A 144,179-nucleotide genomic window follows, 5' to 3' on the forward strand; every position below is an offset into this window, starting at 1 on the left:
GCGGTCATTCAATTTTTTCACATTCACTCAAAGAAGTGTGTGGAATTTTAGAAGCACATGTTGACAAATAAAACTAAATTTCATTAACACAACACTTGTTTGCACAATTCAAAATAAAATTAGCAGTGATATAACTGTCGATTTTATTTATTTAACTTTATGCCATTAAGTAAATAGTTCGAAGGCTGATACGTTTTAACAAGACTATTTTCAATTAAGTTTATTTATTTGCACAATAAAAAGCTATGTATAGATTTGAAAGCTGTAAATTTTATATTGTAAAAGTTTATCTACAGTTGTTTTTGCGTTCAACAATGGCTTACTTGTTCGAAAATTTTTTATATGTACATGTCAAAAATAAATCAGAATTGTCGGTGCTTCATAATGATCATTAAATTATGAACGAAACCTAACGTAAACAACATAATTTAATTTGTTTATTCTAGCAAATTATCCGAACTCGATCACTTAAGTACGAGCGGTTTTAGCCTTTAATTTATTCAACATGTCAAACAAAGTTTTTTGAGCAATCTTGATGTGTTTAATGATACTTGAAGATGTTTACAGTACTTTAATTAGCTGTCCGCACGCTAAAGTAAACGTGCAAGTTTATAAGTTTAAAAAACACTGATTTAAAACACATTGTCAAAGGGAAACCAACGATTTTCAGAGAAATCAGAAACCACTAAAACAGCTGAATTTTCATACTTTTTTTTAATTTCTATAGGAAAGTGATTTTCAGCACTGCCAGCGCTATTTCGGGTATTATCTGGAATAATTGCTTGATTTAATCTAAAGATAAGGAAAGCGCCTCGTGATTTGAACGTACGAAATATTTGTCACACATTCGTGCCTTTAAATGGCTTAAAATTATAGGGTTTAAGACAATGATCTTAATAAAGAAGTTTGGCCTTCTTATTGCCAGGCAGATAACTTGCTCTTAAAATAATTTACATAGAAATCAAACGCGTTGTTTATTTAACTTTTACGGTGTTGTTGTCGAAAAAAGTTTTAAAATGTTGAAAATGTTGTATAACTTTTATAGTAAGTTTGCTTTGAACAATACTAGTTTAATGTGAGCTTTTAAAGCTGCTAAAAATAGAACTTAATGAGTTTTTATAAAAAGTAATGGAAATAACTTTTGCTATGTTGAAAAGTATATAGAAGTAGGAAAACAACAGCTTTAATCTTGTTTAAACTATACTAGCTAGTATTATAATTTGTGTACATGTTTATTTTGTTACTAAAAAATTTTTTTTTACTACTACAAATGCTGTTTAAATTTTAAATATATAACCATAAGTAGTGAAAAAAGTAAAGTATTTCTACAGAAATCAAAAACTGAAATTGGTTTTCAGTTTATTCTATGCATTTTGTTTTTAGTAGCAGTAATTGATTAAATAAAAACAAAACATACACTATCTTAAGATCGTTTTTATGATATATCCAAACTGCTACTAAGTTGTAAAGCATAGAAATACTGAAGATTTTGTTCTAGAAAATAATAAAAACTTTAATAATTTAAAACTTCAAGCTAATAAACTATTCTCATAGTAAAAAGATTAAAACAATTAAAAACTTTCTTAAAACTTGTCTTTAAAAACAATACAAATATTGTGATTAAAATTGCCAGTATTACAATATGATTTGAAATTTATATAAAGAATACAAATATTTTATAGTTCACATGAGCTTTTATTTTTTAAACAAACTTGAGTTTTTAAGGTAATTACGTGACAAACAAATGTACTGTCGTTGTTGATTAGCTATAAATAAGATTTTAAATACATTTGTTTATTTATAGATTAAAGTGTTGTTTACAACCTATCAATTCAGAATGAAAGTAATTGTTATTGCTTATTAGTTTGATAACAACAACATTTAAAGAAAAATTTGTTTAAAAAGTAATATAAATCGCTTCAATCTAATTTGTGCTAAATAAAGCTTTGTATTAGACTGTTTGTCTTTAGATTATAGAATGTAATAAAATAAGTTTATCTGCTTAAATGTAACTAAAGTAATTTTACTGTAAAACTTTGTATAAAGATTTTTGATTTGAGTGAGACTAAATTTTTAATATTTTTATTGTTTTATGCTTGCCGTTATCCTAATTAACAGGTTTTGAACAAATCTATTCTTATTTAAAAGAAGAACTTACAATTTTCTTTTTCAACTTATATTTATTTAACAGTTTGAATTTTTACAAGCTCAATTTAAGAAACATACTTATTGGTTAATCAAGCAAGTTTTAAGTTGTGCTGTACCAACAAAAGAACTGTGTAAGAAATTTTTAAAATTTTGCAAAAAAAAAACAATTTTTATCGACTAACAAACAAACAAAACTTTCGTTTTTGAAAGACCTTAACAATAAAAAAAGTTTTATTTATTTTTATCAAGAATCTTTACAATAAGTTTTGAAAATGGAAAACTTTTGTTAAAATTAAATTATTATTAAATGTTATGTAGTATGTTATGTTATATACATTTGTAGCCAAACAACAGTTTACCAAGTGTTTTATTTAAAAATCTTAGTTTAAATAAAATTAAGTTTATGTTTTAAAACTGCAATGTTTTAAAACAAAAAGTAGAAGTTTTTTTTAACTACTACTGTATTTAAAGTTTACAATAACTTTGTAGAAAATACTACAATGAATGGTTTTAATACAACACTGTTTTTGTATATTATGTAAAGCTGTTGTGAAATTTGAAACTGTTTTTTCAAAAAATCTTAAATGATATAGAAAGTTATTTGTTTGAAAAAATCTAAGCAACAAGAAAAGTGTTTTTAACATTATAAAAAATCTTATAAGTAATAGGTACTGTAAAACAAAAATTTAAACACAAGAAACAATGAACAAAACAAATAGTGTCAGATAACGGAAGTTAAAACGTTACTCTTTAAGGCTTTGAAATCAGAATGCAAATAAGTTTCAGGAATTTTATTGTATCGTTTCTTTATTTGATAATTTTTAAATCGTTATAATAAACAATTTTACAGTAATTAATACTATCGGTTAGTACTTTTATTATTATTAAGTTTATTGTCCAACGAAGGACCTAGGCATTAAAACCTAAGCCACTTAAACTGAAAGACATTAACATAAAAAGAAAAAAAAAAAAAATTACAGTGATTAAATAAACATAAACATAAAACTTATACAAGACACAAACTGAATAAATTAAAACTTTCACAACCAAAATATTCAACGATTCCAAAGTCATTAATCTCCAATTATACATTACAAAGCAACAAATCCCTGTAACAAGCATCTCCTGTCAAAATTCTTCAGAACCTGTCTTCATCTTGCAGAACATTGATCTCAGCTACTATTTGCCATTCGTCATGTTTTCAAAGTTTCACCACGGCAAATTCAGTCAAAAATAACTTCAAAAATGTGGCAGCAACAATTCACAAATCTAGCTTAGGAATCAACTGAGTATCCAATAATTTCAAAATCTAAAGCCCCAAGCACATTAACAATAGACCTTCCAAAAATCAAAATTGAAAAGTACCTAAAACCTACAAGGGGAAGGTGTAGCTTACAGATAAACTACCAATAAACTACATACCACACACCAAATCAATGGCTAAAGAGATGAATAAAACTAATTACTTATAAATTTTACTGGTAAATATTTTATTTAAATCAAATCTTTTTAAGTTTAATCGAAAATGTTTAAGATTTTTGCACGATACTAGTTCATTTGGAAGTTTGTTCCACATTTTTACCGAATTATAGAAAAAAGATTTGTACCAACCAACATAGTTGAAATTATATTTGCATGTATATTTTCTATTATTACCTCTGAGTGAGTAATTATTTTTATAAGGTTTAAAGAAAGTTTGAGAATCAATATTAGTTTCATTGTTAATCAGTTTAAAAAAGTAATGAGATCAAATTAAAGTCTTCTGTACTGTAAAGTTTTTATATTAAGCTTTATTAGTCTGTCTATGTAAGACGTATATGAAATGTTGCACCGATTAAAGATTAATCTCGTAAATTTTCTTTGAATAGATTCTAGTTGGTTGGTGTCTTTTATAGAATATGGAGACCATAAAGGTGTGTTGTATTCCATCTTAGGACGGTTGTAAACTAGATACAGTTTTTTAAGAATTACCAAATCCGTAGATATAACGCTTTTTAGAATTTGAAAAGATAAAATTGATGCAGTACGGTAAATATAGTTAATGTGATGGTTCCATTTTAAATTATATGATATAAAAATTCCAAGGTCTTTAAATACTTCAGTTTTAGGTAAGATTGCATTGTTTATTTTAAAATCAAACGTTGGAATAGGTGTACTTTTGCGAATATTCAAAACATGACATTTGCTGGGATTTAGGTTTAATCTCCTTTCTTTTAACAATTTTTTTGTTAAATTAAAAAAGGCTATTCTTCAAACTAACTTACAAAGTATTTTTTCTTACTGTCATAAGCAGCCCAAGCACATAAGTAAACTGTACCCTGAATTATGAAACTTTACAGTACATTATTCAAAACAATTATTTAATCGATAACTAATAGTGTTTAGACTCCTTAAACACTAATACACTAAAATTAGTATTAAAAATAAACATTAGTCACCTAAAAGCTTATTGTAAGCTTATTGCGAGGTAAATTTTGAAAACTTTAACATAAAACAAGTTTGTTTACACGAATATTTTGCTTTTCAATTTAAAAAGAACAATTCTAAAAATATTAGTTTTAGGTTTAGAGGTAAATTTTTGTAAAACTTTTGATATGAAACAAATGTACTTACTTAGGGTTTCACTAAAAGGTGACATGGTCCATTTTAGATAGTTTTAACACGTAAATAGAAAAATATGGAGAAATTTTTATTTTATAGGGAATAGCGAGCAATACTTACGTTTGTTTTATCAAAACACTATACACTTTAGTTTGATAAGAAATTAAAAAACTTATTTAGAATTATTAAATGTTCAAACTGTCGTAGTGAACACTTGATAAATTTATTTAAAAAGCGAATGTTGTGGAGTGTTTTGCGCAGATAATTGTTTACGTGCTTCTAGTATTAAAAAAACAAACATATTTTTATAAAAAAACAAACATATTTTTATATAAGGAGTAAACTTCGTTTGAATTAGGATAAAATCAGCGCGTTTTCTTAAAAAAGGCAGTTCTAAAAACCATCCGTCACTAAACATTGTTAAACTGTGGGAAGTAACGTCGTAGAGAATCTATCACTCAAGATATTAAATCAATAGTTGCTATCGACGCACAAGGGACTAAGAGTTCGGAAATTCACTACGATTGTTGGGCGATAGTTAGTATAAATTCGAAGAAACTGTTAGTCTTTTGACTATTGTATTATTTTTTAATCACGTGTTGTAGTTTTTGCATGCACTTATTTCTCTTATAATTTTGTAAATAAATTTCACAACTAAAAAAGAAAAATATTTTAGCTTAAACCTACTTTATTAAAATCATATATGTCGAAACATCATAATAAGAATAAGGATAATTATAAACCGTTGTCTTTACAACAAATCACTACGCGCTCGAATAATAAGAAAATGGATACCAGGGCAGATACAGCAGCTCACAAAACTAATAATATAACTTATTAAAAACCTTTACTGAAGTTCCTTTTTAAGTAAAAGTTACTGCAACTGTTAACGATTCACTCTATAGTATAAGAATGGGAACGGGTCTAAATTGCACGAAGACAAAAATGCACGAGGTTACTAAATTGAACGAGAAAAAAATTGAACGAGTGCACAAAGATGCACGAAGCCAAATTTTCACGAGGGCACACAATTGCACGAAGGAACAAAATTTCACGAAGACGATTTTGCACCAAGGGTCAATTTTTCACTTGTGAAGTTTTTCACGAGAGTAAAAAATACAGATAATAGAAAATAATAAAAATCAGTAAAAAAAAAAAAATTACTGACCGACGGTAAGGGCTAGGGGTAAAAAAAAAGTAACTAGGGATAGTAAAAAAAAGCTACTAATAAAATAGTTATGAAAAAAAAATTTTTTAAATAACTTACCGACCGAGGGTAAGGTTTAGGGATAACAGTGATAGTAAAAAAAAACTAAATTTAAAAAACATTAAAACTAATACAGAAACTAAAAATGTAAAAAAAATAACCCGTGCAAAAATTTCTCCGTCCGAAATTGTCTGCTCGTGCAAAAGTGACCCTTCGTGCAAAAGTATCTTCGTACAATTTTATCTTCGTGTAATTTTGTGCCCTCGTGCAAATTAGTCTTCGTGCAATTTTGTACACTCGTGCAAATTTGACAGCTACCTTATAAAAATAAATACAAATAACAACAATCGTAAACGGTTGTTAAATTACTACACTGCTGTAAACTTATATTAAAATTTAACTACTAATTTTTTACTATAGAAAATTGTTCTATAAGTATGTATGCCTTATGTTTCAAAATTTTCAAAAAATGGTCTTTAATTTGAAAAAATAATAAGTTTTTTGTATAGATTATTTTTATGTCTCACCACTTATGCTAACCAGGTAGTGTAATATTAAACTTTTAAACCTTTTTACACTTCTTAAACTTTGTTAATTTGAACTTTTTTTAAGCTTTAAGATAAAATTTTAAATAAAACTTATTGATAGGATAAACTCAAGTAAAGAAAAAGCAAATATTTATAATAAAATACCGTTCATAGCATTAAGAGAATATGCTAAAAATAAACTATTGACACTACTGCTTTAGACATGAAATTGTACAATATTTTTCAGAGACTTACTTTTGAAAATGTTTTCTACAACAATATGGAACATAGATTAGTTTTTCATTTACAGTTAATATTTTCTTCGAAAATTATAACCATTAATTTAACCCCATGTAAAAATTTTCCCCTAAAGTTTTATTCTGAAACTACTGTTTCCATAACCAAACTTTTATCTTTAACTTAATATGTGTTATAATAGAAACTTTAATCAATACTTACCTTAAAAATATTATTAAATTTGTTTAGAGCGCAAAAGTTGTATACTAAAAATACAGGACGACGAATACCTACTGTTGTTTAGATGTATCAATATTGAAAATTTCAATAATTGATTTAGTATACTTTATAGTCACTTTAAGGTTTAAACCTCAAAAATGTTTAGCGCTTTCAAATTTTAGACACAAGGGAACCCTCTTTTTTATTTGTTTCATCATTTTCTAAACAATACTTAATCAAAATACTTTAGTTTTACAATTCGTTAGTAGGTTTCAAATGTTAAGAATACTTTTTATAGAAATGTTTCTACTAAGTAAAAACAACTTTTGAAAAACAAAACTAACAAACAGGTATATAACCAGTTTTAACTTAGTTTAAACTATGATTCTTATAGTATTTTACAAGAACAAACTAATTTCATATTTTCTTGTATAAACCCATTTAAAAAAAATAAATTTTATAATGTTATGATTAAAAATTTCCTTCATACGTTTTATAATAGCTATATAATTTCAGATAAACTTTACTCTGTATTCAAATTTAAGGAAATATAATGGTTTAGTACAGATATAGCGCAGCACTGATAACATTACAAATTTTCACAAATTACCTAATCGCTGAAAATTAAATGAATTATTAATCATAAACTTAAGCTTATTTTAAGATTCAAACATTATCATCTAAATTAATAAAAAAAAGGTAGGAATAACAGTTTATGTAAATGTATATAAGTTGTAAATTATATGAATTTGTATCAATGTTATAAATAAAGTACAAAATTCATAGTTTTATAAAAACTGAATTATTTTTAAAACAAAAATTTTAACAAAATGTTGTTGTCTTTGATAATAAATAAATATTTACTAAACAAACATTTCAAAATAGTTTAGTTTTTCCATTAGTAACTTCGTATATAACAAATAAGCAGCATTATCGTTCAAAAGAGTGTTAATGAAATGAAAAAAACTATAAAATAAGTTTCAAAAACTTTTTTTTTTCTCAATATATGTAGACCAGTTTAAGTTATTTAACTATTTGTGGATTTCAATAGCTGATGATAGAAATTACCCTAAACTAGCTCTTAACTAGCTAGTTAGCTAATTCGAACCTGTAATCAAAAACAACTTGTTTGTCTCTACACTTTAAATGTAAATATTGTTTGGACTTACTAAAGATTTCATATACCTTTATAGACTTAAAATTAAGTAGTTGTTTTCACTGATATAAAACTTTTCATACTGGTTTTGTATATTATTTTAATTTTTTTAACTCAATATTATAACTAAACTTCAAAGATGATATTTAAATACACTTTTAATAAATTGTTATCCGTTTAATTAATCAGGGGGAAAAATCGTTTGAGAACCAGACAAAACAGCGATTAGTAGATAAGTTTGAAAAAAGCTGTACTAAATGTACAATGCAGTAAAATATTTTACTAGAAATACTTTAAAAGTACAAAGCAAATCAGCATACACTTTATCAATGGTTAACAACATCCTTATTTTAAACAATTAACAATGAAATCCTTCACACTTATGGTGTTTTATTATGAAACAAAAACATACGTTTATGTGTTTACACAAGTGTTTATGTACGAATCAAATGTGGGGATATTGTTTTTATTTGTACCAACGCGTAGCTTTTTCAACTACATTTTATCAAATTGTAACGTTTTACTTTACAAAAAGTTTAGTTTTGCTGTTTTCAAAACAGATGAAACTTTTAAGTAAATAAGAAGTGACAGTTTTCATAAATCTTTATGGAAGTACTTTAATCTCAATCATTATTTTACCAAAAAAAAAACTATTTAGTTTTTACAACTTATACGTTTATGCATTTCACTAATTAAAAATATATTTTGATTTATTAGCACCAAAATTTCTATTTTTATTTTGCCAATATTTAAGATGACATATTCGAATAACTCAAACCTACATAATACAAATATTCTGAAGATATATAGATTTACATACAAATATGTTTACTTTTTTCTTAACCGATATTAAGTATTTAATTTATATATACAAATTATTAAATTTAAATAAACTTGATTTATATTTATAATTTAAAATTCTTTAAAAGTATTTCTAATTAATTTTTGTGATAAAAGTTAAAAAAAAAACCAAACCATAGAATCACTAATCATGGTAAAACAGAAACTTTAATTTTTAAGTAATATTATCAAACAAATGTATAATCTTAAATTGTACCAAAACTAAAGCTAATGCAATCAACTTATTAAAAAAATCGAAAGTTACACTGTATATTTCAGTTCCGTTATGAAAAGTAAAAATTAGAGCGACGGCCCACGAATACTTTTATTTTATAAATTTGGAACGTGACCACCAAATGCCTAGCTATCCCTGACTTACTGTTTATTGAGTTAATTTTAAGAAGAAATATTCACTGAGCTTATTACTAATAGCAGAAGCATTCAATAAACAAAAGTATTTCATGATTCTTAGAACTTTTGTCGACATTTTATATTTTCACTCTATTTTTACATCATCAGTCCCATCCACTGATGACGTAAACGAGGTTTTTGACTTTGTATCAAACAAAACGAATTCAAGCAGCTCTTACTTGAGTCATCTTAAAAAACTGTAAATATTCTACGTAATATCATCTACACATAAATTTAACAGCTATATTTTCGATCAGTGCGTTTTACTTCCTTTTATCAAGTTCACAATTAAACCAAAACTGCAACAATTTTTATTATAGTGATCATATAAAATTAAAAAAAATAGCTTTTAAATCAGGGCAAATTGGTTTAAAAACCTTTTTTATTTTACGAAATCAAATATGTCTAAAATTTTTTTTTTATTCTAAATTATATGTAGAAATTAATTTTAAACGTACAAGAGTGTTTATTAATTAGAAGCAAGTCAAAGAATTGAATTTAAAAATTTTAACTACTGATATCTGCATAAACACAAATGAAAAAAAATTAAGTATGTTTGAGGTTACGTCTAATATGTATTAAGACTAAAACTAAACTACTTTTGCTCAATATTGTTGTGATGTATACTTTGAATAAGAACTCCGAGTTCTTTGAAGTATGACTTCATAACCAAAATGTTTTTTCGTACACCGGGTCTTTAGACAAAACTTTTTGAGGGTTTTTTTTTGTCGTAAACCAATAAAAATAGTTGAAGGTGCTTGTACTAATATTTTGATAAGTTAAACGGTTAAAATTTAATCTAATTCAATATAATAATTCTTGAAAATAGTATTTTTTCGGCACTGCACAACAAAAGTGCAGAACAAATACTTTTTGTATATTTTTGAGAAAATTACAACAATACTAATTGAGCAGTTATTCAGAGTTCTTTATTTATGCAATTCTGAGAATCCTGCTACTCAAATTATTTTTTATCAAAAAGCTACCTTCACGTTAATACAGGATACAACGTTTATAGATTGACAACTAGAGGCTTTTGCGGTCACGACTGACTGAAGAGACTAGAAACGAAACTCGAGTATCAGTCTACCGAGAGCTTGTAGTCTGATGACATAAGTGGTATGACCAATCCTTTATGTTAGTTTTATAATAATAAAAAGTCAGAAATAAGCTAAATAAGTTTATTATAAAGTAAGGTTAAATTTTGATGTTACTTTGTTCAAATCAAATAATCTAGCTTATAATTTATACTTATGCTTAATATTTTGTTATTTTATTCTGTTTTATAAACTTATTGATTTTTTCAAAATTTTATATAAAATTTTACTAGTGTAGGTTTAGCATTTGATAAATCAACTTATAAAAACTTTGCTAAATTTTGTATTAGTACATGTAATATAACAACAAAATACTTAAATACACAAAAACAGCTAATTTATAGTGCAAAAATAATAATAATCTATAAAGGAAGTATTTTGTTAATTAAAAATAAGATGATTTGTCAAAGTTGGAATGCTGAAGTATGAGTAGAAACTGTATACAAGGCAGTTTATGTTGCGCTTGACTCCTGTGCCACTTGTGTAAATCGATTAAAACTTTGAACCTAAATAAGTATAAGAAAATCATAATTTAACTTAAAAACAAGTTTGATAAGTCTAAAATTTAAAATTTATATAAAATTTTTCGCAACTAAGAAGTAATTTGAAAAATTTATTAAATTTATTTGATAAACATTTTAAACTTTTAGGACTTTATCAAAAAGCAGAAAAAAATTACAAAAATAAAGTTCAACACATTTAATGATACTGTTTAATTTATAACAGTTTAAAAATCTTGACATTTTCAACAAATCTTACTTGGTTTTTTTAGCCTCAATTTTACTAAAAATTTAAGTTTTTAAGAGTAACATTGTTAACTTTACAACTTTCGCAGATTTTGTGGAATTTTTAAAAATCGAACATTTAACGTAGTCAGCAAAAACATCATTATATTATGCAAACTTTTGTAACATATAATTGTATGATTTTGAAGAAAGGGCTAAAGATATTATTAGAATAAATTTTGCAATTCATAGCTTTTTAATAAATAAAATCTACATGAGATAAATGTATACAAGCGCTCAAAATGTTTGATCCTAAGACCTGGTGCACAAAAAAATCTTTCGTTTAACGAGTCGCACACTACTTGGATACCTTTTAACGTTTTGTACAGGGCAAGTTAGATGTGTTTAATACATCTAATTTTTACGACACTAAAAGTGCTAAAGAGTAAATTTAAATAAATACTAAAAGCCAAAAAAGCAGTGCCTTTTTAAGCTTATAAATTAAAACAAAAGCTCTTTGTTCCTAAAGAACTCTTCATATAATACTAAAAATATAACTTTAAGTTTTAAACATCTAGAAGTTGTTCAAAACATTTTCTACCAAACAAACAAAAAAGTACACGATGATTAAAAGTATAGTAGAACATTAATAAATTGCACGTTAAAAAGATTGAAGTTTAGATTTTGTTTAGCTTTGATTGTCAAATAAAGTTTCTTTAAAATAAGTATATAAATTATTTAATTGATATAAACAAACACTTTAAAACTTTATAATACTATTTGCAATACAAACAACAATTAAAGTTAAAAACATAGACAACATAATAAAAATAGTACCATAATGATAGCAACAAGATTTTCTCACTTTAATTTGTTTTAACTCATTCTAATCTCTTTGTTATCAACTTTAATTTTTTTATTGTATACTTGATAAAAACAAAAAGACTCTTTGTTAGTTGAAGATTGGATTACTCAATTTTTGATTTACTTGCAATAATTTGAAATGCTATCAATTAACTTGTATTTCATTTTACGATTGAAAATTATGGTAATTATTAAGTTATTTTTTACTATCATTTAAAGCAACTCAAGCATATTTTATATAAATAAAATTGTTTTAAACAGAGTTAACTTTAAAATCAAGTTTTAAAGTGTTAGCAGCTTTTTTAAAATTTAGTTTAACATTTTTATACATTTGTAAGATTTAACAACTTTTTTTTTAAACTGATTTAAAAACTTAAGTAAAAAATCGGATATTTTAGCATGTAAACAGATCAAAGGTAATATAAAAAATACCATAAGCATTACAAATGTTAAAGTTATTAATAATTACTGGCTAATCTAATTTTTTAGAGGATGAACTATTTACAAAGCTCCTTTTGAAAAACCTAAGAAACACATGTAAAAGTAGTACTTACGCATGTCCTTTAAACCAACGTCGTTATCAATTTTCAAATTGTTAAACTCTTCCGAAAGGTGGCGGTTGTCTGCATGTTTTCCCGCCAAAGTTGCAGTGAGCCGCCTGATTTTCTTCTTGTTGCTTTTAAGTTCAAACTGTAGCTCTTCTAATTCTGAGTTCAATTTGCTGTCTGCACTACACGCATCTTGTTTCCATCTGTGATAGTGAAATTTAATAAAATAATTAAAAGTGTGTTGTAGTAAATAATAAACTGATAACTTACAGATATCGTTTTAGTATATTGACATAATAATCAAGTTCAGTTTTTTTTACTAAAGATAGATTTACTGATTAAAACAATGTTTTTTTTTTGTTTTGAAACAAAAAATGCTCATTGTTTTTCACATAAGTAAATTTTAAGAGTGTTTAAGACAATAGTTTAAGTTATTTTGTAACCATAATGTAAATTTTGTTGTTTTCAAATGACTGCCAGGGGGCGTTAGACGGTTGGTTCTCAAATCAACACAATAAAACTATAACAATGTTTGTTATTGCGCTCAGTTAGGCCATAAGACCATTGATTATAAGAACTTTTTTATTATTTTCTTTTTATAAGATCTTAATGTTTATTTGCATTATTGTATTATATTGTGCTTACTTCGGCCATAAGATCGTGCAAGAAGCACATAACAATTTAAGACTCTGAGTAACTAGAAAGACCTATTTTGGTATTTAAGATTGTGACATTCAAACACTTTAAGAACATTTATATTTGTAGAACTTTAAGTTTATTTGTTGTGTTTATTTTCGCGGTTTTATTCTGCTGATATATTGGCTGCTTTTTCACTTCTAATTTCATTTACATTAAAATCACATGTTCAATAAGCTCAGTTCATTAAAGAAATTATTTATATTAAGTTTGTTACATACTTAAAAATTACAAAGTTAAACCTGATGAGTAAGGTAAATCTAGTAAAAGCCTTAAGAGCTAAACGCGGTTTAGCACAAAAAAGGGGACTTCCCGCAATTAAAGGTGGTTCCTACCACAGGCCCTCGAGGACTAAATTTTTTTTGTATACAACATAGAAATGCATTATGACAAACATAAAAGTAGTTATAGTTGTTTTTTATCTTATTTAAAAATTTAACTTTTAGTTTACTTTTCTGAACAAATTCAAATTTTTCTATGAAATATTTTGTTTTATGCGATATTTGTTTTTAGGGAATAAAATTAATTTTTAGTAGTTTAGAGTTTTTCTGTCTTTTCTAATTATAGTTTTAAGACTATCTAGTTAACAAAAGTAAGTTCATTAGCGAAATACAAATTTTCTTTTAAATCAACACCTTTTCAAAAAATATGGTTTAAGCAAGTAAAAAAATGTAAAATATTTGCTTTGATATTCCTTTAAATGTTACGTCATATTATTCGACTTCCTATTTTTACTACTTAATTTACAGTTGTAAAGAGAAAAAAAACATTCATTCAATTTTTTTTCAATTGAATTTAGGGGATCTACTTTAATAAAGTTTTTTTAATTTTTATTACTTATAAAGTCTAAACAATCAAACCTAAAAGTTTTTAATTTTGTTTTCGTTTTTATAGGTTAGAGTTAACACGAAAAAAAGTATAACTTTGTTCATTTTTACATGTTAATTTCAGAACAATAGTTTAAAGATTTTAAGAATATTTTTATCTAAGATAGCTCTATTTAAGATTTTATTAAAAGTGTAGATGTATAATTTATTGTAATACTCAAAGAAGTTTAATACAAATTTGTATACATGTTAACATTAAATGTAATTTTAGAAATTAAAAACCAAGTTGTTGCTACGTTCAGTTTGAGTTTGTTTAAAGTTTATACAGAATAGAACATAACTGTGGTTTAGTAAGGTTTTATTTTCATTAAACTTAAAACTAGTTTTCTTCATATTATTTTAGGTTTTTTATTTTTCAGCTTTAAAGTATTATCTAATATAAAAAAATTATTAAATTCGCAACTACTCTGGTTATTTTTGTCTTATACTAATTTGGTTTTATTTTTAAATAATTTTTGTAATTGTTTTATCAAGTACACCTTATAAGTTTTTAGGTAAAAAAATAGGTTTATTTTAGATTCAAATAAATATTTATTTAAGCTTTTAACCAAATAGGTTATTTTAATATTAGTTATGTTTATGTCTTAACTACGTGGTCTCCAGTAACTTACTAACTGACAGCTTTAGTTACAAGTAGCTACAATTATAAGTTACAAAACTATTTCTTAAGTTATGAATAAAACACACTTTGAAAAAATGCAATTTACTTTATTTTCAATAATAATTCTTAGTTCTGAAGAAACAAACTATTAAATCACGACACAAATAAAATCTATAAAAAGTATCAACAATCGTAAAGTTATATCAATACTAACATCAACTCCGCGATGTAGACGTTTTCTTGATTCTCGAAATTTGTGAATAAAACGTTGAACTTAATCGAAACTTGATCGTAACGCGGAATAACTAAGCAACTAACTAAGCAACTAACGCGTATTTGAAAGACAAACGCAAATATATACGCATTGAAATGAAATTAACTCCTTAAAATAAAAAAATTGTTTGTTTTTAATAATGGAAGAACGTCACGAAAACTGCGTAAAACAGTTTACAACATCCGCTTTAAAATAAGAAAATGTATTATTAATATCATTACATTATTTCTTTTTTAATTTTCAATTTAGTGTTTAAAGCCTAGTTTTAAATAATTTAAATCCTTAAAATCTTGCTTAACTTTAAACTTTTTTTAAGTGTAAAAAGCGCGGATGAAAAAAAAAGTAAGAAAAAGAAACTTAATAACTTATTATCTCAAATATTACATAATTTACAAAAACTAAGATAAAACACAACATAAGGACAAAGTAACAATGATAGTCATTTAGTTGTCTTCTGGCTTATTGTCCTTAGGCTTGTTGTAATCGGGCTTCTTGTTCTGGGGCTTTTTGTCCTCAGGCTTGTTGTGCTCGGGCTTGTTGTCCTCGGGCTTGTTGTCTTCAGGTTGTTATCCTCGGGCTTCTTCCTCTCTGGTGGTTAGTAGAGGCTTATGAAACATCAATTGGATCATTGACAACGTCTTGTTCTTTTAGGAAACATTTGACTTTCTGTCTTCTAGCTGGTTTGTAGAATCAGCAAAACACCACATCGATTGGCTTTGGAAATAATGAGAGCAGGAACTTTTGATTGTGACGTCATATAATAAACACAAAATCTTCATTCTTTCTTTTGTCTATTGTCGTACTTATAAACAAAAAAACGTTTAAAGTTTCATGCAGTAGCAATGTGTTAGGTGTCCTTAAAAGCTGTGGTTATCAAACGACAATCAATTATTTGCTTCAAACAACTTTAAAAAGATACAAACGCAACAATTTATTTAACAACCGACAACTGCTAAATTTAAGGGGAGTTCAGTTTTGATTTCTTTCAAACGGAAAATTTTAACACAACTTTATACTTGAACTTGAAACGAGTAATAAATTGTAAAAAATGACTTATCTTTTTACGACTAAGAAAGATGAAAACTCATTCAAACATACTTTTAAACTTCAGCAACATTCTGATTTAAAACAAATACAATCTATACTTTAGAACAATCAATCAGCAGATCAATCAATAAACTAGTAGTAGTAAACAAATAGGAAAATTTGTTTTATCAGCTAAAACTCAGACGTTATTGAGAATAACTATTCTGCTGTTGTAATTCTAAATTTTAATGCGGTTCTTACTTTACATTTCTATGCTTAGAAAAATATAATAACTGCGCTCTCTTGGCAACTTATAAAATGCAATTTTGTACTAAAATACTGCGTCCCCTGACGACTTATGTGAATTGCAACATCTTCAAAAGAACATTGTGCGCTTGAGTAAAAAGACTGTGCTTTTTATAATCGAAATACTGCGCCCCCATGCGACCTATGTTTGTTGCAACATATATTATGCACTTAACTAAAAATATTTATCTTTTTATGATCGAAATACTGCGCCCCATGCGACTTATGTTAATTGCAACATATATTGTGCACTTAGAAGAAGAAATATTATGCTCGTTAGCAAATAAAATGTGCACCTAAGCACTAAAAAAGCATATATAAAAGTATAAGTAGAAATAACCGCAAAAATCATATAGTATTTTTAACAAAACATCCCGGACATCAAGCTTCTCTTTTAACAAAACTCAATAAACCACTACAACACACTTGTATTATAATTGTAGACTTGCTGTTTCAAAGTAAAAAGTATTTCACACAATTTTTCTTACTATAATCATAGTAAAATGACGTAAAGTAAAGTATTATCGCAAAATATACTGTCAAAATTTTAAACTCGTTAAAAAGTTGTTTAGTTATAAACTAAAGTTTTTTTTTTCCGCTGCGTTTATTAATTGATAAGGCACCTGGTTCCTTATAGAAGATTCCTAAAATTTAGGCCACACATAATCTCCAATTATCCCGTTACAGGGATGTTATTAAGAGGGGTAATAGGGATTAGTAAAATAGATTAGTATAACATTCAAAACAACACTTATATTTTACTTACATAAACTAAACAATACAAAGATACAATTACATCACTCTATACGAGAACTAAAGTTAAACACACATGAAAACATTAGTTCTTAAATCTAACGTGTTTAAAATGCATTTTAACTTAAAGCACACTAATAACTGCCGAATGCTCTGCCAAAACTGCTACTGCAAGTAAATGCAAGTAAAATTCCGTTTTATAAGCACTGATACAAATGTAACTCCTAACAATAAAAAATGTTTGTTTTTTCAATACTGGAAAACGTCACGAAATCTGCGTAAAACAGTTTACAACATCCGCTTTAAAATAAGAAAACGAAATGTTAATATCATTACAAGCTAAATGTACGCTGGCAAGTATTATGTATCAAACAAAATATATTTGTCTACAAATACATAGTAATAATGACCTTTAGATTTTAGTTATGTATGACGTATTAATGTGATGTTTAGTTCACAAAACAAAATTGTTTGTTTTCCTAAAAAAATTAGATTTTAACAAGAAATTATTTTAAATAACTTTAAGTTAACACTATTATAAAAACTTTCTAAGTTATTTTGAACTTATTAAAATCTAAAGTAGTTAGTACATTGCATATTTTGTAATCTAAAAAGCTATTAAACTGCTTTGAAATACAAAAAATTAAAAGTTTTAGTTTAGGCTTTGAAAATATTTTTTGTTGTAAAAAAAATAAAATTCTTATTAATAAGCAAAAAGCTTTAATGATAACTATTAAGCAAACATAGTTATACAACTTGTAACGTAAGTAATTAAATTTAAAAAATTAAAATTAGATTACTTACTATGTATTTTACTATAAAGGATATAATGATTTAACTCAAAATTATGTTATATGATAATTCAAATAACTATTAAAGTTTTTTTAACAAAATAGTTAATTTGTAAACTTTTAATTTATTTACAGTATAATAGTTTGTCATTCTTTAAGGTGATCATTAATAACTATTTTAGTAGTTATTTAGCAGTAAAAACAAAAAAAAAATTTTATATTTTTTAATTTAGTATATATTTATAAACAAAAACAAAAAAATCGTAAATAACTTGTACAAAGATTGTTTTTATTAATATAAGTATTTATTAGTATAAGTAAACATAATACCTTTAAAAAGATTGACATGTTTATATATATTTTTTTTTTCTAATCAATGTATTTAAAGTATGTTTAAAAGTAAACTTTATTTATTACCAAGTTATTGGATTACGTATTGCAGAAAACGTTTATAGTAAAATGCAAAAATTTGGTAGCATTTTCTTACTTATAATATTGGCTCATCTAACGACACAAACCAAACATGAATTCTATATCAAGCATCATAATGTGACATTAAGTATTTAAAATCGTTATTTTTTTTTAATCGACGGTTGTTTATTAGTTTCGCTAGTTAACATTTATTGTCGAAAATAATTTAACTTAACTTGTTAGTCTTCTTGTTAGTATTCATTTTTTATTTAATTCATCTATTACACCAACGATTCTTAGCCTGGGGTAAATTTACCCTAGGTGAAAAATTGACTTGTTTTATAGGGTAAATTTTATTTACTATAAGTTATTTAAATTAATGTTTGTTATTTGTATTTTTAAGTTATGAAATTTTATTAATTGTAAATTTTTAAGTTTAGATCTTACGATTTTTTATGTTAAGTAAGCTAAAGTTCAAAAAATATAGCATTTTTCCTCAAATTATAACACTATTCTTTTTATTGGGGGTAAATTTGATAGTTGCCATCCAAAAGAGGTAAATTTGCTTTAAAACTTCCACGATCAGATAATATATGAAAAAGATTAAGAACCGCTGTTTTAAACAATTTACATATTTTTTTTTTCTTTGTGCTCAAAAAATATAAAATATCTTAATTAACAAAGACATGATATATTTATAATTACTTAACTTTTAATACCTAAATTGATAATTAATTTAAGTTTAAAAACTCTTAACACATTACAAGAATTTTAATTTTTATTGACTCTTATTCAAACTAGTCAAATTTAATTATAACTGTTTTTTTTTTTAATCATTCTAGATAAGCGGTTTTTAACTTTTTTTTAATGTTATACCCCTTTTTGGAAGGTAATAAACAAACTTACCCCCAATTTACAAAAAAGCGTTTAATTATGAAAAAAAAATATAGGCTTTTTTAACTTTAAATTTTGTTTCAAAACGGTTTGTTGTAACTGTAATACATTACTTAATCTGTTTTAAAAAAATATTAAATTAGCAGTTTTTTCTAAATACTTAAAAAAATTCCAGCACCTCTATTAAAAACACCATGTGTCACCGTTGGTAAACATATGTTTAGAAAAAACACATTCACACGAGTAGTACTGAAAAACTTAAGCTTATAATAATTTTGATTGTTTTCGGGGATTAAAGGTTAAAAAACGTACGAATAACTTGATTATTTTCAGAACCAGAAAACTACATTCCAATAAAAAGTTGTGCTGAAAATGAAGTGGAGTGCAGCAATTCATACAATTACAACATATGTGTTAGAGAAGAGGTAAAAGACGTGGCTTGCGCGCAGTACAAAAAAGATCTCTGTTATGATGATGCTATTTTTGTTCTTACAGTTAAGACGACAGATGATTACATATTTGACTCCTTTACTAATCAGTATGTATTTGTTGTTATTATTTATAAATTCAAAACTATCCTCTGTTGCAAAGTTTTGGTCATAAGTAGGTTTTTAAAAATATGATGTTATACAATAGTTTAAAGACAAAAGTCGAAATTAAATAGCCTTAAAAACAAATTTTAAGCATTGAATTAATATTTCAATGCTTTAATATTTTTATAAACTAGCGTAAAATATATTAGCTAAGAAAGACATTGAAAGCATAATCTGCTTGTCCCGAGAGACTTAAAAAAAGGTAGAATTTTTACTCTAGCCTAATACTATATTATACTAGCGCGGCTTGAAACGGGAGTTTTGCAGTTTTATGAATGTTCTTGCGTAGAATACTTGAATTTTTGTCGTAGTTAAACGGCTTAGTTTTTTGTTTATAGCTAGTGCGTTTTGCATTTGCAAATTTATTCACTTTTATTTCCGGTTAACTATCATTGTTTGCAATAATAGTGACAATTAGCTACAATTAAAGCAAACGCTCTTTTGTTTTAGCAGACGCTTTTTAGATTCTTTGTGAACAAGATTTCACTGATTTTTAAAATAGTGTATTTGTGACTTGGTAAGAAACAAGAACTAGAGAACTGTTTACCAGAACGTGTTTCGGTCTAGTTGTAAACGTCACTTAGATTGTAATTTAGCTAACATATGCGTTCAGCTTTCGGTGTTGTTGGCGACTGTTACTAAGCATTGCACTTATAATAAAGTCCACTGACTTCAGTAAAACCACTAAGCAACGAAAACAAGTGTATCTCAATACACTTTTTAGCTTTCGTTGATCGCTTACAACTGTTTTTTCGAACACTACACTTCTTCAGTGGGTCAATTGACCTCTGTAAGAACCGCCGAAAAACTAAAAAAAAAGTATATTGGTTTGTATGTATTTCCAGTTTTCGTTAGTTTTTTGACAACATTTTCTAAAGTAGAAACTTCTATTGTAGTTCAACCAAAGCAGACTTTTAGACTATTTATACGCTACAGGTCTTAGCTTGGCTCTGACTTAAGTAAGAATTGCGTAGAACTGTAAACAAACGCTAATACATTTAATAAAAGTTGCCCTGCAAGCAAACCGTTGAGCTCTGACTTGCACGTTTGTGAGTGTTATTTTTATTGCTTTATGGTCAATTTATATAATAGATTTTAAGTGCTGAATCTATATTTTTAGTATTATCGGTAGAACGTAGTTAAGTAATTTTTTTATATTGATAGTATCAGTATGTAATGCATTGGCAATGCATTCCTGATAAAAAGTAGTTTCTTGAATATTAACATGAAACTGAACGGCCAATAACTAATCAAAAAGTTTGAAAGTTGCAAGTCACTTGTAATTAATTTTAAAATGCGTTCTTCCTGATGTAAAATAATTAATGAAATTCTTTTTTTATACTTGCTGTAAATTCACTTCTTATTGGAACACAGGTTGTAGACTTGGTTTTGAGTACTTAAAGCAGTTTACTTACAACTAATTTGAGTTTAATTTTGCTGCTTGTTTGAACACAGGTTGTGCATTTGGTTCTGAGTGGTCGAAGCAGTTCATTTATAACTGATTTGAATTTGCTGCTTGATGGAACACAAGTTTTGTACTTTACTTTGAGTAGTTGAGTTAGAACCCAGCAGTTTGTTTCAGTTTAACGTAAAACAACATTTCTAACTTCTTTTATACAAATTTCAAATATTACATTGCTAAGTTATATATTTGACTAATTTGCCAATTTTCTAGAGTTGTATTTATTTATATTGATTTTAAACCTGAATAAAATCAGTATTTAAAATTGCTGCTTGTCTTGATTTTTTTTATTATTTGAAGTTATCTTAGACTCAAAGCCATATCTAACATAGACCCTAATTATAAAGCCCCTCCAGTCTAGATGTAGCTAAATTCCTTTTAGCAAAACCTTCATCGCAGTTCAGCATAGCAATTTATGTGACTACCACTCTGGGGCATTCCCCTCGTAGTTTTCAAGTAAATGGTATTTTGTTCTGTATTAAGTTTATAAAGTAAGGTGTACATTAAAGTCAATAAGGTTAAATTAAAAATTTACTTTCTAGGCTGTACTAAGATAATATATTCGGTTATATATTACAATCATGATAAACGAAGTTAAATAAGTAGTATATAGCTAATATTAAAAGTTATATTAGACATTACATTAAATCATATCTTGACCACTAGATAAACTTAAATATCTACTGCCAATCGGCTGAAAAGACGTCAGATAACAGTAGGTATGCTCGTAAAAGTACTTACCAACACAATGTGTTATCAGACGATAATGTAATAGCAGAAGATTTTAACATTTTATAAAATTCTTAAAAACTAGTAAAGTTGCTTTTGGGTTTTCAAAGCTCATTTTCATAATTGCCTCCTTGACATAAAAAAAAAAAAAAGGTTTATTAGATATCGCCTATTTACTGAGTTGCTTGCTTCATATTTATTTCCACCGAATGACAAAAAGCCCCAAAAATGGATAATAACTATTACTTTGGTTGACCCAGTAACAAATGACTGCATACAACTTTCTTTTTGTTTATTTGGACATAAAGTGCAACCATTGCTTTTTTACAGTTGCTTTACTTGTCTTAAAAGAAATACCAGTGAAGAACGTCCTTTGTTTGGATTTAACTTCAGTAAAAATGAAAACAGAAAAACATTAAATAACAGAATTGTAGATAGCTTTAAAACCGTAAGTTTAAAAAACATATATGTATAATAGACTAAAAAATTCATTAGCTAGATAATAGTAGAGTGCTCAAATAAACGTGAGCGATTATAAAATGATAATACATTGAGAACAAACGTTTATCTGTACTACTGAGGTTTAACTGCTAAACAGCTCCTTAGGTACATTTTTTTAATTAACAGTCAAACCTCGATAGTACAAATAAACGTTTGTTCTAACCGTATTATCACTTTTAAAAAGTGATATGAATTCTTAACGGTTGAGTGACTCTTTTATTGTGTTTTAAAGTTTTTAAAACTAAATTTGTTGTTCTTTTTTGAATTTTTTCCAATTTAAGTTAATTAATAGATATCAAAAACTAGTTGTGACCCCAAAACTGAATTTGAATGCACATCCGGCAGTATAAAGTGCATTCTAAGAAGTTCTGTAAACGACCACGTGAGAGATTGCAGTGATGGATCGGACGAAAATGTTACAAACTTTGACTGTTTTGAGTTTGAGATTAAGTGTAGATGTAAGATTAAGTGTAGAATAAATAGATGTATTTCTTATGATAAGGTAAAAGATGGTAAACAAGATTGTTTAAGTAACAAAGACGAAAATGTGTTTATACATAACTGCTCTCATAGTCAGTTATTTTTGTGTTTAGACCATAGCAGATGCTTACCAAAAAGATTACAGTGTAATGGAGTTATAAACTGCATTGATGGATCTGATGAAATAGAAGGGTGTAAAAACTATACAACTTTTGGACGATATTTTTTATTAAACGAAACTATTGTATACGATTTGTCTAATTTTGTAGTTATTTTTACAAATGAAAGCTTCACTGATATAATAAATGTCGACCAAAGTAAAATGTTAAAGAGAACTAAATTATTTTTCAAAAGTAATAACTTTGGTTTAAAATGCAAAACAATGATGTTTAACGATTTATTTCCAAAACGTGAAGCTGACTTTATAACACCCTACCTTAATATAGTACCTCAACCAACTCGAAAACTATCTAATAAGTCGTTCTGTGCTTATGAGGAAGACAAGTGTTTTGACCAAATTGGAAATTTCTACTGTTTTCGATGTTTTGATGGCACAATTATTCTTAAACGTCAAGTATGTGATGGAGTAATAGATTGCCCTGACTTATCTGATGAATGCCCTTGTGAAGCATCTGAAGTTAAGCAGCAGCTATGTGACGTGTTTTACAGCAACAACAGGTTGTACAGCAGACAATTTGATTTTGATATCATTTGTAATTTAGAGATTGACTTGCCAGGTGGTATTGATGAAAAATTTTGCAATACTGCAATTAAAGTTAAAAGGTCGAGTGTGGTAAAATGTGCTCATGGTAAAACAGCTTTTAATAGTTCAGTAAAAGTATTATCAAACCATTATTTTCTTGTAGCTATATTCTTTTCCGGCCTTTTTCCAAATCCTGGTCCAAATCGTTGCTATCACTCAAATAAAAACAAATATGTATTTAAAAGTCAAAAACTGTATACTTTATCAAATGAATACGGACTAACCTCAAATGGTATTTTTGAGTGCCCTTACTTAGAAGATGAGTGCTCACAAGAACACTTTCTTACTTCTATATTCGGAAAACATACATGTTATTACACTAAGTTGTATCGTTTCATTAGGTGTTTTAGTTTTCTTTTCAAAAACTTAGAAGTGTTTTCTATTACCGGTATACTAAACGAAGATGGTTTAGCTCCTGACAAAACATTTTATTTTATTGATTTAGTTTTGTACAATATTCCTCTGAGTAATGCTAAAAAAGCATCCGATATTGAAGTATCTTTAAATAATCAAAGTTTCATGTTTTCATTCACAAACAAACCACGAAACTTGAGTTTTGTATTTGATGAAAAAGATTTGTACGGAACATGCAAAAATAACTTACTGGACTGCCCATGGTTTTTCAGGTGTGAATCTAACGAACTTATTGACATTTAAAAAGTATGTGATTTAGTGTATGACTGTAAAGATCAGTCTGATGAAAAATATTGTTCTAATTTAACTCATTTTAATTGTACTGAAGGCTTTCCCGTTTCAATAGACAGAAAAAAAGTCAATGATGATGAGTTAGATTGTGACGATTATTCCGACGAGTGTAAGGAAAATCCGATTAGTTCATCAAAAGAAATGATAAAAAACTCAGTTTTAAACAAATTTATTTGGTATACTTTAACAGGAATACTTCTATTTAATACAATAGTAATAGTTAAAAATTTAAAAAAATTAAGTTGTATTAGTAATAAGCACTCAGCAAAGTATTATAATTTGGTATTTGTTTTGAACTTATCGTTTTTTGACATTATTTTTGGATTTGTTCTTAGTGCAATAGCAGTCTCATCAAACAAGTTTTCAGGAGTTTATTGCACAAAAGATCTTGAATGGCGATCAAGTTCAAGTTGTAACGGAATAGGGGCTTTAACATTAATCTCTTCTCAGACTTCTTTAAACATTCTAGTAGCAATGACAGGTTTTAGACTGTATACTGTTTATAAACCTTTTAGAATTTTAGACGTTGAAAATACCAGAGTGATATTTGTCATGATAGTTTGTTGGGTTATTCCAATATTAATATCGTTAATACCAATAACTTTTAAAAAGGAATTTACGCAGGAGTTTATTATATCAAGCAATTTATTTTTTTCAAACAAATTTGTTAACCGAATTGTTAAACCAAACGAGTTATTAAAATTAGCTGAAAACATTGAGAATGTTTGGACAGCTTCCATGACAAACGATATACCACCTTCAGAAAGCATTTATGAAATCAGGGATTTGAATAAATGGTATTTCAATTCAGAAACGTTTAAAAATCGGTATCCAAACACCAGTATTGATATCAAAAAAGTTTTTGGATTTTATAGCTCTTCTGCTGTGTGCCTACCTGACTTTTATTCAGGTTCTTCTTTTATTTCAAAGTATAATGTAACTTTGATGAGTTTTAATTTGCTGCTAGTTACTTTTATCTCAATCGGGTACGTCTTAATTTTATAAAAATAAAGTCAACTAACACTGAGAAACTTTCTGAAAACAAGTCTAAAAAAGAAAAAACTATGCTTTGGAGAGTATCTCTAATTGTAGCAACAGACATAGTTTGCTGGCTACCTATAATTTATTTTCTTTTAGAAGTTTTCTTGGATACCAAATTCCTGACATTGTACATTCAATAACATCAATAGTTCTCTTACCAATCAATAGTTTACTTAATCCGGTTATCTATTCAAAACTAGATGTTCTTTTGGTCAAAACTGTTAAGAGTCTGCTTACAAAATTTAATACACAAAAAGCAACAACTAAAAAAGTAAACAAGTTCTAGTGAAAAAGTTACAACTGTTTCAAGCTTATGATTTTTCAATAAAGTTCTAAACTTTTTTTGTCATAGAGGTATTTTTCCATACGTGTTATTCTTATTTTGAAATTACTCTAAAAAATTAAGCTGAAAATTTTTAAGAAAAACTTTCATAGTAGTTAGAGTTTTGACTTGGCTTTTAATTAGTATTATAAAAAGTAGTTAAGTATTTGATTTATTCTTGTCTTACAAACTTATGTATAAAAACTTAAAATGAAAATATTTTATTAAAATACTAAGAATTTCATTTTTTGCAAATGTTTAAGGATTTTATGTTTTATGTTGGAAAGAAACACTTTACTAAAAGAAAGTTTAGTATTACAATATTAAACTAAGTCAAATAATTCACTTATGATAATATAATTTTTTTAGTAATTAATTTTTCAAGTATTTTCTGTCATTGGTTGTGTTAAACTTATGAAGTGTTATAAAATGAGATCATTTTAAACGATATAACTTACATTTTTTGTGCTTTACAAATAAAAATTTAACCAAGTTTAAAACAAGTTAAAAAAATGTTAATAAAATACTTTATGTTATAATACTGTATTAAACTGTAACTTTTATATTTTTTTCTGTGAGAAGTCTAGTCTTTATTTTAAAAACCTTTTAAGTTGTTAAATGTCAATTAATTAGTTTAATTGTTTTAAAACTTATGTTACAAACAATTAAGCACTTAAGTGTGATCTTAACAATAAGTAATAAGATTGAAAAATTTTACAACCGTATTTTTATCTAACATTATTTTTGCTTTATTTTTTTGTACCTTTTTCATTGAAATAAAATAAAGTTTAGTAGTTGATGCTTTTTTTTTTTTACTAAATATCAATACTAAAATTATTAAAAAATTATATTATATTGCAGAAAAAAACTAGAAATAGATAAACATGGTAATTTTTAATTTTTTGTTAGTTAAAAAACTCAGCAGCAAAGTATATATTTTTAAATTAAAATTAAAATAGTAACTAATACTTTTAATATCACATCAAGTAAATTAGAAATAAAATGCTTTTTATCATTTCGAAAATGTTAGTTTAGATTTATAAACAATTAATTAAAAATAACAGTTTCGATATATTTTCTTTAACAAATTATAATTTAGTTATCGAGCGTAAAACAATAACGTTTTTCTTTTGTTTACTCTAGCAAAAAATTAAATATCTGTTAACAAAAGCTTCAAATATTTTTCAACTTGTTTAAAACATTAAAAAATTATTGATAAAAAAAAGCTTGTTTCAGTACTTAAAAAGTAATCAAAAATAACTTTATTAATTAAGTCTTAAAATAAAGTACTTTATTTAAAGTATTCTGGCTTAAAAGTTGTTAGTATTATAGTTTAACTTGGTTTATGTTAATTTGTATAAAGCGCATTGTTTAATCTTTAATCAAGTTTTGCAAGGCCATTAGCCTTCTTTAAACAAATTTATTTTTATCTTTTGCAGATGTATAAACATTTTATTGTTTAAAAATTTAAATTAGTACAGAAAAACAAATTTTGAAGTTTAGTTGTATCTTAACAAAATTTAAACTTAGTTTAATTAATAAAATATTTTTTTAAATAAAATATTTTTTTTTAATGAAAGAACTCGCAAAAAACATGACTATTGTTTCAAGTCTGTCAAATAATTCGAAATTTAAACTAAAACTAAAAAAAAACAAGAAAATAGCATATAATTCTATAAATTTTAAAGTATGTTAACTAATTTCTACAGCACCAATATATATACAAAAATAATATTTTTGTTCCGCCCAAAAACTTACTTCTAGTACAAACTTTTACTAATCTTTATTAAAAAATGTTATATATTTTGAAACGTTTTTCTAAGTTCATGTTTTAAAACAAATATTATTAACAAGTTTTTTGTGATTTAGTTGAAAATCGTTACAAAAATTTATAATTACCAATAACATTAGTTATAGTTTCAAGCAACTTGTACTTAAATTTATGCAATTTTAGATCGTATAACTAATTATTAAAAATTTTAAAGTCTGATATCTAAATGATTGTACAATTAAAAAGTTGTAGTATTCTAAACATCAAATTAAAACTTATGTTTTTGTTTTTATACAACGGAATTAAAAATATTATGATATTTGTTTTTTTAATTAGCTTTATTCTAGGCAGCATACAAACAGGCAATAAAAAATTAATTGTGTGTAAAAATCAATAAAAACTCAGCTTAAAATACTTCTTTTAAAAATATATAAAACATAAATAAACAAAAAAAAAAAGACTTCATTTTTAGAACAACTAAAATCTTATTTATTGTTCATTAAATCATCAAAAGCAACTTCACTTTTCGTTTAACATTTTCCTCTTAAGATTTATTATTGACTAAAAGTTTTAGAAACTTTTATCTCTTTAAAGTTATAAACTTGCTTTCATGAGAACCAGCAATATAATCTTAAGTTAGTTGATAAATGAGTAAAAGTATACAGTATGAGACGGAGGCACAGTTGCTAGACTTTTATAGCTATATATTGCCCTTTTATGAGTTTTATAGGAAATTTAAAGTACAAAACATTTTAATTGTTTAGTGTCGCCCCAGAGCTAAGTTTGACTTTCTTTGACTATCAAAAATAGCTTACAGTTAAAAATTTACAGTATATTGCTTTTCTCTTACTTTTTTAGTTTATGAAAGTAAACTTTTTCATAACTATATACTTAAATGTAGCTTTTGCAACCGAAAAACCTGATACTATTTTGTTGGTAATTGAAAAGTTAATTTCAAAATATATTATTTATTAAAGTAGTTACGATTTCCGAATTCACATTTCGTAAATTCGCACAGTCGGTTAATTTTGCAAAATACGAGTTCGCACTGCTCCTTAAGTTCGCATTTTAAACAAAAACGTTTGTTTAAAATGTATAACTACTTTTAATATTAAGTTAAATAAATTGAGGTTAAACATATACAGTACACTACCGCTTAAGTACGCAAATTGAACCCGACCAAAAAGTGCGTACTTAGCACAGGTAGTGCGTACTTTTTGACGATATAGTATAATATGAAATTTAGTTGTTTGTTTTCTTTCTTACAACTAGCCACCAAATAATTAAGCCAAATAAACAAGTCATTTATTTTAAATAACATTTAAAACATAATTCTAATTTGCAAATTTTTTAATAGATTTTAAAATGATTTATTTTTTTTATAAAAAGCTTCTACATAATTAATACATACATTTAATATAGAAAGTCAATGTCAGTCAATGATTTTAAAAAAATATTAAGCTACATTTTGTTTTGTTAGAGGGAAAGTACAAAACTACTTTGTGTTTACCAAACATTTTCAAAACATCAATGTATGTACATTTAAATTAAATTATGACTTAACTATTTTGTATATGTAGGTTTTTTTCACTTTGTCATCTAGATTTATTTATTTTATAGCATTACAGCTCAAATATCATTATTCTTTTTACTTTTCTGCAACCACTACATAAGTATTTAGTTTATTAACATTTAATAACAGGACTGTCTCAATCTCAGGCCACTTGGCCTACTCAGGATTACTCACCCTAGTTTAAAAGTTAACAAAGTATCAGGCTAACTCAGCAGGTTGGCCATTCTACCTGGAAACATAAAATAATCTGGAGAAACTTGATGATTGAAAATTTAGGCAAAAAAACTGGAATTTCTTGAAGTTCTAGTATAACATCCTTTACTTTGTCTTTCTGGATAAGTGTGTACTTAAGGCGTGATACGTACCAAAAAAAGTGCGTACTTAAGCGGTAGTATACTGTATACTATTTTAAATACAGTCATTTCTTATCAATTGATTTTTATTTAAGATACTTAAACGAGATATAATAGAAGGAAAGATATCATGTAGAAATTGAATTATGTTAAATAGTCTAATCAACAAAAATTATTCGTTAGTTCCTATTTTCAGTGGTTTTTTGTAAATTCACTCTTATAAAAAAGTAATAAATAACTAAAATTATAAAAATAAAAAGTTACACATTTATCTTAAAATTTTATTGAAAACTTACCCCATCAAAAAGCTGTGAAACATATTGTATTCAATTTTTATATTATTTTTAATACTTAAGTTGTTGAACAGTAATTTTAACAAATATAACCTTTTTTAAAAAGTGATGTAACAGTAAAATTTACTTATAAACAAGAAAAAGCATAAAAGCATTTTTTAACATAAGTTGAAGCTGGTGTTATAATAAATTTTGTTCATCATAATAATGAAAAACAGTACGATTAGAGCTATTAAAAATAAAATACTTCATTGATACTTCTTAAAAATAACTGTTAAAAAATAGAAATTAAAAGTACTTAACATTTTGTCTTACAATTAATTTGTTATTAATTTATGTATGAAATTTTTAAAAAATCAAACAATTTGTTCAAATTTACCACTGTTTTTACAACAGATATTAGTTTATGTGACTAGATAATCTGTAATATATTGATTATTATGAGTAAAATAAAATAAAAGTCAAGCACTAAACAAATTCAAGTTTATGTAAACGTCACGTGATAAAGTTACACGTGTCAAGCACGTGTTGTACGTGTTGTTCTTAATCTATTTTATAATAAAATACTTTATAAGAAAACAGTTTCTACAAATTAGTCATTTTTTAAATCTATTTCAGTCAAAATATTTAATTTTTAATAGTTTATACTGTTAGTTTTAAGAAATTTTCCAACCTTATTTATATCAAATTTATTAGCTAAGTTGAGCTTTAACTTTGCTAATACAGTAAGCTGCCAACTCAGTAAGCACTTCCTAGGTACGAACTGCCGATATGGTACGCAATTTTTATCCAAAAAATAAGCTGTGATCAAAAGCTTTTTTCAATGAAAAATTTAAAACCAAACACAAGATGACTATTAAAAAATCATTAAATTATAACATAAAATATACTTAATTAAAATTAAGTTAATTAAAGTTAAACTAGTCAGAATAAAATTATTGACTAATTTATTTCAAATAAAAACCGCTTGTTAAAATAAATATACTGCAGTCATTTTATTTAAAAACAATAGCAAACATTCGATATAATCTTTTATAACCTACGATCAAAATATAGGAATAAAAAAAGATTGATAAACGAAAATAATGAACACTTCAATTAGCATTTACATATACAATGATTAAAGTATAAATGTAAAAAACGTTTAAAAATAAAATCTAGAATAGAATTTAGACAAACAAAAACAATGAACAGTGCAATTTGACAATTTATATACCCATGATTGCAACATAAATGTAGAAGCGTATAAATAAGCCAAGTTAACGAAAATAAAATAAAAGCTATTGACATTTTTAAAACTTTTGATTGAAATATAAACTTCAAAAGATTTTACTTAATACTCGTTTGTAAACTTTAGTGGCATTTAACGTGTTTGTATAAGGCTTAATGATAGAAATTAAAGACAAAAATTTCCCAGGTACCCATTTCGCGCTGTGTTCAACGTGGGGTTGTGACTGAATTAGCAGACAGTTAACGTTTTATGTATAATAACAGTTTGATTTTAGAAAAGTATAAAATAAAACTAAATAAAATGCAAACTTACAATCTTATGCTATACTAAACGTAAGAAGTACTTTAAATAAAACACATCTGTTTAGGATATAAGCAGTTTATTGGGCAGTGAAATGAAATGTAAGAGTAAAAGAAAACAAAATATGATTTGTTTGGATCAAAATAGTATGATAAACAAAAAATAAAGAGTTTAATATCTTAGAAACAAAAAGTACTTTTAGATTTACGAAACTAATTATATTCATAAAATCATAACTACTGAGATTTAAAGCTAATTTAGTTAGCTTATCGTTTGCTTTAAAGGAAAAGGCTGTTTCGATAAACAATTGAAGAAAATTAAAAAAAGTTATTTTAAGTAGCAGCACACTAAACAAGAAACACAAGTAAATTTCTATAACTAAGTTAAATAAGAAACTAATTAGGACTATAACACCTTTTAGAATTTAAAGGCAGTGTTTATTAACTTTAATAGTTAAACTTTCGTCAGAATAAAATCCTTATAATGCATTAAAAAAAGGTTCAGCAAATTTTAATGCTTTCACATTTAAAATGCTTAAAGTGTCATAACTCAAAACTACCATTAACTACAGCTTCAAAAACTTATAGAAATAAAAGTAAAGTAAATTTACATAAATAAAATATGCTTATGATATTTCTTGGTCATTTCTATAAAATTAAAATTAAAAAATATCTAAATTTTTCCCTGCACCCTCACAAGATTTTCGCTGCAGGGGATTATGTTGCATGGGGCGGAAACCTGAGGCCGTTTCGTCGCTAGGCAACGCCCCCTGGCGGTCTGCTTTGGCCTGCCCTTGTAGTAGCAGCCAAGAATTCTCGTTTTTATGCCATGGCTGCCGCATGTTGCCGAGCAAACGGACCAGGGACTCGGTCTCCAAACTGGCTGACATCGGATGTTTGGACAGCTTTGTTTCCTGGTGAAAATGCTTTGTTATAACATTTTTAGTTTTTACTTATAAAAATATTGTGTTAACAAGAAAGATGTGAAGTATCTTTCTTGTTAACACAATATACAATGAAATAAACTGGTTTTAATCGTTAATAAATGACGTATTGTTTCTGCAGCTTTATTATTACAAACGTACTTTTCTGGTCTCGGCAGGTTTTTGCAGTGGGACTTTTGGACGATTGTGCCGTTGTTAGCCACGCAGTGGACCTGCCTCAGTTGAATTCCAATTCTGTTTCCGTAACACTTCTTGCTACACTGTTGGTTTGTAACTTAGGTTTCACAAAAAGGTTACTTAGTTAATTTGTTGATAAAAAAGAAAGAACTAAAATACATATAAGATTAATTAACCAGCTTTTTTGAACTTTTATACTGAAGCTGTATCAAAAGTAGAATTCTAAAAAACAGGTGAGTACGATAATTTCAACTCTTCAAAGAAACAACTGAATCTAACCTGTTTCCATGGTTTTGGCTTCCACTCAGGGCACAAGTTACTGAAGCAGGTTTGTCTTTGTGGCGGAAGTTGCTGGTTGCTATGGCAACTTTCCATGGCAACCTGACGAACAGTTCCGTCTGACATGAGAACCACGCAGGATATTTTTCTGAATCTTGTTCCATTTCCGCAATCAACTGTACATTTGCTCCATTCGTTTGCGTAATATCTGTAATAACATTTGGTGTTATTACTTTGTTTCTAATAAAGAGGTATTAAACGGTTGTTGTAGTACTTGTTAAAGACTTGAACATAACAAATATTTATGTTACTGCTCTTTAAACATAACATTTTAAATGAAAATACGTTAAAAAGTACGCAATAGTATAGTGCATTAATTTTTGTGGTTTTAAAATGATATTATATGTAAATTTTCTGTAATTTGTGAAAAGCCTAAAATTGGTTACAAAATTTAAACGTAATGCTTATTGTTAAAAAAAATGTAAAAAAAAAATTATGAGACAAAGTGTAGTTTTAGTTCAAAGTATTCTTTTTTACATAAAAATTAAAATGCGTTAAAAGTTAAATAAAAACCAGATATGAGTGATTAAGAAGTCAGCACTTGACATTAAAGACCAATTATTTCCTGTAAAATTTTCCTGTAAAAATTAACATGTTTGAACTCTAATCCGCCTAATCAGGTAATAATTTCTACGACATAAATTTGTTGAAAAATGTCAAAAATGCTATGATTATTTTTCTAACTTCAATTTTTTTTCATAAATGTTTTTATAGTTCAGTATTTATAAAGGCATAAAGAAATCGCACGTCATTTTATACGTACTCCGCATGTTTATTAAATATTTTTTCTAGACATAAATAAAACTTGTTTTTATATTGTTTGTAGAACAAAAAATAAAAATATTTGTTTGTAATGTACTTGTTTGTATGTTGTTTTAATAAAGTTAAAAATAGTACCAACTGTGGCGGACAGTCCTGTCTGTTGCAGGGCCAGGTTTCAACTTGCGGCTTGGCCACTCCTTTGCAGTACCAATCGTTCACCGTCCTTACTCCGTCTTCTATGCACACCAGCTTGTCAGTGATGGTTCCCGCGTTCCCGCACTTTGTACTGCATTCCGTCAACCCCTCCTTTCGGTACTTGTATACTGAAAATAAATAAGAAAGCTGAGTGCAAGGCAGTTTTTAGGCTTTAGTAGTCTTTATGAAACTTTAATTTTTCAATCAAAAACTTCATATTTTTTGTTTTATAAAGCTTTTTCAAAAACTTTTAATATAACAAACAATATGTATGTTTGTAAATTATTATGAAAAGTGATATTAACGGTATAAAGCATAACACGAATGTTTAACAATATCAACAAAAATTAAAATAAAAAAAAAGTTTGTTTACGTATAATGATAGTAAAAAATACCTTAAAATACAGAAGTTACCTCAAAAGATACCTCAAAAGTATAAAACTTCAAAGTAAACTTACTGGTAATTTTCAGTTGAAGACTGGCATCTGCCGATCCTGCTATGTTTGTTCCCTTGCAAGAGTAATCGCCAACTGAAAAGTTGTTGAAGTTGCTGATTGAAAGAACTTTGTTGTTGTGCATCAGTCTGTATTTAGTCGAATTGTTTGTTGTTTCTATAGCGTTTCCTTTGAACATCCATTCTATTGTTAGTTCCGGATACCCAGTCAATGGACAACCTATATGTGTCATTATCTAAACTACTTGTCTTTACTATTTGTTTAATAAGTTTAGTCAATAATATAACCTACCCATCATTACAGTAGAGTTCGCTTTAACTCTGTAAATTGGACTATTATAATCGGTTAATAAAAGTTCTGGAAGTCCATTCATTTCGTTTGAGCTTAGAACTACTCCATCATTTGTAATATGAGGCGGGTCTGTTTATATTATATAACCAGTTTTAAATAAAACTTTAACTTTATATCGACTAAATATCAAAACTTAAATACATTCAAACGAACTTTAACAATTACAGTACTAAAAAAGATAAAATTCTCTACAGGTACTCTAGAATCAATAATTTAAGGGTACAGTAAGTACTTTTAATATCAAAACTATTTGATTGAAACTAGTTTGATGAAAGTGAGAGAGAAGTTTTAAGTCACAAAAATTTTATTCATATCCAATTACCTTTTTATTTCTGATAAATAGTTTTGTGGTAGAACTGTAATTAGATGTAGCTATTCTAAGTATAAGCTGTAACTTTGTTTTTTGAAAACAAACTAGTTATAGTTGATGTTGTAAAGCTAATAAAAATTTATATTTAATAATTATTTTACATTACGGTGTTTTTGAAGATATGCTAATAGTTACAAATTTTAAAGCAGTTTATATTTATACTCACCAATAATTTCTAGTATGGTTGCTTGGTAAGAGCTACCAAAGGGGTTTGTTGCTAAGCAACTAAAATGTCCCGTATCAGTTAAAGTAGTGGGAAATATTTCCAAAGAATTATCGATTAAAATTTGCGAGTTTCTTTGAAGACCGTTGACGTCTTTGTTCCATTGAACAAATGGTTCTGGTGAGCCTGGAATATTTATTTTTAATAAACATAAAACTTGTCATGAAATAAAATTTTGTCTTTAGTCCTTAAATAAACTTTGAAATTAATCAATGTTTCTACTGTGTGATTTTAATAAAACATCATTGTTGAAAACTCAATGTTGCTACACACAATGTACAAATTAGATATAAATTTAATTTTAAACTGCAATAGCAGCTGCTTTGGGTGTAATTTTCATTATTTTTTGACATAATGTACAAAATGAAAACTCGTAAAGTGTATGTAATACAACTTGCGTAACTTTTTTATTAAATATAGTCTGGCGGAAGTTTTGTAATGCTCTGACTTACTTTCTAAATCTTGTAAGTTTGCGTAATTTAATAACGTGAATGAATGAATTGAATTATAAACTACTTAGTTAGCTAATGTAAATTTTAGCCGTTGTCTGTTTGTGAATTAGTAATAAACATTTAAAAAAAGAAACTTATTCTCAAAACTAGCGTTAAAAAAAAAATTCTAATGAGTTAAGAAAAAAGTCTTATCACTTAGAAAAAAAAGTGAAAATTTTATACATTATAAAACTTAATATTTCACTGTAATAACCTCTAGTCGGGCACCTGATAACAACGCGGGCCCCTAATCTTGCCCTGACATGCGACCCAACTGTCACTGTCAAGTCCATGGACACAAAATCGTCAACATATCTGGTGGTGGACACAACTGTTGGTTTGTTGGTGACCGTCAATGAAACCATTCGGCTGTCATTTCCCCACTGATTGGTTGCCATGCAAACGTAGTTGCCAGCATCTGATGTTTCGGGGTTGAAAATTCTCAGGGATCCATCACCGAGCTTGATCATTCTGTTTTAAGATTTAATATTTTTATGTGTTTAACTATGAATGTTTATAAACTAGAACCTATTTCAAGTGTCTACATTACTGTTCAAGTTCCGACAACGCTAGTTTCTACAAAAAAATGTAAGGGGCCATAACTTCGAAAAATAGTTTTAGTTTAAAAAAGGCCAACTTAGTTATAATAACTCTAGTAAATAAAATTATAATTGTGAATAAACTGAAAAGTTGTTAAGAGAAAAAAATTAAATAATAAAAAAATATATATTTTAATAAAATCTCTTTTAAGATGAAATATTTTCTTTCTATGTTTAACTATGATTGATTAAAAATTTAAACCTAATTCAAGGGGTTAAATGAATGTTTAATTTCCGACGAAGCTGGTTTTTATAAAATTGTAAAGAGCTATAACTTCAAAAGTATTTGTTATTGAAAAAACTCATTTAGTTATTATAACTCTAAATGATAAAACTATATTTGTGAAGAAATTGAACGATTATTTAGGATAAAAAGTTAAGTAATAAATACAAATATGTTTTAGTAAACTCTAATATTGCTTTTAACTCTATCTTAGAACTAAAATATTTTTAAACAAATAACAATGTGCATGTAAGTCTTATTATTTACTTTACTAAAATGCATAATTCAAAATAACTACAAGTTATAAGAACTTCAGATGTCGGAATTTTAATTGTCAGAAATTGAGTAGTCGTAAACTCATTTCATGTAGTGTAGATAAAGTTTGAACAAAAAAGCTGTGTAACTAATAAATCAAACCTGTCGTTATTTTTAATTTCTTGCCCGTCTTTCATCCACTTCACTTTAATAGGGTATTCCCCTGTAACCTCGCACAAAATGGTCACCCGTCGCGACCCAACAACCACCACCGACCCTCCGACGTTGACTATGACGTCATCATTGTACTGAAGGGGGTCGATAGTCGGTGCAACATGGATAGATGGCGCCTTTTTCACCCTATTTTCGTCGGTAGGGGGAGGCGTTGTCGTGACAACCACAGTGGATTGTTTCGAGTCCAACGGAAGGTGCTTTCGTTCTCTGTAGCCTGAAATTACGTTTTAATTTAAGAAAAATAGTTAAAGTAAAATGCATGTTTTGTTGAATGTGTTTAATGAAACTGAGAGAAATTTGAAAAGTTTTTCAAATTTTACTAAACTTATTGAGACGTCAGAAAGTAAATCATTTCAAAAGTATAAACATAAAACTCTATAACTTTTAAAAGTCTAAAAAATCTAATGGCATATTTACTTAAATAACCTAAAAAGTCAGTTTTAGCAGGCACAATCTCTTGTAGTTGGACGACTTTGTAATCGTTGACTATGTGAGGTTTCTTTCTAATTACCTTCTTGTTCACAGCTTTAGTTCCAGCTGCGAGCCTTAAATGCTGCAAAAGTTTAAAGTTGAAACGCGAAGTTGTGTGTATACATGGAATTTTAATACAATTAACTTGTGCAATGGAAGTCGCTCCTATGCTAAGAATTTACTGAACAGATATTTTAACTTATTGGGTCGTGTTGTTACAAACTTTAAAAATAAAAATTACCTAATGATTTTTGAAATCAAATTAAATTTTTTTATTAGTATTTTGATGCAAATGTTTAATAATTCAAGGAAGCTTTTTAAGTTTGTATGTAAATTTCGTAAACGTAAAAAGTGACAAACTTTTCTATCGCTGTAATTGGTAATGTATTGTTGAAAAGCTTGACCCCCTTCTTGCAAATGGTTCTCTTTGACTTGCACTAAACCTTTGTGTGATCCGCTGGCAGCTTCTAAAGGTTAATTAGATACAAAGTTAATATTTAAAGTTTTTAATTAGTTGCTTTTCATGTTCTTACACGCATTTTCATGCAATATAAAGCTGTCATATGTAAATCGACGCTATTATTTGCTTTTGAACTACTGCAAACTTTTAAAATGCTAAGCTTTATTATTACTTTCTATTATTAATAGCTTAGAAAAATACTATACAGTTCTTATTTAAAACAAAATTTTTACGGAATGTGAAAAATTTTGCAACCATAAATTTTTCAAATCTTTTGTTGAACTTGTGTTACAAATAAAGTTAACTTTTAAAGCTTTATTAGTCTACAAAGGGTTACGTAATTCAAAATCTCATTCAAACCATGTTAAGTGCATAAAGAGAGAATAAAAACGTTTTTTATGAACCCGCTTTATAAAGCTCTTTAATTTTTAATTTATAATGCAGATCTCATTAAAAAATTGTACATCATTTATCAGCATATAAATCAAGTTGTTGATCAAAAAATTAAGTTTGAGAAATTGCTGTTTATTTTAATTGAACACAAAAGTACAAGTGACGTAATTTATAAACACAAAGATTTGCATTCAGAAAAGATTTCTGATGTCTAAAAAATCTAATTTTGTTATTTCAAAATCTTTAATTTAATTAATTACTGAGTTTTTAAGCTAATTTTATTTTTCACTTATTATACAGCATCTTATCGGCATTAAAAAAGTTTAAACTTTTAAAGTAACATATTGTATAGTAACAAACTTTCGAATTTAAGTATAATTTATTTTACAAATAAAGTACTTAACGCAAAACAGTCATAAACTTAAATTAAGTTGATTAAATTTTTGTTATTGGTGATTAGGATTACTTAACATAAAATAAAAATAAACTTTTGTTAATGAGAACGAGCAGCTTGCTCCTGCCATGTCCTCCCTGGCACTTAACCACCTGCCTCCTCCTCATCCTGATCTTGCTCATCTTCAGATTGCCCCCCTTCGTCACCATCACCTTCCCCCGCCTGCTCTTCACCCTACGCTTGTTGACGAACCACGCGTGTTTTGATGGCGCACCGCTGAGCAAAATAGAACTAATTAGCTGGGAGAAATAACATTTAAGATCACCGCAATGTAAAAATAGCTTTAATTAGCTCCAAATGGAAGACTGATGTCCGAAAATATCGCCCATTAACGAAACATCACAAAATTTGCACTGCATTACTCAATATAGCGCGCCAAACTATATGAGACCCTTTGAAGCCAAAATAGCAAAAGTTGTTTGCAGATATTTGTTTATTTTTTAATGTAAAACTAGGCCACCGTCTGAAGTTGTTGGGCAAACAGGAGGCGAAATTTCCTTTGATTGATGTCACCTTGTTTGCCCACTTGCCATCAAATAATCAAATGAGCAAATAAAGAGGCAGATAATCAAAGCTAATTGCCTCCATCGTTCTCTCCCGTTTGCCGATAAGCAAACTTTATTTTGTAGCGCATTGACCTTGCACGTGACGGTGTTTATTGTTTGCATTAAAACTCACTTTTTGAAGCTGCACTTGGCGATGATGGTGGTTCCAGGGATGACGAAGGCCTTCAGCGGGAGGGTCAGTTGGAGGGGGATTTTTCTGGCCGATTTTTGTACGAATACTCTCAGCCCTCCGTTGATCTTGGTCGGGTTGGGCCTTCTTTGGATGGTTGTTTGCCCTTCTTGATTCGAAGCTGTAAAATACTTAATTAGAACAATATACAAATTACTTAGACGTAGAAGACTTCAAAAGGTAATGAATTATATTTAATTAGACACATGGTTGACTCACCCAAGCTGGACATACATTTCCTGTGCAGTGAGCAACTCCTTCTGACCGGAAGTGCTTTCAGGTTTTTGCAGTATTTCGATTTCGCACTAGTTTTGTGCCAATTTCCGTATTTCATGTACATGCAGACAACTTTTCTTGTTTGCCAACCTTTTCGTAACTTTGTGCAGTCGCCTTTGCACTAAAAAAAGATTTCAGCTGTGCATTTTGAAGTTTTTGAAAGTAATTAAAAAAGTAAATTAACAAACATAATGTTATTTATGAGTTATAGTAATAAATGCCCAGTAGTAACATTTTTATATAAAAATATTTTAAAACTGTTTAATTGTTGCTAATTATGTCAATTACAGGCAAGATACTTAATAAATTGAAAAATATATATACTTCACTCCAATCTTCCGCAGTAAATTTCGGTTCGCACTCTTTAACTTTGCACTTTCTCCTTGTCAACCGATACGGTTTGCTCTTGGAACAATATTTTGAAGGCACCTGAATCAATTTGCCTGTTCCTGTTCTCTGCTTGCACAGGAACGAAACTTCACGAAACCCGTTGCCACATTGCTCAGAACACTAAAATTATTACTTTTTTTCAATGAAAAATTCTCAAAATAGGTGAGTAGGCTCAATTACTAGGCTAAGCTCAATGAATGATCTTAGTCTTTTAACCTTGTCAAATGTTCAGATCTCGCTTAAATTGGTTTAATAATTTAAGAAAAGAATCTTACTATCAAGAATATATTTAGGTATGTCAATAGATTTTTAAAACTAACCTTTCCGAGACCAGACTTCATCCAGACAGGGGGACAGGTGGCAAACCCGCAAGGTTCAACCGACTGAGGTTTTGGGTTTGGGCACATGATTTCAGGCATGACGTCATCGTTGGTGACGTGGTGAGTGGAATTTTCAGGCATGAACTTGCACGTGACAGATCTTTTTCTGATCCCTCTGCCGCACATTTTCGAACACGAACCGTACTGACCTATTTCCCATCTGAAAAATTATTGGAAGGTTTTCAATATATTTTTAGTTTATTATATTATTTAAAAGTTATTATAAGGAGAGCCTATTGAAAATATTAAAACTAGTTTAATTCAACTTACTTTTTATTTTTATTTATCAAAAATGTTACTTTAAAGGCTATGTTTTAATTATAAACATAGATACATTCAGCTTTTTTAAAGACACTTATATAATAACTATTAAAAATTCAAACTATATCATTTAGTTTTTTTTTTCTAATCAAGTTGTAATAAAATGTTTTAGTTATGTTTAGATAAGAATAAATAAACTTATTTCATACAAACATACCAAATCAGAATTTTTTTGTTTAAAGTCAGCTTAAGTATGAAAAAACTGCAAAAAGATATGACATCAAAAATTAATTAGAACAGGTAAACTTGTTTTATAATTATTAAATGCGTTATTACACTATTGGCTCGTATGTAGCTTATGCAAACATTAATTTTATAATAAGTATTTTAAAGTTTAATGAGTTTATACGAAGCAAACATATAAAAGTTTACTGAACTTAATCCTCTATATAAACAAGTTGTGAAGTGTGTTTTTTCTCATGTACTACTTTATTGGTTGTTATTGTATTTTAGCCTTACTAAAGACATCAAACTTTTGTACTTTGCGTATAAATTTTCTCATTTAAAACAGGAGGCTTAAATGACATCACAGTAAAAAGTTTTCATTTGACACTATATAAACCTTGTAGCAATCAATTTTTTTATTAGGTACAACATAATTAGTTTAAAGTTAATTAGTCATGACAATACTAAAAACTGTTTAGAATTGTTTCTTAAAAGTACTTACCTAATTGGGATACTTTGACAGGGTCCAATAGCAACTAAAAAAACCGCCAAGTTACAATAATAAGCACTTAAAAAGATTATGTTTGTTTTATACATAACATTCCGAAACTGCTAAATGTAAGTGAAGTTAGTTTGCTTTATTTTCAACTAAAACTTCAATTTGGAAACAAAATAAATAAGTTATATCTATGCAAAGTAGTTGTTATAGAATACTTTCTAATAAAATATTTTGTTTCAAAAACGTTTAAAAGTACTAAGCTGTTTTGTATTGCGATATAAAAGTTTAAATTTTTACAAAAAAAAAAAACTATGATATATAGAATACGAAGTTAAATAGCAAATTAAAAACAACAAAACTAATTTTAATTTTACAAAATTCTCCGACCTTGTTAACAACCAACTTAACAGTATTTAGTGTAAATACTACTTTTGTGTTTTTTATATGCTAAAGCTTCTTTGTTTAACAATCCTTATATAGACTGATTTCAACTTTTTCTGCAGAAAGCTTAGATCAAAGTTGTCATAAAATTCACTACTACTTGAAATTGAATTGACATCATAATGAACATGCTTTCGTGTCTATGCAATTTTATAAGTTCATTCAAAATAAAATTTTATTGTTTTTAGTCTCGTGTAAACAGCTTACATCACTATATTGATGCAGTTGTCATTGAAAAATGTTTTGAGAAGATTTTTAATTAAAAGCGCCACAAAGCTTTGAAAAGATCAGTTGAAAATAGTATGAAATATGAGTAAGTTTTTTTAATAAGAAGGTATTTATATTTAGATTTCAAACTTTTCACACGAAATTGTAATGTTGACAGAAAACAAAAACATTGACGAATACAATGTGTTACTAAATCTGTCTGTCATAAACTTCAGCTTTAAATAAAATTGTTTCAGCTTAAGTCTGGTTCAAAGGTAAAAAGCTACTTTTAGACCTCAAGCTTTAAATTTGATTGAAAAACTTAAAAGTAAAACGTAGTTACTAAAATTATATTATTCTCCGATGAAGTCTTTGAAATCTTTCTTTTATATTCTGGAAACAAAAACAACTGAAATATCACATAAAACAATGAAAATGTTGTTTCTTAAATGTGAATAATCGAAAAAATTAACATTATACTAATTAGTTTTTTTAAGAACAAATTACCTACAAAAAGTATTTTTAAAGTTTTCTATCTTTTTAATTTTTGCAACAAAATATCTATTGTACTATTTAACATCTTTTAACACTAATTCAGTTTAATCAAGTGCAATAATTAACTAGTTTTGAGCACTGCGACTGATTTGAAATTCTGCAACATGTTCTCACAACTTTATATACCTTGCTATGCTAACAAAGTCTGCGACAACTGAACGTTCAAACAAATACAAAAGGTATTTATTGCCGTTTTAAAAATGTTGAAAACGCTTTCACCTTTTTCTGTGTCTAAAAACCAAAGCAAACACGAGTTGAATGGCAAAGAACAAACGAATTTAATAAATATTTACTCACATTCGTTCTAATTCTCCACAATCTCTTATTTTTGTTTACCTACTTCCGAACTACACCACTTCACTGCCTACGATTAAAACTTTTAAAACTTTTCACGTTTTTTTTTCTATACACGGGTAATTCTGCGTAGAATCACAAGCATAGGGCTGTTTGTACAGCGAAGCCATCTTGACTGGGCTCAATGCCGGAAACGCGTTCTGTTTGGTTAGGAAAGTGCGCATTTGGTGTCGTAAATGTGCCTTTTATTTTTGTTTGGAAATTTTGACCGGTCGCATTTATATATTCGTGAAGCGTTTGTTGCATACGCTTTTCAACATATAAGTAAAGTTTACCTACGAAACCAGTTTTTATGTGTAGAACGTAAATGCTCTGCACATGAAAGAAGCTTTATTTATACTTCGGAAATGTCATACAATTTACAATTTTAACATAAGCGCCAACATTAAAGAACTTTTCAGAAAGCACAAAGAGTTTATAAAAGTTATGGAGAAAAAAATAAATTAAAATTGTATATTTTGTCTCAATTATGATTTAAGTTTAATATTTTAAATAGTTTTAAATAACTGTTATATACTCTATGTAAAGAACTACAATTAAACCGTTGTAACCTCAGTTTAATAAAGATAAAGTTCATCATTAATGATCCGGCTTGATTAATTTTTTCACCTGGCCGTTTTTGCACAGCAGTTTCAAAACATTCAGAACCGGAGAGCGCATTAATATATTAGCGAGCGCAGCCGACCGCATTGAGTTGTGAAATCAACAACTCTCACGCCGATCCGCATGAGTGGTCACCAACGAAAAAACACAAAGTGGTGGGGGTTTGCTCTCGATGGTTTCAGAACAGCGTCTCGTCGGTTGATTAAACCGCGCTAATTCGTTGCACTGGAGTGATGGATCACATCAGTATAAATACATCATACCGCTTCCTATACAACCGAAATCGACCTTATATGCCACAATGCAGTTGTAATACTGCCGTTCATAAACAGTATCCTGCGCGTGACAGTTTAGTGATAAACAAACCGTACTCATAATAACTTAATGGATGTCATTTTGTTGCTGAGTTTGAACGGATAAGAGCGTCGTTGCTGGCGATTTAATTGTGAATAAAAATGCTTTTATCAAATCAGTGGTTTTTAGTATTTTAAATTCAATTGTTTGTAAAAAATTTGCACGACGATTTATCATTATCAGTAATATAAATATTTCTAATATTATATAACAGTGCGGTAACCATCTTTTTGGAATTTTTTTTTATTTTGCTAGTATTTTTAAACTTTCTTTTTTTTATGGTAGTCTTTATAGTATAATTTCGTATAGAAGTAAGCATCTTAAAAAAAAAAATGCTTTACTTTTAAATGTATCACACTGGTATAAGTTTTGAATTTCTAAACTTTGAAATTTAGCTGTGAACAACGAAATTATTTAAAATATGCATTTTTTCACCTACAAAATGCGAAAAAAAAAACTGAAAATACTTCTATTTATTATAAACAATTGACGTTATTTATTCTAATAACTAAATACAGTAGACTACCGCTTAAGTACGCACTTTTTTTGGTACGCACCCCGCCTTAAGTACGCACTTATCCAGAAAGACAAAAACAAAATTTTATATATTTTTAACTGTGCCGTTATATATACAATTTATTTATCCAAATAAAAGATGTTATATTAGAACTTCGCAGAAATTCCAGTTTTTTTGCCTAAATTTTTAATCATCAAGTTTTTCCAGATTATTTTATGTTTCCAGGTAGAATTGCCAACCTGCTGAGTTAGCCTGAGACTTTAACAACTTTTAAACTAGGGTGAGTAATCCTGAGTAGTCTAAAGGGCCTGAGATTGTGACAGTCCTGTTATTAAATGTTAAGAAACTAAATACTTATGTAGTGGTTGCAGAAAAGTGAAAAAAAAGTAAGGATATTTGAGCTTAATATTCTTTTTTATATCATTAACTGACATTGACTTTCTATATTAAATGTATGTATTAATTATGTAAAAACTTTTTATAGAAAAAATAAATCATTTTAAAATCTATTAAAAATTTTGCAGACTAGAATTATGTATTAAATGTTATTTAGAATAAAAAGACTCGTTTATTTGGTGGCTAACTGTAAGAAAACAAACAACTAAATTTCATATTACACTATGTCGTCAAAAAGTACGCACTACCCGTGCTAAGTACGCACTTTCTGGTCAGCTTCAATTTGCGTACTTAAGCGGTAGTCTACTGTAATACATATTCAGAGTAAAGTATTGTAAAAAATAACTTTAAACCAATCCCTAACTATCAAGATAAACTTTTTCATAAAACTTGTTTTTAGTTCGAGGTATTTAAAATAGTATGGATACTGATAAAGCTTCTTACACTTGAAACTAGATAACTATTGTTTAGTTATTTATCTATCCTTATTTACAACCTTTAAAATAAACTTAAACATCTACCTGGAACAAAACAAAAATAAAACAGTTTATAAATTTTAAACTGACATAAAAAATAACTCAAAAACCTATTAACTTCCAATTACCTAAGTCTTTTAATAACCTAATCTAGTCTCAGCAGCTACTAAATAAAATCTGAACACAAATTAATCGAGCTTGTGTCTTTTGTCGAGTAGCTACTGTTAACACACAGCGCAGCCATCGCACTATTGTGCTACAACAGAGCCTGCGACAAAAACAAAAAAGAAAAAAGGTTTTTGTGTGTCGGGGTGGTCGTAGTACAACAAATTGTTGAAGTGGCACAGAAGTGCAACTCGTTGTTTTTTCATGACAAAAGACCACTAATGAGTTTTTATACGAACTTGTGTGTATTATTGCCGCAACACGATTAATTTACTACGAGTTGGTCTATGACGTAACTTTTTTAAATTTTTGGAAGAATTAAGACTTTTGTTCATTTTTTTTTGCACAAAAAAGACACTTATTTGTCAGTTTCGTTTTGGTGTATGTTTTATATTTAATTACAAACTTTCATAATGTAAGCTTAGTAACAATGATGCCTGCTTTCTAAATTTGGAATTGTTGAGCTAATATGCTTTTGATCATAAAAGGAAGTAACATTAATTAAATCTGCGTTGGTTGATAATTAAGAAATATGAACATCTAAAAGCCTAGTAAAAACACATAAAAAAACTTTTACAAACGCAAGGTTGTTTAACCGAAAACTTCAGTGTATTAGCAGTGCAGTGCGTTATGGGATTAGTGTCGTTTTAAAACAATATAAATACAAATTTTCATAAGATCTGACACCGGGCCAAATTAAAGGTGTGCCGACGAACAAAGCTGAAAACCTCAAAATTTAATAACCAAGTTGAAACTTTCGCGTTATACTAAACCCTTAAATTATTATTTTGATTTTACTTGAGCTTTTAGCGTTTCTAACTGGTAATGTTTCGTGATGTTCGGAAGTTTTCATAGGTCTTTAGTGCTAACTTCGATACAAAACCGTCTTATTACAAAATCGTCATAAAGTTAATTTAAAAAAAAAAACGTTCATAGTTTTTCGCAGTTTTTTTTTTGCTGCTATTTGTATACTTCTTATACTTGGTTTTTCATTAAAAAAAATTGATTTCAAAAGACTTACGACGTTATTTTTGACTTTAAAAGTATTCAATAAACTTTTTTGACTTATAAACTAAAAATCAAAACCTACAGTGCCTAAATAGCATTACTACTAGTAATAAAGGCATGCTTAGCTTTCTAAATAAAAGATAATAATATTTGATTTAAAAAGATCTCTATGAATTTTAGCTTTTAAATAGTTTTAAAACTAAGTTATAATGTTAAAATGAAATTTCTTTATATAGCGAAATAGATTACACAATCACATTACATAATATTTTATTATCGAAAGATGTTTTATTGTCAAACACAATTAATACTCGTTTAGGGTTGTAAAATGATGTTGTTTAATCTCATAAACATTGCTTTTATTAGGTAAAATAATACTTCAACTCCTAAAAACTTCAAAGGAAAACTTTTTAAAATGACTATTAAAAAAACCTCAAGTTTTTATTTTCTTTAAAAAATACTTTTTGTAATAAATTTATTACAAAAATAAACATATTGTTTGCAAACAACAAAATAACATTTTAAAACAAACTTGATAGTTTAAACTCTCGGTAAACGTTTATTTATTTCTAAAGAAGATTACATTGAAAAAAACTAGTTTATAGTTTTTTATTCTATAAATTACAAAATATATTACGTTATGCTATCTTAAACCAAATTTTAAGCTATGTTTTTTATCATATAGCTTATTTATAGTCTTCAATTAATTTAGGGTCTATTATCAGCATGAATTTTCTGCAACAATTAATTAAAAAATAGTTTTACATGACTTATTGTAACTTTAAATATTTTTTTACTAATGTGAAAAGTGTTTACAAATAGTTTTACTTAACAACATAAGTAATACTAGCTTTTTTTACCTAATTCCTTTTGAACTGTTAAATGACAAAATGCAAGTAAAAATCGTTAAGATGACAGTAATAACTAAACAAATAGTATTAATCTAATTATGCTTTGTGACAAGAAAATTTGTTTAATTTATAAAAGCTTGTACATTAATGACTAAGCATACACAACATTTTTCACATTAAATTTTTTAAAGTTTTCAAACCATGTAATTTTAACTTTAAATGTGTTTTCCTAGGAAACAAACTCTCTTACACAATTTGAAAATAAAAATATTAATTGAAATTTATTTTCATATATATAACATCAAATATCAATTTTATATGATTTTTGTATTATAAGTATAAATAAAAAAAGCATGAAGTTTGTGATTAATTAAGTGAAAACATCTTAAAATTACACAAAAAAATAGATTACGTAAGCATATTTGAAGGTTTAAAATGGGTAGATCTTTTTATGGTTAATTTTCTATCGAGCTATACCGGGTACGATTTTATGTATATAATTGCAGTAGTTTTGCAAAAAAGGCTCCAATATTTTGATGACATCGTATCTTATTTTGGGTAGTCTACTTTTTAAAGTCATACAAAAAAGTTACAAAAATACGTCGCGCTGAAAAGTAAATTGAACAATCTTGCTTCATTAAAATTCGTACTGCTAGTTTTTGGAGCTTTATTTTTGTAAACACAAGAATAAGTGTCTCTGCCAATAAAAAAACACACTTTCAAGGTGATTTTAATTGTAAACAAATACAAACACGTGCATAGAAAGAAAAAGAAAACTATTTAAATTTTTAAATGTAAAGTTGTTTAATTTACTTATCAACGCGAAGTATTTTGTAACTTTTTTGCACAATTTTTCAAAGAAAACTACCCAAAATAAGGTATGACGTCATCAAAATATTGGAGCTTTTTTTTTGCAAAATTGCTGCAACTAAAAGTATTCAATATTTAAAATAACCAATAAAAAGTCCTACCGGTTCAAAATGCTCATTAATGTAAAACCACAAAATTATCTTAATAATTTAGCTTTCAAAAATTTCAACATCTTATTTTTGCGTTACCGTTCATTTTATTTTTGATATTTTTAAACCAAACTTTATAATTGATAGATGTCAATTATAGGAACGTGTTAATTTGATTATAACACTCTACCGTGCAAAGCTAATAGATGATATCGACGAGTGTTTAAGTGTTAAATGATAGAAATAGACCAAAAAGCAAAAACACATAAGAAACGCTGTGCGAAGGCCAAGTAACCCGTTTTTTATGCAAATATTTACATTTGATTATATGTTCGAAAATATATGTAGTTTTAGCTCGCTCTGGTATTCTAATCACAAAAAAAGCTCTTTGTTTTTTATTTTTTGTTGCAATTTGTTTATCCATTTTTTCTTAAATATAATTGTTCTATTCAAATATTAGAAAAGAAGTCTATATTCAAAATTTTCTTTGAATCGACCAACCTGAGTAAGTTTTAAATAATAAATAAACAAAAAAAAACAGACTTTTTTAATGATATATTTCAACTATAGGTTTAATAACAGGTTATTTTTGTTTTAAAAATTACTTAATTTTTAAATATTCATTAAAACCGGTCAGAAACACCATTAAAGATAATTTTTTGTAAATAATTTTTTTCAAGCAACGTCAAAATATTTACAACTCGGTCATACTTTTTTTTCTAGTTTAGAAAGTATTTCTTAAAGTATTTCTTTTAGAAAGTAAAAACAAAAACTAAGAAAAAAACAAAATATATTTTTTATCTTAAAAAAATAGCAAACTAACTGAGCTCTGACTTCACGCGATGCCTCGTTCACCAGTTCAACAGACCTCCTTTTATTATTAAGCGGGAAACTACTTTCTAATGGAAGCCTTGTACCTGCATTCCCGCTTTCAACCCCCGAGCCGTTTGATAGCGGCTTGTTAGCCGTGGAAAAATCGCCGGTCGGTTGCCAAGAAACGGCGGCGAAAATAAGGTTGCCGTGGAGACGCAGTTCGAGCGAAATGACAAAAACGATGACAATTTTGTAAAATAAAAATCTGCTGCTACTTCTAGCTGCTGACATTGTTTTCAATTTTTTGATATCATCTGACTACTTGAACAATTACTCGGTGCTCTGCTTTGCTTGAGTTCTGCCTCATAATTTGTTGATAAGCATGCTCGTATACTTTTTTACATTCAACAAGGTTTTAATCGCTGAAATGGTGATTTTGATTAATCAAAATTAATTATCAACCAGTTGGGCAGAGTCCAAGTTATATGCTTTTTTTTAATTATGTTACTCTTACTAATAGGTTTGATAAAGCAGGAAGCTAATGAGATTAAAATTGACTACAATGTAATTCTTTTTTTATTGACGTCTAGTCGGTAATATGCGATGGAAAATTAATTAATGTTCTTGTTTACCTTGCTTTGGGATCGGTTTTAATAAGTGCAAATTTTCACATTGTGTAATGTACGCTGTCATAGCTATTGGTGTGTCAGCAATTATTTAGTTTGTACTTGATGCTACAAGTTCTGCTTAGATTTGCAAAAATCATTCATAGCAAGTAAAGCTTGCATACAAAACAGGTAAATTAAATTACTTTTAAACTGTAGTCCAACATACTTAAAACAATAAATAACAATTTAAGTCATTCTAGGTAAAAAAAAGTCTAAGTTAATAAAAACTTAGCACTTACTAAAAAAACTACCTAAAACATATTACACTATTGAATTTATTTCTTTTGTCTTTCTGTTTTATAAAATTTTTAAAGAGTTGAAGCCCGATAACTACCTAACTTAATAGAAAACTTTTACTGGTATATATTGTGATTTTATCTTTTTTTGACAATTTCTTTAATGTAAATTCGACTTAAAGAAATTATAAGGAAGGTTTCTAAACTAATCTTTATTAACCAAGGTTTAATTAACAAAATAATATTAAACAATACTATTTTTGTCAGTACTTTAAAAACATGTTACAGTCCTTAAATTTCATCTACATTCTGAAAAAAACTTAAAAACAAAAATGCAAGTTCTTAGCTTATAAGCTGAGCAAAAACTGTTTTACTCGAAAACTTTCTTGTCTAACTCGGCTCGTACAAAAATTCCTATGCAAAGCCTTACATACTCACAATAATTTGTGAGCAAAGAAGTTCTAGCCTTTTTCCTTTACATGGAAAGTTATCTCATGTTCGCTATTTACCTGTACTACAAATGCTGTTATTTTTCTACAATTTTTCGTCTAAAACAATTTATGTAGTTTCATAAGTTTTAAATCGTGTTGTTGAATTATAAAGAAGCTTTTGTTTACAAAATACTTCTGTGTAATGTTTTTAGAAGTAATCTATGTACATAGCTGTCTTAGTTTTATATAAAAGTTATCAAACTAAATAAGTAGTTTATACACGAAAGTAGTTCGAATATATCACTAAAGTCCGTTGTTTTAATATTTTAAATGTTAAAATAAAAGTATTAAGCACTTACTATAAAATGATTGGCGTTTTAACGTTTTTAATTTTTTTTAGTTTTGTTAAAAAGTTTTAAAAAGTTGTAAAAAGATTAAGTTGTCAAATTATCTACAGTATAACTAAAAATAACAGTGTGTCTTTGATGTTATTTTTATAACAAGTATTTTTATTAAATCTGTTCTATTAATTAAATTTTTTGTATCGAAATGCTTAAAGTTCAACATTAGGCCTCTTTTTAAAGATTTAAAAAAAGATTATAGTTTATAACTATTATAATTTGTAACGTAATTCAAAGTTGATTTTACATATAAAATATTTAAGTGTCAAAATAAACAGAAAAGCAGCAAAAAATTGAATTTAAACTTCAAATGTATTTTAGGTCGCCTTCAGAACATCACTGGCAGCTTTTCAAATCTTATCAGCTGACTCAAGTTAAAGCAGTTTCAAAAGAAACCCTTTATCCCTACTTTGCCGAACAAAAGATATCTAAATTGCCTACATGAAAGGTATCGTTTCGAGGCAAAGGCATGAATACATTGAGGTCAACACTTCAAAAGGATGCTTGAGAAAAGTTTTGAGTGATTGAATTTTACCAGTTTGGAACTGCTCTTGGCGTTGACAGCTTCTTACGTATTAGAGCTGCTCGATAAGAGTCTCTAAAGAAGCGAGATAAGATCTCAACAACATCAATCATAAGAGTTAAAAGTTCCGATCAAAGAAACTATATTCAAGCATAATAACGCTTATATTTTACCAAGCTTAGAAGTTAGTAAACTTTTAATACAAGTTGCGTACTAACTATAAACATTTTTAGCAATATTTGTTCAATAATCTTTATAACCTTCGTTTTACACTTTTTTCATCAATTTAAAAACTTAGCTGAATACAATATTTGTTTGAATTTTTGATATATACCAACTAGTTTTTCAAACTAAAGGTATTTCAACTTGATTTCAAATAATTTGATTTCTCTATTTAAGTTTTGAGTTACTTTTAAAAAATATTTGTGTTGCTTTTCCTTTGTCTATTATCGATTCAATAGCGTTTTATTTGACTTACTTTGATCGTAACGTTAGGTAATTTAATTTTAGTAAGGTTATGAGTGATACATGATACCTGAATACTGTTACTTAAGCAGTGCGTGGTGAAAACAGGCCAATTACACGACCCTTTTGTTCCCATCAGAACACTTCAACAATGAATTAAGTCATATTTTACCAATTGTCAATTTTTACAGGCAACCAAGAAAACCTTACTTACATTTCTCATGCAGTTTTGCTTCACAAAATAGAAAAACCGCAACCAAATAGACTAAAGTAAATAAAAAAAAAGTTACCTGGTCTCGTTTTCAGTTTTTGGTGGAACGGGACAGGGGTCCCTCTTGCAGGTGGCCAGCTTCGGAAGGGGATGTTTCGATCGGTCGCATCTGCTGTCTGCTGCCAGGCGATTTGAGAGGTTGTCGTAGCAGAACGGTATTGACACCGACATTCCTGTGAAAATATGTTAAATGAAATTTTATCGTTTTTGAAAAAGTTTTTTTTCAGTTAGATGTAACTTAAGCATTATTTCAAACTCTAATATTTTCATATAAAATATCTTTTTTTTTTCTACAGTCCTATGAATGCTCGCAAAAACTAAAAGTTTCATAATTCATTGTTTACAAACAAAAACTTTTAATAATGCTGTAAATTTTGATAAAACTTTCAATGTTGAAGTAAAACTGTGTTGACAGTGTCAATTCATCGTCATTCCTAGCATACTTTCACGGCATGAAAACAGGTTATGAGCTTCATCCTTTTAGAGTCGGATCAAAGCCGCGATGTAATTGCAACCCGATACGATGGAGGTATTTTCTTAGGTGCCGGCCCAACAACAAACAGGTGCCAGCGTATCGAGTTGTGCCGAAAATATCGAATTATCCGCTCGTAATTGCCTCGCTCCATGCCGCCAACAACGCCAATTTGTCCGAACGACAAACGTTTTCGAATATCTGCAAATCCCTTTTCGCCCGCTCTAAGCCCTCGCTTAAACTGAGGTTTTAATTTCACGTTGCCATGGAGTGCTTGTCTGAAATTGTGCTAAAGTGCAAACGCCAAAGTGGACAGTTTGGTGTCTGGACACGCAAAGTTGGGTACAGACAAAAGGTAATGGCGTGCAGAAAAAGTGCTAATTGTATAATTTGTTGGCTGTTAGACAAAATCTGGCTTTTTGCCTTTTTTTACACGAAATGGCGCAGTAAACTTTATTTTACGTTAGAAGTAAAAATAGTATCTAAATGTCTTATAGTTGTCTTTATTGTGCATTTAAATTTACATAATAGCAAAGTATATTTATATCTAAATTAAAGTTTAAAAACTAACGTTTATCATAAGCTTAAATAAAAAAACAACTATATTTTTTATAGAATAAAAAATAGTATGTTTAGGATAGAAATATTTAGAGTAAATAACACTTTTAAAAAATGCGTTACTTTTTTTCTGTTAAAACAATTAAAACAGTAACTTTTGGCCATGTAATCAAAATTAATTTTTTTTAGTAAAACGGTTTAGAGGTTACAAGTGTTTACTTGTTGCAAAATGCTTTACACGGATTTCTGATCAAATAAGTATTAGTGAAAAGTTTCTAGGTAACTTAAAACTGCTATAATGCTTACTAAGCTAAAGGTTATCTAAACACGTAGAAATTTACTAAGTAGAAAACAAAATATTACATCAACAAAAATATATAACTAATTTATCATCGTTTTTAATTATTTTTTCAATTTTAAACTTAAAAGTAAATTTATGGCGGCTAATTAAGCTATTAATGTTTAATATTCCAAAATCCTTTTTTAATGTGTGATAAAAATTAACAAGCTAAGCTGTATGCTACGCATCGATTTTATTAAATTATAGTTTAGTTATATACATATGTTGTGATGATTAACGATTGAAATAAACTCAAGATCAAACAATTTTTTTTGCCTATTTATTTCATATACTAAAAAAATATATATAAAATGTAAACATCATACCATAAGCTAATTTTAAGTAGTTAAAACACTTGTTTTATTTTAAACTAAAAAAATCTAAAAAACAAAAGTTAACAATGTTACACATTTATTATTGAAAAGAGATTGTTAAAATACTATTTTGTTATTTTCATATCAATCTTAATTAATAAAAGTGTGAACTGTTTAGGTATAATTAATTTACCCTTTTTGAAGTTTAATTTTGATAAACACAAGTAATTAACTACTGTATATATACTTACAATATACCTACCTGTATATTTTTTTTTATTACACTTTTAACATTAGAAAAAAAATATTATTAATTAATTCTTATCTTAGGATTATTAATCTTAAACCTTTTTTTGACAATTTATACATAAAGTTTCTTATTGTCGACTACTCTATCAAAATATTCCAATTTATTTGTGTTTATAAAAAATACACACATGTTGTCATACTTTTACATCTTGTTATCTTTTTATTTGTTATAAATTAACAGTTGTGATTGATTTTTTTTTTAAAAACACAGACAGAAATATTAAAAAAAAACTATTTGGTGCCGAAAAGAGTTTTTTCGCATTTAATAAGAATTAGGAAAGAGTTAAATTTTAGGTCAATCTAAAATAATAAAGTATGTTTAATCTGTGAAAGCTTACAAAAGATTACTGATGAATATTTTAACTAGCAAAACGCGTAGCTTGCACGAGAATATTACTAAAATATTTTAATTTTTTACTTATTTCATTTTACAAAACACCAACAACTGAATATAGTAACAACTTTAAAGTTGTAGATAAAATACATAGACACAATATAAAATAATACAATAATAAAACAACAATAGTCATATGTGTACTACCTTTTTAAATATCCGCAAATTTTTAGAACAAATATAGATAAATCTGTGTATTTGAAACATGTAAATTTTAAAATCTCACCAAATCCACAAGTGACGCTGCAGCTTGTCCACTTGACAAACCTCCACACAAACTCCTCCTTGACAACCACCACCTCCTTCTCGATCACCCTGACAACAGATATCGGCGACCCCATCGCCTCATTCACCCGCCGATGCGTGTCGAAGGGACACAAACCCAAAAAGCATTTCTGCAATTATTAAGATTGCACATTTTTCTTTTATAAATGAATTTCAAGAATTGTTTAGATATAAAACAAAAAAAAAACAATAACTTTACAATTAATAAAAGTTTTTTCACTGTGAAACTAATTTTCGAGTAAAGCAGTAATTCAGTCAAATTTAGACATTAGCTAGCATTAAAGTTATATTTAAAATAAACATTTGAGAGGTTTGAGCGAAGTCCCCTATCGGCTTTGTGACGCTTGTAAAATCACCTTCTTTTAAATGCCGGTCTTACACAAACTACAAAACCCTCAATCTCCGAAGCAAACATTACAACTGCCGTTTGTTTAATCAAGAGTTCACAATCCAACTACAACACGACATTTGGGGTATCGGCTCTTATCGCAACTGATAATCTAAAATCAAACTCGGATAATTTTTAAAATTCAATTTAGCTTATTAATGATGCCGTTTATAAATGGGAAAAAATTTGCCGCAATAAAATGTTTTGTTGTCAGTATGTTGCAGAAATAGATTAAATTTTTCATAAAAAACTTTTAGTGTGTGCAGAGGTAAGTTTATAAGTTTATCTGATATTTTACTCGATAAAATCAAACAAAATACTCAGTGGCTTTTAAGTTTAAACATGACTTTCCTAAAATTTAGTTTACATGCTATTTCTTAGTTTGAGCTAGTTGATAAAATCAGTCAAAATACTTTGTACTTTTTAAACTTAAAAACTGCCTCAATAAAACTTTAGTTTATGTGTTTTTTTAAAGCTTTATAAGTTTTGAATTGCTCAGAATTGGTTTTTATTGTATAAAAACTTATTAAGCTTTATAATTAAAAAAAAATAAATAAAACAGATAACAGTTTTATATCAGCAAAATTAGATTAAACAAAGACAAAAGGAAATGTCTCCTCCTACAAAATTTTTAAAACGAGTAAAAAAAATACTCAAAAATAAATTTTGAAGAATATAAATTAGTATTAAGAAAAAAATAAACTAAATTTAATTTTTTTTAAATTTAAACGTAATAATTTAAAATTATTATTAAGTTTCTAACTGAGGATATTACTTTTACTTATAAGTACCATCTTTTTTTATAAGTTTTTTAAATGCATTTTTATCCTTTAATTTTTTGATAATTAAATTTGTTTTTAACACAAAGTCACCACTAGATTTCAACATCACAAACATTTATAAAGTACTTTATTTGCTTTAGTCATTTCTACTTTAAATACCTCAGTGTGAACGGGAGCGGGTCCCCTGCACCTGGGTTCGCTCTTGTACAATTCCTCCTTTCTAGTGATCCCCTCCTCCACACATTCCACCCTCCTCGTCCTGAATCCTCCCATCCCGCAAGATTTCGAACATGCGCTCCACTCCCTAGCCTTCCATCTGTTTGTATTTAAATTAGAAATACTTTTGCTAAAATGGTTGTGAAAAAATGTTTATAATAAAGTTTTGGTTTTGCATAAAGAAAAATTCTCTGTTTAGGTTTTAGTCTGAAAAAGTTTAACAGCTGCTGCGTTTTTCAGACTATGAAAGTTAGTTCGTTAGAAAAGACTTAAGTTGAGGGAATTCGATAAAGTTTGTTTCTGATACAAAATAAAGTTTATCTTTATTGAATTAGTGTAAATTAAGAGTTTTACAAAAAGACTAGTTTAGTTTTTGAATTATAGAATAATCAAGCTTAAAAGTATTTAACTTGAATTATTTACGATCAAAGTAGGTTATTAAAGTTTTTTTTTATTTAGCATAACTAAAGTAGCTTGAAAACTTACTTGGCAACTGGAGTAAACTTCAATACTGTTGAAGGTTTTTTCTGTTTCCTTTTCTTTGATTTTGTTGTCCGCAAGTTTTTCCTGGCGTTCTTATCTAGAAAAAATCACTCTAGTTGCTAAAGTAAAAGTTGTTTTAAATCATCTTCAAATATACCTTTTAGTGATGTTCAAAAACTTATAATACATCAACTAAGCTCACAATAAGGTATCACTAAAACAAAGTTGAAAAATAAGTTTTATCACATTTTCCACTCAATTAAGCAAAAGTTACATCTGCAAGCATACGTCATTAAACAAAGTTAACAATTAAGCTTTGTTGCTTACAGTTAATTGAATTACTAAAACGTTTTCTAAATTAAATGAGAGCTTACTTTTATAAAATCTGTGTTTTGAACTACTATTTTTAACATTGAAACTAAAACATATAATATTTTTGAAACATAAAAGCCATTAAAAAACTGACTAGCTAATATTTAAATATAGTTTATGACTCATCAAATATATAAGGATACTTCAAAAAGCATAATTTTACGAAATTATAGAAGTTACTAACCCTTCTTGCAAACTGTGTTGCACTCCATTACAGTGTTGGGTTGTCGTCTTGTTTCACAATTAACTGTAGGAGTCGCTCTGTTGTCGCATATGATGTACCTATTTCGCACTCCACTACCGCAACTAACACTACACTGTTCATTTAAGTAAATAAGTTAAGTAAAAATCATGTGATGTGTCCACTTTTTTAAGTAAACAAAAAACGCTTTATGGTTGTTTAAGTTTATTGTATTGAGTATAATTAAAGTAACAAATTAATACTTTTTGCTTATAAATTAATCTATTTTTTAATTAGTATTAAAAATAATATTAAGCTGATAACTTTTTTCAATGAGTTTTATTTGGAAATTTTTTCAAGCTTTGCTTTCTTTAGAACTTTTTGTTGCAAAAAAAAAAAAAACGATCAACTTACATCGGACCAGTTTCCAACGATCCACTTCGGGCACTCGAACGTGTTGCACGCTTCAATAGTTTCCGGCTTCACAAAGTTGCCGCACTCCGACTCGTCCTCATGGATCCTGACGATGTCTCCGTTGTACTTCTCCTCCACGCACCTGATCGTCCTCTGCAGCGTCCCGTTCCCGCAACTCACGCTGCAAGCTCCCTTCTCGGTCGTCCTCCAGCTACAAAATCGAGTCTTTAGCACCACGAAGCGGAAAGATAACATGATTAAACTAAACAGTATGTAGTTTTTTTTTTTGTATTTTTAATTTTAAGTGATGTAGCATGCTCTAGCGGTTAAAATAAATGTGAGAAACAACTCACGTGTGTATGCTCGAGTATTCGTAGTGTTGTTCTGGGTACTTATAAAATCTGTTGTAATAAAAAATCAATAATTTAATTAAATTTTAAAATGTTTAAATTTAAACTTTAAAAAAACTTTAAAGTAAATAACAAAATACTAAAATGTTCAAACTTTTGTTTTGTAACCACTTTGTCGAAAAAATAAATATTTTTACTTAAATATATATAAAAAGACGTTTGCTTTTACGTTTTATCATAAACAACATACCTGATGCCATTGATAGAGGGGCGCGCTTCCTTGCATAGGGGTAGCACGCATTTCACCTTGTGTACTTTCGCCTCGCCCAAACCCTCCTCAATGCATCTGGAGTCGGGAAAAATTTCCGAGCTGTTCGAAGATTTGCACACTGGCATCATTTCTTTGTAGCCTTGAATATATTGGAGTAGTGTGAAAATGTATATATTGACTTAATTTCTTTATTTAAAGTAGAGAATTTCAGAGATATTTGCTTTTATTACTAATTGCTAATGAAGTTTAAAAAAAAGTAATTTAAAATCTCAAATCTTAACTATAAGCAATAACTGAGGAAAATTTACCAATAAAAAAAGGTTTTTATTAACGTGTCGTTATATTGAATATTTATTTCAACTGGTTTTGTTTTTATGCAATAGCAAACGTTTATATAAGTTTGTTGAAAAATTTAAGTAAATTGATACTTTAGTGAGTATTACGGTTTATACAAAAATATATGTTGTGATTTAATTTTAATCCAACTAATCCATTTTTATGAAATATATTCTGCATAAATTAAACTAAGTAGTTCATTTATAGGTATTTTAGTTTACGCACGATATCTTCACAAAACTTAATTTAAACCGCAATAGTTTTATATTACTTTGGTTCACAAACCGCATTAATCATTTGCAACATTTTGGAAAAATAATGTTCTTTAAATTGAACAATTTAAAGAACAGAAATTACCGAAGACAGAAATTAACTGAACTAGTTAAGGTTTAAAGGTTTTGAGCTTTTTTCTCTTCTTTAAAGTAAAAAAATAAAAAAATAAAAAATTAGTTTTAAAACTACAATAACGCTTTTAATAGTTTTACAGAACAAAATTAGAATAATATTAAATTGTATTTTCCGAATAATTTTTGTTTAGTTTAAGCTTGGCAATGAATTTTAACATTAGACTATGATAAGTTTGTTATTGGCAATTTTTATTTTAATTCTTAATATTTATTACTAAAACTTAATGATTTTTGGACACGATATATATATTTTATTTTTAAAGATTGCATAACTTTTTTAATGTATTATTTTTTTTCAGGCAGGTAAAGATATACTTTATGGAATTCATAGTTGCACAGAATGATTAATGTTACATAGAAAAATCAAAAAATACTAGAGTTTTTCACTTTGCAACTTAGTTAAGTAATTAAACAAAATTTTAATTCATAGAAGTACATATTATAATCTTCTAATTATATGCAATGTAGATTACTTAAAAAAACCGCTTCAAAAAATTATTCTTTTTAGTATATATTTTTTTTCTTTCTTTGTTTATTAAAATATCTAAAAGTTGTTTAATGCTAAGTTAAAATACTTATAAACTATAGTGTATACAAGCGAATTTTTTTTAAGTATTTTTTACAAAATTTTTGTTCAAGGTTCAACGATTTTTGAATACAGTCAATTTTCAAATGAATATTTAAAAAAAAGACTTGTTTGTATAATTAGTTTACTTAAATAAGTAGAAAAAAATGTATATACCATTTTTTAATTGGTGTGTACATAAGCTTTTTATAATATTCTAAGTTTTTAACGTTAGAAAAAGCATTAATTAATCAAATATAAAAGCTTCTGTTGAGAATCCAGAAAACATAATAAACAAACCAAACCACAATAACAAACTTGTAAAAACAATCAGTAAACTGTACCACAGTTACAAATACTATTTACTATTTAATATAAAAAGTGTGACTCACCATCGCCGCAAGTGGCTGAACATGGAGCGTGGTTGCCAGTAGCAACGGCTAACGACCAGATGACGGGTTTCAGTTTGTAGTATTTGTATCTGATGGTTCTGGCGCCCTCGTGCGGATGCTTGCATCCCTGAATGAACGGGCACATTCTGTTGACCAACATCGTCTGTCGTTTTACCTAAACGTTTTCAAAGCTTTTATCTTTAATCAGCTTTAAGTTGCTTTGATACTTTGCTAAACTTTAAAAGAACTTAAAGAACCAGAAACAACTTGCTACACTGCAAGACTTTTGTTTGTTGTATACATATGTATGTTTTTTGTTAGTAGTTTGTAAATGTTAGTGCACTTAATTTTTTTAACTTGCTATATAATACTTTTTTTATGTACAAAAAAATTTTAAACACAACTTTTTGTGAAATTTTCAAAGTATAAATTTTACTTGTATGACGATGAATTATATTTAAATAGCTGTTTTTTTATATTTATAAAAAAAAAGTTTATTTCTGCCTTTTATGGATACACATTTATTAATGTATTTTAGCTGTAAAACTAAATTTATGTGTATATTTTAGTCTGAGAAAGTATGGTAAACTATAATTTTGAAATGATACAAGCTTGTACTATGCTTAAAAACATGTCTTAACATTTTGGCTATTATACTGAAAAATTTACTTCGTAAGGCTTATTGGAGCTTGTACAAAGTATAAATTATTTAATTACCGGTTTTTGTTAGATAATCTTTTTGGCATTTAACACTGAACGTAGAAAGTATTTCTACTAAATATTGTCAAGAAACTTATGTTTAAATAACTTTAGATTAATTGAAATTCTTGCGCGAAACATTTAAAAATAATATACCTAAAAAGCTTTTATTTTATGTGCCAAGTCTTATAAACTTAATTACTATGTTAACTATTACAAAACACATTATACCAACAGTATTAAGGTAGTTACCTAGTTTTGTTTGTTTTTTAACTATCATTGACAGTAAAACTTCATTGAAAAATTTATGTATTAAAGGTTATGCAAACTCAAACTTTTTTTTATACTTTATACTTCTATGCTGATTTAAGATAAAATATTGCTAAATAAAAAATTTTTTTTATTAACTTTAACTTTTTATATGCCTTAAAATATATTCAAGTCAATTTAAAATTTCGTAATAAAAGCAACTTTTAGTTGAGTTAGATTAGTTTAGCTTAAAGTTAAAGAATTTCATAATTTAAAAACATAACTATAGTTAAGAAAAAAAACTTCCAGTTAGTCATTTCAAATATAACAAATGGAAAGTTTTAGTTTTTTAAGAGTTTTTGAGGTTCTTAAATTTATAACTTTAGATGTTTTGAAAATTTTAAAAATAAAACAGCAAGTTTTATGTTTTTTTACAGTTTAAGTTTTCTTTTTCTTTAAAAATATTTCATGTAATCTTTGTAAGGTCATAAGCATTCGCTTTATAGTTTTTGAAAAGAAAACTTTTATTTTGTTTACTAAATAAATACTAACGCTTATAAAGATTTAGAATTCACAAAAACAATCTTAAAATCAGGTGATACTTTTAATTACTTAGGAAATTACTGTTTATTTAAAATGATAAAATTATATGGAACCCTATTAAAAAGTGTGAAAGCACATGAATAGATTTCACTAGTAATACAGCATGCAAACTTACTACAACTTTCGCGTTTTCTTTTATCGGCCCTGCGAGAGAGTAAACAAAGTCGTCCAAATTTGACAGCTCCTCGGCATCAGCTAGCGGTTGTTTTGCTTCTTCGTTCACTTCTATCATGCTTTTCTCTTTAGATACTATATCTGCAATGTAGTTTGTTATGTAAGCCGAACATAGTTGTCGTGTATTCGTAAATTCTAAGAAGCTTGCATTTTTACATTTTTTAGTAATAATTATGTAATGATTTTCTATTTTTATTAAAGTTAAAGAGTATTAAAAAAAAACTTGAACAAACAGCTGTTTAAAAATTGAACGAAATTAAGTAAATATGTTATGTAAATGAGCGACAAAAAAGTTTTTTGTAATGTTCATAACGACAAGAAGCTTAAGTAAAATTTCAAATGCTATCAGTGTAATACGTTAAAATGTTAAACTAATTTACCGAAGCTAACATCCCCAGAAACTATAATGTTTGTGCTTGATGCTGGAATCTCTGTGATTGTTTCTGAAAATGAACAATTATGATAAAGTTTTAAAAATTTTAACAAAAAATTACCGTTGTATTATATGTTTTTACTTTTTCAAACTTTTTTTAACAATATGATAGATTCTGAGAAAAACTAGCATCAGAACTACTAACAAAAATTGTAAACTATTATAGTTAATGCATATTAATTTTCATTATACTAAAACATTATACCAAATTATCTAACACTTAGTACTTATGATAGATTTTTTCAAATATACAAAATTTCAATTTTAATAAGTTATAACTGTTTTTGACAAACCTGTTTAAACTTTTACATACGAGTAAAAGGCGGTGAACTATAAAATTATAAAATTATTTCATTTATTTGTTAACTATATTTTATAGCTATAATTTAATGAAGTATTCTTCTTAATTTTATTTTTTTTATACGTAAGAAATAGAATTTTATATATTTATAAATTTACGGCAGCAAAATTGTATGTGTAAATTCATCAAATGATCAATCTTTAGATCAAAATATTTTTGTAAATGTCAATTGTAGTAAGGTTAACAATTTAACATGTGGATAATTTATTACAGATATAAAGTCAGCAAAATAAAATATCGAATTACTTGGAACTAAAACGAGTAGGTATTAAAATAGTTAGAATACTACTAGCAATATAAAAAAGTGTAAATTATGATGATTAAGGAGTTGAATACAGTTTAATAGCCTTGTAAACTGATTTAAAACTCAATTTAAGTATTTTCTAAGTATGCACTTCGTAGAATATTATAAATCATTAGGTTTATACTCTTCATACGATTGTAAACATATTAACTTTACATTACTGCCTCAATGTTTTAGCAATAAGTGTTTTTTTATTTTATTATTTCTTATAATTTTCAACTTTTTTAAGATATTGACAGTAACTTGTTTGCCGTTGCAACCTAGATAAGTTTTTTTTTTTTTAGAAATATATCGCTCTTTGTAATATTTAAAATTTTATTTTTTTTAATCAAAGCTGATTAAATGCATGCAGAAAGTATCTTGTAAAATGTTTGAAAATATTTTTCTGGATTTAAAAATATGTTTATTAGTAATGATAAAGTTTTTTTTATTCTCAATGCTGATAAGTAAACGTTTAATTTTTTTTTTTTTGAAAAATTTTTGAACACACATTTTTTACAACCAATATAATTAAAACCGAGCATATTTTATTCATTATATTTACGTACCGTTATCACTTGATGACGTCACAATACCGCTGATCAATCTGCATGAACTTCCGTCTCCTCCGCAAACTCCGCATTCGTCATAAACTTCTCCTCCGTACAACACTCCGTCGCATCCCGCCCGCTGTGGAGTAGAAACATTTTGTTTGAGTTTAAAAACAGTTTTAGGTGCGTTATAAACAGCTTGCTGTGTTGTTTTGTGAAAAAAAATTGAATCTTACTTTAAAAATTAATAAAGCGAACATTTTTATGTTTCATGTTTTAAACCAGTTTTTTATACCAGAAACTAATAAAATCCGTCCTAGTAGGAATCAGTAGTCTATGAACTTTTATTTTTGCACATTTTAGACTAAACTGTGAAATTTTTAGTATACATGTTTTTTTTTGAAAAAAAGCAGCCGAAGAAAAAGTAGAACATTTTTTTTTAATTGATGAAAACTTTGCTAAAAGAATTATTTTGTTTAAGTAAAGAACAATCAAAACAGAAATGCTCTTAGCATTTGTTTATGGCTATCAAGTTTCTGTGTGACTCAAGATGACTACAACAGGAAAGTTTTCAGCAAACAAAGTAGAACCAACAAACAAAAATATCCGGTAATGCTATAATTCAACAATCTGCAAAAATACTATTGTTTGAAGAGTATTCGGTTCTGTTTAGATAGAAATACTCAGAAATGGCTTCTTGCAAAACTGTTTTTTTTTTCACTGTATTTTTTACGCAATTATTTCAGCTACTACTGAAGTTATGTTCAAGAATAATCGCGTCTTGTGATTACAAAACGAAAAAACATGAAATCGGTATGTATGATAAACACACACCAGTAGAAATGTTTCTTTGCAATTTCGAACTTGGCTATGGCTTATTCCGAATAATTTGATTTCGACCACTGTAACACGTTTTAAACCGTGTTAAAGCGAAAAAATCTCAACTCAATACAATTGTTTTTGAATTTCCGTATAAAAGAATTTTATTTCACGATTTAACAAAGCAAACATTTACATTAACAAATCACATATGCAAACCACATAGACATATAAATTGCAAAAAACATGATAATTCTTGCTATTTTGCTAAACAAACGATTTAGCAAACGAGCCTAGAAATTCTTGTTTCAATTACAGTTTTTCTTTTTTGTTGTTTTTTAGTTTTTGATGAGAAACGAGTTTTACTTTTCGTCATTTGTATAAAATTGTAAATTACTCCAACTTTATTCGGATAGTTTTATAAACATAATGATAAAGTAATGCGTTATTATTTTTTACTTTGCCAACCATATAAGGTTGAATAACTTATATGACAAAAAATTTAATGATGGGAACAATAATCACGTGAATGAAGATATTTATTATATTTATAATTTTCACTAACCAAAATATACGCAATCTCTTTATGAACGCTGTATTATTGCTTATTATTCGCAACCACAAGTTTTTTTCTGTTTAAAACAACCAAAAAAGAAAACCCAAACAAAGGAGATTACAGTTGTCAATTTTATTTTAAGCAATAAGCACACAGTAGCATAACTACACTGATGGAATTTTCTTGCCGAATTACGAAAATCCAAACGGTATTTTAATCAAGAGAATGGCGGCTTTTTGTTTTGAAATAAAATCCTCAAATTTTCTCACACCAACCCTACTTGATATAAAAAGACGAACTTTTTCGTTTCAAGTGCGCAAGGAAATCCCAGCGTTTTAAAACAAACTGTTTTCATAACTGATAAGGCACTAAATGCCAAAGGAGAAAATGTGAACTTAGCACTCGGTTTAATCTAGACAATTAAAAATTTAGATGGAAATATGTTGGTGTCTGTCATGAGGCTGATTAAGAAACTCGTTTATCCTTTTACTGTTTCAAATTCAAGCAAAAAACAAACCACACAATTGTTTAAAACATGATTTTTATACATTGTTTAATGTTGTGATGAAAAGCGTTTTTGGAATTTTTTTAAATTATTTTATAAAGAGAAAACTTTAAAGCCTATGCTGAAGTATTAAATTATTTATTCACTCACTTCGCATTTTCCTTCGATGCAAACGCCAAAACTCTTTTGCGCCTGGCAACGGGTTCCGTCAACTACCTTGTCGGTTACCATGGCAACCTTGCCCGTCACGCTCGACCTGCAGTGGAGGGAGCAGTGGGAGTTGAGGTCCTTCTGCAGCCTTTGGTCGATGAGGTCGGAGGTGGTCAGCACGGGAAGCGTCCACTTTTGAGTTGCCGAGTTGAAACTTTCGCACTGGCGTTGTCTGAATCTTACAGAGAACTGCGGGCAGTCCTGCAATTTATTTTTTAAATACCAAACTAGCCTATATTTTTAATAAAAAATATCTAGAAGTTAATTTTTTGTTTTACGTGTAGAAGCTAAATAAAATGAAGTGTTTTAAATAAGATGGTCTTTTAATTGTATGTTATACCAATTCAGCTAATAAAGTTAATTAAGCTTCCTTTTTAAATATGTTTTCTTAAAATTTTTAATAAAAGAAGACTGCAAATTAAATTTTTGTCTGCATGTAGTTTATGTGAGTTTAAAAAAAAACCTTTTTATTTCTGATAAGTTGTTATATCTCTAACTATTTCAATGGTTTTTAACTGTGTTTTAAAAATTGTTATTTACAATTAGTTAGTACCAAAAGAGTTCATGCTTCAGTTACATCTATCTTTTTAATTAAAATCTAAAAATAACAATTAATTCTAAAATTTTGCTCAGTTTATGTTATTACCTTACGAACATGACTAATTAAAGAGTAGCAGTGTAAAAATTACGTTATAATGATGAAGGGTTAGCACCATTAAACATAAAACTAATATAGTAATAACATCAATGGAAGCCTGCATAATGGACTTTGTTGATGCAAGAATTTGGTAGGACTTATACAAACAAAACGTTGTGAAACTTTTTACTTTGCTTAAACCCGGCTACTGTTTTCAAGCACCGCAGTTATCAAGAAACTTTCAAATACTTTAATACCCTTATTGGGCCCCAACACACTGGAAAGTGTTTGCTTTGCGCTTATGAATGTTTTTCTCATGTCTGCGGGTTACTATGACTCACAACAACATAACTGACCTTACTATGACCAAATAGTTTATATTAGTATTTTCTAACTTTTACTTCTCTTAAAAACGTACCTCAGTCGAGCATAGTTTGTATCTATGATTGTCTCCAATGCATGTTCTGCAAAAAAAAAACATGTGTTAAAACAACTTCTAAACCAAATTAAAAATAAGCTTTTTTGAATCTTTATTTATGCATAAATAATTTCTTTAACACAACAAGGGAACCTATGTAAAGTTTTTATTTTACAGAGTAACATACTTTTATGGTTTTAACAAACGGTGCAAAATTTAAAGTGTTACAAACATTTGTATAACAGAAATTTGTACAAAAATTACACCGTAAAAAAAAAATTAAATTTTTTGATGAACTTGCTTTTTTGTTAGATCAAACAGTTTGTAAAGATCAAACATTTCTATTGAACTAGAACTTTATTGTGTTTATTGTGTTTTTGACTCTTTAGTTTAAAAAAAGTCTTTAATAAAAGTAAAATAGTTAAAAACCACAACTAAAAGAATTAAAAAAAAAATTCTAACCCATTCAAACAAGATCTTGAAGATTTAGAAATTCCAAAACCACACGTTTTTGTACAATCTGACCAATTTGACCATTCTGACCAAAGATTTCGCTCCTGTTAATATTAAAAATTTAGTATAGTTGATATTTGAATATTTCACTACAAGCTTAGTTTGTAGCTTTGTTTAAAAATCTGAACAAACTTTTAATGACTTTATAAACGTAATAATCAACCATATTGTATGATAAACTAAATACATGCAATATAGTTAATGCAACTTACAAACATTAAAAATATTTCAATATATACTTTATAATAATAATTTAATAATAATAACCTATAAGTAGGTCGATAAACAATTTGTGAAAGCTCAAAAACAAACCAATAATTGACATTTGAAATTCATTAATCATAATAATTGATGCTTTACAATAATAGATTGACATGTAAAGATTTAATTGTATGAGAAAAAAAAAATTAAAGAAATCAAAAACATTTTTTTAAATATTTTTAAATCCTTAATAATTTTTAAAGTTTTGAAAATTTTCAATCTTACATGTTTGACTACGCTGTGCCACGCTTCGTCATCGCCGCTTCCCCCTGTCACGTCATAATCTTCGTCGTCTGACGTCACGAATTCATCTGCCTTGACTATTATCTACAAAAATAAAAGTAAAATACAAGGGGTATCATGCTCAGTGCGATCAGTTTCTAACCGATTAATAAAAACTTGCCAATCATTTAAATCAGATAAAATTGGAATCCCCGCTAAGCTCATGTTACGCTTGCAATAAATTGAAATTAATTAAATGTACTTTTAATTGTTTAGTTGTTTATGGTCAGTTTTATAAGTTGAGTTTCTATAAAGAACCGTCACTTAAGTGCTATCAAAAACCTTCGCTTTATCTAAATCTTCTTGTAACTTAGGTGTAATATTTTCAATTACTTACTTTTGTAGTTTATGCTTTTAAGTGCTTTTTAATACTATTTCTTACTTTTTATATGTCTTATTTTAAGAATATATGCATTAAGTTGTAAAAAACTATTTAAACAAGAAATTTCTGTTCCCCGTTGTTTAAAAAGTCATCTTTTAAGGCCATTCAAACATTATAAAACACTTAAGAGCAACGTAAACAACAAAACACAAAGTTGCAAAGGCACGCAATAATCTCATAAATTTCAAATTCCTCAAAATTAAAACAAATTGCTGAACAAAAGGAGCAAGCGGCAAAAATGATTGAGACAAACAAAAACTTGCGTGACTGCGCGCACATACTTGCTACTGCTATGGTTGGCGAGCAAATAGCACGTGGTGAGAAGTAGTTACGTCACAAAGGCCCGCCAAAAGCCACTGTTTGTGACGTCACTGTTGTGTATCGAAGACAAGTTTTGTTTACGGCGACGTTTACCGCGCAACCGACTTTGCTTTGCTTTTTGTTTGGCGATTAGCGACAGTTATGTTTACTTCTGTCTTATCAACGAATTACGCGCGAGGTTTGTGTGTTTACCTGCGCACTTTAATTTGTGCTTTATTGAGCAGATTATCTTGTTTACTGATTGTTAATTGTTTATGAAGGTGAATGACTTGTCTGAATTTAATTTTGCGTTTCAATGTAAACTGATGCTTGCTTGTTACAATTATACGCAAAGTTTTTTTTTACATCATGCAATAAAATCCATCAATCTACTGAGCCAATTCTTAATTTAGTACCCAATTTATTTTGTTTACAAAAACTTGATGTGATCGATATTTTTTTTTGCTTAGGGTGCTTTTAATGCAGCGTTAAATTTCTGTAAATGAGCACGAAAAAATTTAATTATTCAGACACATATAATCAGGTACCTTTTAACAATCTATCAATCATTTAACATTTACTGACAGATGGGTTTATGATACCACAAAGATATTTCAGCATATTAACTCATCTAAAACTGATGTAAATTGAAGATCCTTTTAAGCTTCCAAATATGAAAATATTGAAAACCCAAAATTTAACTTTCAACTTTCTGATTCACGGCTATTCTTAAAACTTAAAGCATTTAAACTAACCCATGAATAATCATTTTACTTAAGTTAAAACAAATATATTTAACATTGTTTACCAATTTAAGTTATTTTTGATAACTACCGATCATTAAAGAACCTACTTTTAAACATAACATAATGTGTGTTATCGCATCAAAGCATAGGAAAATGTCAAAATTTCACCATTGTCTCTCAGACTTAAGCTGTTTTACTATATATAACAAAGCGAGTGTCATGTAATATCTTGTCATTTTGCTGAGTCACCAAACAGCAGACGATGTTATCTTGCACACAGTTATTAATTGCTATAATTAGGAGCGCGCTTTATTTCAAGATTAAATACTTTCTGTTGGCTCGGTCGCTACAGAGAGTAAGGTAGCAGCAAATGTACAGCTGTAAGCTTATGAAAATAAAATTTTAAGAAACCCAAACAAGTATAAAAAAATAAAAATGTTTTTATTGTTAAGGTAAACTAGATTTAAGTTTAAGTGAGCATAAAAAAAAACAAGTTGTATCTCTTGGAAGTTTAATCTGAATTAGACGTTGTAAATATATTTCTAAAGAATAAAATTCCAGAAGCAAATGAATTTATTTTAAGCTTAACAAAACTTTCTCCACGTAAACAAAATGACAAGCGTAGGCGTTACACGAACAGTCACGAGTTTACAGCGAAATGACAAATGTTTATTTGAATTGTATTTGAATTTTATTTGCTTGCAACCGCACAATCCTTCTCTGTCACAACTCGAGTACCTTTTAAACAGTTCACTTTTCACTTTTAATTTTTTAGTTTTTGCATTTAAGCCCAAATATTGCCAGCAGTTTACATTAGAAATTCCCTTTCTAGCACTTAAATTTTTTACCATCAGAGAATTTTTCGTTTTGGGTTTGTCTGCCGTTGCTTAAAAAAATGAAACGTCTGGAAAGGGTTTTGAAGCTGAAATAAATTCTTCGACCCTGAAAGAATCTTATAAAAAGAAAGTTTTTAAAGCTGGCGTGGTGAAAATTTTTAAGAAGCTGTCATGCGACTTAATCTCATTCTTCTTCGAGAGGCGAGTAAAACGCCCCTCTGATAAAAAGGAAAAGTTTTTAAAAAACACAAAAGCGAGTGCACTTCAAACTGTGCCACCTACTGAAATAAGAAATAATTTTAAAAGTTTAATCTCGCCATGCCTTTCCCTTTCGCAGAGAGCTACTTCACAATGTGCTAGTATTGCAATTAAATACAGATCAAAATTAAATCTGGCGTTGCCATTAAAATCCATTCAAAATATAAAGTAGCAAAGTAGCACAAGAGAGCTGAGCGGTTGAAGTTATATGAGATGATGAGAAAAAGTTAGCTCGTAGGTGGCTCGTTGATTTAATCACTGAGGAAAGCAATTGTAAATAAGATCTCACAAGCAGATAACCTTGGCTGACTTGCGTGGTGCTAATAACACGATTTCACAGCAAATTTCAAGTAATTAGCTGCTAAACTGCTGTTTTGTAAACATCAGGCGTCTTAGGTGGCTTTGAAGCTGATGTGTTTCCAAAGAAAAATATTTGTTTAATTGGGTTTAATTATCCAGTAATAGCTTTAAGTTGTTTTAACACTCGAAGTAAAATTCATTTGAGTGCAAAAAAAAAAAACAATTAATAATATAATGTTTTTCCCCTAAAAAGCGTCTAAACGGTAAACATTAAAATACACTTAAATTTATAAAGTAGTTTCCGACTTTTTAGCTGTTTATCCACTAGTAAAACTAAAAGAAAATCAAAATTTTTAATAGAAAGCCAACAAATGATAAGCATGAACTCGGGATTAAGCGAAATCCGCAGCATGGCAAAAATCCTGAACAAAATTCTACCTAAAAAAAAGTAAAAATAAATCAACTAAAATTGCGCGCGTGCCTTGACAGGCCACTGCTTCTACTTCTGCTGAATTTTAAAACTAAAATTAGAAATTCGAGCCATGAACTTGCCGCGAACGGAAACATTCGAAAGTCGAGTATCACGGAGTGAATTATTTTTGACCAGAAAAAAATAAAACTTTGCTTACAAAGCGCGCTGTAAACAAAAAGCGTGGTATGAATACGTGGTGCTAAAAATAAAGAAGTTTTTTGTTTCACTGTGCTTTTTTTACTAGGCTAAATTTTTAACAGCTGTTTTTTTTTTTGTGTTTTTGTAACTAGTGCAGTTTCATTCGTGTTTAAGTGTTTACTTGGTACCTGTTTAAGCCTTAAAGCAAACAAGTTGTTGGAACAAAAGCCGTTAAAATATAAAGCTTCTGTTTTCATTTCTCAGCAAAAAAAAAATTTGCATGCAAATAACGTTTATTTCATTTAATCCGTGTGTTAAGCATTTGTTTAACCCGCAGTAGGCAAGCTTAAATTTCGAGCAATGAAATAACTGAAAAGATGCTCACATATTGCACGTGTTTCGCTGTATTAACGTTCAAACTGCAAACAAGTCAGCTGAGCACAATGGGCTCCTTTACATCAGTTTACCCTGGCAATTTCTCTTTTGTGCGAGAAACTACTGCCTCAATAAAAATCAACACAATCAAATATTTTGCATATTTTTATCTGTGTGTACTTTTTTTTATAGAAAAAGACATATGGCATGATCGGTTTTTAGTCGTGCAAGAAGAAATGAAGCTTTGTAACGAACTTTTTTAAGCGTTCACGAGCTAAGTTTTTGTTTCAGCTAGGTATATGTGAATAAAATAATATTTTTGTATGCTTTGTTTACAAAATAGTTAACACAAACATATACTTAGCTTCTCGTAAAAACCGGTTAGAAATTCAAAAATTGATTGAAATCCATTTAAGGTAATGGTGATTTAATTTAAACTCAGATGCGCAAAAATTGAAATAAGAGCTTATTTAAGTTAATAAATTTGTTATGAAATGCTTCTGAGAGGTAAAAGGGTATACTGTGTAACTGAATACTATAATTTAAAATGTCTGAAACTAGTTGGAATTAAGGTAACAAATATTTGTGTGGTATCCTGTTATAAATTGTTTTATAGCACTAAGTGTGTTTTGAATTTTAAAACATTTATATGAGGAATACAAGTATTTTCTATTTGTTTCTACAATAAAACAAATGTTTAAGCACTGCTTTGGTTTATTACCTGGTTTCGGTGAGCCTTAGCCGACCTTTTCAAATAATTTCAAAACAGTAAATAACATTTAGACATTGGCAGTAATGTGAATCTGAACTCATTGATGCGTAAAAAATAAATAAACATTAACTATTCAAATTTTAATGAAAAATGCATAATTAGGTGAACTAAATATTGGTATTAATTAATAAATAAAAATAAAAGAAATTAAAAAACTAAATGCAGTAATATAAACGAAAACACAACAAATTCTTAACAAAATTCTGAAAAAAACTAACGGATGATTAAAATGCTAAAAATATTTAAATTATTAGGTTTTAGACTCATTCCAATAGAATAATAAAAATTTGTTTTTGTGCCTGCAAGAACTCATTACTTCTGATCTTTTATTAATACAGTTCTTATCTGCTTGTAGGATCTTTAATGCTTCTTTCAAGCACAACCTGCACGTCTCGATTCTCGGTCTTGATTCATATTCTTTTTCCAGTATTGTCCAAGTCAATTCAAAATTCTTATTTTCGTTCTTCAATGTGTGGATGTATTTTGATAGCTCAGTTGCTTGTTTGTATTGAATGTAATTTCTATCTTCTGGGTTGCTATTTATTGTTGTTCTGTGGGTTGCCACTCTTTTTTTAAATTGGTTGGCGCTTAGACCAATATATGATTTAGTTGCATTGTCAGTTTTTACTGTGGCCTGGTATATGACATTTTTTGCTCTACAGTTACCGCCTTTCAAAGGACATTTCACTTTGTTTCTACAGTTACATGTTTCATCTTCATCATTCTTGTTGCAGTTTGTGAGCTTCTTGTTATGATTCTTTATGATTGTCTCAATGTTTGGTAAACAGCTGTAACTTAATTTGATGTTGTTCTTATTCAAGTATTTTTTGAATTTACTGTCTACTCCGAAGTATTTGTTTATTATTTGGAGAAATTTCTTGCCAATGTTTGTTTTTATTGATTTGCAGTATGGTGGATTAAACCATATTATTTTTCTTTTTCTTTTTCTAGGCCGTTTCTTTCCATCATCTTCATCTTTGAACTTTATTTTGTAATTATAGCCACTTAACTTTATTGCGTCATTGTAATCTTTACTTATTTCATTGAATAGATTTTCATTGCTAGAATTTTTGGAAAGTCTTTCTTCTATCATTTTTGGGATTTGTTTCAGTATTGCTGGAGGGTGGTTGGACTTTGAATTAATATATATAATTTTGCTGTTTTCTTTTCTATATGGTTGGAATGTGTGATTGAAGCTTAGGTCTAGATAGTTAATTTTACGTGAAGGATTTTCAATATCTAACTTTATTCCCATTTCTTTTGATATGTTGTGCATGGATTTTTTAATTTTCTCTATATCAATATTACTTTTGTTTTTTTCTATGACCATTAAGCCATCGTCGCGGTACAGTCCTGTTGTTAGGTTTGGGAGCGCATTCTTGAGTTTATGTAGTATATAGAGACCTACTAGTTCGCATATTTCCGCTCCATGCTTACCTCCCATGGGAATTTGTTTCTACAAAATTCAATTATAAAGGTATAAATTTTAAATTTTTTTGTAAAATTGGTTTTAAAGTTTAATACAAACTAAAACTTCCCAGCTGTAATTTAAAATAACATTAACATTTAAATGTTTAACTTTTATTCCAATAACTTGTTTTACAACATTTATGATATAGCAATCTTATTAAAACCTACTAAAGTTAACCTTAACAGTTTAATTAAACTTGTAAAAACAATTGCTATAGTGGTTTTAAGTTTCTTAAAGCTTTAACTTTTAAATATTAAAGTTTATACAAAGCTTAGTAAGTATGAGAAATGTCCTAACAGAAATCAAAACTTCCTTCAAAACAGCTCTTAACTATTCATGTACTTTTCTTATTTATCTCATGTGTTCTTTTATTGATCCTAGTTGTTAAAAATAAATTTGTCTATATATAGATGTTCAAAAATACTTATAATATACTTTTGTTTATGAAATGAATATTTTTTATTAGCCTAAAGTTTTTAAATAACTTTAAGTTTCGTATGCAAAAGTTCTTTGCTTTTTTTCTTAACTTACAAACTAACTTGTTTCGTTTAATTGTTCCTAGCCAATATGTTTATTTAAAAATGCTAATAATACTAATACTTATAAGTGAATTTTCTACAATAAAAATAATGTTGATGAGTAGCTAGCTATTTTTTATAAATATTTTGAAACACGTCAAAAATGTTTGCAGCAAATTTAACATGAATAAACTAAACTATAAAATAAATTTATTTCATAACACATCTTTATAGCAGCAGATTATAAAGTTCAAACTGCTTATAAATTATTTATGTGTGCATACTTCAATAAGATTTTCAATAAAACTGTTTCAAACCAAGCCACTTTCAGGCTTCATTTTTTAATAAAAACTTGTATATGTTAAAAATTAAATCTTAAAGCTTTACTGATTAGAAAACAATATTTGTTTATAAAATATCAAATCTGACTTTTTACTAAAAACTCAGAGCTTAATCAAAAGTACTAAAACAAAACTTATCGGCCACAAAAACCATTAAAGGCATTAAATGAGATTTGATGTTTATGTTTCAAAGAAAAAAAACTTCGACATTGTTCATGCGTAACGCTTTTAATTGATTTATGTTTGCAGTTATCATGTTTTAAAATTCTCTAGCAAAAAGTTGAAGGGAAAATAAGCAGCGTTGTTATCAATTTACTTTTATTTTTTATCTTATTTGTGCTCTCTGTGCGCACATCAACAAAAAACGCAAACATGCAAACTGTTTAAAAAAAAAAGTAGTTGTTATCAGTTTGCCGTTTACCAAACAAATAAGAGTGTTGCTGAAACAAAACAAAAACATTTCCTATTTTGTTCCGATCACGTTTTTGTGCCGAATTTCGCTGGAATTCGTTAATTAAATTACCATGCTTAGTCATTTAAGTTTAACACAAACCTAAACACAAGGACGTACGTAAACAATCGGAAGGCAGTTTTTAAATTAAATAATTTGATTTTAATGATTAGAAGCATTAATTATTCGTCGTTAAACTCGCTGTTTTGACACATTTGGAACTTCCTTGAACCTACATGCAGATGTTCAACTAGAGTGAAAAATTACAAAAAAAAAAAAATAAATGTATTGAGAAACGCTCTCACTTGTTTTGGCCCATAGTTAATACTGAATGGCTTAACATGCACCTTCTCAGTAAGCAATTGTTGCGTCATAATGTTTGCACAAGAATTTAATTTCTGGCCACAGCTTTCTGAGAAGCTGTCTGGTGGGCGCAATTTGACACTGTTCCACATAATCTCAGGGTAAAGGACAAAACACAAAGTGCTTGGTTGCCAAGCGACCAGGGGATTCGCTGACGTCTGAGAGACTTTAGAAAACAATTTGTGATGCGATTTGAATGGATTGTGATGTAATTTCGCCGTAATCTTTATCCCTCTCAAGCCCCCATTAAAACAAAAGCAGAGGAGATAAACGACAAAAGTGATGTTTACGACTGAGGTCGGGTAAAGCTTCAGACATGCAGATTTCAAAGATTAAATTACTGGCGAAAGACAACAGTTGCTTCTCAATAAAGCAAGAGACCGGTTAAGACAGTTTTTATATTGAGCTTCTTCGCTTAAATCTTTCAAAACAGTTGTACTTGCATTAGCTTTTGAAAATCTTGTTTTTATATATAGTTTATGTTGTGAAGACTGTGCTTATAGTGATATGTGTCAAACATAAAACTTAACGTTACTTTAAACTAAGTTTCTATAATGTTCTCAACAGCTATTAAGAGTGTTAAGAGTGTTAAGAGTATTTTTATATATATAAGTGTCTAAAAAAATCAAGAAAAATAATCTAATGAATACGAAGTTTTGAGATCTTTTGTAGATCATAAAGGTTTATTAATTAAAAGATATTTTACTAAATTAGTCTATACAAGCACTGTTAGAGAGTTCAACTTAAAACACTAACAGTTATATCAAAAATCAACTCAAAAAATTCCAAAAACATATTCTTAACGAACCCTTTTCAGCCGTTAAAACTTTCTCAGAAAGAATTTAGCATTGCAAAATGATGACAAATAAATCATATCAAACTAGCTATTAGGGAGAGTTATCTCTACACGCTGTATGACATTAGAAACATGCCAGGCAGGCCACATAAAAGAAGGCTCAGCTGCGCAACCAATAACAAGCAGGCAGAGCTGCCTGTCAAGTAACAATATAGTGGACTCTTTGTTCTGCCATCTCGCTAAATAGCCGGTGCTTGTGACTGACGTTTGATTACGAGATAATTGTGTTGAATGGCGAAAGTGTTGAGAAACTATCAAGACGACGCAATCGGACGTCAAATACAAAGCAACAGTGTTTTGAGGACCAGAGGTCAGCCAAGGTGCAAGGCGACGCCGAATATTTTTATCGAGGTCCGCGCTTTCATAGGACGGCTTAAATCGCTTGCTACATAAACACAAAAGTGCTACTGTTCGCAGCGAATTACCGTTGTGATACGAGGATAACCATCAGAAACCTTACTAAACCCAAATCGCGCTCGAGCTCAAAATAAGATAAAAGCTGTCGAGTATTAAACAAACACTTCACAGCAGCGGTGGCCACCTCATACAAAGTGAAACGTTTAAACGTGCAAAAGCGACGCCGAGCAAACTTTCAGCAGCAGAGAAAAAATTCGCTTTCTCTTTTCAATGTGTGTAAACGCTGCCTGCCCGAAAGAATGCTTCCAAGATAATCGATTAAAGTTGAACTTGAAGCTATTTGCTCGCCTCATGTTATGCCGCTATATATATATTTGTGTGCTAGGTGTGACTTTTATTAGAGCAAATCGGTGGACTTGGCCTCGATCTTAATATTGATATAGTGCTACAAAATTCGCATGGACTTTCACTGACCTGTTTTCCAGTTTTTCCAGATACTTTTAAGCCAAGTTTTTTATTTTCTCCTGGTAAACATAGAAGAGGAATTTAAAGTAAAAATACATATTGCTTTACTTTATAGAAAAAAAATTGTGGATTTGTAAAGCACTTTTAGAATACTTATAACCTGAAAACAACAATTTAAGTTAAGACTTTTTTCTTAATGTCTAAAAACACAAAAACAAAACACACAAAATTCAAGTACAGTTTTAACATTATGGCATACGTGCGTAATCAGTTCTAATGTAAATATTTACCAAAAGTTATTGATAAAAAAGGGTGAAAATAGACGCTGGAAAAGTTTGATAAGTCATTCCACATTGGCAAAGAGTTTAACAGCCCGAAGTTTACATTACTGCGTAATGTATTTTTTGTATATATTTTTGTTAAGTAACGGTGAAATGTAAACTGTTGCGACGGCTTTGCAAGCAATTTGGTTGCCGTAAAAAGCGCTGAACAAAGTCTGCGGTGCTTTGTTTTGCATTCAAACGTGCGTATTTTGCATTGAATGAGCAGTCTTTGTTTTGGTGTTTATTCTCACTAAAAAGCAACAATAAACATTTGTGCTTTCTTTCAACCGTATTGTACTGAAACTTGTACACAAACTCTCAGCTACTTACTGTTATAAAACTTGGGAAAAGTCCCACGTGAATTAGTAATGAAGCACTTACCAGCAGCAAGAGGAGGCAACAGCAGCAGTGATGTGTTTTCGTGTAAATACTCGCAACCCGAGTCATTCCAATTTATCAACTCAACTCTTCGTGATCGTCTCGTTGTTGTTGGCCACTGCACAAATTTTATTCTCAGCAAAATATTTCAGCTTTCAGTTCAGATCGCTGTTAATCTCTTTTATTTCAAAAATTTAAATGACTACACGGCGTCTGAAACGTTGATAATAAAGCGGTTAATCTGTTAAATCGCGTGCGTTCATGACGGGCTATTTGAGACGCGAAGGCAATTAGTAAAAAATTATATAAAATATTTTATTGTCCAATAAAAAACACTGCGGTGCCCTTTTTCGGTCATAAAACTTGTAATTAATATTTTCATTTGTTTTTATTACATTGTAAACCTTTAAATTATGTTTGCAACTAAAATAACAAAAACCAGTGTGTGACGGAATATTTCTTGAAAAACATAACCGCTATCACGAATTGTATTTATTTAACCATATTTTTATTTAGCATATAAATAAAGTATAGCAATAAAATTATAAAAATAACATTGTTGAATTTACAGAAGTTTAAAAACAAAAGCTTAGTAAATAAACTCACAAAGTAAGTCTGCAATAACTTTTATTGATTTTCAAACAAAACAAATCTTAGCAACTGAGCTCTAAAATTTTTAGCTGCATTTCAAAATGTGATCTTAAAGTAAACTTTTTAACAACTACTGTAAACAAAATCTAATAAAACAAAGCTCTGCATAAACAATCAAAGTGTTCTATTTAAAAAACACTTCAAACTTCACTTCAACAATGACTCTTTAACAGCTCACACACGTTAACAGATCTTATTAAAACTAATAAGCCTGCAGGTTGTCATACATTGCAGGCAAATTAAGCGCTCGTTTAATTAAAGTATAAAGTATAAACGCACTACTACTACTACTACTAAGTGCTATACGGATGCCTTAATAACATCTCGAGCTGCTAAGCGCGTTTCTTTTACTTTGTTTTGAAAATTTCTCTCATTTTGTTTTTACCCCGAGCAGCGTTCTCTCGTTTTAGATTTGAGCTGACCGAAGCTCACTGCGTTTAATATATATTTAGCAAAAAATGTTTTTCTTTCGGTGCTAAGTAATTGCTGGTTGCTTTTTTGGCGTGACCACTTTGTTTTATCGCGGCTTTTGTACCTTTTAAGTTGAATGTAAACAAAAATGCAAATTGTTTTGCTATCGCTGTATCTTTACGTATTAAAAACAAACAAATCTGACTTTCGTTTCAGAAAATTATCATTTTGTTTTTGGCTAAACAAGTACTGAAAAAAGTGTTTGAATATTTTAAATTTTTAAGTAAATAAAGTTTTACATTCAATCGTTTCGTTAAACTGAAACCACACAAACATTGAATAAAAAAAAAGTTGTTTATTGCTACATTCCGATTTTTTATCTATGAATTCTTTTAAAAGTACAATATACGTTTAAACTCACAAAATTTGAACTATAAAACGCTGTTTAGAGAATTACTAGAACTAAATATCTACTTCAAAAGCTTAATATCTTACAAAAAAATTGAACCAATGTTTATTTGCTGTTGCAAATAAAAGTAATACTTTGAACTAATTGCTTTGACTGAAAGAGTATATGCACGATGCTAAAAATAAAATGCAATTTTTATTGTGCTGCTTTAATTCGGCATCTAGTTTTGATTTAAAACAATTTTCATGTCTCCTGTTTATCAATGATTGTAATAAACAAGCAAACAAACTATACTCAAAATTTGATATTTAATACATTTTTTTTACTTCCTCATTGCATAAATTTCAAAATAATTAGCACGCTTTCAAGATTTCAACAGACACAATTAAAATTTTATTTCCATATAAAGCAGTATTGATCGAAAATTTTGAAACAAAAGAAAGTTTCTATTCAAGACACCAGGTTTACAAAATGCACCGAAATAATTAATTAAACATTTCAGACTGGAAAAATAATTTTAATGTGTCTGTAACGCGTTTGATATTTTGCTGAAACGACGGCATGACATTGACCTTATCACCAGCCTGTTTGACTAATTACCATTGAAATCCTCTTGAAATGCCATCGCTGATTAGCGACTTTCCGCAAAAATCATTCAGATTCACAACAACAACAGCAACAACAGCGTGTTTATGGATTTGCTGTTTCAGCGAGTGGCAATTTAAAACAATGGCCTCGTTTATTCGCCAATCTTAATAAACTGGAAATCTCGGCAACCGCCATGGTGAAAAATAGCAGACTGCCGCAACACCTGCAAAAAAAAAAGTTTGTTTGTCGAAACAACAAGAATTTAATCGCAGCACATGCTGCTCATGAAAGGGGGTTTTTCCCCGACCAAAAAGCGTTACTTTTGCCACCACCGGAGTGTCAGTCGCGCTAATGAGGCCTCTAATGCGCTTAAAACTGAGTAATTGGGTGGAAGCGGTGTGGAAGTTTGTAGAAATTAATTTCTAATTTGATTTGCAGCTCGTAACGACCTTCTACAGTTTCATATTCAGACGTCTGAATTTACAATACGCAAAGTTTCGTGTGAGTCAGCTTTGAAAAAGTTTAAAAATAAATGCAATTATAGTTGTTTGGTATTTAACAAAAGTTGTATAACGTTTGCTCTTGAAAACTTTTGTTTATTAAGTGAATTTTTAAGAATATTTTTTTAAATTACAGTATAGTAATCTTTTTTATAATGGAGTTATTTTAAATTAGTTAAGAATGTTTAGTAATTGTGTTTTTAGAACTTTGAATAAATTAAAATATAAAAACAGCCTAGAGATACAAAGCTAAAAATTATTCATTAAAACAGAAGGCTTTTGTTATAATGCACTTAATTACTTGTCTATATATATTATTATACTTGTAAATAGTAACATGCCTATATATAGTATATAAACCTACAGTATATATGCTAGTTGACACTTTATTTGTACATAGTCTGTTTTTTCTCTGAAATATATTAAACCGCTAATTAGCTAATTGTGTTATTAAGATTTTATTGTAAGACAGTCTAATGAGCATCAATATTTTGTTTTAATTAATCTTGGACGATAAAAATGTTATATAAAATTTTCGGATAAACGTTTGAACCGTTAAATCTTTCTTTTATAATTGAAAAAAACAGTTATTGGAACGTTTTTTAATTAAAGACTTTTTTTCTATAATTTAAAGCTAAGCAGTCTAAATGTGTGAAACTTTGAATTGTATTTAAATCAAACCATTACTTTGGTGTTTTACTTTAAATTGTTGTTTTCTTCATATTTATATAATTTTTTGTGTTACGAAATAAAAAATAAACTTTTTTGATTAATTTCAAAAAGTTAATAAGGTTAAATCAAATTTACAAATAAGAACTTTTCGGTCATTTAATTCTTTCACATTCACACAATAAAGTGTGTGAAATTTTAAAAGCACATATTGACAAATAAGATTAAATTTCTAACACCACTTGTATGCACAATTCAAATAAATTAGCAGTGATATAAGTGTCGTTTTTAATTTATTTAACTGTATTCCATTAAGTAAATAGTTCTGATACGTTTTAACAAAGCTATTTTCCACTAAGTTTATCTATTTGCATGATAAAAAGCTATGAATAGATTTGAAAGCTGTAAATTTTATGTGTAAAACTTTATCTACGGCGGTTTTTGTGTTCAACAATGGCTTGCTTGTTCGATAAATTTTTATTTGCACTTGTAAAAAATAGTTTAGAGTTGTCAGTGCTTTATAATGATCATTAAATTATGAACGAAACCTAACGTAAACAGCATAATTTAATTTGTTTGTTCTAGCAAATTATCCGAACTCGATCACTTAAGTACGAGCGGTTTTAGCTTTTAGTTTAAATAACATGTCAAACAAAGTTTTTTGAGCAATCTTGATGTGTTTAATGATACTTGAAGATGTTTACAGCACTTTAATTAGGTGTCTGCACGCCAAAGTAAACGTGCAAATTTATAAGTTTAAAAAACACTGAATTAAAATATATAGTCAAAGGGAAACCAACGACTTTCAGAGAAATCAAAAACCACTAAAACAGCTGAAATTTCATACTTGTTTTTGTTGAATTCCATTAGAAAGTCTTATTCAGCACTGCCAGTGATATTTCGGGCATTATCTGGAATAATTGTTTGATTTAATTTAAAGATAAGGAAAGCGCTTCGTGAGTTGAACGTACGAAATCTTTGTCACACATTCGTGCCTTTAAATGGCTTAAAGTTATAGGGTTTAAGACAATGGTCTTAATAAAGATGCTTGGCATTCTTATTGCCAGGCAGATAACTTGCTCTTAAAATAATTTACATAGAAATCAAAAGCGTTTATTTAATTTGTACGGTGTTGTTGTCGCAAAAAGTTTTAGAATGGTGAAAATGTTGTATAGCTTATCTAGTAGGTTTGCTTTGAACAAAACTAGTTAAATGTGAGCTTTTAAAATTGCTAAAAATAGAACTTAATGAGTTTTTATAAACAGAAATGGAAATAACTTTTGCTATATTTAGAAGTATATAGTAGTAGGAAAACAACAGTTTTAATCTTGTTAAAACTATACTAGCTAGTATTATAATTTGTGCACATGTTTATTTTGTTACCAAAATATTTTTTTTTACTACTTAAAAATGCTGTTTAAATTTTAAATATATAACCATAAGTAGTGAAAAAAGTAAAATGTTTGTAATAGAAATCAAAAACTGAAATTGGTTTTCATTTTATGCAATACATTTTGTTTTAATTAGCAGTAATTGATTAAATAAAAACAAAACAAACACTATCTTAAGATCGTTTTTATGATAAAATCCAAACTGCTACTAAGTTGTAAAGAATCGAAATACTGAAAATTTTATTCTAGAAAGTAATAAAGCTTCAATAATTTAAAACTTCAAGCTAATAAACTCTTCTCACAGTAAAAAGATTAAAACAATTAAAAACTTTCTTAAAACTTGTCTTTAAAAACAATACAAATATTGTGATTAAAATTTCCAGTATTACAATATTATTTGAAATTTAAATAAAGAATACAAATATTTTATAGTACACATGAGCTTTTATCTTAGATTTTTTGTTTATTTTTTAAACAAACTTGAGTTTTTAAGGTAATTACGTGACAAAACAATAAGGTAAAAAATTGATTAGCTTTTAATAAGAACTTAAATACTTTTATTTATTTATAGATTATAATGTTGTTTACAACCTTTCAATTCAAAAATGAAAGTAATTGTTATTGCTTATTAGTTTGATAACAACAACATTTAAAGAAAAAAATTTTTTAAAAGTAGTTTAAATCGCTTAAATCTAATTTGTGCTAAATAAAGCTTTATAATAGACTTTTTGTCTTTAGATAATAAAATGTATTATATTAAGTTTTTTTGCTTAAATGTAACTAAAGTAGTTTTACTGTAAAACTTTTTATAAAGGTTTTTGGTTTGAATGAGACTAAATTTTTAATATTTTTATTGTTTTATGCTTGCATTTATCCTAATTAACAGGTTTCGAACAAATCTATTCTTATTTAAAAGAAGAACTTACAATTTTTTTTCTCAACTTATATTTATTTAACAGTTTGAATTTTTACAAGCTCAACTTTAGAAACATACTTATTGGTTAATCAAGCAAGTTTTAAGTTGTGCTGTACCAACAAAAGAACTGTGTAAGAAATTTTTAAAATTTTGCAAAAAAAAAAAACAATTTTTATCGACTAACAAACAAACAAAACTTTCGTTTTTGAAAGACCTTAACAATAAAAAAAGTTTTTTATTTCTTTTTATCAAGAATCTTTACAATAAGTTATGAAAATGAAAAACTTTTCTTAAAATTAAATTATTTTTAAATGTTATGTAGTATGTTATGTTATATACATTTATAGCCAAACAACAGTTTACCAAGTGTTTTATTTAAAAAACTTAGTTCAAATAAAATTAAGTTTGTGTTTTAAAACTGCAATCTACTAGAAAAAGTAGAACTTTTTTTTTAACTATTACTGTATTTTAAATTTTACAATAACTTTGTAGAAAATATTAGAAGGAATGGTTTTAATAAAACACTGTTTTTGTATATTGTGTAAAGCTGTTGTGAACTTTGAAACAGTTTTTTCAAAAAATCTTAAATGATATAGAAAGTTATTTGTTTGAAAAAATCTAAACAACAAGAAAAGTGTTTTTAACATTATAAAAAAGCTTACAAGTAATAGGTACTGTAAAACAAAAATTTAAACACAAGAAACAATGAACAAAACAAATAGTGTCAGATAACGGAAGTTAAACATTACTCTTGAAGGTTTTGAAATCAGAATGCAAATAAGTTTCAGAAATTTAATTGTATCGTTTCTTTATTTGATAGTTTTTAAATCGTTATAATAAACAATTTTAAAGTAATTAATACTATCGGTCAGTGCTTTTATTATTATTAAGTTTATTGTCCAACGAAGGACTTAGGCATTAAAACCTAAGCCACTTAAACTGAAGGAAATTAACATAAAAAGAAATAAAAACAAATTAAAGTGATTAAATAAACATAAACATAAAGCTTATACAAGACACAAACTGAATAAATTAAAACTTTCACAACCAAAATATTCAACAATTCCAAAGTCACCAATCTCCAATTATACATTCCAAAGCAACAAATCCCTGTAACAAGCATCTCCTGTCAAAATTCTTCAGAACCTGTCTTCATCTTGCAGAACATTGATCTCAGCTACTATTTGCCATTCGTCATGTTTTCAAAGTTTCACCACGGCAAATTCAGTTAAAAATCACTTCAAAAATGTGGCAGCAACAATTCACAAATCTAGCTTAGGAATCAACTGAGTATCCAATAATTTCAAAATCTAAAGCCCCAAGCACATAAACAATAGACCTTCCAAAAAATCAAAATTGAAAAGTACCTAAAACCTACAAGGGGAAGGTGTAGCTTACAGATTAAACTACCAATAAACTACATACCACACATCAAATCAATGGCTAAAGAGATGAACAAAACTAATTACTTATAAACTTTACTGGTTAATATTTTATTTAAGTCAAATCTTTTTAAGTTTAATCGAAAATGTTTAAGATTTTTGCACAATACTAGTTCATTTGCAAGTTTGTTCCACATTTTTATCGAATGATAGAAAAAAGATTTGTGCCAACCAACATAGTTGAAATGATATTTGCATGTATATTTTCTATTATTACCTCTGAGTGAGTAATTATTTTTATAAGGTTTAAAGAAAGTTTGAGAATCAATATTAGTTTCATTGTTAATCAGTTTAAAAAAAGTAATGAGATAAAATTCAATTCTTCTGTACTCTAAAGTTTTTATATTAAGCTTTGTTAGTCTGTCTATGTAAGACGTATATGAAATGTTGCACCGAATAAAGATTAATCTCGTAAATTTTCTTTGAATAGATTCTAGTTAGTTGATGTCTTTTATAGAATATGGAGACCATAAAGGTGTGTTGTATTTCATCTTAGGACGGTTGTAAACTAGACACAGTTTTTTTAGAATTACCAAATCCGTAGATATAAAGCTTTTTAGAATTTGAAAAGATAAAATTGATGCAGTACAGTAAATATAGTTAATGTGATGGTTCCATTTTAAATTATATGATATAAAAATTCCAACGTCTTTAAATACTTCAGTTTTAGGTAAGATTGAATTGTTTATTTTAAATTCAAACGTTGGAATAGGTGTACTTTTGCGAATATTCAAAACACGACATTTGCTGGGATTTAGGTTTAATCTCCTTTCTTTTAACGATTTTTTTGTTATATTAAAAAAGGTTATTCTTCAAACTAACTTATAAAGTATTTTTTCATACTGTCATAAGTAGCCCAAGTACATAAGTAAACTATACCCTGAATTATGAAACTTTACAGTACATTATTCAAAACAATTATTTAATCTATAATTTAGACTCCTAAAACACTAATACATTAAAATTAGTATCAAAAGTAAACATTAGTCACCTAAAAGCTTATTGTAAGCTTATTGCGAGGTAAATTTTGAAAACTTTAACACAAAACAAGTTTGTTTACACGAATATGTTGCTTTTCAATTTAAAAAGAACAATTCTAAAAATATTAGTTTTAGGTTTAGAGCTAAAATTTTGTAAAACTTTCGATATGAAACAAATGTACCTACTTAGGGTTTCACTAAAAGGTGACATGGTCCATTTTAGATAGTTTTAACACGTAAATAGAAAAATATGGAGAAATTTTTATTTTATAGGGAATAGCGAGCAATACTTACGTTTGTTTTATTAAAACACTAAACACTTTAGTTTGATAATAAATTAAAAAACTTATTTAGAATTATTAAATGTTCAAACTAATAATATAACTTATTAAAAACCTTTACTGAAGTTCCTTTTTAAGTAAAAGTTACTGCAACTGTTAACGATTTACTCTATAGTATAAGAATGGGAACGGGTCTAAATTGCACGAAGACAAAAATGAACGAGGTTACTAAGTTGAATGAGAAAAAAATTGAACGAGTGCACAAAGATGCACGAAGCCAAATTTGCTCGAGGGCAAACAATTGCACGAAGGAACAAAATTTCACGAAGACGATTTTGCACCAAGGGTCAATTTTTCACGAGAGTAAAAAATACAGATAATAGAAAATAATAAAATCAGTAAAAAAAAAAAATACTGGCCGACGGTAAGGGCTAGGGGTAAAAAAAAAGTAACTAGGGATAGTAAAAAAAAAGCTACTAACAAAATAGTTATGAAAATTTTTTTTTTAAATAACTTACCGACCGAGGGTAAGTTTTTGGGATAACAGTGATAGTAAAAAAAAAACTAAATTTAAAAAACATTAAAACTAATACAGAAACTAAAAATGTAAAAAAAAAATAACCCGTGCAAAAATTTCTCCGTGCGAAATTGTCTGCTTGTGCAAAAGTGACCCTTCGTGCAAAAGTATCTTCGTACAATTTTATCTTCGTGTAATTTTGTGCCCCCGTACAAATTAGTCTTCGTGCAATTTTGTACACTCGTGCAAATTTGACAGCTACCTTATAAAAATAAATACAAATAACAACAATCGTAAACGGTTGTTAAATTACTACACTTCTGTAAACTTATATAAAAATTTAACTACTAAATTTTTACTATAGAAAATTGTTCTATAAGTATGTATGCCTTGTGTTTCAAAATTTTCAAAAAATGGTCTTTAATTTGAAAAAATATTAAGTTTTTTGTATAGATTATTTTATGTCTCACCACTTATGCTAACCAGGTAGTGTAATAGCTAAACTTTTAAACCTTTTTACACTTCTTAAACTTTGTTAGTTTGAATTTTTGTAAGCTTTAAGATAAAATTTTAAATAAAACTTATTGATAGGATAAACTCAAGTAAAGAAAAAGCAAATATTTATAATAAAATACCTTTCATAGCATTAAGAGAATATGCTAAAAATAAACTATTGACATTACTGCTTTAGACATGAAATTGTACAACATTTTTCAGAGACTTACTTTTGAAAATGTTTTCTACAACAATATGGAACACAGATTAGTTTTTCACTTATAGTTAATATTTTCTTCGAAAATTATAACCATTAATTTAACCCCATGTAAAAATTTTCCCCTAAAGTTATATTCTGAAACTACTGTTTCCATTATCAAAATTTTATTTTTAACTTAATATGTGTTATAATAGAAACTTTTATCAATACTAACCTTAAAAATATTATTAAATTTGTTTAGAGCGCAAACATGGTATACTAAAAATACAGGACGACGAATACCTACTGTTGTTTAGGTGTATCAATATTGAAATTTTCAATAATTGATTTAATATACTTTATAGTCACTTTAAGGTTTAAACCTCAAAAATTTTTAGCGCTTTCAAATTTTAGACACAAGGGAACCCTTTTTTTTTATTTGTTTCATCATTTTCTAAACAATACTTAATCAAAATACTTTAGTTTTACAATTCGTTAGTAGGTTTCAAATGTTAAGAATACTTTCTATAGAAATGTTTATACTAAGTTAAGATAACTTTTGAAAATTAAACCTAACAAACAGGTATATAACCAGTTATAACTTAGTTTAAACTATGATTCTTAAAGTATTTTACAAGAACAAACTTATTTCATATTTTTAATTTCTTGTATAAACCCATTTAAAAAAAATAATTTTATAATGTTATGATTAAAAATTTCCTTCATACTTTTATAATAGCTATATAATTTCAAATAAACTTTATTCTGTTATCAAACTTAAGGACATATAATGGTTTGTATAGAAATAGCGCAGCACTGATAACATTACAAATTTTCACAAATTACCTAATCGCTGAAAATTAAATGAATTATTAATCATAAACTTAAGCTTATTTTAAGATTCAAACATTATCATCTAAATTAATAAAAAAAAGGTAGGAATAACAGTTTGTGTAAATGTATATAGGTTGTAAATTATATGAATTTGTGTCAATGTTATAAATAAAGTATAAAATTCATAGTTTTAAAAAAACTGAATTATTCTTAAAACAAAAATTTTAACAAAATTTTGTTGTCTTTGATAACAAATAAATATTTACTAAACAAACATTTCAAAATAGTTTAGTTTTTCCATTAGTTACTTCGTATATAACAAATAAGCAACATTATCGTTCAAAAGAGTGTTAATGAAATGAAAAAAACTATAAAATAAGTTTCAAAAACTTTTTTCTCAATACAGGTAGACCAGTTTAAATTATTTAACTAAATGTGAGTTTCAATAGTGTGTGATAGAAAATACCCCAAACTAGCTCTCAACTAGCTAATTCAAACGTATAATCAAGAACAACTTGTTTGTCTTTGAATGTAAATATTGTTTGGACTTACTAAAGATTTCATATACCTTTATACACATAAAATTAAGTAGTTGTTTTCACTGATATAAAACTTTTCATACTGGTTTTGTATATTATTTAATTTGTTTAACTCAATATTATAACTAAACTTCAAGGATGATATTTAAATACACTTTTAATAAATTGTTATCCGTTTAATTAATCAGGGGGCAAAATCGTTTGAGAACCAGACGAAACGGCGATTAGTAGATAAATTTGAAAAAGCTGTACTAAATGTACAATGCAGTAAAATATTTTACTAGAAATACTTTAAAAGTACAAAGCAAAACAGCATACACTTTATCAATGGTGAACAACATCCTTATTTTAAACAATTAACAATGAAATCCTTCCTACTTATGGTGTTTTATTAAGAAACAAAAACATACGTTTATGTGTTTACACAAGTGTTTATGTACGAATCAACTGTGGGGGATGTTGTTTTTATTTGTACCAACGCGTAGCTTTTTGAACTACATTTTATCAATTTATAATATTTTCATTTTACAAAAAGTTTAGTTTTGCTGTTTTCAAAACCGATGAAAATGTTTTAAGTAAATAATTAGTGACATTTTTTATAAATCTCTTTATGGAAGTACTTTAATCTAAATCATTATTTTAGAAAAAAACTATTTAGTTTTTATAATTTATACGTTTATGCATTTCACTAACTAAAAATATATTTTGATTTATGAGCAGCAAAACTTTGTTTTTTTATTTGCTAATATTTAAGATGACATGTTCGAATATTTCAAACCTACATAATACAAATATTCTATAAGATAAATAGATTTACATACAAATATGTTTACTTTTTTTTTAAATTCGATTTTAAGTACTTAACTTATATATACAAATTGTTAAATTAAAATAAGCGTAATTAATAATTATAATTTAGAAGTCCTTTAAACGTTTTTCTAAGTAATTCTTGTGATAAAAGTTGAAAAAAAATCTAACCATAGATTCACTATCAAGGTACAAAAAAAACTTTAATTTTTATACAATTTTATAAAATAAATGTATAATCTTAATTTGTACCAAAATTAGAGCTAGTTTAATCAGTGTATTAAAAAAATCGAAAGTTACACTGTATATTTCAGTTCTGTTTGAAAAGTAAAAATTAGAGCGACGGCCCGCGAGTACTTTTATTTTAGAAATTCGGAACGAGACCACCAAATGCCTACCGGTCCCTGACTTTCTGTTTATTGAGTTAATTTTTAGTAAAACTATTCACTGAGCTTATTACTAATAGCAGAAGCATTCAATAAACAAAAGTATTTCATGATTCTAAGAACTTTTGTCGACATTTTATTCTTTCACTCTATTTTTACACCATCAGTTCATCCAACGATGACGTAAACGAGGTTTATTACTTTGTAACAAACGAAACGATTTCAAGCAGCTTTTACTTGAGTCATCTTAAAAAGCTGTAAATATTCCACGAAATATTATCTACACATAACTTTAACAGATATATTTATGATCAGTGCGTTTTACTTTATTTTATCAAGTTCACAATTATTCCAAAACTGCAACAATGTTTATTATATTGATTATCTAAAATGAAAATATTTACCTTTTAAATCAAGTCAAATTGATTTAAAAACCTTTTTTATTTTACGAAATTAACTATTTCTAAAAATTTATGTAGAAATTTATTTTTAAACGTACAAGAGTGTTTATTAATTAGAAGCAACTCAAAGAATTGAATTTAAAAATTTTAACTACTGATATCTGCATAAACACAAATGAAAAAAAATTAAGTATGTTTGAGGTTACGTCTAATATGAATTAAGACTAAAAATAAACTACTTTTGCTCATTATTATTGTGATTTATACTTTGAATAAGAACTCCGAGTTCTTTGAAGTATGACTTCATAACCAAAATGTTTTTTCGTACACCGGGTCTTTAGACAAAACTTTTTGAGCGCTTTTTTGTCGTAAACCATTAAAAATAGTTAAAGGTGCTTGTAATAATATTTTAATAAATTAAACGGTTAAAATCTAATCTAATTCAATACAATAGTTCTTGAAAATAGTATTTTTTCGGCACTGCACAACAAAAGTGCAGAACAAATACTTTTTGTATATCTTTGAGAAAACTACAACAAAATTAATTGAGCAGTTATTCAGAATTCTTTATTTATGCAATCCTGGCAATCCTGCTACTCAAATTATTTTTTATCAAAAAGCTACCTTAACAAAAAGCTATACAGGATACACCGTTTATAGATTGACAATTAGAGGCTTTTGCGGTTACGACTGACTGAAGAGACTAGAAATGAAACTCGAGTATCAGTCTACCGAGAGCTTGTAATTTGATGACATAAGTGGTATGACCAATCCTTTACGTTAATTTTATAAAAAAGAATTAGAAATATACTAAATAAGGTTATTATAAAGTAAGGTTAAGTTTTGATTTTACATTAATCATATTTAAATAATCTAGCTTAAAATTTATACTTATGCTTAATAATTTGTTATTTTATTCTGTTTTTTAAACTAATCGATTTTTTCAAATTTTATATAAAATTTTAGTTATACTAAAATAGGTTTTGCATTTGATAAATCAACTTATAAAAACTTTGCTAAATTTCGTATTAGTACATGTAATATAACAACAAAGTACTTAAACATACAAAAACAGTTAATTTATTGTGTAAAAATAATAAGATTCTACAAAGGAAAAATTATTTAATTAAAAACAAGATGAATTGTCAAAGTTGGAATGCTGAAAGCTAAACAACAATGACAGTACTTGTGTTTTTCAAGTAATTACCTTTAAAATTCAAGTATTTGTTTTCAAATCAACAAAAAAAGTCTTAAAATAAGATCTCATGTGGTTTATCTTAGTGCAGAAAAACCACCTAAAACTTAAAATCTTAAAAATCTTCGTATTTTTTATTTAAATTTTAAATGATATTGTAGTATTGGCAATTTCAATCACAATATATGTATTAACTTTTTTTTAATGTTTTATCATTTTGCTTTCAAGGTAGTTTATTAGATTCAAGTCTTAAATTGTTAAGGTTTTAATTACTTTAATGAATAAAATTTTCAGTGTTTGTATACTTCACAGTTTAAAGAATTTTGGATTATGTCTTAAAAACGACCTTAAGGTACTATTCATTCTATTTTTATTTACTTATTTACTAAATAAAATGTATTGGATAAACTGAAAATTATTTTTAGATTTTGATTTCTACAACAACTATTTTACTTTTTTCACTACTAATAGTTTATAAATTTAAAATTTAAAAAGAACTTTAAATAAAAAAAACTATTTAATTTCGTAACAAAAGAAATATGAATAAAAATTTAAAAATTAACTTGTAAAATTGAAGGTTAAATTTTTTGTCTTTTTACTACTATATACTTTTCAGCATACTAAAGATTATCTTTATTATCTTTAATAAAAACATAATTTAGTTATAATTCCATCAGCTTTAAAAGCCCACAACTATATTTAGCCAAAATTGGCCAAAGCAAACCTACTAGATAAGTTATACAACATTTTCACCATTCTAAAACTTTTTGCGACAACAACACCGTACAAATTAAATAAACGCTTTTGATTTCTATATAAATTATTTTAAGAGCAAGTTATCTGCCTGGCAATAAGAATGCCAAGCATCTTTATTAAGATCATTGTCTTAAACCCTATAATTTTAAGCCATTTAAAGGCACGAATGTGTGACAAAGATTTCGTACGTTCAACTCACGAGGCGCTTTCCTTATCTTTAGATTAAATCAAACAATTATTCCAGATATTGCCCGAAATAACGCTGGTAGTGCTGAAAATCACTTTTCTATGAAAACCAAAAAAAATCAGCCGTTTTAGTTGTTTCTGATTTCTCTTAAAGTCGTTGGTTTCCCTTTGACTATGTGTTTTAAATCAGTGTTTTTTAAACTTATAAATTCGCACGTTTACTTTGGCGTGCAGACACCTAATTAAATTGCTGTAAACATCTTCAAGTATCATTAAACACATCGAGATTGCTCAAAAAACTTTGTTTGACATTGTTATGACTTTGTTATATAAACTAAAAGCTAAAACCGCTCGTACTTAAGTGATCGAGTTCGGATAATTTGCTAGAATAAACAAATTAAATTATGCTGTTTACGTTAGGTTTCGATCATAATTTAATGATTATTATAAAGCACTGACAAATCTAAACTATTTTTCACAAGTGCGAATAAAAATTTATCGAACAAGCAAGCCATTGTTGAACGCAAAAACCGCCGTAGATAAAGTTTTACACATAAAATTTACAGCTTTCAAATTTATACATAGCTTTTTATCATGCAAATAGATAAACTTAGTGGAATATAGCCTTGTTAAAACGTATCAGAACTATTTACTTAATGGAATAAAGTTAAATAAATAAAAACGACACATATGTCACTGCTAATTTTATTTGAATTGTGCATACAAGTGGTGTTATAAATTTAATCTTATTTGTCAATATGTGCTTTTAAAATTCCACACACTTTATTGTGTGAGTGTGAAAGAATTAAATGACCGAAAAGTTCTTATTTGTAAATTTCATATAACCATATTAACTTTTTGAAATTAATCAAAAAAGTTTTTTTTTTTTTTTCGTAACACAAAAAATTATATAAATATGAAGAAAACAATAATTTAAAGTAAAATAACAAAGTAATAGTTTGATTTAATTACAATTCAAAGTTTCACACATTTAGACTGCTTAGCTTTAAATTATAGGAAAAAAGTCTTTAATTAGAAAACGTTCCAATAACTGTTTTTTCAATTAAAAAAGAAAGATTTAACGGTTAAAACGTTTATCCGAAAATTTTATATAACATTTTTATTCTCTAAGATAAATTAAAAAAATATATTGATGCTCATTAGACTATCTTACAATAAAATCTTAATAACACAATTAGCTAATTAGCAATTTAATGCTTTTCATAAAAAACAGACTATGCACAAATAAAGTGTCAATTAGCATATATACTGTAGGTTTATATGCTATATATAGGCATGTTACCATTTACAAGTATACTCGTATATAGATAAGTAATTATGTGCATAATAACAAAAGCCTTCTGTTCTAATAAATAATTTTCAGGTTTGTATCTATAGGCTGTTTTTATATTTTAGTTTATTCAAAGTTCTAAAAAACAATTATTAAACATTCTTAACTAATTTAAAATAACTCTATCATAAAAAAAAGATTTCTATACTGTAAATAAAAAAAAGTTAAAAAAAAATTCACTTAATAAACAAAAGTTTTTAAGAGCAAAAGTTGTACAACTTTAAATACCAAACAACTCTAATTGCATTTCTATTTAAATTTTGTCAAAGCTGACTCACACGAAACTTTGCATATTGTGGGAGTTCAGACGTCTGAATATGAAACTGTAGAAGGTCGTTACGAGCTGCAAATCAAATCAGAAATTAATTCCTACTAACTTCCGCACCGCCTTCACCAAATTCCTCAGTTTTAAGCGCATTAGAGGCCTCGTTAGTGCGACTGAGACTCCGATGGTGGCAAAAATAACGGTTTTTGGTCGGGGGAAAATCCCCTTTCATGAGCAGCATGTGCCGCGATTAAATTCTTGTTGTTTCGACAAACAAACTTTTTTTTTCGCAGGTGTTGCGGCAGTCTGCTATTTTTCGCCATGGTGGTTGCAGAGGTTTCCAGTTTATTCAGATGGCGAATAAACGAGGCCATTGTTTCAACTTTCCACGTGCTGAAACATAAATTCCATAAACATGCTGTTGTTGTGAGTCTAATAAATTTTGCGGAAAGTCGCTAACCCCGATGGCATTTTGAGAGGATTTCAACGGTAATTAGTCGAACAGGCTGGTGATAAGGTCAACTTCATGCCGTCGATTCAGCGAAATATCGAACGCGTTACAGACACATTAAAATGATTTTTCCAGTCTGAAATGTTTGATTAATTATTTCGGTGCGTTTTGTAAACCTGGTCTGGAATAGAAACTTTCTTTTGTTTCGAAATTTGCGTTTTTTCGATCAATACTGCTTTATAAGGAAATAAAATTCAATTGTGTCTGTTGAAATCTTAAAAGCGTGCTAATTATTTTAATCATTTAAGCAATGAGGAAGTAAAAAATAAGTATAAAGTTTCAAGTTTTGAGTAAAATTTCTTTGTTTGTTTATTACAATCATTATTAAACAAGCAGACATGAAAATGCTTTTAAACCAAAACTGATTGTTCAATTAAAGCAGATTAAAAAAAATTGCATTTTATTTTTAGCAGTGCGTATATGTTCTTTCAATTAAAGCAATTAATTCAAAGTATTAATTTTACTAGCAATGTCAACTCGAAACTGCTTTATTTTTTTTAAGCTATTGGGCTTTGAAGTCAATATTTAGTTATAGTAATTCTCTAAACAGCGTTTTATAGTTCAAGTTTTGTGAGTTTAAACGTGTATTGTACTTTTAAAAGAATTCATAGATCAAAAATTGGAATAGAGCAATAAACAACTTTTTTTATTCAATGTTTGTGACATTTTTTCAGTACTTGTTTAGCCAAAAACAAAACGATAATTTTCTGAAACGAAAGTCAATCTCTGTTATTTGTTTTTAATACGTAAAGATACAGCGATAGAAAAACAATTTGACTTTTTTTTTTACAGTCAACTTCAAAGGTACAAAAGCCGCAATAAAACAAAGTGGTCACGACAAAAAAAAAGCAACCAGCAATTAATTAGCAACGAAAGAAAAACATTTTTCGCTAAATATTTATTAAACACACTGAGCTTCGGTCAGCTCAAATTTAAAACGAGAGAACGCTGCTCGGCGTAAAAACAAAATGAGAGAAATTTTCAAACAAAGTAAAAGAAACGCTCTTAGCAGCTCGAGATGTTATTAAGGCATCCGTATAGCGCGTAGCAGTAGTAATAGTGCGTTTATACTTTGTACTTTAATGAAACGAGCGCTTAATTGCCTGCAATGTATGACAACCTGCAGGCTATTAGTTTTAATAGAATCTGTTAACGTGTGTGAGCTGTTAAAGAGTCTTTGCTTGAAGTGTTTTTTAAATAGAACACTTTGGTTTTTTATGCAGAACTTTGTTAGATATTAAGTTATTAAACAGTTTACTTTAAGATCACGTTTTGAATTGCAGCTAAAAGTTTTAGAGCTTGGTTGCTAACATTTGTTTTGTTTGAAAATCAATAAAAGTTTCTGCAGACTTACTTTGTGAGTTTATTTACTTACTTTTTGTTTTTAAACTTCTGTAAATTCAACAATGATTTTTTAATAAATTTATTGCTATACTTTATTTATATGCTAAATAAAAATAAGGATAAATAAATACGGTTCGTGATAACGGTTATGTTTTTCAAGAAACATTTCTTCACACTCTGTTTTTTTTATTTTAGTTGCAAACATTATTTCAAGGTTTACAATGTAATAAAAACAAATTAAAATATTAATTTTATGTTTTATGACCGCAACACGGGTCACCGCAGTATTTTTTTATGGACAATAAAATTTTCATCATTGTTTATTAATTGCCTTCGCGTCCCAGATAGCCCGTAATAAACACACTAACTATTAATTTTACAGACGCCGTGTAATCATTTAAACTTTTGAAATAAAAGAGATTAACAGCGATCTGAACTGAAAGCTGAAATAATTTGCTGAGAATAAAATTTGTGCAGTAGAAAAACACAAAGAGAAGAACTGGAAGAATTGAGTTGATAAATTGGAATGACTCGGGTTGCGAGTATTTACACGAAAACACATCACTGCTGCTGTTGCCTCCTCTTGCTGCTGGTAAGTGCTTCATTACTAATTCACGTGGGACTTTTCCCAAGTTTTATAACAGTAAGTAGCTGAGAGTTTGTGTGCAAGTTTCAGCACAATACGGTTGAAAGAAAGCACAAATGTTTATTGTTGCTTTTTTACTGAGAATAAACACCAAAATAAAGGTAGCTCATTCAATGCAAAACAAAGCACTGCAGACTTTGTTCAGTGAGGTTTTTACGGCAGCCAATTTGCTTTCAAAGCCGTCGCAAAAATTTACATTGCACCGTTATTTAACAAAAACATATACAAAAAATAATCACTAATGTGTACAGCCGTCTCTAAAACTCTCCGCCAATGTGGAATGACTTATCAAACTTTTCCAGCGTCTATTTTTACCCTTTTGTAACGATTACTTTTGGTAAATATTTACATTAAAATTGATTACGCACGTATGCCATAATGTTAAAACTGTACTTTAAATTTATTGATGTGTGGGTTTTTGCGTTTTTTAGACATATGAGACAAAAGTTTCAACTTAAATTGTTATTTTTAGGCTTCAAAAAAAGAAATGCTTTATAAAATTCATAAACTTATTTTTATAACTTGTAATTTTTAACAACATGTTTTCTACTTTAAATTCCTGTCTAAATTTATCAGAACAAATTGAATAATTCAGCTTAAAAATAGCTAAAAATTGGAAAAAGGGTTAATTAAAGTCCACACGAATTGTGTAGCGCTAGATTAATAACATAAAACGAGGCTAAGTCCATCGATTTGCACTAATAAAAGTCACATCTAGCACATAAATATATATACAGCGGCATAACATGAGGCGAGCAAGTAGCTTCAAGTTCAACTTTAATCGATTATCTTGCAAGCATTCTTTCGGGCAGGCAGCATTTACACACACATTGAAAAGAGAAAGCAAAAGTTTTTCTCTGCTGCTGAAAGTTTGCTCGGCGTCGCTTTTGCACGTTTGATCGTTTCACTTTATATGAGGTGGCCACCGCTGCTGTGAGGTGTTTGTTTAATACTCGACAGCTTTTATCTTGTTTTGAGCTCGAGCGCGATTTGAATTTAGTTAGTTTTTCTGATGGTTATCCTCGTATCACAACGGTAATCCGCTGCGAACAGTAGCACTTTTGTGTTTATGTAGCTAGCAAGTTAAGCCTTCCTATCAGAGCGCGGCCCTCAATAAAAATATTCGGCGTCGCCTTGCACCCTGGCTGACCTCTGGTCCTCAAGAAACTGTTGCTTTGTGTTTGACGTCCGCTTGCGTTGTCTTTATAGTTTCTCAACACAATCGCCATTCAACACAATTATCTCGTAATCAAACGTCAGTCTTAGGCACCGGCTACTCGGCGAGATGGCAGAACAAAGAGTCCATTATCTTGTTACTTGACAGGCAGCTCTGCCTGCTTGTTATTGGTTGCGCAGCTGAGCCTTTTTCATGTGGCCTGTCTGGCTTGTTTCTAATTTCATACAATTGTAGAGATAACTCTGCCTAGTAGCTAGTTTTATTATTTGGAATCACTTTGCAATGCTAACACTTTTCTGAGAACTTTTCTTTTCAGCTGAGTAAGGAATGTGTTAAAAATGTGTCTATTAATGCTTTTTGAATTGTTTCTTTATATATTTTGTAAGAGCTTAACTTAAACTATGTTATAGTTTTTGTTAACCTTAACAAAACATTAACAGCTTAATTAACTTTTATCCTTGGAAAAAAAAACTTAACACTTGTTGTCCATTAAGAAGTTTATCTAGAATATTTTTGATAATTTAAGAGTATACTTTATTAAACGATAAAAAAGTGCTAAAAAATTTGGTCCAAGGACTTTGTGTACGAAAAAAAACTTTCGGTTATCGATAAAAGATAAAAGAGTAAGCAGCTACTTTATGTATACATATCTTAAAGTGTGTATGATTTTTTTAATGAGTAATTTTGATAACCACTAAAATTACTTGAAAGTAACCAAAGTCATTTTAATCACTCTGTTTAACTATTAAGAATATTGTAGAAGCTTAGCCTAAAGTTAAATTAAGGTTTGTTTTTTACACACATCACTATAAACATTTCTTTACAATAAAAACTATATATAATGACAATATGCTTAAAAGCTTATGCAAGTACAACTGTTTTGATTGATTTAAGCAAACAAGCTCAATATAAAAACTGTCTTAACCTGTCTCTTGCTTTATTGAAGCGACTGTTGTTTTTTACCTGTAATTATTCTCTGAAATCTGCATGTCTAAAGCTTTTCCCGACTTCAATCGCAAACACCAACTTTTGTCGTTTATCTCTTCTGCTTTTGTTTTAATGGGGACTTGAGCGGGATAAAGATTACGGTGAAATTACATCACAATCCATTCAAATCGCATCACAAATTGCTCTCTAAAGTCTCTCAGACGTCAGCAAATCCCCTGGTCGCTTGGCAACCAAGCGCTTTGTGTTTGTGCCCTTTACCCTGAAATTATGTAAAACAGTGTCATATTGAGCCCACCGGACAGCTTCTCAGAAAGCTGTGGCCAGAAATTAAATTCTTGTGCAAACATTATGACGCAACAATTGCTTACTGAGAAGGTGCATGTTAAGCCGTTTAATGTTAAGAGTGGGTCGAAACAAGTGAGAGCGTTTCTCAATACATTCCGTTCGTTTTTGGTAATTTTTTACTCGCGTTGAACCTCCACACTAAGGTTCAAGAAAGCTCCAAATCCGTCAAAACAGTGAACTTAACGGCGAATAATTGATGCTTCTAATCATTAAAATCAAATTATTCAATCTAAAAACTGTATTTCACGTGTTTATGTTTGTGTTAATCTTAAACGACTAAGCATGGCAAATTGATTAACGAATTCCAGCAACAGTCGACACAAAAACGTGATCGGAACAAAATAGGAAACGTTTTTGTTTTGTTTCAGCAAAACTCTTATTTGTTTTGTAAACAGAAAACTGATAACAACAACTTTTTTTTAAACAGTTTGCATGTTTGCGTTTTTTGTTGATGTGCGTACAAACAGCACAAATAAGATAAAAATAAAAGTAAATTGATAACAACGCTGCTTATTTTCCTTTCAACTTTTTGCTGAAGAATTTTAAAACATGATAACTGCAAAGATAAATCAATTAAAAGCGTTAAGCATGAACAATGTCGAAGTTTTTTTTTGTATCAAACGTAAACATCAAATCTTTATTCCTGCCTTTGGTGGCTTTTGTGGCTGATAAAGTTTGGTTTTAGTACTTTGGGTTAAGCTTTGGTTTTGCATTAAAAAAAAAGTCAGATTTAATATTATATAAACAATGTTTTTTTCTAATCAGTAAATCATTTAGAACTAATTTCTAACATATACACAGGTCTTAATTAAAAAATGAAGCCTGAAAGTGGCATGTTTTGAAACAATTTTTATCAAAATCATATTAAAGTATACACACATAAATAATTTATAAGCAGTTTGAACTTTATAATCTGCTGCTATAAAGATGTGTTATGCAATAAATTCATTTTACAGTTTAGTTTATTCATGTTAAATTTGCTGCAAACATTTTGACGTGTTTCAAAATAACTTATAAAAAATAGCTAGCTACTCATCCACATTCTTTTTATTGTAGTAAATTCGCTTATAAGTATTAATAATATTAGCAATTTTTATAAACATATAGGCTAGGAACAATTAAACAATACAAGTGAATTTGTAAGTTAAGAAAAAAAACAAAGAAATTTTGCATACAAAACTAAAAGTAATTTAAAAACTTCAGGTTAAGAAAAACATTCATTTCATAAATAAAAGTATACTATAAGTTTTTTTGGAACATCTATATATAGACAAACTTATTTTTAACAACTAGGATCAATAAAAGAACACATGAGATAAATAAGAAAAGTACATGAATAATTAAGAGCTGTTTTAAAGGAAGTTTCGATTTCTGTTAATACATTTCTCACATTTGCTTAGCTCTGTATAAACTTTAATATTTAAAAGTTACAGCTTTAAGAAACTTAAAACCACTAAAGCAATTAAAAGTTCAATTAAACTGTTAGGGTTAACTTTACTAGGTTTTAATTAGATTCTTTTGTCATAAATGTTGTAAAACAAGTTATTGGAGTTAAAGTTAAACATTTTAATGTTAGTGTTATTTTAAATTACAGCCAGGAAGTTTTAGTTTGTATTAAACTCTAAAACAAATTTTACATAAATTTTCAAAATTTATACCTTTATAATTGAACTTTGTAGAAGTAAATAGAAAATAATTGTATTCCCAATTCAAATGTTTTAAAATTCAAAACACACTTAAATGCTACAAAACAGTTTATAACAGGATACCACAAAAATATTTGTTACCTTAATTCCAACTGGTTTCAGACATTTTAAATTATAGTATACAGTTACACAGTATACCCTTTTACCTCTCTGAAGCATTTCATAACAAATTTATCACTTAAATATACTCTTTTTTCAACTTTTGCGCATCTTTGTTAAAATCAAATTCGTTACTTCAATAAAAAAGTTCGTTACAAAGCTTCATTTCTTCTTGCACGACGAAAAACCGATCATGTAATATGTCTTTTTCCATAAAAAAAAGCACACACAGATAGAAATATTCAAAGTATTTGATTGTGTTGATTTTTATTGAGGCCGTAGTATCTCGCTCACAAAAGAGAAATTGCCAGGTTAAACTGATGTAAAGGAGCCCATTGTGCTCAGCTGACTTGTTTTGCAGTTTGAACGTTAATACAGCGAAACACGTGCAATAAGTGAGCATCTTTTCAGTTATTTCATTGCTCAAAATTCAAGCTTGCCTACTGCGGGTTGAATGGCAAAAACAAACGCATAACACACGAATTAAATATAAACACAAATAAAGGTTTAACACAAATAAATAAACAGATTAAACACAAATAAACGTTATTTGAATGCAATTTTTTTTTTGCTGAGAAATGAAAACAGAAGCTTTATATTTTAACGGCTTTTGTCCCAACAACTTGTTTGCTTTAAGGCTTAAACAGGTACCAAGTAAACACTTAAATACGAATGAAACTGCTCAGGTGACAAAAACACAAAAAAAAAAACCAGCTGTTAAAAATTTAGCCTAGTAAAAAAAGCACAATGAAACAAAAAACTTCTTTATTTTTAGCACCGCGCATTCATCCCACGCTTTTTGTTTACGGCGCGCGCTTTATAATCAAAATTGAATTTTTTTCTGGTCAAAAACCATTCACTCCGTGATACTCGACCTTCGAATGCTTCCGTTCGCGGCAAGTTCATGGCTCAAATTTCTAATTTTAGTTTAAAATTTAGCAGCATTAGAAGCAGTGGCCTGTCAAGGCACGCGCGCAATTTTAGTTGATTTATTTTTACTTTTTTTTTAGGTATAACTTTGTTCAGGATTTTTGCCATGCTGCGGATTTCGCTTAATCCCGAGTTCATGCTTATCATTTTGTTGGCTTTCTCTTGAAAATTTTGATTTTCTTTTAGTTTTACTAGTGGATAAACAGCTAAAAAATCGTAAACTACAATATAAACTTAAGAGTATTTTAATATTTACCGTTTAGACGCTTTTTAGGGAAAAACATTATATTATTCATTGTTTGCACTCACATGAATTTTACTTCAAGTGTTGAAACAACTCAAAGCTATTACTTTGTCAATTAACCTCAATTAAAGAAAGTCTTTCTTTGGAAACACATCAGCTTCAAAGCTACCTAGGACGCCTGATGTTTACAAAAAAGCAGTTTGGCAGCTAATTACGCTGAAATTTGCAGTGAAATCGTGTTATTAGCACCGCGCAAGTCAGCCAAGGTCATCAGATCTTATTTACAATTACGTTCCTCAGTGATTAAATCAGCGAGCGACCTACTAACTCTTTCTCATCATCTCATCACTTCAACCGCTTCAACTTTCTTGTGCTACTTTGCTACTTTATTTCGAAACGGTTTTTAATGCCATATATAATTTTGATCTGTATTTAATTGCAACACTAGCATATTGTGAAGTAGCTCTCTGCGAAAGGGAAAGGCATTGCGAGATTAAACTTTTAAATTTATTTCTTGTTTCAGTGGATGGCACAGTTTGAAGTGCACTCGCTTCTGTGTTTGTTTCTAAAACTTTTCCTTTTTATCTCAGGGGCGTTACTCGCCTCTCGAAGAAGAATGAGATTAAGTCGCTTGACAGCTCCTTAAAAATTTTCACCACGACAGCTTTAAAAACTTTCTTTTTATAAGATTCTTTCAGGGTCGAAGAATTTATTTCAGTTTCAAAACCCTTTCCAGACGTTTCATTTTTTTCTAGCAACGGCAGACAAACCCAAAACAAAAAATTCTCTGATGGTAAAAAATTTAAGTGCTAGAAAGGGAATTTCTAATGTAAGCTGCTGGCAATATTTGGGCTTAAATGCAAAAATTTAAAAATCAAAAGTGAAAAGTGAACTGTTTAAAAGGCACTCAAGTTGTGACAGAGAAGGATTGTGCGGTTGCAAGCGAATAAAACTCAAATAAAATTAAAATAAACATCTGTATTTCGGTGTAAACGCGTGACAATTCGTGTAATGCCTACGCTTGTCATATTGTATACCAAAGAGAAAGTTTTGTTGATCTTAAAAAATAATTTATTTGTATCTGGAGTTTGTTTATTTGAAAAGATTTTTACAACGTCTAATTCAGATTTTTTTATGCTCACTCAAACTTAAATCTAGCTTACCTTAACTATAAAAAACATTTTTATTTATTTATATTTTTTGGGTTTCTTATTTTTTTTTTTATAAGCTTACAGCTGTATACTTGCTGCTATCTTACTTTTCTGTAGCGACCGAAAGTATTTAATCTCCAAATAAAACGCGCTCCTAATTATAGCAATTAATAACTGTGTGAAAGATAACAGCGTCTGCTGTTTAGTGACTGAGCGAAATGACAAGATATGACATGACACTCGCTTTGTTATATATAGTGAAACAGCTTGAGTCTGAAAGACAATGGTGAAATTTTGACATTTCCCCATGCTTTGATGCGATAACACATATTATGTTATGTTTAAAAGTAGGTCTTTAAATGATCGGTAGTTATCAAAAATAACTTAATTTGGTTAAAAAATGTTAAATATTTTTGTTTTAACTTAAATAAAATGATTATTCATGGATTAGTTAATTGCTAATGAACTTATAAAAATAACCGTAAATCAGAAAGTTGAAAGTTAAAATTTGGGTTTTCAATATTTTCATATTTGGAAGCTTAAAAGGATCTTCAATTTACATCAGTTTTAGATGAGTTAATATGCTGAAATATCTTTGTGGTATCATAAGCCCATCTGTCAGTACATGTTAAATGATTGATAGATTATTAAAAGGTACCTGATTTTATGTGTCTGAATAATTAAAATTTTTCGTGCTCATTTGCAGAAATTTGATGCTGCATTAATGGCATCCTAAGCAAAAAAAATATCGATCACATCAAGTTTTTGTAAACAAAATTAATTGGGTACTAAATTAAGAACTGTCTCAGTAGATTGATGCATTTTATTGCATGATGTAAATAAAAACTATGGTATAATTGTAACAAGCAAGCATCAGTTTACATTGAAACGCAAAATTAAATTCAGACAAGTCAATAACCTTCATAAACAATTAACAATCAGTAAACAAGATAATCCGCTCAATAAAGCACAAATTAAAGCGCGCAGGTAAACACACACTTCTCGCGCGTAATTCGTTGATAAGACAGGTAAACATAACTGCCGCTAATCGCCAAACAAAAAGCAAAATAAAGTAGGTTGCGCGGTCAACGTCGCCGTAAACAAAACTTGTCTTCGATACAAAACAGTAACGTCACAAACAGCTGCTTTTGGCGGGTCTTTGTGACGTAACAATTTCTCACCACGTGCTGTTTGCTCGCCAACCCCCAGCAGCAGTGGAGGTTTGTGCGCGCAGTCACGCAAGCTTTTGTTTGTTGGAACAATCACTTCTACCGCTTGCTTCTTTTTGTTCAACGATTTGTTTGAATTTTGAGGAATTTGAAATTTATGAGATTATTGCGTGCCTGTGCAACTTTCCTTTTTGTTGTTTACGTTGATTTCAAGTGTTTTCTAACGTTTGAATGGCCTTAAAAGATGACTTTTTAAACAACGGAGAACATAAATTCCTTGTTTAAATAGCTTTTTCACAATTTAATGCATATATTCTTAAAATAAGACATATAAAAAGTAAGAAATGTTATTAAAAAGTACTTAAAAGCATAAATTACAAAAGTAAGTAATTAAAAATATTACACCTATATTACAAGAAGATTTAGATAAAGCGAAGGTTTTTTGATAGCACTTAAGTGACGGTTCTTTATAGAAACTCAACTTATAAAATTGACCATAAACAACTAAAAAATTAAAAAGTACATTGAATAAAATTCCTTGTTTGGCAGGTGTAACATGAGCTTAGCGGGGATTCCAATTTTATCTGATTTAAATGACTGGCAAGTTTTTATTAATCGGTTAGAAACTGATCGCACTGAGCATGATACCCCTTGAATTTTATTTTTATTTTCTTGCAGATAATAGTCAAGGCAGAGGAATTCGTGACGTCAGACGACGAGGATTATGACGTGACAGGGGGAAGCGGCGATGACGAAGCGTGGCACAGCGTAGTCAAACATGTAAGATTGAAAATTTTCAAAACTTTAAAAATTATTGAGAGTTTAAAAATGTCTAAAAACATGTTTTTGATTTCTTTAATTTATTTTTTCTCATACAATTGGATCTTTACATGTCGATTTATCATTGTAAAGCATCAATTATTATGATTAATGAATTCCAATGTCAATTATCGGTTTGTTTTTGAGCTTTCAAAAATTGTTTATCGACCTAATTGTAGTTTATCATTATTAAATTATTATTATAAAATATAGATTGGAATATTTCAATGTTTGTAAATTGCATTAACTATATTGCATGTATTTAGTTTATCATACAATATGGTTGATTATTACGTTTATAAAGTCATTAAAAGTTTGTTCAGATTTTTAAACAAATCTACAAACTAAGCTTGTAGTGAAATATTCAAATATAAATTAGATATAAGTTTCAATATCAACAGGAGCGAAATCTTTGGTCAGAATGGTCAAATTGGTCAGATTGTACAAAAACCTGTGGTTTTGGAATTTCTAAATCTTCAAGATCTTGTTTGAATGGGTAAGAATTTTTTTTTTTAATTTTTTTAGTTGCGGTTAACTATTTAACTTTTATTAAAAACTTTTTTTTAAACTAAAAAGTCAAAAATACAATAAACACAATAAAGTTCTAGTTCAATAGAAATGTTTGATCTTTACTAACTGTTTGATCTAACAAAAAAGCAAATTCATCAAAAAATTTAAGTTTTTTTTTACGTTGTAATTTTTGTACGAATTTCTGTTATACATATGTTTGTAACACTTTAAATTTTGCACCGTTTGTTAAAATCATAAAAGTATGTTGCTCTGTAAAATAAAACTTTAAATAGGTTAGCTTGTTGTGTTAAAAAATTTAGTTATGCTTAAATAAAGATTTTAAAAAGCTTATTTTTAGGTTTAGAAGTTATTTTAACACATGGTTTTTTTCACAGAACATGCATTGGAGAAAATTATAGATACAAACTATGCTCGACTGAGGTACGTATTTTACCAACAAGTTACTAATATAAACTATTTGGTCATAATAAGGTCAGTTATGTTGTTGTGAGTCAAAAAAACCCGCAGACATGAGGAAAACATTCATAAGCGCAAAGCAAACACTTTCCAGTGTGTTGGGGTCCAATAAGGGTATTAAAGTATTTGCAAGTTTCTTGATAACTGCGGTGCTTGAAAACAGTAGCCGGGTTTAAGCAAAGTTTAAAGTTTCACAACGTTTTGTTTGTATAAGTCCTACCAAATTCTTGCATCAACAAAGTCCATTATGCAGGCTTCCATTGATGTTATTACTATATTAGTTTTATGTTTAATGGTGCTAACCCTTCATCATTATAACGTAATTTTTACACTGCTACTCTTTAATTAGTCATGTTCATAAGGTAATAACATAAACTGAGCAAAATTTTAGAATTAATTGTTATTTTTAGATTTTAGTTAAAAAGATAGATGTAACTGAAGCATGAACTCTTTTGGTACTAACTAATTGTAAATAACAATTTTTAAAACACAGTTAAAAACCATTGAAATAGTTAGAGATATAACAACTTATCAGAAATAAAAAGGTTTTTTTTTAAACTCACATAAACTACATGCAGACAAAAAAAATAATGTGCAGTCTTTTTTTATCAAAAACTTTAAGAAAACATATTTAAAAAGGAAGCTTAATTAACTTTATTTGCTGGATTGCTATAAAATATAATTAAAAGACGATCTTATTTAAAACACTTCATTTCTTTAGTTTATAAACGTAGAATAAAAAACTAACTTCTAGATAATTTTTGTTAAAAACATAAGGAAATTTCATTATTAAAATATAAATTGCAGGACTGCCCGCAGTTCTCTGTAAGCTTCAGACAACGTCAGTGCGAAAGTTTCAACTCGGCAACTCAAAAGTGGACGCTTCCCGTGCTGACCACCTCCGACCTCATCGACCAAAGGCTGCAGAAGGACCTCAACTCCCACTGCTCCCTCCACTGCAGGTCGAGCGTGACGGGCAAGGTTGCCATGGTAACCGACAAGGTCACAGACGGAACCCGTTGCCAGGCGCAAAAGAGTTTCGGGGTTTGCATCGAAGGAAAATGCGAAGTGAGTGAATAAATAATTTAATACTTCAGCATAGGCTTTAAAGTTTTCTCTTTATAAAATAATTTTAAAAATTTCCAAAAACGCTTTTCATCACAACATTAAACAATGTATAAAAATCATGTTTTAAACAATTGTGTGGTTTGTTTTTTGCTTGAATTTGAAACAGTAAAAGGATAAACGAGTTTCTTAATCAGCCTCATGACAGACACCAACATATTTCCATCTAAATTTTTAATTGTCTAGATTAAACGAAGTGCTAAGTTCACATTTTCTCCTTTGGCATTTAGTGCTTTATCAATTATGAAAACAGTTTGTTTTAAAACGCTGGGATTTCCTTGCGTACTTAAAACGAAAAAGTTCGTCTTTTTATACCAAGTTGGGTTGGTATGAGAAATATTTGAAGATTTTATTTCCAAGCAAAAAGCCGCAACTCTCTTGATTAAAATACCGTTAAGATTTTCGTAATTCGGCAAGAAAATTCCATCAGTGTAATTATGATACTGTGTGCTTATTGCTTAAAATAAAATTGACAACTGTAATCTCCTTTGTTTGGGTTTTCTTGTTTGGTTGTTTTAAAAAGAAAAAAACTTGTGGTTGCGAATAATAAGCAATAATACAGCGTTCATAAAGAGATTGCGTATATTTTGGTTAGCGAAAACAATAAATATGATAAATCGCTTCATTCACGTGATTATTGTTCCCATCATTAAACTTTTTTGTCATATAAGTTATTCAACCTTATATGGTTGGCAAAGTAAAAAATAATAACGCATTACTTTATCATTATGTTTATAAAACTATCCGAATAAAGTTGGAGTAATTTACAATTTTATACAAATGACGAAAAGTAAAACTCGTTTCTCATCAAAAACTAAAAAACAACAAAAAAGAAAAACTGTAATTGAAACAAGAATTTCTAGGCTCGTTTGCTAAATCGTTTGTTTAGCAAAATAGCAAGAATTATCATGTTTTTTGCAATTTGTATGTCTATGTGGTCTGCATATGTGATTTGTTAATGTAAATGTTTGCTTTGTTAAATCGTGAAATAAAATTCTTTTATACGGAAATTCAGAAACAATTGTATTGAGTTTAGATTTTTTCGCTTTAACACGGTTTAAAACGTGTTACAGTGGTCGAAATCAAATTATTCGGAATAAGCCATAGCCAAGTTCGAAATAGCAAAGAAACATTTCTACTGGTGTGTGATTATCATACATACCGATGTCATGTTTTTTCGTTTAGTAATCACAAGACGCAATTATTCTTGAATATAACTTCAGTAGTAGCTGAAATAATTGCGTAAAAAATACAGTGAAAAAAAAAACAGTTTTGCAAGAAGCTATTTCTGATTATTTCTATCTAAACAGAACCGAATACTCTTCAAACAATAGTATTTTTGCAGATTGTTGAATTATAGCATTACCGGATATTTTTGTTTGTTGGTTCTACTTTGTTTGCTGAAGACTTTCCTGTTGTAGTCATCTTGAGTCACACAGAAACTTGATAGCCATAAACAAATGCTAAGAACACTTGTGTTTTGATTGTTTTTTACTTAAACAAAATAATTCTTTTAGCAAAGTTTTCACCAACTAAAAAAAAATGTTCTACTTTTTCTTCGGCTGCTTTTTTTTCAAAAAAAAAACATGTATACTAAAAATTTCACAGTTTAGTCTAAAATGTGCAAAAATAAAAGTTCATAGACTACTGATTCCTACTAGGACGGATTTTATCAGTTTCTGGTATAAAAAACTGGTTTAAAACATGAAACATAAAAATGTTCGCTTTATTAAATTTTAAAGTAAGTTTTAATTTTTTTTTCACAAAACAACACAGCAAGCTGTTTATAGCGCACCTAAAGCTGTTTTTAAACTCAAACAAAAAGTTTCTACTCCACAGCGTGCGGGATGCGACGGAGTGTTGTATGGAGGAAAAGTTTATGACAAATGCGGAGTTTGCGGAGGAGACGGAAGTTCATGCAGATTGATCAGCGGTATTGTGACGTCATCAAGTGATAACGGTTTAAAATATAATGAATATAATACGCTCGGTTTTAAATATATTGGCTGTGAAAAAAGTGTGTTCCAAAGTTTTTCAAAAAAAAAAAAGTTAAAAGTTTACTTATCAGCATTGAGAATAAAAAAAACTTTATCATTACTAATAAACATGTTTTTAAATCCAGAAAAATATTTTCAAACATTTTACAAGATACTTTCTGCATGCATTTAATCAGCTTTGATTAAAAAAAATAAAATTTTAAATATTACAAAGAGCGATATATTTCTAAAAAAAAAACAAACTTATCTAGGTTGCAAAGGCAAAGAAGTTACTGTCAATATCTTAAAAAAGTTGAAAATTATAAGAAATAATAAAATAAAAAAACACTTATTGCTAAAACATTGAGGTAGTAATGTAAAGTTAATGTGTTTACAATCGTATGAAGAGTATAAACCTAATGATTTATAATATTCTACGAAGTGCATACTTAGAAAATACTTAAATTGAGTTTTAAATCAGTTTACAAGGCTATTAAACTGTATTCAACTCCTTAATCATCATAATTTAAACTTTTTTAAATTGCTAGTAGTATTCTAACTATTTTAATACCTACTCGTTTTAGTTCCAAGTAATTCGATATTTTATCTGTGCTGACTTAATATCTGTAATGAATCATCTACATGTTAAATTGTTGACCTTACCACAATTGACATTTACAAAAATATTTTAATCTAAAGATTGATCATTTGATGAATTTACACATACAATTTTGCTGCCGTAAATTTATAAATGTATAAAATTCTATTTCTCACGTATAAAAAAAATAAAATTAAGAAGAATGCTTCATTAAATTATAGCTATAAAATATAGTTAACAAATAAATGAAATAATTTTATAATTTTATAGTTCACCGCCTTTTACTCGTATGTAAAAGTTTAAACAGGTTTGTCAAAAACAGTTATAACTTATTAAAATTGAAATTTTGTATATTTGAAAAAATCTATCATAAGTACTAAGTGTTAGATAATTTGGTATAATGTTTTAGTATAATGGAAATTAATATACATTAACTACAATAGTTTACAATTTTTGTTAGTAGTTCTGATGCTAGTTTTTCTCAGAATCTATCATATTGTTAAAAAAAAGTTTAAAAAAGTAAAAACATATAATACAACGGTAATTTTTTGTTAAAATTTTTAAAACTTTATCATAATTGTTCATTTTCAGAAACAATCACAGAGATTCCAGCATCAAGCACAAACATTATAGTTTCTGGGGATGTTAGCTTCGGTAAATTAGTTTAATGTTTTAAAGTATTACACTGATAGCATTTGATATTTTACTTAAGCTTCTTGTCGTTATGAACATTACAAAAAACTTTTTTGTCGCTCATTTACATAACATATACACTTCATTTCGTTTAATTTTTAAACAGCTGTTTGTTAATTTTTTTTTAAATACTCTTAAGCTGTAATAAAAATTCAAAATCATTACAAAACTATTATTAAAAAATTTAGAAATGTAAGCTTCTTAATTTTACAAATACACGACAACTATGTTCGGCTTACGTAACAAACTACATTGCAGATATAGTATCTGAGGAGAAAAACCTCAGCTTGATAGAAGTGAACGAAGAAGCAAAACAACCGCTAGCTGATGCCGAGGAGCTGTCAAATTTGGACGACTTTGTTTACTCTTTCGCAGGGCCGATTAAAGAAAACGCGAAAGTTGTAGTAAGTTTGCATGCTGTATTACTAGTGAAATCTATTCATGTGCTTTCACACTTTTTAATAGGGTTCCATATAACTTTATCATTTTAAATAAACACTAATTTCCTAAGTAATTCAAAGTATCACTTGAATTTAAGATTGTTTTTGTGAATTCTAAATCTTTATAAGCGTTAGTATTTATTTAGTAAAAAAAATAAAAGTTTTCTTTTCAAAAACTATAAAGCGAATGCTTATGACCTTACAAAGATTACTGGAAATATTTTTTAAAGAAAAAGAAAACTTAAACTGTAAAAAAACATAAAACTTGCTGTTTTGTTTTTAAAATTTTCAAAACATCTAAAGTTATAAATTTAAGAACCTCAAAAACTCTTAAAAAACTAAAACTTTCCATTTGTTATATTTGAAATGACTAACTGGAAGTTTTTTTCTTAACTATAATTATGTTTTTAAATTATGAAATTCTTTAACTTTAAGCTAAACTAATTTAACTCAACTAAAAGTTGCTTTTATTACGAAATTTTAATTGACTTGAATATATTTTAAGGCATATAAAAAGTTAAAGTTAATAAAAAAAAATCTTTTACTTAGCAATATTTTATCTTAAATCAGCATAGAAGTATAAAGTATAAAAAAAAGTTTGAGTTTGCATAACCTTTAATACATAAATTGTTTAATGAAGTTTTACTATCAATGATAGTTAAAAAACAAACAAAACTAGGTAACTACCTTAATACTGTTAGTATAATGTGTTTTGTAATAGTTAACATAGTAAATAAGTTTATAAGACTTGGCACATAAACTAAAAGCTTTTTAGGTATATTACTTTTAAATGTTTCGCGCAAGAATTTCAATTAATCTAAAGTTATTTAAAAAATTTAACATAAGTTTCTTGACAATATTTAGTAGAAATACTTTCTACGTTCAGTGTTAAATGCCAAAAAGATTATCTAACAAAAACCGGTAATTAAATAATTTATACTTTGTACAAGCTCCAATAAGCCTTACGAAGTAAATTTTTCAGTACAATAGCCAAAATGTTAAGACATGTTTTTAAGCATAGTACAAGCTTGTATCATTTCAAAATTATAGTTTACCATACTTTCTCAGACTAAAATATACACATAAATTTAGTTTTACAGCTAAAATACATTAATAAATGTGTATCCATAAAAGGCAGAAATAAACTTTTTTTTTATAAATATAAAAAAACAGCTATTTAAATATAATTCATCGTCATACAAGTAAAATTTATACTTTGAAAATTTCACAAAAAGTTGTGTTTAAAATTTTTTTGTACATAAAAAAAATATTATATAGCAAGTTAAAAAAATTAAGTGCACTAACATTTACAAACTACTAACAAAAAACATACAAATGTATACAACAAACAAAAGTCTTGCAGTGTAGCAAGTTGTTTCTGGTTCTTTAAGTTCTTTTAAAGTTTAGCAAAGTATCAAAGCAACTTAAAGCTGATTACAGATAAAAACTTTGAAAACGTTTAGGTAAAACGACAGACGATGATGGTCAACAGAATGTGCCCGTTCATTCAGGGATGCAAGCATCCGCACGAGGGCGCCAGAACCATCAGATACAAATACTACAAACTGAAACCCGTCATCTGGTCGTTAGCCGTTGCTACTGGCAACCACGCTCCATGTTCAGCCACTTGCGGCGATGGTGAGTCACACTTTTTATATTAAATAGTAAATAGTATTTGTAACTGTGGTACAGTTTACTGATTGTTTTTACAAGTTTGTTATTGTGGTTTGGTTTGTTTATTATGTTTTCTGGATTCTCAACAGAAGCTTTTATATTTGATTAATTAATGCTTTTTCTAACGTTAAAAACTTAGAATATTATAAAAAGCTTATGTACACACCAATTAAAAATTGGTATATACATTTTTTTCTACTTATTTAAGTAAACTAATTATACAAACAAGTCTTTTTTTTAAATATTCATTTGAAAATTGACTGTATTCAAAAATCGTTGAACCTTGAACAAAAATTTTGTAAAAAATACTTAAAAAAAATTCGCTTGTATACACTATAGTTTATAAGTATTTTAACTTAGCATTAAACAACTTTTAGATATTTTAATAAACAAAGAAAGAAAAAAAATATATACTAAAAAGAATAATTTTTTGAAGTGGTTTTTTTAAGTAATCTACATTGCATATAATTAGAAGATTATAATATGTACTTCTATGAATTAAAATTTTGTTTAATTACTTAACTAAGTTGCAAAGTGAAAAACTCTAGTATTTTTTGATTTTTCTATGTAACATTATCATTCTGTGCAACTATGAATTCCATAAAGTATATCTTTACCTGCCTGAAAAAAATAATACATTAAAAAAGTTATGCAATCTTTAAAAATAAAATATATATATCGTGTCCAAAAATCATTAAGTTTTAGTAATAAATATTAAGAATTAAAATAAAAATTGCCAATAACAAACTTATCATAGTCTAATGTTAAAATTCATTGCCAAGCTTAAACTAAACAAAAATTATTCGGAAAATACAATTTAATATTATTCTAATTTTGTTCTGTAAAACTATTAAAAGCGTTATTGTAGTTTTAAAACTAATTTTTTATTTTTTTATTTTTTTACTTTAAAGAAGAGAAAAAAGCTCAAAACCTTTAAACCTTAACTAGTTCAGTTAATTTCTGTCTTCGGTAATTTCTGTTCTTTAAATTGTTCAATTTAAAGAACATTATTTTTCCAAAATGTTGCAAATGATTAATGCGGTTTGTGAACCAAAGTAATATAAAACTATTGCGGTTTAAATTAAGTTTTGTGAAGATATCGTGCGTAAACTAAAATACCTATAAATGAACTACTTAGTTTAATTTATGCAGAATATATTTCAGAAAAATGGATTAGTTGGATTAAAATTAAATCACAACATATATTTTTGTATAAACCGTAATATTCGCTAAAATTTTAAATTTACTTAATTTTTTCAACAAACTTATGTAAACTTTTGCTATTGCATAAAAACAAAACCAGTTGAAATAAATATTCAATATAACGACACGTTAATAAAAACCTTTTTTTATTGGTAAGTTTTCCTCAGTTATTGCTTATAGTTAAGATTTGAAATTTCAAATTACTTTTTTTTAAACTTCATTAGCAATTAGTAATAAAAGCAAATATCTCTGAAATTCTCTACTTTAAATAAAGAAATTAAGTCAATATATACATTTTCACACTACTCCAATATATTCAAGGCTACAAAGAAATTAGGCCAGTGTGCAAATCTTCGAACAGCTCAGACGTTTTTCCAGATTCCAGGTGCATTGAAGAGGGTTTGAGTGAGGCGAAAATTCGCTGGGTGAAATGCGTGCTACCCCTATGCAAGGAAGCGCGCCCCTCTATCAATGGCACCAGGTATGTTGTTTATGATAAAACGTAAAAGCAAACGTCTTTTTATATATATTTAAGTAAAAATATTTATTTTTTCGACAAAGTGGTTACAAAAAAAAACAACGTTTTTATTATTTTAGATTTAAATAATTTTTTTGTATGAAAGTGCCTAAGTATAACTAAGTACAAAAGTTTGAACATTTTAGTATTTTGTTATTTACTTTAAAGTTTTTTTAAAGTTTAAATTTAAACATTTTAAAATTTAATTAAATTATTGATTTTTTATTACAACAGATTTTATAAGTACCCAGAACAACACTACGAATACTCGAGCATACACACGTGAGTTGTTTCTCACATTTATTTTAACCGCTTGAGCATGCTACATCACTTAAAATTAAAAATACAAAAAATAAACTACATACTGTTTAGTTTAATCATGTTATCTTTCCGCTTCGTGGTGCTAAAGACTCAATTTTGTAGCTGGAGGACGATCGAGAAGGGAGCTTGCAGCGTGAGTTGCGGGAACGGGACGCTGCAGAGGACGATCAGGTGCGTGGAGGAGAAGTACAACGGAGATGTGATCAGGATCCATGAGGACGAGTCGGAGTGCGGCAACTTCGTGAAGCCGGAAACTATTGAAGCGTGCAACACGTTCGAGTGCCCGAAGTGGATCGTTGGAAACTGGTCCGATGTAAGTTGATCGTTTTTTTTTTTGCAACAAAAATTTCTAAAGATAACAAAGCTTGAAAAAATTTCCAAATAAAACTCATTGAAAAAAGTTATCAGCTTAATATTATTTTCAATACTAATTAAAAAATAGATTATTTTATAAGCAAAAAGTATTAATTTGTTACTTTAATTATACTCAATACAATAAACTTAAACAACCATAAAGCGTTTTTTATTTACTTAAAAAAGTGGACAAATCACATTATTTTTACTTAACTTATTTACTTAAATGAACAGTGTAGTGTTAGTTGCGGTAGTGGAGTGCGAAATAGGTACATCATATGCGACAACAGAGCGACTCCTACAGTAAATTGTGAAACAAGACGACAACCCAACACTGTGATGGAGTGCAACACAGTCTGCAAGAAGGGTTAGTAACTTCTATAATTTCGTAAAATTATGCTTTTTGAAGTATCTTTATATATTTGATGAGTCATAAACTATATTTAAATATTAGCTAGTCAGTTTTTTAATGGCTTTTATGTTTCAAAAATATTAAATGTTTTAGTTTCAATGTTAAAAATAGTAGTTCAAAACACAGATTTTATAAAAGTAAACTTTAATTTAATTTAGAAAACGTTTTAGTAATTCAATTAACTGTAAGCAACAAAGCTTAATTGTTAACTTTGTTTAATGACGTATGCTTGCGGATGTAACTTTTGCTTAATTGAGTCGAAAATGTGATAAAACTTATTTTTCAACTTTGTTTTAGTGATACCTTATTGTGAGCTTAGTTGATGTATTATAAGTTTTTGAACATCACTAAAAGGTATATTTGAAGATGATTTAAAACAACTTTTACTTTAGCAACTAGAGTGATTTTTTCTAGATAAGAACGCCAGTAAAAACTTGCGGAAAACAAAATCAAAGAAAAGGAAACAGAAAAAACCTTCAACAGTATTGAAGTTTACTCCAGTTGCCAAGTAAGTTTTCAAGCTACTTTAGTTATGCTAAATAAAAAAAACTTTAATAACCTACTTTGATCGTAAATAATTCAAGCTAAATACTTTTAAGCTTGATTATTCTATAATTCAAAAACTTAACTAGTCTTTTTGTAAAACTCTTAATTTACACTAATTCAATAAAGATAAACTTTATTTTGTATCAGAAACAAACTTTATCGAATTCCCTCAACTTAAGTCTTTTCTAACGAACAAACTTTCATAGTCTGAAAAACGCAGCAGCTGTTAAAATTTTTCAGACTAAAACCTAAACAGAGAATTGTTCTTTATGCAAAACCAAAACTTTATTATAAACATTTTTTCACAACCATTTTAGCAAAAGTATTTCTAACTTAAATACAAACAGATGGAAGGCGAGGGAGTGGAGCGCATGTTCGAAATCTTGCGGGATGGGAGGATTCAGGACGAGGAGGGTGGAATGCGTGGAGGAGGGGATCACTAAAGAGGAGGAATTGTACAAGAGCGAACCCAGGTGCAGGGGACCGGCTCCCGTTCACACCGAGGTATTTAAAGTAGAAATGACTAAAGCAAATAAAGTACTTTATAAATGTTTGTGATGTTGAAATCTAGTGCTGACTTTGTGTTAAAAACAAATTTAATTATCAAAAAATTAAGGGATAAAAATGCGCTTAAAAAACTTATAAAAAAAGATGGTACTTATAAGAATAAGTAATATCCTCAGTTAGAAACTTAATAATAATTTTAAATTATAACGTTTAAATTAAAAAAAAAATTAAAGTTAGTTTAATCTTTTCTTAATACTAATTTATATTCTTCAAAATTTATTTTTAAGTACTTTTTTTACTCGTTTTAAAAATTTTGTAGGAGGATACATTTCCTTTTGTCTTTGTTTCATCTAATTTTGCTGATGTAAAACTGTTATCTGTTTTATTTTTTTTTTTAATTATAAAGCTTAATAAGTTTTTATACAATAAAAACCAGTTCTGAGCAATTCAAAACTTATAAAGCTTTAAAAAAACACATAAACTAAAGTTTTATTGAGGCAGTTTTTAAGTTTAAAAAGTACAAAGTATTTTAACTGATTTTATCAACTAGCTCAAACTAAGAAATAGCATGTAAACTAAATTTTAGGAAAGTCATGTTTAAACTTAAAAGCCACTAAGTATTTTGTTTGATTTTATCGAGTAAAATATCAGATAAACTTATAAACTTACCTCTGCACACACTAAAAGTTTTTTATGGAAAATTTAATCTATTTCTGCAACAAACTGACAACAAAACATTTTATTGCGGCAAATTTTTTCCCATTTATAAACGGCATCATTAATAAGCTAAATTGAATTTTAAAAATTATCCGAGGTTGATTATAGATTATCAGTTGCGATAAGAGCCGATACCCCAAATGTCGTGTTGTAGTTGGATTGTGAACTCTTGATTAAACAAACGGCAGTTGTAATGTTTGCTTCGGAGATTGTTGGCTTTGTAGTTTGTGTAAGGCCGGCATTTAAAAGAAGGTGATTTTACAAGCGTCACAAAGCCGAAAGGGGACTTCGCTCAAAACTATCAAATGTTTATTTTAAAGATAACTTTACTGCTAGCTAATGTCTAAATTTGACTGAATTACTGCTTTACTCGAAACTTTACTTGAAAATTACTTTCATAGTGAAGAAAAAACTTTTATTAATTGTTAAGTTATTGTTTTTTATTTGTTTTATATCTAAACAATTCTTAAAATTTTTTTCAAAAAGAAAAATTCTACAATATTAATACTTGCAGAAATGCTTTTTGGGTTTGTGCCCCTTCGACACGCATCGGCGGGTGAACGAGGCGATGGGGTCGCCGATATCGGTTGTCAGGGTAATCGAGAAGGAGGTGGTGGTCGTCAAGGAGGAGTTTGTGTGGAGATTTGTCAAGTGGACAAGCTGCAGCGTCACTTGTGGATTTGGTGAGAATAATAAATTCTCAAGTTTTAAATACACAGATTTATCTATATTTGTTCTAAAAATTTGCGGATATTTAAAAAGGTAGTAAACATATGACTATTGTTGTTTTATTACTGTATTATTTTATATTGTGTCTATGTACATTATCTACAACTTTAAAGTTGTTACTATATTCAGTTGTTGGTGTTTTGTAAAATGAAATAAGTAAAAAATTAAAATATTTTAGTATTATTTTCGTGCAAGCTACGCGTTTTGCTAGTTAAAATATTCATCAGTAATCTTTTGTAAGCTTTCACAGATTAAACATACTTTATTATTTTAGATTGACCTAAAATTTAATTCTTTCCTAATTCTTATTAAATGCGAAAAAACTCTTTTCGGCACCAAATAGTTTTTTTTTTAATATTTCTGTCTGTGTTTTTTATAAAAAATCAATCACAACTGTTAATTTATAACAAATAAAAAGATAACAAGATGTAAAAGTATGACAACATGTGTGTATTTTTTATAAACACAAATAAATTGGAATATTTTGATAAAGTAGTCGACAATAAGAAACTTTATGTATAAATTGTCAAAAAAAGGTTTAAGATTAATAATCCTAAGATAAGAATTAATTAATAATATTTTTTTCTAATGTTAAAAAGTAATAAAAAAAGTATACAGGTAGGTATATTGTAAGTATATATACAGTAGTTAATTACTTGTGTTTATCAAAATTCAACTTCAAAAAGGGTAAATTAATTATACCTAAACAGTTCACACTTTTATTAATTAAGATTGATAAAAAATTAAAAAATTTTTTTTAAACAATCTCTTTTCAATATTTAAATGTGTAACATTGTTAACTTTTGTTTTTTAGATTTTTTTAGTTTAAAATAAAACAAGTGTTTTAACCACTTAAAATTAGCTTATGGTATAATGTTTACATTTTATATATTTGTTTAGTATATGAAATAACTAAGCAAAAAAAATTGTTTGATCTTGAGTTTATTTCAATCGTTAATCATCAAATTATGTATATAACTAAACTATAATTTAATAAAATCGATGCGTAGCATACAGCTTAGCTTGTTAATTTTTATCACACATTAAAAAAGGATTTTGGAATATTAAACATTAATAGCTTAATTAGCCGCCATAAATTTACTTTTAAGTTTAAAATTGAAAAAATAATTAAAAACGATGATAAATTAGTTATATATTTTTATTGATGTTATATTTTGTTTTCTACTTAGTTAATTTCTACGTGTTTAGATAACCTTTAGCTTAGTAAGCTTTATAGCAGTTTTAAGTTACCTAGAAACTTTTCACTAATACTTATTTGATCAGAAATCCGTGTATAGCATTTTGCAACAAGTAAACACTTGTAACCTCTAAAACGTTTTACTAAAAAAATTTAATTTTGATTACATTGCCAAAAGTTACTGTTTTAAGTTGTTTTAACAGAAAAAAAGTAACGCATTTTTTAAAAGTTTTATTTACTCTAAATATTTCTATCCTAAACATACTTTTTTTTATTCTATAAAAAATATAGTTGTTTTTTTATTTAAGCTTATGATAGACGATAGTTTTTAAACTTTAATTTAGATATAAATATACTTTGCTATTATGTAAATTTAAATGCACAATAAAGACTACTATAAGGCATTTAGATACTATTTTTACTTATAACGTAAAATAAAGTTTACTGCGCCATTTCGTGTAAAATAAGGCAAAAAGCCAGAAATTTTTCTAACAGCCGACAAATTATACAATTAGCACTTTTTCTGCACGCCATTACCTTTTGTCTGTACCCAACTTTGCGTTTCCAGACACCAAACTGTCCACTTTGGCGTTTGCACTTTAGCACAATTTCAGACAAACACTCCCCGGCAACGTGAAATAATAACCTTAGTTAAAGCGAGGGCTTAGAGCGGGCGAAAAGGGATTTGCAGATATTCAAAAACGTTTGTCGTTCGGACAAATTGGCGTTGTTGGCGGCATGAAGCGAGGCAATTACGAGCGGATAATTCGATATTTTCGGCACAACTCGATACGCTGGCACCTGTTTGTTGTTGGGCCGGCACCTGCGAAAATACCTTTATCGTATCGGGTTGCAAACAAATCGCGGCTTTGATCCGACTTTAAAAGGATGAAGGCCATAACCTGTTTTCATACCGTAAAATTATGCTAGTAATGACGATGAATTGACACTGTCAACACAATTTTACTTGGACATTGAAGGTTTTATCAAAATTTACAGCATTATTAAAAGTTTTTGTTTGTAAACAATGAATTATGAAACTTTTAGTTTTTGCGAGCATTCATAGGGCTGTAGAAAAAAAAATAGATATTTTATATGAAAATATTAGAGTTTGAAATAATGCTTAAGTTACATCTAACTGAAAAACAGCTTTATCAAAAATAATAAAATTTCATTTATTGTATTTTCATAGGAATGTCCGTATCAATACCTTTCTGCTACGACAACCTCTCAAATCGCCTGGCAGCAGACAGCAGATGCGACCGATCGAAACACCCCCTTCCAAAGCTAGCCACCTGCAAGAGGGACCCCTGTCCCCTTCTACTCAAGACTGAAAACGAGACCAGGTAACTTTTATTTGCTCTAACTATTTTGGTGGCGATTTTTCTATTTTGTGAAACAAAACTGCATGAGAAATGTTAGTAAGGTCTTCTACTTGAGCTTGTCAAAAAGAGAAAATAGGTAAAAATGACTTAATTCATTGTTGAAGTGTTCTGATGGGAACAAAAGGGCCGTGTAATTGGCCTGTTTTCACCACGCACTGCTTAAGTAACAGTATTCAGGTATCATGTATCACTCTTATCCTTACTGAAATTAAATTAGCAATCGTTACGATCAAACTAAGTCAAGTAAAACGCGATTGAATTGATAAAAGGCAAGGAAAAAACAACACAAAATTTATTTAAAAGTAACTCAAAACTTAAAAAGTGAGAACAAACCATGTGAAATCAAGTTGAAATACCTTTAGTTTGAAAAACTCGTTGGTATTTATCGAAATTTCAAACAAATATTGTATTCAGCTAAGTTTGTATATTGATGAAAAAAATGTAAAACGAAGCTTATAAAGACTATTGAACAAATATTGCTAGAAAATTATATTAAGTACGCAATTTGTATTAGAAATTATTAATTTATAAGCTTGTTAAAATATAAGCGTTAATATGCCTGAGTACATCTCCTCTGATCGGGACTTTTAAGTCTTATGATTGATGTTGTTGTGATCTTATCTCGCTTCTTTAGAGACTCTTATCGAGCACCTCTAATACGTAAGAAGCTGTCAACGCCAAGAGGAGTGCAAAGCTGATAAAATTCAATCACTCAAAACTTTTCCCAAACACCCTTTTGAAGTGTTGCACCTCAATGTATTCATGCCTTTGCCTCGAAACGATACCTTTCATGTAAGCAAATTAGATATCTTTTGTTCTGCAAACAGCAGGGATAAAGGGTTTTTTTTGAAACTACTTTAACTTGAGTAAGCTGATGAGATTTGAAAAGCTGCCAGTGATGTTCTGAAGGCGACCTAAAATACATTTAAAATTTATATTCAATTTTTTGCTGCTTTTCTGTTTATTTTGACACTTAAATATTTTATATGTTAAATCAACTTTGAATTACGTTACAAATTATAATAGTTATAAACTATAATCTTTTTTTAAATCTTTAACAAGAGGCTTAATGTTGAACTTTAAGCATTTCGATACAAAATATTCAATTAACAGAAATGTTTTTTAGTTGATTTAATAAAAATACTTGTAATAAAAATAACATAAAAGACACACTGTTATTTTTAGTTATACTGTAGATAATTTGACAACTTAAACTTTTTACAACTTTTTAATAAAACAAAAAAAAATTAAAAAAGTTAAAACGCTAATCGTTCTATAGTAAGTGCTTAATACTTTTATTTTATCATTTGAAATATTAAAGCAACGGACTTTAGTGTTATATTCGAACGACTTTCGTGTATTAACTACTTATTTAGTTTGATAACTTTTATATAAAACTAAGACAGCTATGTACATAGATTACTTCTAAAAACATTACACAGAAGTATTTTGTAAACAAAAGCTTCTTTATAGTTCAACAAAACGACTAAAACTTTATGAAACTACATAAATTGTTTTAGACGAAAAGTTTGTAGAAAAATAACAGCATTTGTAGTACAGGTAAATAGCGAACATGAGATAACTTTCCATGTTAAGGAAAAAGGCTAGAACTTCGTTGCTTACAAATTATTTTGAGTATGTAAGGCTTTGCATAGGAATTTGTGTACGAGCAGAGTAAGACTAGAAAATGTTTGAGTAAAACAATTTTTTCTCTGCTTATAAGCTAAGAACTTGCATTTTTGTTTTTAAGTTTGTTTCAGAATGTGGTGGAATTTAGGGACTGTAACATGTTTTTAAAGTGCTGACAAAAATAATATTGTTTTAAAATTATTTTGTTAATTAAACCTTGGTTAATAAAGATTAGTTTAGAAACTTTCCTTATAACTACTTTAAGATGAATTTACATTAAACAAGTTGTCAAAAAAAGATAAAATCACAATACCAGTAAAAGTTTTTTATTAAGTTAGGTAGTTATCGGGCTTCTACTCTTTAAAAATTTTTAAAAACAGAAAGACAAAATAAATAAATTCAATAGTGTAATATGGTTTAGGTAGCTTTTTTAGTAAGTGCTAAATTTTTATCAACTTAGACTTTTTTTTACCTAGAATGACTCAAATTGTTATTTATGGTTTTAAGTATGTTGGACTACAGTTTAAAAGTAAATTAATTTACCTGTTTTGTATGCAAGCTTTACTTGCAATAAAACCTTTTTGTAAATCTTAGTATAACTTATAGCTTCACGTAAAAACTAAATAACTGCTGACACACCAATAGCTATGACAGTGTACATTACACAATGTGAAAATTTGCACTTATTAAAACCGATCGCAAAGTAAGGTACACAAAAACAATTAATAAATTTTCCATTGTAGATTAACGACTAGACGTCAATAAACAAAGAATTACATTATAGTCAGTTTTAATCTCATTAGCTTCCTGCTTTATCAAACCTATTAGTAAGAGTAACATAATTAAAAAATGCATATAAACTTGGACTCTGCCCAACTGGTTATTAATTAATTATCTAAAACAAAAATCACCATTTCAGCGATTAAAACCTAGTTGAATGTAAAAAAGTATACGAGCATGCTTATCAACAAGTTATGAGGCAGAGCTCCAGCAAAGTAGAGCACCGAGTAATTGTTCAAGTAGTCAGATGATATCAAAAAGTTGAAAACAATGTCAGCAGTTAGAAGTAGCAGCAGACTTTTATTTTACAAATTTGTCATCGTTTTTGTCACATCTCTTGAATCGCGTCTCCACGGCAACATTATTGTCGCCGCCGTTTCTTGGCAACCGACCGGCGATTGTTCCACGGTCAACAAGCCGCAATCCATCGGCTCGGGGGTTGAAAGCGGGAATGCAGGTACAAGGCTTCCATTAGAAATTAGTTTCCCGCTTAATAATAAAAGGAGGTCTGTTGAACTGGTGAACGAGGCATCGCGTGAAGTCAGAGCTCAGTTAGTTTGTTGTTTTTTAAGATGAAAAATATATTTTGTTTGTATTAACTATTGTTTTTACTTTCAAAATACTTCTAAACAAGAAAAAAAAGTATGACCGAGTTGTAAATAATTTGACGTTGCTTGAGTAAAATTATTCACAAAAAATATCTTTAATGGTGTTTCTGACTAGTTTTAATGAATATTTGAAAATTAAGTAACTTTTAAAACAAAAAAAAAACTGTTATTAAACTTATAGTTGAACTATATCATTAAAAAAGTATGTTTTTTTTTTGTTTATTTATTATTTAAAACTTACTTAGGTTGGTCGATTCAAAGAAAGTTTTGAATATAGACTTCTTTTCTAATATTTAAATAGAACAAATATGTTTAAGAAAAAATGGATAAACAAATTGCAACAAAAAAATAAAAAACAAAGAGCCTTTTTTTTTGTGATTAGAATACCAGAGCGAGCTTAAACTACAAACATTTACGAACATATAATCAAATGTAAATATTTGCATAAAAAACATTTGAAAGGGGGTTACTTGGCCTTCACACAGCGTTTCTTATGTGTTTTTACCTTTTGATCTGATCATTTAAAACTTAAACACTCGTCGATATCATCTATTAGCTTTGCACGGTAGAGTGTTATAATCAAATTAACACGTTCCTATAATTGACATCTATCAATTACAAAGTTTGGTTCAAAAATATCCAAAATAAAACGAACGGTTGAAAGTAACGCAAAATAAGATGTGGAAATTTTTGAGAGCTAAATTGTTGAGATAACTTCGTGGTTTTACATTAATGAGCATTTTAAATCGGTAGGACTTTTTATTGGTTATTTTAAATATTGAATACCTTTAGTTGCAGCAATTTTGCAAAAGAAAAAAGCTCCAATGTTTTGATGACGTCATATCTTATTTTGGGTAGTTTTCTTTTAAAAATTGTGCAAAAAAGTTACAAAAATACTTAGCGTTGATAAGTAAATTAAACAACTTTACATTTAAAAAATTTAAATAGTTTTCTTTTTATTTCTATGCACGTGTTTGTATTTGTTTACAATAAAAAATCACATTAAAAGTGTGTTTTTTTATTGGCAGAGACACTTATTCTTGTGTTTACAAAAATAAAGCTCCAAAAACTAGCAGTACGACTTTTAATGAAGCCAGATTGTTCAATTTACTTTTCAGCGCGACGTATTTTTGTAACTTTTTTGTATGACTTTAAAAAGTAAACTACCCAAAATAAGATACGACGTCATCAAAATATTGGAGCCTTTTTTGCAAAACTACTGCAATTATACACATAAAAAAGTACCCGATATAGCTCGATAGAAAATTACCCATAAAAAGATCTACCAATTTTAAACCTTCAAATATGCTTACGTAATCTATTTTTTCTGTAATTTTAAATTGTTTTCACTTTATTAATCACAAACTTCATGCTTTTTCTTAATTATATTAATAATACAAAAATTATATAAAATTAATATTTGATGTTATAAAAATGAAAATAAATTTCAATTAATATTTTTATTATCAAATTGTGCAAGAGAATTTGTTTCCTAGGAAAACACTTTTAAAGTTAAAATTACATGGTTTGAAAACTTTGAAAAAATTTAATGTGAAAAATGTTGTGTATGCTTAGTCATTAATGTACAAGCTTTTATAAATCAAACAAATTTCTCGTCACAAAGCAAAATTAGATTAGTACTATTTGTTTAGTTATAACTGTCATGTTAACAGTTTTTATTTGCATTGTGTCATTTAACAGTTCAAAAGGACTTGTATAAAAAAGCTAATATTACTTATGTTGTTAAGTAAAACTAATTGTAAACACTTTTGAAATTAATAAACAAAAAATTATAAAAAAAGCTAAAGATAAGCCTTAATTGTTACAATAAATTATGTAAAACTATATTTCAAATAGTTGTTGCAGAAAATTCACGCTGATAATAGACCCTAAATTAATTGAAGACTATGAATCATAGCTTAAAATTTGGTTTAAGATAGTATAACGTAATATGTTTTGTAATTTCTTGAATAAAACACTATAAAATAATTTTTTTAAAGGTAATCTTCTTTAGAAAAAATTTACTTAAGTTTACTGAAAGTTTTTAACTATAAAGTTTGTTAAAAAACATTATTTTGTTGTTTGCAAACAATATGTTTTTTTTGTAGTAAAGATCAAAGATAAATTTATCTCAACAAGTATTCTTTAAACGAAATAAAAACTTTTGATAGTCATTTAAAAACCTTCCTTTGAAGTTTTTAAGAGTTGAAGTATTATTTTACCTAATAAAAGCAATGTTTATGAGATTAAACAACATCATTTTACAACCCTAAACGAGTATTAATTGTGTTTGACAATAAAACATCGTTGGATAACAAAAGATTATGTAATGTGGTTGTGTAAGCTATTTCACTATATAAAGAAATGTTACTTTAACAATATAACTTGGTTTTCAAACTATTTAAAAGCTAAAAATTCATAGAGATCCTTTTAAACTAAGTATTATTATATTTTATTTAGAAAGCCAAGCATGCTTTTATTACTAGTAGTAATGCTATTTAAGCACTGTAGTTTATAATTCATTAAAGTTTATTGAATACTTTTAAAGTAAAAAATAATGTCGTAAGTTTTTTGAAATCAATTTTTATTAATGAACAACCAAGTATAAGAAGTATACAAAATAGCAGCAAAAAAAAAACTGTGAAAAGCTATGAACGTTTTTTTTAAATCAACTTTATCACGATTTTTTATTAAGAAGGTTTTGTATCGATATTAGCACTAAAGACCTTTGAAAACTTCAGAACATAACATGAAGTTACAAGTTAATAACGCTAAAAGCCCAAGCAAAAACAAAAATGATAATTTAAGGGTTTTAGTAATAACGCGAAAGTTTCAACTTGGTTATTAAATTTTGATGTTTTCAGAATTTGTTCGTCGGCACACCTTTAATTTGGCCCGGTGTCAGATCTTGTGAAAATTGTATTTATGTTGTTTTAAAACGACATTAATCCCATAACGCATTGTGCTGCTAACACACTGAAGTTTTCGGCTAAACAACCTTGCATTTGTAAAAATATTTTTGTGTTTTCACGAGGCATTTAGATTTTTATTACGAGCATGAAAACCAGCTTTAATTAATAGAACTTATTTTTTTGATCAAAATCATATTGGTTCGGAAATTTCAAACTTAAATAGCAGGCATCATCATTACAATGCTAACATTATGAAAAGTTTATAGTAAAATATAAAAATACAGTAAAACAAAACTGATAAACAAGCGTCTTATTTGTGCAAAAAAAAAAAACCGAACAAAAGTCTCAACTCTCCTAAAAATTTTAAAAAGTTACGTCATAGACCAACTCGTAGTAAGTTAAACGTGTTGCGGCAATAATACACACAAGTTCATATAAAAACTTACTGGTGGTCTTTTGTCATGAAAAAATAACGAGTTGCACTTCTGTGCCACTTCAACAATTTGTTGTACTACGACCACCCCGACACACAAAAACCTTTTTTCTTTTTTGTTTTTGTCGCAGGCTCTGTTGTAGCACAATAGTGCGATGGCTGCGCTGTGTGTTTACAGTAGCTACTCGACAAAAGACACAAGCTCGAATAATTTGTGTTCAGATTTTATTTAGTAGCTGCTTAGATCGGCTTAGGTTTTCAAAGTTTTTGGTAATTGGAAGTTAAAAGGTTTTTGAGGTATTTTTAAGTCAGTTAAAATTTAGATATTTTATTATTTTTGTTCTGTTCCAGGTAGGTTTCTAAGTTTATTTTACAAGTTATAAAAAAGGTAAAAAACAATTAAGCATTAATTTTACAGTTTTAAGTATTGAAAGCTTTTCAATATTCCAAATGTTATAAATAATTAAAATTAATAGCTAGTTTATCTTGATAGTGAAGGGTTTGCTTTAAGTCATGTTTTATAATACTTTATTCAGATTTATTTATTATTTAGTTATTAGATTAAATAACTTCAACTAGTGCTGTTTAAAATGATTAAAGTTTTTCTTTTTTTTTTGCATTTTGGAAACATTAAAAACTGAAATTTCTGAATAAAATCTATTTTCATACTTGATATACTAAAGTTATCAATTCAAAATGAAAGAAAAACTAAAAAAAAACGTATTCGAGTTCATTTTTTTAAATGTGAGTTCCTTTTAACTTAAGTTTACTGTAATTCCGATTTCAAAAATAAACTGTTATAAATATTATATAAAATTATTATAAATTATTATTATAAAAAGATACCGCACTAACACTTAGTGTTAAGAATATTTCTAATACTGATAACGATAAATCAACGTGCAAATATTTTACAAACAATTGAATTTCAATTATTTTTTAGAAGAACTAAAAATCACTGATTTGCATAATTTTATTATTATTTAAAATTAAATCGTCAGTAACGACGCTCTTATCCGTTCAAACTCAGCAACAAAGTGTCATCCATTAAGTTAATACAAATACAGTTTGTTTATCACTAAACTGTCACGCGCAGGATACTGTTTATGAACGCCAGTATTACAACTGCATTGTGGCATATAAGGTCGATTTCGGTTGTATAGGAAACGGTATGATGTATTTATACCGATTTGATCCATCACTCCAGTGCAACGAATTAGCGCGGTTTAATCAACCGACGAGACGCTGTTCTGACACCACCGAGAGCAAATCCCCACCACTTTGTGTTTGCGCCGGTGACCGCTCATGCGGATCGACGTGAGAGTTGTTGATTTCACAACTCGATGCGGTCGGCTGCTCTCGCTAACATTTAAATGCGCTCTCCGGTTCTGAATGTTTTGAAACTGCTGTGCAAAAACGGCCAGGTGAAAAACTGAATAAGCCGGATTATTAGTGATGAACTTTGTCTTTATTACACTGATGTTACTACGTTTTAATTGTAGTTCTTTGCATAAAGTATATAACAGTTATTTAAAACTATTTACAATATTAAACTTAAATCATAATTGAGACAAAATATACAATTTTAATTTATTTTTTCTCCATAACTTTTTTAAACTCTTTGTGCTTTCTGAAAAGTTCTTTAATGTTGGCGCTTATGTTAAAATTACAAATTGTATGACGTTTCCGAAAGTATAAATATAGCTTCTTTCATGAGCAGAGCATTTACGTTCTACACATAAAACTGGTATTGTAGGTAAATTTTATTTACATATTGAAAAGCGTATTCAACAAACGCTTCATGAACATATAAATGCGACCGGTCGAATTATCCAAACAAAAATAAAAGGCACATTTACGACACCAAATGCGCACTTTCCTAACCAAACAAAACGCGTTTCCGGCATTAAGCCCAGTCAAGACGGCTTCGCTGTTCAAACAGCCCTGTGCTTGTGATTCTACGCAGAATTAACCGTGTACAAAAAAAAAACGTGAAAAATTTTAAAAGTTTTAATTGTATGCAGTGAAGTGGTGTAGTTCGGAAGTAGGTAAACAAAAATAAGAGATTGTGGAGAATTAGAACGAATGTGTGTAAATTTTTATTAAATACATTTGTTCTTCGCCATTCAACTCGTGTTTGCTTTGGATTTTCAACACAGAAAAAAGTGAAAGCGTTTGCAACGTTTTTAAACAGCAATAACTACGTTTTGTGTATCGTTTGAACGTTCAGTTGTCGCAGACTTTGTTAGAATAGCAAGGTATAAAAAGTTGTGAGAATATGTTGCAGAATTATTTTCTGCCGAATTTTTTTTGTAAAAATTTCAAATCAGTCGCAGTGCTCAAAACTATTTAATTATTGCGCTTGATTAAACTGAATTAGTGTTAAAAGATGTTAAAATAGTACAGTAGATATTTTGTTGCAAAAATTAAAAAAATAGAAAACTTTAATAGTACTTTTTGAAGGTACTTTGTTCTAAAAAAAAACTGTTTAGTATAATGTTAATTTTTTCGATTGTTCATATTTAAGAAACAACATTTTCATTGTTTTATGTGATATTTCAGTTGTTTTTGTTTCCAGGATATAAAAGAAAGATTTAAAAGACTTCATCGGAGAATAATATATTTTTAGTAACTACGTTTTTCTTTTAAGTTTTTCAATCAAACTTAAAGCTTGAGGTTTAAAAGTAGGTTTTTACCTTTGAACCAGACTTAAGCTGAAACAATTTTATTTAAAGCTGAAGTTTATGACAGACAGATTTAGTAACACATTGTATTCGTCAGTGTTTTTGTTTTCTGTCAACATTACAATCTCGTGTGAAAAGTTTGAAATCTAAATATAAATACCTTCTGGTTAAAAAAACTTATTCATATTTCATACTATTTTCAACTGACCTTTTCAAAGCTTTGTGGCGATTTAAATTAAAAACTCTAGAAACATTCTTCAATGACAACAGCATGAATATAGTGATGTAAGCTGTTTACACGAGACTAGAAACAATTAAATTTTATTTTGAATGAATTTATAAAATTGCATAGACACGAAAGCACATTCATTATAATGTCAATTCAATTTCAAGTAGTGGTGAATTTTATACAACTTTGATCTAAGCTTTCTGCAGAAAAAGTTGCAGTCAGTCTATATAAGGATTGTTAAACAAAGAAGCTGTAGTGTATTAAAATCAAAAATATTATTTACACTAAATACTGTTAAGTTTGTTATTAACAAGGTCAGAGAAATGTTTTTGAAGTTAAAACTAGTTTGGTTTGTTTTGGTTTGCAATTTAACTTCGTGTTCTATATATCATGGTATTTTTTTTGTTTATGATTTTTTTAAACTTTTAAATCGTGATAAAAAACAGCTTAGTACTTTTAAACTTTTTTGGAGCAAGTATATATTTTTAGAAAGTGTTCTATAACTACTACTTTGCATAGAAATAACTTATTTCATTTTTTTTAAATTGAAGTTTAAGTTGAAAATAAAACAAACTAACTTCACTTATATTTAGCAGTTTCGGAATGTTATGTATAAAACAAACATAATCTTTTTAAGTACTTATTATTTTTACCTAGCAGTTTTTTTAGTTGCTATTGGACCCTGTCAAAGTATCCCAATTAGGTAAGTACTTTTAAGAAACAATTCTAAACAGTTTTTAGTATTGTCATAACTATTTAACTTTAAAATAATTATGTTGTACCTAATAAAAACTTGATTGCTACAAGGTTTATATAGTGTCAAATGAAAACTTTTTACTGTGATATCATTATAGCATCATGTTATAAATGAGGTAAGTTATACGCTTAACATAAAATTTTAATGTAATTAGAAATGCTAAAATACAATAACAACCAATAAAGTACTACATGAGAAAAAAACACACTTCACAACTTGTTTATATAGAGGATTAATTTCAGTAAACTTTTAAAATGTTTACTTCGCATAAACTCAATAAACTTTAAAATACTTATTATAAAGTTAATGTTTGCATAAGCTACAAACGAGCCGATAGTGTAATAAAGCATTTAATAATTATAAAACAAGTTTACCTGTTCAAAGTAATTTTTGATGTCACTTCGTTTTGCGGTTTTTTCATACTTAAGCTGAATTTAAACAAAAAAATCTGATTTGGTATGTTTGTATGAAATAAGTTTATTTGTTCTTATCTAAACATAACTAAAAAATTTCATTAAAACTTATTTAGAAAATTATAAAAAATAAACTAAATCGTACAGTTTGAATTTTTGTTAGTTATTATACTAGTGTCATTAAAAAAGCTGAATGTATCTATGTTTATAATTAAAACATAGCCTTTTTAGTAACATTTTTGATAAGTAAAAATAAAAACTAAGTTGATTTAAAATGATTTTAGTTTTTTCAATAGGCTCTCCTTATAATAACTTTAAAATCATAGCATAAACTAAAAATATATCTAAAAATTATCCAATAATTTTTCAGATGGGAAGTAGGTCAGTACGGTTCGTGCTCGAAAATGTGCGGCAGAGGGATGAGAAAAAGATCTGTCACGTGCAAGTTCATGCCTGAAAATTCCACTCACCACGTCACCAACGATGACGTCATGCCTGAAATCATGTGCCCCAACCCGAAACCTCAGTCGGTTGAACCTTGCGGGTTTGCCACCTGTCCCCCTGTCTGGATGAAGTCTGGTCTCGGGAAGGTAAGTTTTAAAAAGCCTATTGACATACCAAATATATTCTTGATAGTAAGATTTTTTTTCTTAGATTATTAAACCAATTTAAGCGAGATCTGAACATTTGACAAGGTAAAAAGACTAAGACCATTCATTGAGCTTAGCCTAGTAATTGAGCCTACTCATCTATTTTGAGAATTTTTCATTGAAAAAAAGTAATACTTTTTAGTGTTCTGAGCAATGTGGCAACGGGTTTCGTGAATTTTCGTTCCTGTGCAAGCAAAGAACAGGAACAGGCAAATTGATTCAGGTGCCTTCAAAATATTGTTCCAAGAGCAAACCGTATCGGTTGACAAGGAGAAAGTGCAAAGTTAAAGTGTGCGAACCGAAATTCACTGCGGAAGATTGGAGTGAAGTATATTTATTTTTCAATTTATTAAGTATCTTGCCTGTAATTGACATAAATAGCAACAACTAAAACAGTTTTAAAATAGTTTTATATAAAAATGTTACTACTGGGCATTTATTACTATAACTCATAAATAACATTATGTTTGTTAATTTACTTTTTTAATGACTTTCAAAAACTCCAAAATGCACAGCTGAAATCTTTTTTTAGTGCAAAGGCGACTGCACAAAGTTACGAAAAGGTTGGCAAACAAGAAAAGTTGTCTGCATGTACATGAGAAACGGAAATTGGCACAAAATTAGTGCGAAATCGATTTACTGCAAAAACCTGAAAGCACTTCCGGCGAAAAGGAGTTGCTCACTGCACAGGAAATGTATGTCCAGCTTGGGTGAGTCAACTATGTGTCTAATTAAATATAATTCATTACCTTTTGAAGTCTTCTACGTCTTAGTAATTTGTATACTGTTCTAATTAAGTATTTTACAGCTTCGAATAAAGAAGGGCAAACGACCATCCAAAGAAGGCCCAACCCGACCAAGATCAACGGATCGCTGAGAGTATTCGTGCAAAAATCGGCCAGAAATACCCCTCTACAGCTGACCCTCCCGCTTAAGGCCTTCGTCATCCCTGGAACAACCGTAATCGCCAAGTGCAGCTTCAAAAAGTGAGTTTTAATGCAAACAATAAACACCGTCACGCACAAGGTCAATGCGCTACAAAACAAAGTTTGTTTATCGGCAAATGGGAGAGAACGATGAAGGCAATTAGCTTTGATTATCTGCCGCTTTGTTTGCTCATAGCTCGATTTGATGGCAAGTGGGCAAACAAGGTGACATCAGTCAGAGGAAATTTCGCGTCCTGTTTGCTCAAAAACTTTAGACGGTGGCCTAGTTTTACATTAAAAAATAAACATATATTTGCAGTTAACTTTTGCTATTTTGACTTCAAACAATCACAGATAGTTTGGCGCGCTATATCGAGCAATGCAGTGCAAATTTTGTGATGTTTCGTTAATGGGCGATATTTTCGGACATCAGTCTTCCTTTTGGAGCTAATTAAGGCTATTTTTACATTGCGGCGGTCCTAAATGTTATTTCTTCCAGCTAATTAGTTTTATTTTTACTCAGCGGTGCGCCATCAAAACACGCGTGGTTTGTCAACAAGCGGAGGGTGAAGAGCAGGCGGGGGAAGGTGATGGTGACGAAGGGGGGCAACCTGAAGATGAGCAAGATCAGAATGAGGAGGAGGCAGGTGGTGAAGTGCCAGGGAGGACAGGGCAGGAGCAGGCTGCTCGTTCTCATCAACAAAAGTTTATTTTTTTTTATGTTAAGTAATCCTAATCACCAATAGCAAAATGTTAATCAACTTAATTTAAGTTTATGACTGTTTTGCGTTAAGTACTTTATTTTTAAAATAAATTATTCTTAAATTCGAAAGTTTGTTACTATACAATATGTTACTTCAAAAGTTTAAACTGTTTTAATACCGATAAGATGCTGTATAATAAGTGAAAAATAAAATTAGCTTGAAAACTCAGTAATTAATTAAATTAAAGATTTTGAAATAACAAATTTTGACTTTTGAGACATCAGAAATCTTTTCTCAATGCAACTTTTTGTGTTTATAAATTACGTCACTTGTACTTTTGTGTTCAATTAAAATAAACAGCAATTTCTCAAACTTAATTTTTTAATCAACAACGTGATTTATATGCTGATAAATGATGTACAATTTTTTAATAAGAACTGCATTATAAATTAAAAATTAAGGAGCTTTATAAAGCGGGTTCATAAAAAACGTTTTAATTCTCTCTTTATGCACTTAACATGGTTTGAATGAGCTTTTGAATTACGTAACCCTTTGTAGACTAATAAAGCTTTAAAAATTAACTTTATTTGTAACACAAGTTCAACAAAAGATTTGAAAAATTTATGGTTGCAAAATTTTTCACATTCCGTAAAATTTTTATTTTAAATAAAAACTGTATAGTATTTTTCTAAGCTATTAATAATAGAAATTAATAATAAAGCTTAGCATTTTAAAAGTTTGCAGTAGTCCAAAAGCAAATACTAGTGTCGCTTTACGTATGACAGCTTAACATTGCATGACAACGCGTGTAAGAACACGAAAAGGAACTAATTAAAAATTTTAAAGATTAACTTCGTATCTAATTAACCTTTAGGAGCTGCCAGCGGATCACCTCATAAAGGTTTAGTGCAAGTCAAAGAGAACCATTTGCAAGAAGGGGGTCAAGCTTTTCAACAATCCATCACCAAGTACAGCGATAGAAAAGTTTGTCACATTTTACGTTTACAAAATTTACATACAAACTTAAAAAGCTTCATTGAATTATTAAACATTTCCATCAAAATACTAATAAAATATTTTAATTTAATTTTAAAATTTATTAGGTATTTTTTATTTTGAAAGTTTGTAACAACACGACGGAATAAGTTTAAATATCTGTTCAGTAAATTCTTAGCATACGAGCGACTTCCATTGTACAAGTTAATTGTATTAAAATTCCAAGTAACACACAACTTCGCGTTTCAACTTTTAACATTTGCAGCATCTGAAGCTCGCAGCTGGAACTAAAGCTGTGAACAAGAAGGTAATTAGAAAAAAACCTCACATAGTCAACGACTACAAAGTCGTCCAGCTACAAGATATTGTGCCTGCTAAAACTGACTTTTTAGGTTATTTAAGTAAATATGCCATTAGAATTTTTAGACTTTTAAAAGTTATAAAGTTTTTTGTTTATACTTTTGAAATGATTTACTTTCTGACGTCCCAATAAGTTTGGTAAAATCTGAAAAAAAAAATTCAAGTTTCTCTCAGTTTCATTAAACACATTTAACAAGACATGCATTTTACTTTAATTCTGTTTCTTAAATTAAAATTTAATTTAGGCTACAGAGAAAGAAAACACCTTCCGTTAGACTCGAAGAAATCCACTGTGGTTGTCACGACAACGCCTCCCCCTACCGACGAAAACGGGGTGAAAAAGGCGCCATCTATCCATGTTGCACCGACTATCGACCCCCTTCAGTACAGAGATGACGTCATAGTCAACGTCGGAGGATCGGTGGTGGTCGTTGGGTCGCGACGGGTGACCATTTTGTGCGAAGTTACAGGGGAATACCCTATTGAGGTGAAATGGATAAAAGACGGGCAAGAAATTACAAATAATGACAGGTTTGATTTATTAGGTAAAAACTATTTTTCTATTCTTATTTACACTGTTTGAAATGGGTGCACAACTTGTCAATTTCTGATAATTCAAACTTCGACATCTGAAGTTCTTATAACTTGTAGATTTTTGATTTATACATTTTAGTTAATGCTTTTTTTATTGTTGTAATGTAATCAATAAGACCTACATGCACATTTTGATTTGTTTTAAATTATTTTATTTTTGAGAGAGGGCTAGAAGCAGTTTTAGAGTTTACTAAAGCATGTTTGTTTTCATTACTTTATTTTTATCCCTTAACAATTATTCAATTTGTTTACAACTATAATTTTATCAATTAGAGCTATTGTAACTAAATAAGTCTTTTTTTAACTTAAAATACTTTTTGAGGTTATGGTCTCTTACATCTTTTTGAAAAACTAGCGTTGTCGAAGTTTGAACAGTAATGTAGCCCCTTGAAATAGGTTCTAATTTATAAAAATTCATAGTTAAACACATAAAGAAAGTAATATATCTTAAAACAGAATGATCAAGCTCGGTGATGGATCCCTGAGAATTTTCAACCCCAAAACATCAGACGCTGGTAACTACGTTTGCATGGCAACCAATCAGTGGGGAAACGACAGCCGAATGGTTTCATTGTCTGTCACCAACAAACCAACAGTTGTGTCCACGACCAGTGATGTTGACGATTTTGTGTCTATGGACTTGACAGTGACAGTTGGGTCGCATGTCAGGGCAAGATTAGGGGCCCGCGTTGTTATCAGGTGCCCAACTAGAGGTTAGTAAAGTGAATTATTAATTTTTAATTTTTAAGACTTTTCACTTTTTTATTTCAAAGTTATACTCATAACTTTCTTTTTTTTAATGTATAGTACATGTTTTTAAACATAAAAATGCTAAAATTTACACTAACTTAAAGCTTTCTGATTAAACTAAACCTCATAACTCAAATCATACTTTCACGTAAATAAATTACGTCTGAAAACTTGCAAGATTTAAAAATTAATTCAAAGCAATACAAAACTTAAGTCTGACCGTTAAAAAAATTCCGCCAGTTTATCTTTTATAAAAAATGATGCAAGTTGTATTATGTTACGAGTTTTCATTTTGTACATTATGTCGAAAAATAATGAAAATTTCAACCAGAGCAGCTGCTTTTGTAGTTTAAAATTAAATTAATATCTAACTTGTACATTAAATTTTTAATAGCATTATGTTTTCATCAGTGATGTTTTGTTAAATTTATACAGAGTAGAAACATTGATTAATTTCAAAGTTTGTTGAAGGTCTAAAAGACATTTCATGGCAAGTTTCATGTATTATTAAAAATAAACATTACAGGCTCACCAGAACCATTTGTTCAATGGAACAAAGACGTCAACGGTCTTCAAAGAAACTCGCAAACTTTAATCGACAATTCTTTGGAAATATTTCCCACCACTTTGGCTGATACGGGACATTTCAGTTGCTTAGCAACAAACCCTTTTGGTAGCTCTTACCAAGCAACCATACTAGAAATTTTCGGTGAGTATAAATTTTAAATGCCTTAAAACTTGTAACTGTTTAGAAATATTTAAAATCACTGTAAAGTAAAACCATTATTAAGTATAAGTTTTTATTAGTTTCCCAATCAAAACTGAAACTAATTTATTTTCTAAAAAGAAATTATTTAGAGCTTTAATTTTGAATAGCTACATCTAATTACAGTTCTACTAAAAAAAATATTTGTCAGAAATTAAACCGTAATTGGATATGAATTAAGTTTTTATGACTTAAAAATTCTCTCTCACTTTTATTTTACTAGTTTCAATTATATAGTTATGTTATAAAGAGCACGTAATGTACGCTTAAATAAAAAATAGAATCTCTTATATATCTAGAGTATTTCATCTCTTTTAGTACTGTTAAAGTTAAAGTTCATTTAAATACTTTTAAGTTTTAGTAATTTTTCAAAAAAATAATTAAAGTTTTCTTCAAATTTTTTAAAATAAAATATACAGATCCGCCTCATATTACAAATGATGGAGTAGTTTTAAACTCAAACGAAATGAATGGACTTCCAGAACTTTTATTAACCGATTATAGTAGTCCAATTTACAGAGTTAAAGCGAACACTACTGTAATGATGGGTAAGTTTTTTTATTGACGAAACTTATTAAACAAATAATAAAGATAAATAATTTAGTTAATGACACATAAAGGTTGTCCATTAACTGGGTATCCGGAACTAAGAATAGAATGGATGTTCAAAGGAAGTGCTATAGAAACAACAAACAGTTCGACAAAATACAGAATGATGCACAACAACAAAGTTCTTTCAATCAACAATTTCAACAACGTCTCAGTTGGCGATTACTCTTGCAAGGGAACAAACACAGCAGGATCGGCAGATGCTAGTCTTCAACTGAAAATTACAAGTAATTTTACTTTTAAGCTTCATATTTTTGAAGCTATATCTACTGTATTTTAAGGTATTTTTTACTATCATTTTACGTAAACAAACTTTTTTTTGATTTTAATTTTTCTTGATACTGTTAAACATTCGTGGTATGCTTTATACCGTTAATATTACTTTTCATAATAACTGACAAACATACATATTGTTTGTTACATTAAAAGTTTTTGAAAAAGCTTTATAAAACAAAAAGTATGAAGTTTTTGATTGAAAAATTAAAGTTTCATAAAGAATACTAAAGCCTCAAAACTGCCTTGCACTCAATTTATTATTTGTTTTCAGTATACAAGTACCGAAAGGAGGGGTTGACGGAATGCAGTGCAAAGTGCGGGAACACGGGAACCATCACTGACAAGCTGGTGTGCATAGAAGACGGAGTGAGGACGGTGGACGATTGGTACTGCAAAGGAGTGGCCAAGCCGCAAGTTGAAACCCGGCCCTGCAACAGAAAAGACTGTCAGCCACAGTTGGTACTTTTTTAACTTAATTTTAACAACATACAAACAAGTACATTACAAACAAATATTTTATTTTTTGTTCTACAAACAATATAAAAACAAGTTTTATTTATGTCTAGAAAAAAATATTTAATAAACATGCGGAGTACGTATAAAATGACGTGCGATTTCTTTATGCCTTTATAAATACTGAACTATAAAAACATTTATGAAAAAAAATTGAAGTTAGAAAAATAATCATAGCATTTTGGAAATTTTTTAGGCGAATTTAGGTCATTTAAATTCTAACCTAGATTAGGCGGGTAGAGTTCAAACATGTTATTTAAAAATTTTACAGGAAATAATTGGTCTTTAATGTCAAGTACTGACTTTTTAATCATTCATATCTGGCTTTTATTTAACTTTTAACGCATTTAATTTTTTTATAGTAAAAAGAATACTTTGAACTAAAACTACAATTTGTTTCATAATTTTTTTTTACATTTTTTTGTGCAATAAGCATTACGTTTAAATTTTGAATTTTAGGCTTTTCACAAATTGCATAAAATATACATACAATAAGATTTTAAAACCACAAAAATTAATGCACTACATTATTGCGTACTTTTTATCGTATTTTCATTTAAAAATGTTATGTTTAAAGAACAGTAACATAAATTTTTGCTATGTTGAAGTCTTTAACAAGTACTACAACAACCGTTTAATACCTCTTTATTAGAAACAAAGTAATAACACCAAATGTTATTACAGATATTACGCAAACGAATGGAGCAAATGTTCAGTTGATTGCGGAAATGGAACAAGATTCAGAAAAATATCCTTTGTGGTTCTCATGTCAGACGGAACTGTTCGTCAGGTTGCCATGGAAAGTTGCCGTAGCAACCAGCAACTTCCGCCTCAAAAAGAAACCTGTTTCAGTAACTTGTGCCCTGAGTGGAAGCCGAAACCATGGAAACAGGTTAGATTCAGTTGTTTCTTTGAAGAGTTGAAATTATCGTACTCACCTATTTTTTAGAATTCTACTTTTGATACAGCTTCAGTATAAAAGTTCAAAAAAGCTGGTTAATTAATCTTATATGTATTTTAGTTATTTCTTTTTTATCAAAAAAGGAACTAAGTAACCTTTTTGTGAAACCTAAGTTACAAACCAACAGTGTAGCAAGAAGTGTTACGGAAACAGAGTTGGAATTCAACTGAGGCAGGTCCACTGCGTGGCTAACAACGGCACAATCGTCCAAAAGTCCCACTGCAAAAACCTGCCGAGACTAGAAAAGTACGTTTGTAATAATAAAGCTGCAGAAACAATACGTCATTTATTAACGATTAAAACCAGTTTATTTCATTGTATATTGTGTTAACAAGAAAGATACTTCACATCTTTCTTGTTAACACAATATTTTTATAAGTAAAAACTAAAAATGTCATAACAAAGCATTTTCACCAGGAAACAAAGCTGTCCTAACATCCGATGTCAGCCAGTTTGGAGACCGAGTCCCTGGTCCGTTTGCTCGGCAACATGCGGCAGCCATGGCATAAAAACGAGAATTCTTGGCTGCTACTACAAGGGCAGGCCAAAGCAGACCGCCAGGGGGCGTTGCCTAGCGACGAAACGGCCTCAGGTTTCCGCCCCATGCAACAGAATCCCCTGCAGCGAAAAACTTGTGAGGGTGCAGGGAAAAATTTAGATATTTTTTAATTTTATTTTCTTTTATAGGAATGACCCAGAAATATCATTAGCATATTTTGTTTATGTTAATTTACTTGACTTGTTTATGAAAATGTAGATGGTAGTTTTTAGTTATGACACTTTAAGCCTTTTAAATAATGAAAGCATCAAAAATTTCTGAAATTTTTAACAATTCATTTTAAGGATTTTTTTCTGATAAAAGTTAAACTATAAAAGTTTATATAAACTGCCTTTAGTTTTTAAAGGTGTTATAGTCCTAATTAGCTTATTATATAGTTAACTTTTAGAAATATACTTGTGTTTTTTATTTAGTTTGCTGCTGCTTAAACTTTTTTTTTAAGTTTCTTCAATTGTTTTTTAAAACAACTTTTCCATTAAAGCAAACGATAAGCTATTTAAATTAGCTTTAAATCTCAGTAGTTATGAAATTAGGAAAATATCTAGTTTCGTAGATCTAAAAGTACTTTTTGATTTGAAGATATTCAACTTTTTTTCACTTGTTTAGCATACTATTTTGATATAAACAAATCATATTTTGTCTTCTTTTACTTTTATTCTTTATTTCACTGCCTAATAAACTGCTTATATCCTAAAAAGTTGTTTCTTATTTAAAGTATTTCTTATGTTTTTATATAGCACAAAATTGTAGGTTTTGTTTTTATTTTGTTTTATTTCATACTTTTCTAAAATCAAACTGCTGTTATACTTAAATTATTACTGTTTGCAAGTACAATTACCTGCCAAATAGGTACACACTTTGAACCTAGAGCAAAAATGCGTACCTAGAAAATTTTTGTCTATAATTACTAACATTAAGCCTTATACAAACATGTTGAAAACCACTGAAGTTGACAAACGACTACTAAAGCAATATCTTTTAAAACTTTTAAATCATAAGTAATAAAATTCAATAGCTATGTACTTTATTTTCGTTAACTTCGCTTTTTTATACGCTTTTTACATTTACGTTGCAATCATGAGTAAATAAATGTCAAAAAGCACTGTTTATTGTTTTTGTATATCTAAATTTTACTCTAGGTTTTATTTTTATACGTTTTTTACATTTATATTAATAATTGGATATGTAAATGCCAATTGAAGTGTTCATTATTTTCATTTATCTAATCATTTTGTTCCTTAACTTTACATGGGGTATGAAAGATTAGATTGCCCTGTTCTTTATTGTTGCTAAATAAAATGACTGCAGTATGTTTGGTTTAAAATTCGGATTTAATATACAACATTTAAGTCTATAATCTTTTTCTGGCTAATTTAGTTTAAATTAAATTTAATTCTATTCAGTATAGCTTATGTTATGATTTAATAATTTTATTTAGTAGTCTTAGGTTTATTTTTAAAATCTAAAATACAATAAGTGTTTTGAACATAGCGTTTTTAGGCTAAAAAAAGCGTACCGTATCGGCAGTTCTATTAAGTGTGTATTTATTTTGCAGGTTACTGTATTAGCAACGTTTAAGCTGAACTTCGCTATATAAGATGATATAAATAAGGTTGTAAATTTTTGTTATAATACATGTATAAAATATTAAAAGTCAAGTATATTGACTGAAATAGATCTAAAAAAGATCAATTTGTATATTCTGTTTTATTATAAAATATTTTATTAGAGTTTGAAAAATATTTTATTTGAATAAGATTTATTTAAGCACTGACGAGGTCTTTGACCGAAACTTAGTTAGTAAAATAAATTCTTGAAAGAACAAATTCATTATTTCTCCTTGAGTAGTTAAAATATCTTTATTTGTTTTTTTTTAATCAAAACATATAATAAAATATTTTATTATAAAATAGATTAAGAACAACACATACAACACGTGCTTGTCACGTGTAACTTTATCACGTGACGTTTACATAAACTTTAATTTATTTAGTGCTTGACTTTTATTTTCATTTACACATAACAATCAAAAATATTACAAACTATCTAATCGCAAAACAGTTGCACGTTGTAAAAACAGTGGTAAACTTAAAAATATTGATTTTTTTTTGAAATTTATATCTAAATTAATAACAAAATAACTTTTAGAAATAAAGTTAAATAGCATTAACTTCTATTCTTATAAATCATTTTTAAGAAGTACCAATAGAAGCATTGTACTTTTGATAGCTTTAATCGTTTTGATTTTTATTATAATGATTAATAAAAAAGATTATAAGACTAGCTAAATTTAAGTAAAATTGCTTTTATTTACTTTTTTGTTTTGAAGTAAATTTTAATGTTTATACGTTTAATTCACGCTTTCAATTTGCTATGATTTAAATAGTGAACTAATTCTAACTTTTGTATAGACTTTGATATGTTTTAAACATAATAATTAAAATAAAAATTGTTTTATAAAAGTTTATATATATTATAACTACAGTAAAACTACTTTAGTATGAAAAATAATCTAAACATTGAATACAATATCTTTCACAGCTTTTTGATGAGGTAAGTTTTTAATAAAGATTTGAAATTAAGAATGTATATTTTTTATTTTTTTTATTTTAAGATTTTAAGTATTCATTACTTTTTTAATGAAATTGTATTTACAAAAAGCCACTAAATATAGCAACTAACGAATAGTTTTGTTGATTTGACTGTTTACTATAATTTAATTTTTACAATATATTTTCATTACTTCTTGTATATCTTGTTCAAAAACAAAAATCAATAAATAAAAAATAATTATATTTAAAGTAATATATATATTAAGAATAGTTTACCTAACTTAAAATTAAAAATAGTTATAGATTTTAAATAAGATTTTTTGCTTTAAATGCGTACTTAAGCAGCAATCTGAAGTCATATTTTGCAAAGTTAACCGACTGTGCTAGTTCACGAAATATTAATCCAACGACAGTCTACTGCAATTTGAAATTATAAGTAATTTAATAAAAAAACAGTTTTTGAAAGTGATTTTTCAGTTACCTATAAAACAGTATCAGTTCTGCTCGGTTGCAAAAGCTGTAGTTTAAATATTTAGTTATGAAAAAGTTGACTTTCATAAAACTACAAACTTTTAACTGTAGCTAAATCATTTGCTGATTAAACTTGCTAATTCATTTGCTATAAAATTCTTGCAACTGTGCCTAGTCAAAGACAGTCAAACTTGACTCTGGGGCGACACTAAACGATTAAAATGTTTTGTACGTTAAACTTCCTATAAAACTGATACAAGGGCAATAGATAGCTATAAAACTTTAGCAACTGTGCTTCCGTCTCTTAAAAACTCTAGAATAATATAGTTTTCGAAGTAAAGCTTGTACTTGCAAGACACCAACGTAAGGCAGATTTGCAGAAACGTACCAATCTACTAGCCTGGTTATCGCTACGCTTACATTTAACTAACAAAAATAAATATTTTATAAACTTACGCATTTATCAACTAACAAACTTAAATCAAATTATGTTGCTAATTCTCATAATTATACTAATGCTAGTAATTTATATTTGAAAAATTGTTGATGTGCTAGTGTAAAGCAAAGAAGTAAAACAATAAAAAATTAATTTTTTTAAACTTTATATGCACATAATTATTCATAATGAAAGCAAGCAAATTTATAAATTTAAAGAGATAAAAGTTTCTAAAACTTTTAGTCAATAATAAATCTTAAGAGGAAAATGTGAAACGAAAAGTGAAGTTGCTTTTCATGATTTAATGAACAATTAATCAGATTTTAGTTATTCTTAAACTGAAGTGTTGTTTATGTTTATTTATTTTTTATTTACAAACTATTTTTTAAGCTAACTTTTTATTGATTTTAACACACAATTTATTTTTTAATTTGCCTGTTCTTTATCAGCTTAAAACGGCCCTGCTTTCTAAGCTTTTAGTATTCATTTATATTTAGTTTTGCACTTGTACTACTAAGAGATAATTTTGACATATATCTACTCTTTAGCACTTTTAGTATCGTAAAAAAAAATTAAACGAATTAAACACATCTAACTTGTCATTTACAAGACGTTAAAAGTAGTGTGCGACTCGATTACCGAAAGGTTTTTTCGTGTACCAGGTCTCAGGATCAAACATTTTGAGCGATTGTAAACATTTATCTCATGTAGATTTTATCTATCAAACAGCTATGAACTTCAAAATTTATTTTGATAATATCTTTAGCCTTTTGTTCAAAATCATACAATTAAATGTTACAAAAGTTTGCATAATTTAATGATGTTTTTGCTGACTACGTTAAATGTTCGATTTTTTATAGTTCCACAAAAACTGCAAAAGTTATAAAGTTAACAATGTTAGTGTTTAAAGCTTAAATTTTTAGTAAAATTGAGGCTAAAAGAAAATAAGATGTGTTGAAAATTTCAAGATTTTTAAACTGTTATAATTTAAAAAGTATCATTAAATGTGGTGAATTTTTTTTTTTGTAAATATCTTCTGCTTTTTGATTAAGTCCTAAAAGTTTAAAATTTTAATTAAATAAATGTAAAAAAAATTGCAAATTACTTCTGAACTGCGAAAAATTTTATATAAATTTTAAATTTTAGACTTATCAAACTTGTTTTTAAGATAAATTATTACTTTCTTATACTTATTTAGATTCAAATTTTTTATCAATTTACACAAGTGGCACAGGAGTCAAGAGCAACATAAATTGCCTTGTACACAGTTTCTACTCATACTTCATTTGAATAAG

At 28.1% G+C, this 144,179-nt stretch overlaps 5 protein-coding genes across 5 annotated transcripts; 4 read left to right on the forward strand and 1 right to left on the reverse strand.

The window, feature by feature from the left end:
• Nucleotides 1-18,373: 18,373 nt before the first annotated feature.
• Nucleotides 18,374-23,269, forward strand: LOC145828783 (uncharacterized). Its single transcript, XM_082936533.1, has 5 exons — nt 18,374-18,473; nt 19,553-19,757; nt 22,334-22,451; nt 22,797-22,942; nt 23,254-23,269. The coding sequence occupies exons 1-5, from the start codon at nt 18,374-18,376 to the stop codon at nt 23,267-23,269; spliced, it is 585 nt and encodes a 194-aa protein (XP_082792659.1).
• LOC145849944 (uncharacterized) lies at nt 22,942-24,514 on the forward strand. The gene has a single exon (XM_082955071.1). The coding sequence runs from the start codon at nt 23,307-23,309 to the stop codon at nt 24,402-24,404; it is 1,098 nt and encodes a 365-aa protein (XP_082811197.1). The 5' UTR covers nt 22,942-23,306; the 3' UTR covers nt 24,405-24,514.
• LOC145828784 (uncharacterized) lies at nt 24,411-25,676 on the forward strand (the record flags this gene model as incomplete). The annotated part of the gene is made up of 1 exon (XM_082936534.1): nt 24,411-25,676. A coding segment is annotated over one exon (1,047 nt), but the record flags the coding sequence as incomplete, so codon positions are not given.
• A 5,328-nt stretch (nt 25,677-31,004) lies between these two features.
• Nucleotides 31,005-77,866, reverse strand: LOC145830255 (ADAMTS-like protein 1). Its single transcript, XM_082938199.1, has 33 exons — nt 77,680-77,866; nt 67,518-67,619; nt 66,981-67,075; nt 66,519-66,564; nt 65,404-65,664; nt 63,392-63,512; nt 62,126-62,188; nt 61,687-61,826; nt 60,021-60,195; nt 58,300-58,459; nt 58,053-58,100; nt 57,700-57,910; nt 57,289-57,421; nt 56,736-56,829; nt 56,193-56,349; nt 54,805-54,973; nt 52,211-52,364; nt 40,453-40,672; nt 40,067-40,252; nt 39,686-39,863; nt 39,410-39,587; nt 38,766-38,947; nt 37,785-37,891; nt 37,380-37,506; nt 36,882-37,167; nt 35,857-36,113; nt 35,095-35,277; nt 34,499-34,627; nt 34,211-34,426; nt 33,697-33,880; nt 32,736-32,943; nt 32,421-32,539; nt 31,005-32,249 (listed from the first exon to the last, which is right to left on the reverse strand). The coding sequence occupies exons 1-33, from the start codon at nt 77,743-77,745 to the stop codon at nt 32,009-32,011; spliced, it is 5,196 nt and encodes a 1,731-aa protein (XP_082794325.1). The 5' UTR covers nt 77,746-77,866; the 3' UTR covers nt 31,005-32,008.
• Nucleotides 77,867-96,093: 18,227 nt separating this feature from the next.
• LOC145849632 (ADAMTS-like protein 1) lies at nt 96,094-139,772 on the forward strand. Its single transcript, XM_082954621.1, has 33 exons — nt 96,094-96,292; nt 104,794-104,895; nt 105,336-105,430; nt 105,840-105,885; nt 106,729-106,989; nt 108,886-109,006; nt 110,212-110,274; nt 110,572-110,717; nt 112,217-112,391; nt 113,952-114,111; nt 114,382-114,429; nt 114,571-114,781; nt 115,057-115,189; nt 115,649-115,742; nt 116,128-116,284; nt 117,519-117,687; nt 120,124-120,277; nt 131,132-131,351; nt 131,554-131,739; nt 131,944-132,121; nt 132,220-132,397; nt 132,861-133,042; nt 133,916-134,025; nt 134,303-134,429; nt 134,643-134,928; nt 135,448-135,704; nt 136,268-136,450; nt 136,927-137,055; nt 137,128-137,343; nt 137,664-137,847; nt 138,590-138,797; nt 138,994-139,112; nt 139,284-139,772. The coding sequence occupies exons 1-33, from the start codon at nt 96,227-96,229 to the stop codon at nt 139,522-139,524; spliced, it is 5,205 nt and encodes a 1,734-aa protein (XP_082810747.1). The 5' UTR covers nt 96,094-96,226; the 3' UTR covers nt 139,525-139,772.
• Nucleotides 139,773-144,179: the final 4,407 nt, after the last annotated feature.

This window comes from Thalia democratica, chromosome 2 (genome assembly GCF_965202585.1).
Source record: "Thalia democratica chromosome 2, ktThaDemo2.hap1.1, whole genome shotgun sequence".
NCBI lineage: Eukaryota > Metazoa > Chordata > Thaliacea > Salpida > Salpidae > Thalia > Thalia democratica.

Bases quoted from the DNA above. Each gene is read 5' to 3' on its own strand.
- LOC145828783 (XM_082936533.1), top strand. From the start codon at position 18,374: ATGCAAAAATTTGGTAGCATTTTCTTACTTATAATATTGGCTCATCTA. The intron at 18,474-19,552 runs GTATTTAAAATC...GATTATTTTCAG, and splicing joins GCATCATAATGTGACATTAA to AACCAGAAAACTACATTCCA. The intron at 22,452-22,796 runs GTAAGTTTAAAA...GTTAATTAATAG, and splicing joins TTGTAGATAGCTTTAAAACC to ATATCAAAAACTAGTTGTGA.
- LOC145849944 (XM_082955071.1), top strand. From the start codon at position 23,307: ATGTTAAAGAGAACTAAATTATTTTTCAAAAGTAATAACTTTGGTTTA.
- LOC145849632 (XM_082954621.1), top strand. From the start codon at position 96,227: ATGACTCGGGTTGCGAGTATTTACACGAAAACACATCACTGCTGCTGT. The intron at 134,430-134,642 runs GTTATTTAAGTA...AATTTAATTTAG, and splicing joins TGCTAAAACTGACTTTTTAG to GCTACAGAGAAAGAAAACAC. The intron at 135,705-136,267 runs GTTAGTAAAGTG...TAAACATTACAG, and splicing joins TATCAGGTGCCCAACTAGAG to GCTCACCAGAACCATTTGTT.
- LOC145830255 (XM_082938199.1), bottom strand. From the start codon at position 77,745: ATGACTCGGGTTGCGAGTATTTACACGAAAACACATCACTGCTGCTGT. The intron at 38,948-39,409 runs GTGAGTTTTAAT...TATTTTGCTCAG, and splicing joins GCCAAGTGCAGCTTCAAAAA to CGGTGCGCCATCAAAACACG. The intron at 34,427-34,498 runs GTAGGTTATATT...TGACACATATAG, and splicing joins GAACTCTACTGTAATGATGG to GTTGTCCATTGACTGGGTAT.